Source organism: Eublepharis macularius, chromosome 8 (assembly GCF_028583425.1).
Source record: "Eublepharis macularius isolate TG4126 chromosome 8, MPM_Emac_v1.0, whole genome shotgun sequence".
NCBI lineage: Eukaryota > Metazoa > Chordata > Lepidosauria > Squamata > Eublepharidae > Eublepharis > Eublepharis macularius.
Window position 1 is genome coordinate 22,754,738 of NC_072797.1, and position 113,011 is coordinate 22,867,748.

At 44.0% G+C, this 113,011-nt stretch overlaps 1 protein-coding gene across 1 annotated transcript; it reads left to right on the plus strand.

Annotated features, from left to right (window-relative positions):
- The first annotated feature begins 33,446 nt into the window (after nt 1-33,446).
- Nucleotides 33,447-104,854, plus strand: LOC129334502 (sperm flagellar protein 2-like). The gene is made up of 20 exons (XM_054986651.1): nt 33,447-33,564; nt 34,519-34,686; nt 36,500-36,583; nt 38,822-38,958; nt 40,721-40,848; nt 41,230-41,368; nt 47,872-48,009; nt 50,704-50,855; nt 52,834-53,023; nt 53,984-54,209; nt 56,058-56,171; nt 57,900-58,038; nt 62,881-63,110; nt 78,818-78,924; nt 80,675-80,857; nt 88,729-88,821; nt 90,189-90,368; nt 94,247-94,477; nt 95,631-95,753; nt 104,668-104,854. The coding sequence occupies exons 1-20, from the start codon at nt 33,447-33,449 to the stop codon at nt 104,734-104,736; spliced, it is 2,949 nt and encodes a 982-aa protein (XP_054842626.1). The 3' UTR covers nt 104,737-104,854.
- The last annotated feature ends 8,157 nt before the right edge of the window (nt 104,855-113,011 follow it).

The following is a 113,011-nucleotide window of genomic DNA, read 5'->3' on the forward strand; positions in this document are numbered from 1 at the left end:
GACGAGATCAGGCTCACTTGGGGTATCAAGGTCAAAGTATTCTGATCATGTATGGATACAGTAATTGAGCAGGATGAGTAGATCATCTTTATAGGAACCATGTTGGTCCTGCATGCCCCAAAGATTAGCAGTGTAGATGTGGTTATATCTGCATTACTTTTACAACATGGGATTGAACCATGTAGCAATGGCAGATTTGACACACAGGTATAACATACAAATCAGGTTCTTTGTGGTCTCGAAACAGAGAAGGAAAATTTCACAGATATCTAATATGCTGTCAAATCTACTTGAGACATTCTTCTATTTAGTACTCTCCAGTCTTCTATCACTCTAGTTTTTAAGTTATGAAATTATAAACATCCTGTGGTTGGCTAAGGATTGCTAAAATAGAAGAGCGTACATTTGACTGTCAAGGCTTTCCTATTATTGCAATGCAAGAAAAGAGGTCCATGCATGTAAATGGCTGCTGCCCTGTCCATTACACTGAATGGGGAAGTCCACATGCACAGAAGCTTCATGTGCGCCTTTTGAATCCCATGAGTGCCGTGATTAATGTATTAATGTTAAAAAGACAAGTAATCCCAACAGCCATTTGGATTAATTAGCACCCATGTTGTCAGAGTCATATAAAGTGGAATTCACCTGCCTGTTCTGTTTATAAAGATGTTCAGGGCTCATTTTGAGGGGGAACACGCCAGAACACAGTTCCAACAGTTCCCCAAAGAGGTCACATGTCAGGTGGCCCCACCCACCCAACTCTCGGCCATTTTGGGCCTGTTTCAGCCTGGATTGGGGTGGAAATGGCCTGGATCGGGCCTCTGATGGGTGCTGGATCACTCTCCCGCTCAGCAATGGCCCAATCCTGACCATTTGGGGCCCCTTTTTTGCCATTTTCAGCCCCTTTTTTGCCATTTTGGGCCCAATTTTGGCCCTGAATGGCCAGGATTGGGTCCAAAATAGCCAGGATAGGTGATGTCAGGGGGTGTGGCATATGCAAATCAGTTATGCTAATGACACTTCTGGTGCTGTCAAGGGGTGTGGCATATGCTAATGAGTTGCGCTAATTAGTTATGCTAATGAGTTCCTCCTGCTCTTTTTCTACAAAATGACCCCTGAAGATGTTAATTATGTGGATATTTGTACTGCTCTTATCTTTTTACTTCCAAGCAATTGTTCTTTTTACACACACACAGTTTTACCATGAAGACCAGCTAGATTTCCAGAGTACGAGAGTCAAAGAGGTACAAGAGTCCAAGATCCCATCAGACTCAAGAAAGCTCATCCCCTGGAAATCTAGTTGGTCTTTAAGGTGCTACTGGACTTGAATATTGCTTTTCTATTGCAGACCAACATGGCTGCACACTTGAAACAGTTTTACCAGGTCATCATTTTATTATGAAGGATTTGCTATTTTCACAGCAATTCCTTATAGTTGTAGTTTTTAAAAAAATGTTTCTGCCCTGGCCTAGTCGTAGTTGTGCTTACTTGTGTTCAGCTAGTGGCCCTGCACAGGGATGTGCATGAATGGGGCCAAATGAACATTGAAATGAGCACCTGCATCCAGGTGTGCATCTGCATCAGCTGTGACTGTAAATTCCATGGTTGATTTGGGGGCTATTGTAATATCTGGCTAATTCCCTGTCGTTGTTTCTCTGTTAAGCCCCTGCAAGCTGCTATTTTAATACGAATTCAATTTAAGTAAGTAAGACTCCAAATTGATATCTCAAACAGTAATTTATCTACCGCACAGAATGCTAAAATGAAAAGGTGGTTTTGTTGTATCATTAATAATCTTGATTTCACAGATTTCATGCTTAAAAATAGACTGGTGGGGCCAGTGGGGTTCTTCTGCAGCCAAAATCTTAAACATCAGAAGTCAAAGAGAAAACTTACCAGAGCTTCTCACTATTGTAACTCCTTACCAGGAAAGTGACTCTGAGGAGGTGCTATCCTGGAAAGTCCCATGATGGGGGCTATGTCTCCTGCTTTGCATACAGAAGATCCCAAGTTCAATCCCCAGCAACTACAGTTAAAAGGATCTGGTAGTAGGTGATATGAAGGACCTCACCCTGAGACAACAGAGGCCACTGCCTGCCAGAGTAGACAATATTGATCTTGATAGACTCATGGTCTCACTTTGCGTAAGATCCAGTGGCATTAGCCATGTTAGTCTGTACTCGCAAAATAGTCTTAGAGCCAAGCTACAAGAGACGCCTGACACAGGTTGGACACTTGTCAGCTTCCCTCAAGTTTTGATGGGAAATGTAGGCATTCTGGTCTTGCAGCTGGGCTGCTGTCCAATGGACTTTTCAACTGTCACTTGTCCAACATTCCGTCAAGCTGCCTACATTTCCCATCAAAACTTGAGGGAAGCTGACAAGTGTCCAATCTGTGCCTTTTGTCACTTGTGGTTCTGCTCCTAGTCATGGGCATAGCAAACTGTTGAGAACACAGACGGGAAAGATGGGCATCTTTCTGTTGTTGGACAGTTTGTCGTTATTTAGGCATACTTCCTGAGAGAGCGCTGTAAGACCAGGACCCCGACATTTCCCATCAAAACTTGAGGGAAGCTGACAAGTGTCCAACCTGTGTCAAGCGGCACTTGTAGCTTGGCTCTTAAAGGTGCTACTGGACTTTACTACTTTGTGTAAGGTCAGGTGGCTTCTTATGTTGAAGCGCTTACTACTCTAGCACACAGAGAACCTTCTTACAACCATTCATGCCAATCGTTAGTTTAAACTAGGTGGGTGGAAAGCATGCCGAACTCAGATCTTGCTTAGGTGCCAGCCACATTACCATCTCTCCTATTTTTTCCACCTTTGATGAGGGACAATGTGAATTAAATCTAGTGCCCTTTCTGTTGACCTCTGTATTTCCACAGCACGTGTCGGCTTCTTCCTGAAGCTTAGGCAGTCCCCCCTGACAATTGGGGTGCTTTCGTATGTAGCTTTTTGTGTGATAAATTTCATTCAGCACACAGGAGTCATTCACATGATCGTGCACGATTCTTAATGGTTCGGTGCCTGTCTACATATAGGAAGTTAATACGGGGTGTTTGTGGACTGTAGAATTTTCGTTAAAGGAAGATGTGGATACGAAAACAACCCCATGCCATGGTAGAGGATTGTTTTTTCTACTCAAGTATGGCTTCTGCATTAAAGCATATGCCAGGAGAAGAGGAAGCATCCTGTTTAGCCAAGCCCTTGGCCAGAATTCAGTGCTCCTCTCCAATCAAAGGAAGCTGTACTAACATTTACCTTCGTCTTCTTTAATTTCTCTACTCCATTTGCAGCACCTAAGAAGTTTTTTTTAGCAAGCGTATAAACCCATCACTTATCTACTATCTTGCCTTGAGCTGTTTTGAGAAACTCACCTGGCAGAGTTACTCCGGTCTAAGCCCATTGATTTTAGACTGAAGTAACTCTGCTTCGGACTGAACTGTAAGTTGGTTCTTCAAGGTCATACAAAGGCATGTTAAGTCTTTTACCTGCACTGCAGAAGAAGTCCAATAACTGAGTGATGTGAACAGAAGCTGCCATTCAGCCACTATTCAAGGATGTCTACGTGCACAATTTTGTGAAACTCCCTGTCAAAAGATATTGAAAAATGAGGCGCTGATAGAATATTTTCATCGGTGCCTTGGCCTCAGTTCACACAGTAGTGGGGTCTCTGTTTATGTTGCTGCATAGAAAACATAGAAACATAGAGCTGGAAGGTACCCCAGGGGTTATTTAGTCCAACCCCCTGCACAATGCAGGAAATTCACAGATACCTCCCCCAGGGACCCCTGCTCTAAGCCCAGAGGAGGGCAAAAAAACCCTCCAGGATCACCAGGCCTGGAAGAAAATTCCTTCCTGACCCCAAAGGGGCAAATGGCATTACCATGGGCATATAAGAAAGGGCCACAAGAACCTAGCACCAGCTAATTCCTTCATGCCCTCTTTCTCCCGATCTGCATATATTTGTATTAAGTCATAGAATAATCATTACTGTCGGGTGACCATCTAGCCTCTTCTTAAATACCTCCAAGGAAGGAGAGCCCACCACTACCTCCCGATGTGGAGAAACTTCTGCAATGTAGAAGTTTCTCCATATAGCAAAACATTCTGCTGAATCACCATGCCCTCACACATTACAGTGAAGAAAAAAGAGAAATAGTGGTCATCTGATGGGAAATCTCTGCATCTACTTAGTGAACTGCTTCGTGCAATGGCTTTTCATACGGATCCAGTTTGGTACTGTGATTATTTATTTATCTATTTATTTAGTGTCCCATTGGGGAGTGTCAGACTGGACTAAGGAGAACTGAGTTCAAATTTCCACTGAGCCATGCCCTGCTATCCTTACAACAGCCCTGTGAAGTTAATGGGTGATCTTGCTCCAATCACTCTTGCTGTCCAGCCTGTTTCACAGGGTTGTTGTAAGGACAACAGGGCGGGAGTACTCTGTGTGCTGCTCTATACGCCTTGGTAGGATAATAATCTAATAGAGCATCTTTCATGCATTAAGAACAGCCACCTGATGCTTACAAGAATAAATGCTGTTCTAAGACGGCAGTATTTCTCCCATAGTCTGATTGACATTCAATTAAAAAATAAAAGCTTAGCAGGAATTCTAACAATTGCTACTGGACGAATGTACTGTCTTGCAAAAGGCGCTCTTATAGAAAACTTGGCTGGGAAGCATGTGAGCTCTATTATATGCTGAAAGATCAAATTATTCCAAAGCTTTCTATGGAGAATGCCCATTTTTTGGCTGCTGAATGTAACTGATTATGTTACTTCTTAAATCCTGGCGTTATTCATTATTGAGTAAAATAGTAGATCCAAATTGACCAGACAGTTAAAATCTTAATTATATGGAATACTGTGAGCCATTTGGACATTTCATTGCCATCCAGAGACTCTGTGGGACCCTACAGATTAGTGCAGGTTGTAGTGATCCTATCTGATGGGATGTTTGGGGAGTGGCTACGGCTCAGTGCAAGAGGTTCTGCTTTGCTTGCAGAGGGCCCCAGGTTCGATCCTCAGCATCTCCCGTTTAAGGGACCAGGCAGTAGATGATGTGAAAGACCTCTAACCTGAGGCACTGAAGAGCTGCTGCCAGTCTGAGTAGGCAATACTGACCTTGATGGACAAATGGTCTGATTCAGTATAAGGCAGCTTCATGTCTGGGGTGGGGAGCTAGACCCTATGGGCCAAGCTACTAGCGTTGAATGACACTTGAACGGCAAGTGAACAGACTCACGTGTATTCCTCCCTGTTCACTTCGATCACGAGTGGAGCGCAAGTGAAGCACAAGTGAACTGGGAGGAATACATGTGAGTCTGTTCACTTGCCGTTCAAGTGTCATTCGTCACTTGTTGCTTGGCCCTATGTTAATGAGACAGAGGCAACTGACTGTGCAATCCTAAGAAAATTTACATATTTTCTAAGTCGATTTAAGTCAACGGGCAATTTATTGCAAGGGAGTTCACTGCTCCTCAAATCAATCCTTCCTTTTCAAGGCATGGGGTACTGTGTCTTCCTCAGCCCAATGTATCAAAGGAGCTGTAGAAGAAGGTACAACTGGAGCCCAAGGTTATAGTAAATAGCCACCTTTACGTTATTAAGCTAAACCCCTGACATGCACTCTCGGATTGAAGTGCAAACTTGCTTCCCCGAGTATGCTGATATCCGAAAGTATGCCAGTATTTATTTGAGTTTATCTTTTTTTCCCTCCTTCAGTGTAGCGAAACATCACTTCATATTCTTCCTCAGCTATGAATGTGTAAACTTAGTTCTTCTGAGGAGAACTGTAATGAAAAGCATGCTCTTAATAAATTATTTTCTCATTTACATTATCAAAATAGAGGAGATGCTGAACTTTTCACCTTGATTAATATCGACCAGGAATTTAACAAACTTTTGCTTAGGCAATTAAGAATCATTTATTGTTATAGATTTATGGCAGTTTTACTAGTTGGGCTTTTATGATCAGCGTCTCTGAAGTTTTTGATCACTATCACTGAAGTTTCTTAGGGCTCATGGGTTGCGTTATTTATTGCGACTTCTTAATCGAGTGTTGATTTAAGTTATTTTCCTTATGTCTACTTCAAATTGGTAACCTGTACAAATGGACAAAATATGTTTGAATGTCAAGACAAAACTTGGATGTACAGGATAGCAAAATTAGGAAAGCAGTAGGTCTGCTTGGAGTTCACCAACCCCTACGAGTAATATCCATAAACCGCTATGATGGTTCTTGTAGAAACAGCACCAAAAGGATGCAGCCAAGTTTCTTTGTGTCTTCTGGAATACAAGCCCTACCGAGTTCAGTGGGACTTGCTGCTTAGTTAGGATACATACAATTGCAATGCTAATTTTGGACCTTTTACAGCTTTACAAGGAAAAGAAGCGTTCAGTTGTATTGTGTCCTTTGTGTCTCACTACAGAATATGACAGGAGAATGGTGCCCTCCCGAAGAGATCACCGTAAATAAACCTCCATCCAACAACCCGATACTGGGTCATGTGATTTATCGACTGCTGAATATGTTCTACCCTCCAGAGCCAGAGCCACCTCCCCCTGTAATTTCTCCATTTCCTATCAAGGGATGTATTTTGGGGAAGCTGTGTAGTGGGAAAACTACCTGTCTCAAGTTCTTGGAAGAAGGTAGGGCTTGATCTTTTCCGGGAAAGGTTTGCTCCGTCTCTTTATTGTCTGCTTGGTAAAAAATGGTTAAAGTAAAAAAAAAAAAAGTAGTTTTTTTTCCCTACACCTTTTACAGATTTATTGAGGCATACTTCTGTACACCAGACCCTACGTTGTTCGATGCATTAAGTGAATTTTCTGACATCTTGAGGCTTTGGATTAGATCCCACACACAAGGTTTTCATATCAGCAAGAGTTTGGGTGGAAGTGCTAAAATTGCTGCTTGAAGTTTGTTTTGCACTGAGAGCCAAACTACAAGTGACGTCTTACACAGGTTGGACACTAGTCGGCTTCCCTCAAGTTTTGATGGGAAATGTAGGCATCCTGGTCTTGCAGCTGTAATGGAGAGCCAAGCTGTAAAACCAGGGCGCCTATATTTCCCATCAAAACTTGAGGGAAGCTGACAAGTGTCCAACCTGTGTTAGGCGTCACTTTAGTTTGGCTCTGAGTGAGAGTGATTGTATCCCCACTATTCTTCCTGTGTGTACAAGATACAGAACAAATTCAAAACTGTATTATATGCAATCATGTAAACGTGTGAATTCCATTAATAACACGTTATTTTATTAAAATTTATAGTAAAATGTTATGTGTGGCTGCCCACCATTGTGCGATGGCTTGTGCAAGTGGATCTGTGCTAAGCACATTTTACTTTCTATCTATGTCTTTGAGTATACATAAATGGGACAGGGGGATAAATAACGACCAGTGAGTTGAAAAGCCACGTAACGCAGCAGGTACAGTTACGACATTTCTATGCAAAACGCATACTGAGTCCTGAGATGCTCAGGAGAAAGGTGGCATATAAATATTTTAAATAAATAAATACAACGCAGAAGTATATAAAGTAAGAACAGTAAAAGCTTACAACAGCTTTAGTGGCTGAGAAGACTGTGTTCTAGGTCATGAAAGCTTACGCTTCAATAAATCTGTTGATCTTTAAGGTGCCACAAAGCTCCCTTTTTGTGTTTGCTGCAACAGACACACTGGCTTACTTTACTGGAAAGAGAAAACAGAGCCAATAGCAAATGAACTGAGAGGTGTCTTACACAATTTAATTTATTAGAAACAATCCACAGGAAGTTAACCCACTGGGGTTTAAATAGTGAAATGAATGAGATTTGAGGACTGAATGAAATAGGCGGTATTACCCAATCAATCATATCTGGATGCCTTGAGATCCATCCCCAAAGTTCTTAAGACATGTTGGTGCGTTCTGGTTCACCGTTTGGGAAATAATTGGCTTAGAACAAACCCTGCAGGAACTTTTAATCCTGTTGAAATGAAGGGGGGTTCCGTCTCTGCGAGTCTGTGCTGCGTGCGTGGCTCTGCTGTTTTTGATAAAACTAAGCGGCCAACATTCATGTTATAATGTTCTCCGCTGTATTGTCACATGGTCCTAAAATATAAAACGTGTGGTGGCAAATGTGTTTTCTTTTTGTCAGTTTGCAGTATCCAGGCACTGTTTATTGATGAGTTGATCTCAGATGCCCTTAAAGCCTTCCATGAAAATGAACTGGGAAGTGCAACCAGTCTGACTCAAACCATAACCGAAGAAGTTCCTTTGAATCAAATTGATGTAAGTGAACATTTCGTTTCATCTTTGAAAACTTCGAATAAGTGAAATGTAAGAAAATTGGCAGCCTTCACCTTTGGTGGGGGGCGGTCCAAAAGATTGTCTGCTGCAGCTGTTCAAACCAAACTGGATTGTCTGGTCAGTTTCCATTGCCAGCCATGACACACGTTATTTGGACAGATCGGAGGCATTTTGGTACCCAAAGCAGGAAAATCCAATGATACCCACTGCTTACAAATTAACATGGGGGTCCAATCTCCTCTGAAAATCTCCTGCGTAACTCTTATTGAGCTGCAGGAATGCCGCCAAGTAACTTGTTCATTTTATTTGCACCATTTAAAAAACCCCTTCAGAATAGACTGTGCCCTACAAGCTGGTTCTGTCTGTATTCAGTTCGGCTTCTGTTAATCATGATTGAAACCTGCTGTCTCACCTTACTTGGTATGAATGTGTTAGAAATGGTAGTGGTGTGGTTAGAGTGTCAAACTAGGATCTGGGAGACCCAGGTTCAAGTATCCCACACTGCCCTGGAAGCTTCCTGTACGACCTTGTTCCAGTCATACATACTCAGCCTAACCTACCACAAAGGGTTGTTGTGAAGATAAAATGGAGGAGAGGAGAACGGCATAAGCCACTCTGGATCCCCACTGAAGAGAAAAGCAGGGTATGAATGAAATGAAATGAATATGATATGCCATTGTGGGGTATTGTTGCTCCAGTGAAAGAGGGTGGGTCTGAAGAAAGACATGTCTGCACCAGGTTGTAGAAATGGTACAAGGGGCAGAAGGTTGAAGCCTCTTCTCCTTGGTCAGGTGTTGAACACACAGGAACTGAGATACCGCCATTCATATCTGACTATTGGCTGGACCTGGACTCTGCTCTATGTGCATCAGCCCTTCAAGATTATCTCTAAAAGATGTGGTAGCTGTGCTTTCCTGGGATTTTCCTTCTTTCTGTCTAGCTTGATGGGACCTTAGTTTGAGGTACCTTGAGCACAGGTGGGCACTGTTGCTGTCCACAGATCAGTTGGAACCCTTGTTATGTTCTTAAAGTACTGAGAGCCAGTTTGGTGTAGTGGTTAAGAGCGTGGGACTCTAATCTGGAGAACTGGGTTTGATTCCCCACTCCTCCACTTGAAGCCAGCTGGGTGACCCTGGGTCAATCACAGATCTCTCAGAGCTCTCTCAGCCCCATCCACCTCACAGGGTGTTTATTGTGCAGATAATAATATCATACTTTGTAAACAGCTTTGAGTGAGTGTTAAGTCATCCTGAAGGGTGGTATATAAATTGAATGTTATTATTTAAAAAGGTAAAGGTAGTCCTCTGTGCAAGCACCGAGTCATTACTGACTCTAGGGGAGACGTCGCATAAATCGAATATTAGTATTACAGTATTATAAAAACCCAAGCTCGTTTAAAGCAATGTCTCAAACTCTACTTCTTCTTCACAATATTAAAGTAAATTTCTGATGGATGGCTTCCTTTCCTCCCCCCAAACAAGGTCCTGAAAGCAGCTTCTAAGGCGTCCCTAATAGCATTAAAGGCTTGGGATGAAAAAGAGTCAAGCGTGCTTCCTTGTGATGAAAGCAAAGGTAAATATCATTTGTCATTTTTGGCCATTCCCTAGATTCAGAAATCTGAAGGGCCTAGATGGAAAAATCTGAAGGGCCTTGCCGCTCCATTTATTTATCTATTATGATTCCTAGCTGTTACTAATTCTTAGGTCAGAATTTTGGGGACAGTTTTGTTCCATTCTTGTTTTTCTCTCTCTCCACCTCCCCAATGGTCCTTTAAAACAATCCTGTCCTGATAAAACTTCTGCGCATATCCATATAGCAAATTTACATTGGATGTGTTCTATTTTAAATTAGCTGTTGTGGCTCTCCCCCACAAATCCTAGGAACTGTGGTGTGGTTAGGACAGAGGGGTCACCAGGATGGTGCCTGCGGGTGTCATGGAAACCACCGATACCTTTCCTGGTGCCAGTCAAGTGTTTTTAGAAAGTGGGTGGAGCTAGGTTGGGCTTTTGCTCAGGAAGGCTTCTGATTGGCTGAGCAGATCTTTAAAGACATTGCTGTGGGAGCAACTGCCACCACAGCACAAGGATCTTCACCGAGTGTATGTTTATGCAAGAAAAGGAAAGCTGTGTGTTTATGCAAGAAAATATTTCAAAATAATATGTTAATTTAAAAAGACATCCTGTTAAGCAGAGCTTCTGCCAAAATGTTGAAGAGTTACTATTAGAGTTATACGTAGCCTAGCCTTACATCCGTGGATGGCTGCACTTCCTGCAGTGGCCATTTTGTTGTTGTGCCTGCCTCCCTGTGTCAGAATTCTAAAGGTGTCCATAGGCTCAAAAAGGTTGGGGACCCCTGATTAGGAGCTGATAACTCTCTTTTAGCAATTCCTAGCACAGAACTAAGCAGCTCAGGATATCTTCATACAAGGGGATGATCTGTCCTTCTTGCTCCGGCCTAACACTAGCCCAGCTACAGTGGAGGCAGCAGCCTTTGCAGTGAGGCTCAACAGAGAGGGTACAGCCACCACTCCTACTACCTACTGCCCCACTGTGCCACCTCTTACTAACCCCCACCCTGGAGATAGATATCGGTTCCTGCCCCTTCATTCCTCTTTTCCCAGCCATCATTAAATGTCCTGCAAGCTGCACAGGCTCAGTCAAGCTTCCGAAAGGTCAGATCTTACGAGAATCCCGAAAATTCTGGTGGCCATGTGCAGGTTACCGTGGTGTGTTTAAAGATGCCTGAAGGGACAAGAAGGGAAGGTGTATTATCTGATCTGCCTCCTGGGAGAAGTGGGCCCGTGGAAAGGATGTAATCGTGGGGGGCAAGGATGAGGTGGGGGGGGGACACTGCCTCCCCTCAAATCTACCACTCAGCTCACTTTACCACGTTGATGAGCTGGCAATGAGTTTTTGCTATTTCCAGGTCATAGTTTTCTCCCATTTTACTATGAGTCACATTTGTGGCATGTGATCCAAAGGAGTACTTGCAAAGCTGTCAAGGGAAGAAGCACCAAGAGATCATGAGTGATGTTTAGGAAGCCCTGGAGTAGGCATGATAAAGGCTGTAGCTTTGTACATCTTTGTTTTTAACCAATAAGTGAAGAGAAGGAGCTTTTAACAGAAAGCCTGATGTGTTTTGCTTTACCTGCTAAGCATTTCAGTGATAGGATGTTGGTTTAGCATTGGTATAGCCAAAGTAGTCCTACTTGCCTTCCCAATGTTCTTTTGCATGTTGGCAGGAGGGAGGAGTATATAAATATAATGCCAACTCATTTGCAGCTCTGAGTGCCTTAGACATTTTTCCAGTCATCTGTGAATTTTGATTGTCAAAAGATAAACTTTCTTCTTACAAAAGGAATGTTAACTTCCACTTTGTATGGACAATGAAAGTTGGAAATATGTATAAAGTGAAGCATATGCTTAAATGTCTGTTTCGCTGCTTTGATTCTCTCGTGCTGTTTGCACCATTGCATGTCCTGGGAGAGAGAGAGAAAAAAAATTATATTGATTATCTGAGTCAGACTCAAGATATGTGTGAGTGGCAAAAAGCATTTTTTAAAAAGGTATTTATGGAACACAAGGCACAAACAGGCATCAACTGCCAATGAATTGTGGGGGGGGGGGAATAAGACTGTGAAAAACCAACCTTTGGTTTTCAGTCATGTGTTTTTAAAGAAATGATTTGATTTGGAAGGCAAAACACTTGGAGAAGACTTTTTCTATAATCATTGTAAGTTTCTCAAAGTGGTGGGCTCTTGCCTAATGCAAAGGGCAGGACTCCATACAATTTGTGACAATACTTGCATAGCAGGTCCTAATGTAAAAACTGCTGTTCTTTGCTATCCATAGATGTTGACCAAATATCAGCCTCAAATAAGTCGACAGAGATGAGTGAAGAAGGGAATGACTTATCCAAGGTAGGTGATTTGATTTTAATGTCCCTTGTGTACAGAAGATCCTAAAAATGAAGACAGCTTGGATGCTGAAGTTGATTCGAAAGCAGCACCATGGTGCACACACCTGTTTCTTTTGCCTTGTCATCTCAAGCAAGCAGGGTTTGTGTGCAACTTTTTATAGCCCTCTAGTATCAAAATATTGAGGTGACTTCATTTTTGAGACATTACAAATACTTTCAAAACTTTCCTACCTGGAAAAGCGGAATGAGCATGTATTCTCAAGGGGGTAACCCCTCTGCTGTGTTACCTTCAGCACTCCGAAACCAAGTGTTGCCTTTCTACACCGTTAACGAACCCCAAAGTTTTTTTTAAAAAAGATGAATTGTTGATTGTTTTTGTTGATGAGACGGGAACTGTGTACAACTGTAGACAGACAAGAACTATGTACAACTGCAGACAAACATTGTAACAGAATGATGGTCAGAGGAAATAATGGCCTGACTCAGCAGACAAACTTTCTTATGTTCTTATACTCATCCGAATCTTTTCTGGTGTCTTTGGGCATACAGGACCTCTAAAGACCTTTCTTTTCTCTCTACCAACACATATCTTTCCCTTAAAGTCATCTTGTGAGGTTGATAAACTTGAAGAGCACTATTGAACTATTGACCCTCTGTGGGAATTTCAGTGAGTAAAGTACTGTTCTTCGGGGAGTTTGCAATTTTCCCCTTGTGGGTATTTTTATCTCGGCAACTTCCCCTTCTTTTATGCAAAAGAGAATAGGAAAACAGAGTATGACAACAGCAATCTCTTTCATTTAATAAATTTGCTAAGGCGCATTCCTTTATTAACTTGTTGTATGAATGATTCCCTGCATCGGCAGTCTGAGATAGTACTATCCTGAAACTGCTTTCTGTTTTTGTGTAGTGTATATATCAGATCTAAGCAGGGGTCATTTAATAGAAAAAGAGCTGGAGGAACTCATTAGCATAACTCATTTGCCATCACCAGATGTGTGTCATTAGCATAACTGATTTGCATATGCCACACTCCCTCACATCACCTATCCTGGCTGTTGTGGACCCAATCCTGGCCATTCAGGGCCAAAATTCTAGAGCTTACCAAGGTTCCAGTAAAAGACACTATTGCACTTATTAATCAGATTTTCCCAGAGGATGTAACAGCCTTATTCCATCATTGTCTGACAACCAGTTACTTCCAATGGGATAACGAATTCTATGAACAGATGGATGGGGTGGCCATGGGGAGCCTTCTCAGCCCAGTTATAGCAAACTTCTACATGGAACATTTTGAAAAAACAGCTCTAGAATCAGCACCCCACAAACCTAGTGCATGGTTCCGGTTTGTGGATGATACATTTATCATTTGGAGCCATGGGGAGGAAGAATTGATGCGGTTTTTGAATCATCTCAACAACATCCACCTGAACATACAATTCACAATGGAGAAAGAAATCGAGGGAAAACTCCCATTTCTGGATACCTTGGTCATCCGCAAAGCAAACTTTCAGTTAGGTCACAAGGTCTACAGGAAACCAACTCACACTGATTGGTACTTACACAAAAACTCCAATCACCACCTCCGACAGAAAAGAGGCATAATGAAAACATTAGTGGATCGTGCAAGAGGGATATGTGAGCCGCACTTTCTCAATGAGGAAATTAATCATCTAAACCACGCACTTCAGGCAAATGGCTACTCTAGAAATGAAATCCGAAGAGCAATCAAACCCAGGATGAATCAAACAACCAAGGAAAAACAGTCTCCTACAGGAAAAGTGGTTTTGCCATATATCAAAGGAATTACTGATCAGATGGGAAATCTTATGAAAAAGCATAACCTTCAAGCAGTATTCAGACCCACCCGAAAAATACAACAGATGCTACGATCAGCAAAAGACAGTAGAGACCCCCTCACCTCTGCAGGAGTATACCGTATACCCTGCAGCTGTGGACAAGTTTACATCAGGACCACAAAGCATAGCATCCAGACAAGAATAAAAGAACATGAAAGACACTGCAGACTTGGACAACCTGAAAAATCAGCAGTGGCTGAACATAGCCTAACTCAAACAGGGCACAGTATCTTATTCCAGGACACCAAAATACTGGACAACACTTCCAACTACTTTGTCAGACTGCACAGGGAAGCCATTGAAATTCACAAACATAAGCAAAACTTCAACAGGAAAGAAGAAACCTTAAGAATGAATACAGCATGGTTTCCAGTTCTGAAAAACACCAGGCTAACAAAACACTCTATACCCGACAATAGCCCTGCAGAGAAGATTAGCACATCAAGCACCAATCCATATGCAAAAGAACCTCCTCAGGATACAGTGAAGCCTCCCGCCATTAGCATTCTACACCCTGGGAAACTCTTACAGGATGACTCAGCTCAACCCCACCCCTCCTGAGTAGATATAAATGACCTGCCAACATCTTTTCCACACTGTGACACTGAGAGATCTCTGTCTTTTGGTGCTACACCTCTGAAGATGCCAGCCACAGCTGCTGGTGAAACGTCAGGAACTACAATGCCAAGACCACGGCAATACAGCCCGGAAAACCCACAACAACCATCGTTCTCCGGCCATGAAAGCCTTCGACAATATGTCATTACTATCCCCACAACAAAACATCCTGTGAGGTGGGTAGGGCTGAGAGCGCTCCAGAGAGCTGTGACTAGCCCAAGGTCACCCAGCTGGCTTCAAGTGGAGGAGTGGGGAATCAAACCCGATTCTCCAGATTAGAGTCCCACGCTCTTAACCACTATACCATGCTCTTAACTGCTACACCAGCTCTCTGATCTGTTCTTGCTATTAAGAACTAGATTTATCTTTCCATAAACAACCACTTTATTTGTATCCTGTTCATGTAAAGAAGCTAATGTTGGCCATGCATAAGTTGAGCCCCGGTTTGACATTCTGGTTGATTGTCACTTTGTTTTCTTTTTTCTGGGGTCCTCTGAATGCCAACCAACAACAACAACCCCCTCCCCCCACACACACACATCAGCATCTCTTCCTTTAACCATATTTTCTCCAGGAATCTCAAATTCAGCTTCAAGTTGAGCCAATATAAAAACAGCCTGGAATGGCTCTTCTGTCTCTTAACTTTTATATTCCGTTTAATTAAAAAAAAAAACCACATTTCTTAAACCAACATACAAATAAGGAACCAGATCTGTGAGCCCAAAAGGGCATTAGATGTTTTATATCATGCAATAACCTTTGATAGCAAGTGACAACCTGATTTTGAAACTGACTGGAATTTCAAAAACAGTTTTTGATATGGCCTGGAAGTCAGTTATTTAAAGCAGTCAACAATTCCACCCATGTCTACTGCAGGCCCTTTCTTTTGATCTTGCTTGGAGTTTTAACACGGCATAATCCATACAGTTGCTGGATAAGTTCTTTAGAAATGACTTCCACAGCACCAGGCTGGTTGATCTTAGCCAGATAGTTTGTCCTTTATTGAAATGTGTGCTTGAAATTTAAATGCATGATTTTTTAAAATAACACTGCTCTGAATTTGCTGAGTGATTACATCCCTATTTCAATCACTTTTTTTTCTCAATTGTACAGTTTTCTATACGTGCTCAGCTTGGGGCAGCTGCAGAAACATTTTTGAAGAGAGGAAAAAGCATTCCAGATGAATTATTAATTGGTATCCTGGTAGAACATATTAGGTATGAAATTAAACTGAATTTGGGTGCAGTTCAATGTATCTGCTGTCAGCGACCTGTTTTGCCATTCTTACTTAGAACAAGCACTTGATAATCACTCTGATAATAGTCTCAATCACATCATTGAAACTACTTGTCAAGGGAGGAACTATTCATGACAGTAGCAATTGTGATCTCATTTGCCATTCAAATCCAGATCTGACAGCATGACCATTAATGGTAATTAGATATTTATCTTCTTTCTCTCCCCCCCCCACCGCCTCTTCAATGAAAATGATAAGAACAAATAAAAAATTGCCCTGCTTGATCAGACCAGTGGTCCATTGAGTCCAGTGTGGTCCATCACACAGTGGCCAACCAGTTGATTTGCAGGGCCATCAATCAGGGCTTAGAGCCTGAGGCCCACCCCCGATATTGCCTCCTAAAATTGGTGATGTGCAGGGGACATTTCATAGAAAAAGAGTGGCAGGAACTCATTAGCATAACTCATTAGCATATGCCACACCCCTTGCCATCACCAGAAGTCCATCATTAGCATGACTGATTTGCATATGCCACACCCCCTGACCTCACCTATCCTGGCTGTTTTGGACCCAATCCTGGCTGTTTTAGACCCAATCCTGGCAATTCAGGGCCAAAATTGGGCCCAAAATGGCTGAAAGGGGCCCAAAATGGTTAGAATTGGGCCGCTGCTGAACGGGAGAGTGATCCACCACCTGTAAGAGGCCTGATCCTGACCGTTTTGGGACCAATCCTGGCTGTTTTATGCCCAATCCTGGCCATTTGGGGCCCAATCTAGGCCAAAACTCAGGTGGGCAGGGCCATCTGACATGTGACCTCTTTGGAGAACTACTGGAACTGCATTCCTGCACATTCCCCCTCAAAATGAGCCCTGGTGATGTGGATCCTACCCCTAATTCGTCACTCCACTGAACAAAGGATGAAGCCTTCCTTCAACCTAAGAAGCAGTCCTGTAAATTAAGCAGCTCTTCTGTTGGAGGAAGAGCCACTTGGGTTGGAGGAAGCCTCCTTAAGCTGGAGGAGGATTCCTTGGAAGATGGTTGGATCCACCCCAATATTCATAGATTTCCTTTCCTTGGACGAGATTCCCTCCAGTCCTCATGGCTAGTAGCCATTGATGGAGCTGACCTCCATGAATTTGTTTAATTCCCTTTGAAAGCCGTCTGTGCTAGTGGCTGTCAATATGTCTACAGTCAATGAGTCCCACAATTTAATTACCCATGGAGTGAAGTACTTCTTTTTATCTACATGAGGCTCAGTGGCAGAGCATGAACTTTGCACGTAGAATATTGCAGATTTGAACCCTAGACTAATCAGTCCCTAGACCCTAGAACCAATTAAAAAGATCAGATAGTAGATTATTTGAAACACCTCTGCTGAGACCCTGAGCTACAGTCAGTCTGAGCAAAGGATACTAATTTTGACAGACCAATGGTGTTATACGGCAGATTCCTGGGCATTCTTATGAAAAAGCTGGCACATACTTCCTTCCAAACGTCCTGCTGGTTATTTTGTCTAGATTTCTTCTTTGGGTTTGTCTTGCTTTCCCCCCCACCCTTGCTTTGTGCAAAGAGAGCTGCATATAGTATAGGCAACACATACTTTTTGGATAAACTAAAATTTTGGCACTTGTCTGAATAGCAAAGACTGTAGAGTCTATCCTTACTTCACTAAGATGAGTGCAGACCTCCAGCCACATAAAGGGGAATTGCCATGGACTTGAGAATCCATCTTTTACGTTTTTGTTTTGAATTGATTTTTGCAGTCTCAAATTCAGCAAAAGCCAGCGGTTGATTGAGCATTGGGAGGACCGTGTTTCGCTTTATAGGTCACAAGTTGTACAAGTCAGTTTTATCCGTTTTCACAAAGCAACACTTGAATCCCTTTTTAAATGACCTCTGCTGGCACAATGAGGCTTTGACAGTGTGCATTGAATACCACAACGCTCAAGTTTTCCTCATTTACTTCAAGGGAGAAGCTTCTCCAATGCCCTTGGGATAAGAGAGCTCCATGGGTCACCTGTATGGGATTTGTGTGACTCGCTGTAAAACTAGCTAAGATTCTGTGTTGAATGGAAAGCAGATGTCTTCTAATCATGCCAAAATCCTGAAAGAGAAATTTAGATTTATCCTGTCAATCTGACATTGTGGGACTAAAAAAGGGGGGGAGGGGTACATAATGTGTGTGCGTTCAGAGTATGAAAATCACTTTAGGAGAAAGAACTGTGTTATTTTCTGTTCAGTTGTTTGCCTTAAGAATCAATTCTTGGTTTTGTTTTTTTTTTAATTTAATGGCTTTGGGGGGTACTTCTAAGACATCCAGAGCTAGCGTTCTGCATATTTTAGGATCTACGAATGACAGAAGAAAGTAATACTTAGTGAGTTTTCTGAATATGGACAACTTTGGGTTCTGTTTTTGCCTAGCCGATTGCCTCCAGATCAAGGTTGGATCATAAATGGATTCCCGATGACGCTGAATCAGGCCAAGCTCTTTGAAAAGGCATTGACAGGACGAGATCCGGATCAGGCAGGAACAAAGGATGCCAGTGTGAAAAAGCCTATCTTGGTTGTAGACCCAACAGCCCCGAAAGAGCCACCTGTGTTTCCACCTGCTCTTGACTTTGTCATAGAGTTAGAAGTTTCAGACTCCCTTGTCCTGAACCGAGTGACAAACAGGAAGTGTAAGTTTACAGTTTCCATGTGTACATTTAGGAAGAACACCTCATGAAAGTTTTATATAACCATTCTAATAGCAACTATCAGAGGCCGTTTTCACACTACTGACCTGCTTCTGTAACATTGCGAAATGTCGTGCAAAAACTGCGTAAGATAGAGTCTTCTCGCGAGAGTTTTGCGCCATGTCGCGCAAAACTCTCACGAGAAGATGCTATCTTCTGTGGTTTTTGCACGACATTTCGCAACGTTACGGAAGCAGGTTAGTAGTGTGAAAACGGCTCTCTTAATGAATTTAAAGGAATGGGGACGCACATGGATTGCAGGAATCTTATAGATTTCAGGGGATGAAAAGCACTCTGTCATACTCTAGCTCTCAAAACAGAACCCAGTGTGGGGCTTATGTGGATAGAAATGACCTCAATTCTCAGTGAGTGTTGTTGGACACACCCTAATTTTTCAAGAAGTGAGAAGATCCAAGCACTTGGTTTTTCCAGGTCATCTCCAAAGTTCTGCCTATCTTCCAGGACTCTGAACCTGCAATCCAGATTCTGCCCTCTGGTAAGCATCACTGGCCAGCCAATCAGAGCTCCTGGAACTTTCCTGGATGGGAGGGGCGATGAACCACCTCAGCTTAAAAAGGGGAACATTGATGCATTTTCCTTTGGACAGGGATTTTGCAGCTCTGGATAAGAGCATAAGATGAGTTAGGCTTTTTAGTTAGGATTTTGAGGTCCAGGTAGGGTAGGAAACTTGTTTAAGGAAGTAAAGAATCACCCTGTGTGGGGCCCATCTGACATCTAACTTCTGGTATTGGTACTGAGGCCAGGTTCTTTGAAAAAGCGGCCTAATACTTGAGTAGAAGCCTGTCGGCTGTGGTCAAGAGGCTACAGATGAATCTTAAATGCTGAGAAGCCCTGTCTGGGGGGAAAGCATCAATTTCTCCCCTCAGCACCTCAGATACAACAAATTAACTTCTAGTGGGGGAAAAGAATAACCTCTGGGAAGTGAAGAGCAAGCCAGTTGTACCTTTGTTCTTACTATTTATTCTACACAAAAACTATAACTGTTTCTAAAACTTATTTTCTGTAAATAAATCTGTTGCATCTGTGTGCTGTCTGTCAAGACAAAATAGCTGTGGGAAAAGGGTTTGTAATCATCTCAGTATCATATTATGAGGGTCACATAAAAGCACTTTAGGCAACACAAAGCTATATGCTACCATCCAATTAATAAAAGCTTGTGTGCCCCTTTTTTAAGGCTATTGTGGTGGCTGGGATTTAAACAGAAGGAAAGTAGAACCCAGTGTGTGAGGGGTAATCGGACAGCATTCAGGCCAGGTTGATTTTGCCTCAGAGCTCTCCCTCTTTCTCCTTCCCCTCCATGATACCAGGGCCGGGATACAAACAAAATCAGCGGTGACCCATGCCATGTCACTATATATAATAAAAGTGGTGACTACCATGTGCTGTCAGAGCTCCCTTTGGAGAAAAGAGCACTCAAGGCTGATATTTACTTATATCCTACCATATATACAGGGAAGGCATGCAGAGTTTTCCCACATTCCTCTGTGTTTCTACAGCCTCTTCTGAAGCCCATGCTTGCAAGGATAATTTCTGGGTCACAGGACCTGCGTGTAGGAATAGCCATGTCAGAGCCAAGCTACACGAGACGAATTACACGAGGAGGAGCACATGAAGAGAGTTGTAATGTTAGCTGGGAAGCTGAGTTTTAAAAGCGATCAAAAGGTTTTGTCAATTTCCCTTCTCTGTAGGGCCAGGGAGATGCTGCTCAGAAGGTTTGTTTGTTTCCTCTTTGCCTCCTGAAGGCTCTGTCAGTTTCACGTCCCCTTCTAAGAGGCAAAGAGGAAATAAAGAAACCTTTTGAGCAGCATCTCCCTGGCTCTGTAGAGAGGGGAAATTAACAAAGCCTTCTGATTTCTTTTAAAACTCAGCTTCCCTGCGAACATTGCAACTCCCTTCATGTGCTCCTCCTCATGTAATTTGTCTCTTGTAGCTTTGCTCGGAGTTTGAGGGCTGCAGTCAGGAGGGAGAAGGTGGTGAAGTCACTCCTTTTGGATCTTCCAGGGGCGAAACTCCACTGACAGAATGAAACAGAGCAGGGTGTTTCACGGTCTTCACCTCCTCACTGCAGCCCCTTAGCTCACACAAGTACTCCTCCACGAAGCTAGGAATGGTCTCTCCAGGAGTTGGAAGGGTTGCAGGAACAGAGAGGAAAGTGAGAAATCTCTGTGCATCTTCTGTACATGGGTGATAAAGTCCAGGCTGGTGTTTAAGTAGTGTTTGGCTCATTTACAAATACAGAGGTAGAGCATGGGTGAAGGGAAAGAGGCATTCCTCCAAGGCAGCAGATCTGCCTCATCACTTCAGACCCACAGAGAGAGAAGTCCTCTGCCTCCTATGGCTCTTCAGTCAACTCCAATAGTACCTGTATCGTCCTTTCTCTGTCTTCCCAACAACTAAAAATAGATTTCCTTCAAAGAACCATTTAATATTTTCAAGTAGTTAGCCATGTTAGAGCAGCAGGATTTGAGTCCAGTGACATCTTAGGGCCCAACAAGATTTCCAGTATAGAAGTCCAAGCTGCCTTCTCTGGATACAGCATTTAACATTTTCCACCCAACAGCTGTCCTTGACACCTATGAAAGTGGCGAACGAGATGCCAACCTTGAAGCCAAAGAAAAAGAGTATTCCCTGAGGGGCCAAATACAACAGCGGTAAGTTGCAGTCAAATTTCTAGTACACCACTATACCACAATGGCTTTTGTGCAATAGTAGTGCAAAACCAGGAAGCATGACCCTAACAATCCCAGTAGCAGAAGACATCAAGATAATATCTGAATGAAGATTGCAAGCAGTATCCTTCGTAATCCACATGAGCCAGCATACCTGAATATTGAACTGTCCCAGTTGCATTTGCTCACCATAAACTAAATTTATTTCTTTGTTTATTGGGTTTATTTATACCCTGCCTTTCTCCTGATGGGAAGCCGGAGCAGTTTGCATCATTCTTCTCTCCTCCATTTTATCCCCACAACAATCCTATGTCTTTAACAACTTTTATTCCAGTATGAGCTTATTACAATGGGGAGAAAGAAACTCCTTTACATAATTTTTACGGAAAATTACTGAAGGGTGGGGTGGGGGGTTGAGCACAGAGAAGCCCAGGACAATAAATCAGGTGAGATTCTCCCTGTGAGGAACCACTTGGATAATTTCATGGGTGGTGGGATATGTCAGAGATTCAGGCCTTTCTCACATGCAGTGAAGATAAAAATGCAATACTAAGGCAATTTTGACAGATGTCACCAAAAAATGGTTCCAACCCTTGAGCAGTTTTACTCGGAACATCCACATTCTTTTTAGAATTGTTCTTGTTTTAGGACATTTGAAGTGGGAAGAAACTGATTTTTTAGAAAGAAAGACTATGTTTTCTGTAATACAGAGTAATGCAGCAGGATCCCTTCAGTTGTGGTCTATGAAGACTGTAAAGATGTTTGAATGGTACTGATGGAGCATAACCAGTTTCCTCCAGTTCCTCCGTATGGTATCTCATTGGTCATTTAGTTCTGCCAGAGAGGTAGACCAATGCTGAATTTTAAGCATTTTCCAGTGTAGTGTAGCGGTTAGAGTGTCAGAACAGGATCTGGTTCAAATCCCTGCTCTTCTGTGGAAGCTCACTGGGGAAACTTGAACCAGTCACCCATTCAGTTTCTCAACCTAACCTACCTCACAAGGTTGTTATGAGGATAAAATCCACGAGAGAAGAATGATGCAGGCCTGTTTAGGTTCTAACTGGAGAGAAACTGATAAAGCAAATAAATAAACAGTTGATTATTTTGCATATAGCTTGCCTTGGAGAGGGCTCAAGGACTACAGCAGCTCAGAACTCTGCAGCTTAACTTTTGCATAGGGCAAGCTGTCAGGAGCACATTTATTTATTTATTTAACATCTATTTGAGCCATTTATATGCCACCTGTTTGAGATGAAACATTAAAATATAAAATAATGCAAATATAAGATCATTAAAATTAACAAGGCCATTTAAAGTCAGAGGTATGCTGGTCTGTATGCCTTTACTGATGTTTTTTTTTTAAATCAAAAGAGTGACTCTACCCAAAGGCAACATTCAACTGGCATTGCTGTATGTGTGTGGACAAGAACTTCAGGGATGCCAGTAGAAGATCTAATACCATGTCATCCATGGGGTAGATTTACAGCAGTAAATCTGTTATCGTATGAATGGGAGATGACAAACCCTTAGAATCGTAAAGAAGACAGATATTCTCCATTGCTGAGTTGTAGCTACAATAGAGGGACCGATTCAGATACCTTCTTGCGCAGTTCTTGGGAGGTGGGGCACAGCAAGGACTGAGAAGCACCAAGATGCGGTGTTGTTGAACTTTCTTGCTCAAACAGAAAAAGGAAGAAAGCACCGTGGCCACCTTATTTAATGAGCTCCAGCAGTGAAAAGAAGCCAGAAGTCAAAACACAAAATACCCCTTTATGTGTGAAATTAGGAGGCAAAACTGTCTACAATAGCCAGTATACAGCAACCATAAATCTAAATTTACAAAGTGCAAAAGTGCTTGTAAACATCTCTTTAAATATGTGCAAACTGGCTCCACAAGGACAAAGCCTCCAAATTACGAATAACAGCACAGTATAAAGTACAATGCATAGACATTCATATAAAGTACAATGCATGAATATTCATATATACAAAATGCTCATGTCTTATCAGCAACCGCAAAGACATAAGACATTTTGAGGTGTTAGTTGTTTTTTTAATCACCCTAACTCACATGTTCTGAATGCTGTTTTGATGACTGATTTTCCATTTCGCATGGCTTTGATTTTTCAGTATCATTGGTTTCCTGGACACTTGGCCTGCACTTGAAAGCTGGTTTTCTGAGCAGCAAAATATACTAATAAAGGTCAATGCAGAGACAGAGGAGGATCTTGTGCGTCAGAGAGTAAAAGAAATTTTAATAGAGGAAATTGAAAAGAAAAGTAAGTGTGATGGAACAGTCCAGCTGACCTGTAAGCACTGCCTCTTCTTGCCCTCTGGGGTGTCTGCGGTTAGCCAGTGCCAGTCCCAGTCTCCACCTGGAACGTGTCACCCAGCTTGTGCCCTCCAGCCTCAGAGGAGCTTTAGCTCCTTCTCTATTGAACCCACTGCCATCACTCAGCCTTTCTGAGAATTGTCCACAGGGAGGTCAAGAAGACTCCCCACTCCCCTGTGCAGACTTGCCACTCTGAGCCTTGCCTTGTGCCCAGTCCCCTGCTACCCAGTGCCTGGTTACCACAGGGACTACCTGTTGCCCTTGCGCCCCACCGGGGGATTAGCAAATTGCCAACAGATGCCCCTTCCTGTGGCATCTATTAAAATAGCATTAAAATATGCCTAACTTAGATCTTCTGTTAAGGCAGTCTCTCTATCTTAAAGTTCCAGCTTACTGAGAATTCTTCATAGCTTACATAGGTATATAGCATATTGGTTAAGTGGGTGGGCTATGAATCAGCAGTCTGCTAGTTTGACTCCCACTACTGCAATGAGCTCAGTGGGAGGCCTTGCGTGAGCCAGCCCCAGCTCCCCAGCTGTATTGTGGGATAATAACAACACTGACTTTGTTCACCGCTCTGATTGTGACATTAATCTGTCCAGAAGGGTGGTATATAAGCATACTGTTGTTGTTGTTGTTGTTGTTGTTGTTAATGGTTCAGTCCTCCAGCCTCCACATGGCCAGTGGTCACCACCCACGAGGAGCCAGTTCTTAGCAGCTTCCAGTTCAAATCAACCAAAGAAAGATCTTCCTCCCTATGCCAGGAGGTTTTATTATCTCTCTTTTGCCCACCTCCTGGGCAAGTCAAAGGGACTTTTCCTGGAGGTTCCTGGAAAAATCCACTCTGATATTTTAGTCCTTTATGTTTCTGTCCCCCGTCCCCCCCGTCCCCAACACCTGGAAGGGTAAGCTTTTAGCAGAAAGTCTTCTGGCCATTGCTTTCTCTTCAGCCAGGTGGGGTATCTGCATGACTAAAGACCTTGGTGTGACTTAAGAGTCTCTCTACACAAGATGGGGATGCTCAAGTGTAGGGACATGCCATGTTAGCTGGGAAGCATAGTTTTAAAAGACAAAGCTGAAGGCTGTCAATTTTACCACTCTATACTAAGTTAGTTTTAAAAAACAAAGCTGGCTGAGATTGCTCCTCAGACAGTTTGTTAATTTCATCTTCTCCTCCCCAAGGGGGAGGTGAAATTAACAGAGCCTCCCAGAGGTGAAATTAACAAACCCTCTGAGGAGCCATCTCCGCAGGCCTCTTGTAGAGAGGTGAAATTGACTGAGCCTTTGGTTCTCTTTTTAAACTATGCTTCCTGGCTAACATTGTGTCGCCCTACACTTGAGCATCCCTGTGTCTTATGTAGAGAGACTCTTAGAGCCAAGCTACAAGTGACGCCTTACACAGTTTGGACACCTGTCAGCTTCCCTCAAGTTTTGGTGGGAAATGTAGGCGTCCTGGTTTTACAGCTTGGCTCTCCATTACAGCTGCAAGACCAGGATGCCTACATTTCCCATCAAAACTTGAGGGAAGCTGACAAGTGTCCAACCTGTGTCAGGCGTCACTTGTAGCTTGGCTCTTAGAAAGCATTTGGCTCCCCCCTCAGCTGTTTTCAGTCAAAGGACACTTCAAACTGGGGTGAAAGCATTTCTCCACAATAAATAATATTGTTCCATTTGTTTGTCCTCTAATAATACAATTTTAAAAAGAAAATAGTTGTCCCCGGAATGAGAAAAAAACTAGCTTTGTTGCTTAATTTTAAGTGGAATCCTCCAATGTTGGCAATAGAACCTATGTCAGAAACAGACTTGGGAACCTGAAGTCCATGCTTTGGCTCCAAGTGCATCCTTATTAAGAGCATATCTGAGCAAAGTGCAGGCAGTATAGCTTCCAGGCAGGCTTAATCCTGGAAGGCCCTTGGCCTCATGCTGGCTTAAATCCTGCCTAGAATTTCCATGGGCACAAGGTGGTAAAATTTTCATCAATTCCCCACTTCCAGAGGTGGCCTCTGATTCCCCCTCCAAGCTATATCTGAGGTTTCCCATCTTAAAGAAGCAGCATTTGAGTGGGCATTTGGGAGATGCCACAGGAAGAGGGTGGGAGCTGCAAAAATATTTTCCCCTCCTTGCCCCCACAGAAATTCTAGGCTGGAGCCAAGCCTCCTATGTGAAAACCTCCTCTGAAAATTATTGTTAGTGTTATATAATTTCTGTGTTAAAAAACAACAACAGCCAGACATCCACACAAAGAAGCAGCAGTCCACAAATAAGGTTGCCAGAGACAGATAAATGTAACTCTGAGAACCAGCAGAGACAGCCTCTGGTATAAAGTTTTTCAAAAAGACACTGGCAGGACAAGAAAGTAGAAAGTGACTTTTTCAAAATGGCACCAGGCTGTGTCTTGTGCTGGAACACAGCATCATGAGTTTAGTCCCATACCACCTGTCCTCACACCAAACCTCCTCAGCAGGCACTGCAGCAAAAGAAATCCATTTATTTCTCTTCTGTGGAGGAGGAAGGGACAAAACCAAGCCTGCTAAAATCAATTATACGCTAGCAAGCCCAGGCAAAAAAGATCAGCTCCTGCAAATGAAGCAGTTTATATAAGCAGAATCTCTGTGGTCTATCTGTGCACTCATTCCTTGCTTCATATATTCATAGTTCATAAAATATGGGTTGTGTCCTGGAGTTCCAGGTTACCACTCCTCTTCAGCTACCGCTGACCCAAGGGATTCCATTCCCACTGACCCAGAACTAACTCACAGTTCAGCCAAGAGACGGATGCTTCTTGTGTCTTATAGCAGTAGTTTATTCAAGATGATCGCGTGGTAAACGCAGTCATTTCCCCCCTTTCCTCGTGGGAGATGCTCAGTACAGACAAAGGGAGGAAGAGAGGTTGTAAAAACATTACACTAAAAACAGGAACAAGGTCATTAAGGCTTCAAATATCCCTCGTCTTGTTGGTGGCAGTGTAAACTACAATTCCCATCATTCAAAGCCTTAAAGAGGCCACACATATTTCTGATAGATCTCATACAAGCTTCTAAGCTATAGAGCTAATACAAGCTTCTAAGCTGTGGCTAACAGCACACTCCCCGCCTGGGATCCTGTGGATTCCACCCCAACATGCAAGGCTAGTAGAATACTAAGCATATACTACATGCACTACATACGTAACTGAGTATATAAGGCATGCTACTCTACAGGCTAAGATAAGCAAAACAGTGACATGCAAAGCTTGAGATTCAGTCTTCAAGATCAGTCTTCCGTACAAGCAGGACCACCTCGGTGACTGGTCTGGTGAAAATCTTCGGGCCGTCATGTCTAGCGACACGGATGTCAACCTTGCGGACTAACCCATCCGCACTGGGCAGAACTCGGTCTATGAGTCCCATGGGCCATGAGTTTCTGGGGGCGTCCTTGTCTTTCAGGAGGACGACGTCACCTTCTCGTAAGTTGGGCTCGGACTTCTCCCACTTGCGTCGGCATTGTAGAGTGGGGAGGTACTCTTGCTTCCATCGCTTCCAAAAGGTGTTAGCGAGGAGTTGAACTTGCCTCCATTGCTGCTTGAACATATCTTTAGAGATGAAGTCTCCCTGAGGTGCAGGCCAGTTGCCTGTCTTCTGTGTCAGCAAGGTGGCTGGTGTTAAGATGGTAGGGTTCTCAGGATCAGAGGATACTGGAACTAAAGGTCTGGCATTGATGATAGCAGACACCTCTGCCAGGAGGGTGGTTAAGGTCTCATGAGTGAGAGAAGGTTTTCCTGCTAGCATAGAGTCTAATATTCTGCGCGCAATGCCAATCATGCGTTCCCACACTCCTCCCATGTGAGAGGCATGGGGAGGATTGAAGATCCATTTACAATTCTGATCACTCAGGTAGCTGCTGAGGGTTGGATCAAGATCTGTGCTTCCATTGATTCCCAGCTCCTTGCAGGCGCCAACAAAGTTCGTTCCACGGTCAGACCTCAATAGCTTGACAGGTCCCCGTATGGCAAGGAATCTTCTGAGGGCATTTATGAAGCTGGAGGTATCCATGGACTCGATCACTTCAATATGCACAGCTCGGATACTCAGACATGTGAAAAGCACTGCCCATCGTTTGCTGTTGGCCTGTCCTCCCCTGGTTTTGCGCGTCACCACATTCCAGGGTCCAAACACGTCAAGCCCAACATTGGTGAAAGGGGGCTCGGTACTGAGTCGTTCTGGTGGCAGGTCAGCCATCTTCTGTTGTTGATGGGGACCCTTGAGTTTCCGACATTGTACACAGGCCTGTAGGACTGTGGCAATACATCTCTTTGCTCCTACGATCCATAGACCTGCTGCTCTGATGGCTCCCTCTGTGAAGTGGCGTCCTTGGTGATGTACCCGCTCGTGGTGGTGTCGCACCAAGAGGACAGTCACATGATGTCGAGCTGGAAGGATGATTGGATTCGCTACTGTGGGGGCCACATCAGCCGCCCTGAGGCGTCCTCCTACCCGAAGCAGACCATCATCATCAAGGTAGGGGTTCAGCTTGAGTAGCGTGCTGTTCTTGGGTATAGGTAATTCCTTTTTGGTACTGTCAAGTTCTTCCAAGTAGAACTCGTGTTGTACACTCTGGAGGATCAGGATTTCTGCCCTGCGTTGCGCTTCTGGTAGGGTCGGATCTTTGTTCCAGCGACGAGTGAAGTGGATGAGGCGTGCCACCCCTAGTACAAGTGGCGTCCATTTGGAGAAGCGTTCGAATCGCCGTGCTTCCAGGTAGCAGCTGGTCTGTATTTCCACTTTCATGCAAGTGACTTGAGGCCGTACCTCCTTGTCGTGGTCTGGGTCTAAGAGCTCATAGTGTTCCTCCTCGTGCCATAACAAGTTGTCTGGATGCAGGAGGAAGTCAGGTCCCTTTAGCCAGGAGGACCCAGCCAGCTGAGAGGCAGGAATAGACCGCGTTGCATGATCTGCCGGATTCTGATCCGTAGGGACATGTCGCCACTGGTCAGGGCGTGAAAATTGCCGGATGCGTTCTACTCGGTTGCTAACATACACATAGAACCGACGGCTTTGATTGTGTATGTATCCGAGCACTACTTTGCTGTCCGTGTAAAAGGTAGTATTATCAAACGTAAGGTCCAGTTCTCTCTCTATTGTTTCTGCAAGCTCTACAGCCAGCACAGCACCGCATAGTTCCAAGCGTGGAATGGTGTGTCCCTGTTGAGGGGCTAGCTTGGCCTTTCCCAGGACAAAACCCACGTGGATGTGGTTCTCCCCACCGACAACCTGTAGATATGCTACGGCTGCGATAGCCTTCGTTGACGCATCTGAGAAGACGTGCAGCTCTCTGCGTGAGGCGGCGACAGGTGATACTGACACGTAGGTGCGTGGTATGTGGATGGCTTGCAGGCAGCTGAGCGAGTCTCTCCAGGCCTCCCATTCCTTCCTTTGGTCAGGGGGAAGAGGCTCATCCCAGTCTTTGGTACCTAGGGAGAGAGTACGTAAGAGATGCTTCCCTTGGATGGTCACTGGTGCAGCAAACCCCAAGGGATCGAATAGGCTGTTTACTGCCGACAGGACTCCTCGTCGTGTGAACTGCTTCTCTTGGGCTGGTGCTCGGAAGGCAAAGGTGTCCTTCTTCAGGTCCCAACTCAGTCCAAGGCTGCGTTGGAGGAGGGGAGCATCACCACCCAAGTCCAGATCCTGTAACCCCTTGGCGTGGTCTTCCGGAGCAAATGCCTCTAACACCTTCGTGCTGTTGGATGCAATTTTGTGCAGCCTTAGGTTAGCTGCAGCCAGCATTTGTTGCGTTCTCTTTAGCAGGTCCACAGCTTCCTCTGGAGTGGGCAAGGACTTCAGCCCATCATCCACGTAGAAGTCCCGTTCCACAAATCGCCTTGCGTCTGGGCCATACCTCCCTTCTCCTATGCGTGCAGTTTGATGCAACCCATAGTTAGCAATTGCTGGGGATGGTCCGTTGCCAAACACGTGGACTCTCATGCGATATTCTGTGACGGTCTGGCTGTGTTGCTCGTCACTAAACCATAAGAATCGTAGGTAATTGCGGTGGTCCTCTCTGACAAGGAAGGAGTAGAACATCTGCTGGATGTCTGCCATGACAGCTACGGCTTCTTTCCTGAAGCGGATGAGTACGCCAAGTAGGCTGTTGGTCAGGTCTGGTCCAGTTAGGAGGGCCTTGTTCAACGAGAAGCCCCGGTATTGGGCACTGGAATCGAAGACCACTCTGATCTGGCCAGGCTTTTGGGGATGGTACACCCCAAAGAATGGCAGGTACCAACATTCTTCTCCCTCTCGTAGTGGAGGTGCAATTTCTGCATGGTTATTCTGCAGCATCTTGTCCATGAATTCCACGAAATGGACTTTCATCTCGGGCTTTCTTGCCAGGGTTCTGCGCAAGGTATTGAGTCGAGATAAGGCTTGTTCATGGTTGTTGGGTAGTTGCTGTCTAGGCGTGCGGAAAGGAAGTGGGGCGATCCAACTCCCGGAGTCGTCTTGCTGAAGTTCCCTTCCCATTAACTGCAGGAATTGCTTGTCTTCTCTAGATGGGGCGAGCATGTTGTCCTCTTTGGTTGTCTGGAACACTGTAGCTCCTAAGTCATAGTCCTGTTCAGTCAGCGTGAAGTGTTCTGGACATGGTTTCAAGTGTGAGGCTCTCCCATTATCTAGGACAGTTGTGGCAAAGACACTCACCTGGCTTGGCATCTGCAGACGATCAATACAGATATTCCCTATGATGACCCACCCCAGATCATACCTCTGGGCGTGTGGAGTGCCAGGGGGTCCCATGAGCAGCTCATGGCAGGCCAAAAGATCAGAGACATCTATTCCGAGCAGAAGCATGATTTGTGCATCTGGATCTAGGGCAGGAATTTGATCTGCAATCGGTCGTAGATGGGGATGATGGATTGCCACCTCTGGTGTCGGTATCTGGTCGCGATCGCCGGGTAGGGCATCACATTCTAACAATGTTGGTAGGGAGAACTGGTTGCCGCCATTGAGTGGTTCGATCTGAAACCCGATAGCTGTCCTCCCCGCCGTGCGCTGGACCCCAGCGCACGTCCTGAGGATATATGGAGTTTCGTCTCCCTGTAAATTGAAGAGCTCAAAGAACTCCGGGCTGGCTAAGGACCGGTTGCTTTGACCATCTAAGACTACGTACATCTTCTGGGCCAATTCCGGGTGACCAGCAGGGTAGACCTTGGCGAGACATATGTGATGGCAGGAGCGGTCGCTTTTCCCATTGCCGCAAACTTGAGTACAGTGGGCTGCGACGACCTTGTCTTGGCCCGATGTGTCCTCTTGGCTTGTGGCTGTAGATGTGGGCGCCGCTTCCAGGTCAGGATCTGGATGCATGGCAGTCGGGTGCGCGTCACTACTGCATACATAACACTTGACGCTGGCCTTGCAATCTGTAGCTGTGTGATCCCGAGTCTTGCAACACTTGGGGCACACTTTGTGCTGTTTTAACAGGGCCGTCCGTGCCACCAGAGGCATCTCTCTGAAAGACTTACATCTATTCGCCGGGTGTTTGTACTTGTGAAGTGGACAATAGTACTGCTGTGCAGGTGGTTCCTGAGCATGTGACTGGTGAGCTAGTTTCTTCCCAGGGTAGGATTTTGCTGCAGCGCTTGAGACTCCCGTCTTCAGCACGGAGACCGCTGCCTTAGGCTTGTTGTCTCGTAGAGGTGCCTTCTCGATGCGGGATTCAGAAGTGCGCACGGCATATCCGCACTGTGGATCATTACGTGACCTAGCCAGCCAGCAAACAAAGTCCACCAGGAGTGAGAAAGGAGGATACTGCCCTTCATTTTCAGCCTTATAGGCATAAACTTCGTCGCCCCATCTGTCTTGTAGTGGAGCTGGTAACTTTTCCGTGATTTCCCTCTGTGTTAAATGCTGATCAAGAGTTGCCAGCCCTGGTAAAGCTGGGTTGCGCATGGCATTCCTTAGCTCCACAAGGAGATCAGCCAGGTCCCATAACTTACGAGGGTTAGAGGCGGGTATCTTGGGAAACTTCTTCAGTTTCAACAGGAATGAGGTTTCGATTTGCCAAGATGTTCCATAGCGCTCATCAAGACGTTCCCAGATCAAGTCAAGGGCTGTCCAGGGGTCTTCGATGTATGCGTTGTAAATGCGACTTGCCTGTGCAGCAGATTCAGGTCCCAGCCATGCGGTCAGGAGGGTGATTTCTTCATCGGCCTGAAGCATCATGTCCCTGATTGCTGCCTGGAAAGATGCCCTCCAGATCATGTAGTCCTCTGGGCAATCCGAGAACTTCTGCACACCACGGTCCATGAGGTCCCTTTTGGTTCTCCGAGGCACCTCACTAACCTTAGGTTCCTGATGTTGCACTGGATCTCGGTTCCTAGGGACAGGAGTGAAGGACAGAGGCGGATGTCGCGCTGGATCTCGGTTCCTAGGGACAGGAGTGAAGGACAGAGGCGATCTGGGCATAGGCTGACGCGCTGCCATCAGTCTGCGTGGGAAGAAAACTGGAGCAGTGGGGTTGAGCGGCCTGCATTCGCGTGGGTGCGCGTGGTCCTTCACGTAGGACAGGACTCGATGGGACGCATCTTCCACCTCCAGCGCAGCGAGACTGGACTCTGCTTCCAGTGGACCACCATTCAGGAGTTTAGCTCGGACCCGCATCTTGTTCAATTCGATCTCCTTCTCAAGTGTAGCCAGCTGTGTCTTAAGAGCCTGCTGCTTCTTGGTGAATTCAAGCTCCATCTCCATGACAGCCATTTCAGCCTGCATTCTGGCTGCCTCAGTTGACTTTCGCGATAAGCGGCTGTGACAGGAAGAAGAGGATGTAGAGGATGGGGCCCTAGGTGATTTGCAGCTAGGGTCCTCCTTGGGCTTTGAAGATGTGGTGGGGCTTGGAAGACTGGTCTGAGGAGGCAGATTCCGCTCCGGAGCTGCTGTCTCTTGGGGATCCTCATCGGTTGCATCTAGGAGCTTCAAATGTTCTGCCTTGATGCGCAATTCCAGGTCATCAATGCAGGAGTTCACAAGTCGCTCTCGTTCATCAACCTTGGCCTCAAAGTGTAGCTGCTCTTCCCGTGCTTCTTCCGTGTCCAACCTCTTCAAGGTGCTAACAATGAATTCATTGTTAGAAGCCCATTTGGCTATACGATACAGCAGACGTGCCCGGGTAGAGGACAGGTCCTCTGGCTCACAGACGTCTGTTAGGCTATCCAGCTCTTTCTTTAGCTTGATCCATTCCGTCTCTGCCTTCTTATATCTTTCTGCCTTCATTGCACACAAGTGTTCATGCATTTTAGCTGTCAAGGCTCTGTTTCGTGAACCAAGAGCAGGCTCTGCTTCTTGCTCATCTTGCGCCATTTGGTTGGGGTTAGGGACATTATCTGATGGATTCTCAGAAGAATTTCCCATTGCAATGTCGCCTTGGATCCACTAGTGGTGCTGTGACGGTGCTGCAGCTGCCTGTCTAGCTTCGGCTTGTCTGCTGCTCTGGGTGGAAATTCACTGTAGTAACATGAACTGACCACTAGATGTCGCTGTGCGCTCTTTAACCCTTCAGTCTCCTGCTTTAAGCCAGCTTCCTCTCCCTTTCTTCTTCAGCAACAAGTATTAGATTGGTTATCCTTTAGGTATCTGTAAGCTGCACAATTTTCCTGTCTGGCTCTAGGCTTCGGAGGGATCTGTGCTGCTAGGAGATATCTCTAAAGACTTCAATCCTTGGCACTTTTACGCCGCTGGGTGAGGGGGAAAGGGCTTGCAGCCCGGCAGTGGCTCTTGAGTTGTGCTGAGCGGTTAGTAAATGGAGCAATTTGCATCACAGACAAACTTTACAAGGCAATCATTAGCAGTTACTTTCTGCTGGGAACGGATTCCTCCGTCCCTTTTACTGGCAGTGAAGCAAAACGATGTGGATGAAGGTAGCATGCAACGCCGACGCACATTTTCCCTCCCGGTCCCTGGGGGATATATTAGTTTCCGTCCCCTTTTACTTTTGGGAGCTTCTCGTGATGCTTTCTGATGCCAGAGCAGAGAACATGCTGACTTAATCTGCGGTGGGTGGAGAATTCTAAAATTCCATCCCTTTGCACTTCTCCTCGTTAGGAGAAGGGAGAGAAGCTTTGATTGCGTTTACTATCCTGGAGTTCCAGGTTACCACTCCTCTTCAGCTACCGCTGACCCAAGGGATTCCATTCCCACTGACCCAGAACTAACTCACAGTTCAGCCAAGAGACGGATGCTTCTTGTGTCTTATAGCAGTAGTTTATTCAAGATGATCGCGTGGTAAACGCAGTCATTTCCCCCCTTTCCTCGTGGGAGATGCTCAGTACAGACAAAGGGAGGAAGAGAGGTTGTAAAAACATTACACTAAAAACAGGAACAAGGTCATTAAGGCTTCAAATATCCCTCGTCTTGTTGGTGGCAGTGTAAACTACAATTCCCATCATTCAAAGCCTTAAAGAGGCCACACATATTTCTGATAGATCTCATACAAGCTTCTAAGCTATAGAGCTAATACAAGCTTCTAAGCTGTGGCTAACAGCACAGGTTGTATCCCAGTGTTTCTTCTGTGAGTAGAAAGGCAGGTCAGAGCAAGTGAATTTTGCCAGTCCCCACGTTGCACCCATGCTTTTCCTCTGACCTGCCTCATCCCTGAACAGAAGGGTGCACTGCAGAGTAGGAAGGTGAAGGTTCCAGGAGCACAGTTTTCTGTGTAGTCCTTCCCATCCAACCCATTGTGTGTTGTTCTTTTCTACGCTTGCTCCGTCAGGAATTTGTATGTCCATCGCAGGTGCATGATAGATGTCTGTAAGATGTAGATATAGATGGACTTCTTTCAGTTAATATGTTTTGCTGTGGATTTTGTCATGCAGGGAAAGAACAGGAAAGGAAAGAAGCTGAACGAAAAGCACAAGAGAGTCTTACTCCTTTCCCCCAAGAAGTGGTGCTGGCTGTAGTAGAAGCAAAAGTGGAGGAACTGACAGATGTTTCCTCTCCAGATCTTCCAGAGCCAGAACCTCTAGAGGCCAAAGCATCTAAAGGTTGGTGAAGTGTAAATTGCGCATGAACTATATGTTTAATGACAGTTCTTGTCCTTTTATGTGACAAATCGTAATGTATTCTTTTGATTCTTAACAATCATGTCCATCCTACTCCCTGAGAAATATTGACAGGCTTATCAAAGCTCTTGGCTTTACCAGAAATTCCTCACTTCTTGTATGGGAACCTGTATATTTCCTGAGCTGCTCAAATAGTGACACCCCAGGGCCATTTCAGATTGGGAAAATGGTGTAGGGAAGACTTAAATCCCTTCCCTTAGCACTCTGGTCCCAATCTGAATTAGGTCCCCGCACTCCTGTTTTAGAGGGAAAAGAAAAATTTGTACAAAATATAAAAATAGCACAGTTAGACAGCATAAGACATCCAATGAAAAGGCAGTAGGATTAGGATTGCAAAACTGGAAGACAATGCAGGCCAAAAACAGAAACAAAAGAACCATCCCATATTAACCCACAATATACGATAAACAGTGCAGAAAATGGATTACCAAAGTAGAAGACTATGCGGTAAAAGCAAGAACCATACAATAAACACAGCAATAGACTACAGTCCTATTACCTTATAAAAGCACCCTCCTGAACCATTCTATTGTACTATGCACCCATTTCCTTTTACTCCTTGTTGCCATTCACATTAAAACTTTTTGTTTTTACCCATGAAAACTTTTTTGGCTTCCTTCAAAATGTCATCAGTAAATTCTGGCTAAGAAGGAAGCTCACAGTTGTCTTCCAGTTTCATTGTAGATTGTTTCAGAGACAGTTTGGAGTAGTGGTTAAGAGTGGCAGCTCTAATCTAAAGATCTGGGTTTGATTCCCCACTCCTCCGCTTGAAGCCAGCTGGGTGACCTTGGGTCAGTCACAGCTACTCAGAGCTCCCTCAGCCTCATCCACCTCACAGGGTGATTGTCACGAGGATAATAATAACACACTTTGTAAACCACTCTAAGTGGGTGATAAGTTGTCCTGAAGGGAAGTATATAAATCAAATATTATTATGCTATTATCTCTAATTGTGCCAGGTTTTGAAAGCTAATCTTTGAAGTCAGTGTAAGACAGCTTGTGAACAACATGAGGGCCAGCCAATATGTACTTCCCTGCTCTTAATGTGGAGGGAGTAGTTTTATGGCAGACATAGGAGTGGCCCAATCTGTGCTGTAGAAACCTTTGTTGAAACTGGGGAAAAGTTTCCTTCTAAATTTTAATGGGTGGAGGAAGTGTTACACACATCACAGATGCAGTGAATGTACTTCCTCAGTAAGTTTACCGCTGAATTAAGTGTGTCTGGGTGTACCCCCAAAAGATCATTTCCAATCCCAGCTCAGTAGAGTTGCCAGGTCCCCTATGGCAATGGACGGAGAGTGGGTGACAGGAACTTAGGGCGCATGTGCACAACTGTCATCCCCAGCAGATGATGTCACTTCCGGTACGACCTGGAAACAACAGCATTGTGCTGGGGCCAGTTCTTCAGTGCTTGGCCAAAAATGTAGTATTTTTGACCAAACATGCTATGTTTTGGGCTGTGTGTTAAAGAATTGGATCCAGCATGACAATGATTTCAGGGCATGCTGGAAGTGATGTCATTGGCTGGAGATGATGATCATGTGACCTACCCCCCCCCCCATTTTGCCAGCCTGCTTTCTCCCACTAATGAGCTGGGGATTGTTTTGAGGGAAAATGAGATAATGCTATCTAAGCTTCCCTTAGCTCCTTAGAAAAAGAACTAGTTACAGGTAATAAGTCATCTGAGCTAATCTGAGCCACAGCATTTAGCCACAATGCATTACACCCCCTGCAGAATCTCCTCCATCACCATCTCCTAAAGGTAAAAAAAGAAAGAAAGATGAAGCAGCCAAAGGAAAAGAAACAGGAAGCAAGCCAGGTAAAGCACCATTTTATTTATTGTTTTTTGTAATGCTGTTTGGCTCATAGCCACAAACGGGCATAGCTTTCACTTTCATCTTAAAACTTTCCTTTTAAAAACAATAATGACATGTTTCCATTTGAAAGAGAATAGTTTGGTTGAAAAAAGGGGAGCAACAGCTACCTCACAAGCAAAGCCTAAGTAGGGTTACCAACTCTGGCTTGGTTGATTCCTGGGGGTTAGGAGGTGGGGCCTGGGAATAGCAGAGTTTGGGAGGGGAGGGAGCTCGTCAGGAATACGCATAGAATCCACCTTCTGAAGCTGTTATGTCCTCTAGAGGAACTGATCTCTGTATTCTGGAGATCAGCTGTAATTGACTAGAAGGAGTCTGCACCACATGTAAGCTGTGAGGCCAAATGCAGTTCTCTAGTTTAGGGTTGCCAGCTTCTATATGGAGCGTGGAATCCCTCTGGAATTATCTCCAAACTATAAAGACCAGTTCTTCTGGAGGAAATGACATAACTATAAATTACTGTATGGCGTCACCTCTCTAATGAGCTCCCTCCCCAAACTCCAAACTCCTTAGGCACTACCCCCAAATCTTCAGGAATTTTCCAAGGTGGTGTTGGCAACCTTACTGGTTGCCAACGCTAACCATGCACCTCATCACCCACCATCACGTCCATTCTTCTCTCCTCTTCTGGAGCTGCAGAAGAAGGCAAGAGTCAAAAAGCAGGCTGGTGTGGGCTGTGTTCAACTTGGTGATTCAGACACTGGACTCTTTTGCTTTCTGTCTTGTATGACTCGTGTTTGCAAGATTCAAGGGCATTTTATGAGAATAGCCTAAGAGCCAGTTTACAAAAACCATTTGCCAAGAAGATGCTAGATGAATTATTCCATTCTGTCTATGAGCTGATGCAGTCAATTCCAGCACTCACTTGTGCATTGTTTGTGAACCAGAACAAGTATACTGAACATTACATTTCTTTGGCAACAAAATGGTAATGTGTATAAGGGAGAGGGGGGAACAGGAAAGCTGTACTGCAAATTCCAGGCTGTTTTGGAGAAAGTAACCCTTGAAAAAGGGACAGCAGCCAGGAGAAGTGGCTGGAGGAGTCTGGGTGGTTGGATAGAAGAGCAGAGTGGAGTTGGCAAAGGCAAAGATGGAAAGGTCCAGGTATGTTCTACCATGCCAAACGCTTAGAAAACCTCCTTCTTGGACCTACAGAAAGAGAAATTGTCAAGCGCCTGGCCATTCACAGTTCATGGTGAGCATGCCATGGCATTTGGTTTGTTGACTTTCAAGTTGTGCAAGTGTGAGGAATGGAATAGCAGTGGTATAGGGAGGTGAGTGGGGGAGTAAAAAGCTCAAGTGCAAGCTTACAGTAAAGATCTATGCTTTATATGGTAAGAGGTGTACAAGGGCAACCTAGCCTTTGCAGGTCATTGCATGGTTGGAAAGTGAAGGAGGAAGCAGTGCTAGTTCAACGTTGTACTATCCCAAGAGGTGGGAACATATACAAGCAGGCACACCCTCTTTAGTTGTGCCATTGTTGCTGGTCCCTCTTTGAGTCAGGGGGCAGTAGCACAGGTGGAGGGCGGAGGGAACGTGCTTGCTCCCATAGCTTCCACCAGCTCTGGACAGCAGCAGTCCAAGTGTAGATGGAGCATTCTGCCTTCCTTCCCACTCGTGCCACCTGAGTTCCAATGGGCTGAAGAAGACCTGTGCAGCCCATTGGAGTCAGGTGGGCTGGGAGGTGACAATGCAAATGCTGTTAACCATGAGTACACACTGACAAACAAATTTATAGAACCAACTATAGAAAGCAGAGAACCAAAACGGTTGACAAAAATACAAGAGAAAATAAACAAATTAATAGTGCAATCCTAAGGAAAGTTTATACCCTTCTAAATACATTGACAGCCATGGAATGAGAAGGGAGCTAATCCCTAGAATTAAGCCAGCGTATTTCAGCACTTACATTCAAGCATTCTGGTTTAGCTGGGTTATATGTTGGACAGTTGACTCTGTGATGCTGTGTGCCTGTTTGTTTATGTGTATGTAAAATGCTTACAATGCATCTCTACGTTTTTAATTTTGTAAATCCATTAAAGTAAATGTGACCTATACATAGCTGCTGTCATATTGACAAAGGGTGTCCGAACAAAATAGCCAGGTTTTGTCACTTGCAAGTTATTTATCAATTCTTAGGAGACGCATTTTTCCCGTATATTAATGATCCATTCATATTTAAGGTACTCCACGAGGAAAATCGCCAGGGAGAGCAGCACCACCACCCCCTGAAGAATTATCACCTCCTGCTTCTATAGAACCACCTCCAATTAAACCAGGATCAGATGAATGGGTTTATGTCGATGATCCACTCCCACCCGTATGGCGGTTTTCAAATTACTTATTTTACACATTTGAACACATACAGCTGCCCTGTGCTGAATCAGACCATTGGACTATCTGGCAGCAGCTCTCTGGGGTCTCAGAAAGAGGGTCTTTCACATCACCTGCTGCCAAACCTTTTAACAGGAGATGCGGGGAATTGAACCTGAGACCCTCTGCACGCCAAGCAGGTGCTCTGTCGCTGAGCCACAGCCCTTCCCCTCCGTTATAAACCTATCTTATATTTAATTTTGTATTTATTTGTGCAAAACAAAAAAAGAAGAAAAGAGAAAACAACAACAAAAATAAAACCATACGGGGGAATCTCATACATAAGCTTCTATAAAAGGTCTCCAAATATATAAAAATAAGTCCAGTTGTCATCTCTGTGTGATATATTCAAAAGTTGATAAGTTTATAAGGTCCTCAGTCCAGTGAGTTATGAGAAGCGGGCTTTTGTCTTTCCGGTGCTGTGATACAAGTTTTTTTAGTGACTGTTAAGGGTAGGGAGGGTCCATTTCCAACACTGGTTATGTTCCATGATACAGACAAATAATTATTTAAACGTACATAAACATCCTGAAAAATAAATGAGTATTCTAATATAAATATGAGTAATGACTTGCTCCCCAAAGGACTGAATAGCTGACCAAAGCATATGTTTAAGAGACACATCATGTAAGTCACAACATCAACAACTGGACCTGTACTTCATCTTTTACTTAAAAAAGTGCTTAGGTATGCCTTAAACATAATTGTTTGCAACAGATATAAAGCTAAAGCCATGTCTCATTGCTCTGGCAGAATTGAACAATCTAGTTCATTGCCCTTTTAACACAAAATGGTGATGATATATATCGGAAGGATCCTGGGTAGCGTGCTCTCCCATTATGTGAGATCAGAGCACCCAAACTACAATAACCAAGCAGGGGTTTTATGTTTGAAAATGCCCTAATGGGAATAACTACAGCTAGTATTTTCTTGATTATATCAGTATGTGGTGACCTTTGGGATTACCTTGTTTTTAAAAAATGCATATCATATTTGTATCACACCCTTCCTCCAAGGAGTTCAAGAAAGTATACATTCGTTTTTACAATAATCCTGAGAAGTAGGTTAGGCTGAAAGATGGGTGTAATTCAGTCGTAACACCAAACCACTGTTTGGCACTATGTGATTGAACCCTGTGCTTGTGTATTCCTTCCTTCATCCCCTTGCACATGAGGAATCAATTGATGGCTTTGCTGTTACATCCAGACCAAACAAACTATGATCTGGATTTAAGTCCTCCTAGAAATCACCAATCCTGGTTTGGAGGGCAAGCATAGAGTATAGGTTGCCAGTTTGGATGTAGCAGCAAACTGTAGTTTGTGCTACATCAGAAGTCATTATTTTCAAGCCTTCAGGGGGTAGAAGGAGAAGAAGGGAGGGAGTACATGAAGGAGAGCATCCCATAACAGATGGAGAGATTAACTGTCCCGATGAATTTTGGAACAGACAGAGGATTTCATGTAGGTCCCAGCTTAGCACTCTGTCCATTACAACAAACTGACTCTTGGTCTTGCCCAAAGGAAAGCTGTTTTGAGCATAATAAAGTCAGTCTAGAAGATAGGGGAGAGGTGGAAGTGAGAGAGATGAACAGAGAGGAGTGGAATAGAGGGTTATAACTTCATTTTATCCCCTTTATCAATCCCTTTTCTCCAGTCTTCTCATGAGTTGGCAGATGCACAACAACTTTCGTGTCTTTTAAAACTCAACAGGAAGTGCCTGAATTCTTAGTCCCTTGCTGGGAACTCATAGAGGCAGCCTATGCGAGTAGCATAAAAGCTATTCTTCGGCAACTCAGGATTGAGCAGTACATCGCCATTCACTACCTGTCAGACATCAGGTGAGTTTTAACAGGTTTTATTTTTTATTTTTTAAAAATATTTTTTATTAAAATTTTAACATGTAACAAGATCAACAATAAATGTATAGATAGAAGATGGCATTATACATAACAATGCTCAGGCAAAAGAGCAACAACAGTCGTTAATACACAATTAGTTGAGCAGAGTACTTCAGCGACAAGATTCTAGTACAGTATAAAGCAAGCAAGCAACAACTCTACCGGGAGAAATATAAACAAGTAAATCCATTATATCACATAACAAGTCTATAATTCAAATTTAACAGGTTTTATGAATAAAGAACTATCATTGTTCCTGCTCTCTTGATTCTTAAAACGAAACGAAGCACTGATCTTCTTTGGATTTCATTTCTTTACTAGATATTCTTTCAAGGAATATTTGAAACGTCCTGACCACAAACAGGAGTTTGTGACTCAGTGGCAAGCCGACTTTAACTCAGTTGCTGATGACCTGTGGGAGGATGATGAAACGAAAGAGGAGCTTCACCAAAGAGTTACTGTAAGTGGAAACTGAAAAAAAAAAAGCAGATGAGTGACTTTGGCTGCTGGACTGTTGTAAAATAGATGGGATCGAGGCAAGACGAAAAACAACATCTTTAGGATGTTGATCTTGGAACTGATCTGTTGACTTCTGTCTCATACAACATCCAGGAATGGTGTCTTGCAAATAAGAAGAGCGTGGTAGCTCCCAAGAGGACAGCAAATATTTATTCTATGCTTCCCAGCCCCAGAAGGATAAAACTACTATAACCATCTTCTATTTTTTTATTTTTATTTTATTTATGTTATTTATATTCCACCTTCTCACTAAGACTGAAGGCGGATTACATAGTGTGAGATTAGTACAATTAGTGGCAAGGACAAGGGCAGGCATTTCCATACAGTGTCAAGAACATTTCCATAAACAATGTCATGGGGTAAAAGAATATAAGTTTACAAAGATATAGTATTAGCAAGGATCCAGTATACAAGTTTACAAAGATATAGTATCAGCAAGGATCCAGTATGGGGTTGAGGAATTGCTGAATTCTAGGACTTACATTGAACAACATAAAGGTAGGATATAGGAGTACAATGACCATGACTGATTTGTGCAGCACCATCCATATTCATAATGTTTTACAGAGTTATGTAGGCAAAAGGATACAGGTCACTGTCCCAAAGAGCTTTCAATTTAAAATAAACAAGGAAGAAAACAACAGAGGGCATGAAGTAGGAGGCGGCCTGTTGTGTATGAGATGCAGTGTTGTGTAGTGGTTAGAGTGCTGTACTAGGATCTAGGAGACCCAGCTTTGAATTCCTACTGCCTGCTGGGTGACCTTGGGCCAGTCACTCACTCTCAATCAAACCTAACCCACAGGAGCTGATATGAGGAGGGAGAATGATGGTATAAGCCACTTTGGGTCCCCATTAAGGAGGAAAACAGGGAATAATGATATAAGTCAATAAAAGATGTTAGAGAAAGACAGGAAGGAGTGGATGTAGGTACGTAAAGCTTACATAAAGTTTTGTTGCATTTTGGAATAATAGTTGAGTCAAATGTTATATGGAAAAGTATTAAAACATTGTACTGGGCCAGCTAAGCTATTAGAGGAATACAACTGGACTTTAGCAGAGCAGCATCAATAGCAGAGAAAACATGATGGGTGGTTAGAGCTCATGTGCTGGCTGGTGTGAGTGTGTGAGAGAAAATAACAGATGCACACTTGCTTATGTTTAGAAAGGAAATAAGAGTTCTTTATTATAGGAATTCCATACTCTGATAGGAAAGGAGGAGAGATCTGATAGGAAAGGAGGAGAGATCCCATCTAGTCTAAGGATGGACATGGACGGCAGGAGAAGTCCTACATCCATGGTGCAAGAAGGAGAGAAGAGAGAGAAGTATGACAAAGCTAGGAAGAGAATGATGTCATGAGGAGGAAGTCCTGAGATTAGCAATCTACACATCAAAGGACAGTCACAGCAGTAAACAATAAACAGACACCCTGACCCGTCTAACTTTCTAACTCTCTGGTTTGTCCCCCTCTGAAACCTGAGGAAAAGGACAGTGTCAAGACTGCCTCTTCTAACACAAAGGTTGAGAAAAAATTCAAGGAAAGGGAACAAGACAGCATCATAATTTTGTTCTGGAAATGCAGTCCACTCATAGAGGACAGCCAGTCAGTCAGCTGAGCTACATGTGACGCCTGGCACAGGTTGGACACTTGTCAGCTTCCCTCAAGTTTTGATGGGAAATGTAACCGTCCTGGTCTTGGAGCTTGGGTCTCCATTTAATTGAACTTTACAGAGCAGCAGTCTATAGGAGGGAGAACATGAGGTTGGGAGGGGAGTGCAGGCGTCAGGGTCTTTCCAGGAGCCCCCCTTCCCCTCCCCTGGGTGTGTGTGGAGGTTTCTGTAACCTTCAGTTAAATGGAGAGCCAAGCTGTAAGACCAGGACCCCTACATTTCCCATCAAAACTTGAGGGAAGCTGACAAGTGTCCAACCTGTGTAAGGCGTCACTTGTAGCTTGGCTCTATGAGGAATTAATGAATGGAGACTTTCAGCTGGAAGTAGGCATGTGTGGTTTGGGAATCCAATTAGGAAAAAATGCCCCAAATCGGACCCAATCCATAAAGATTTGGAATTTCCGAAGCATTTGTACTGCTTCGGAAAGCTTCGGGGCTGAGTTTAAAGGGCCCCGGTGCTTGCAAGCCGTGGTGGGGCCCTTTGAACATCACCCCAGCCCCCCAACCCCACGCACCCTGACTTACCTTGTCGGCGGCAGTAGTGGCTCCAGCCCTTTGGGCTACCCGCGGGGCTGCGGAGCAGCAGAGGAGGCAGAGAAAGCCCTTCCTGCCCCTCAAATGGCCGTGGTGCCCGAAGTGGGAAACCCAAATCTTTTTGGGCTGCACACCCCTGGTTGGAAGAGTGGGGGTCATAGGCAGGGACATGATCCATGGTGGATTAGGAGAAAAAAATGGCCCTGGTTAAGGGGCCTGCTCCCACCCCCACACAGGAGGATGGAGGGAGCGAGAAAAACCCTAACAGCTCCCTTTGATTCAATTGATAGAAAACGGCTTTGGCAGAAATTGGCAGGTACAAACATCAACAAATGCCTACTGTTTCTATTACATGAACTTCACACCAACATCTCTGCTAAAATGGGGGGGGCACCTCAGGCTCACTAACTGAGGAGAACTCAGTTACCAGAGAGGTAAAACAGGGGTGTGTTTTGGTCCTACTGCTTTTCAATTGATATTTAAACCTTCTTTAGGCCTCTGCAAAATATCATCTCCTTTATATGCTAATGATACCGCTCTAGTTTTGGCCTTAGAAGGTGGCTACAAAAGCTAGGCAACTTTTGTAGAGAAGAGGACTTAAATGTCAGCTGTGTTAAGAACAAAGTGATGACAATGGCAGGTAAATGACATCACTGACCTACTATTGTCATTCGGCATCTGAAACCGATCCACTCACCAAGATATAAGGACAGATGGACTCACATTCTAGCGGTATCTGAAGAACTGAGATGTGACTCACAAAAGCTCCTACCTTACCACAGATTTTGTTAGTCTTATAGGTGCTACTGGACGCTTGCTCCTTTCTGCTTCTACAGACAAACACTCCAGTGGGAAAAAAGAAAAACACCGCCGTAACAATCTAACTGCTTGCGTTCTTTACTCTCAGATCTACTTTTTAAACAAATCAATAGACAATATAGCCACTTGTCAATACCTGTTCATACACAAGTCAAGTAACAGAATTCTTCCACATACATAGTCATAAGAGGACCATCCGTATTATAATGCTTAAGTATATACAATTCTATAAATCTGTCCCATAATTGATTTTTTATATTAATTACTAGTTATATCATCCAAAGACTTCTCTTTGGGTGATATAACTAGTGGACATGACAACTGTATTCATATGAAAGGAGTTGCAGACACATTCTTGAAAAAGCAGCGGGAAACGAGGCAACAACAGGCCAGGTCCCTTGCTGGACGGTGTCTGGAATGATGAATTTCTTCTATATGAAAAATCCATGTGCTCAGAGGCCATCTTATTACTTCACAACAAAGACCAAGCTGGTTAACTTTAGCCCATCATAAAATTAGTTTGGATGGTGCTAGGAAATCACTTAGATGATCTTATCTCAGGTCCAGGTTGGCCACTTCCTAGATTCTTTGTTCTGTTGTATATCACAATTAAGACATGGCTGCCTAAAGAAGTGTGATTTGTTTGTGTCATTTGCTGGCCCTGTGTATGAAGAACAGGAGATCAACCCTTCGGCTCTCACTTTGTAGTATCTACTTAGAGCGACCCAACTTAAGCATAAGGCAAAAGTGAGAGGGGGGGAGGGAAGAAGACTAGAATCCTGCCTGCAGCATGGCACACACAAAGCTTATCTTGGAAGGCACATAGCTAATGTGGCTACTGACCACAACACCTGCTCAAGTCACTAGAGATGGGAAATTTATGATATCCTCCTTCTCTAGCAGCAAAGTGAGTCAGATCGTTGGGTGGCCTAGGGAGAAAAGCTTGTTGAGGGGGAGAATCTTGTATGTTGTGGTGTAGGGTGTCTGCTTTTTCTATTATGGGCCGTTCTCACACGTTTTTAAAATAGTGGAATACTCACGGAAGGCTGCTGGCTCCTTCGTGCGATTTTGATGCCATCCGTTTACAAAATGGAGGCAGTCAGTGATGACGGCGCTTTTGTGACGTTTTGTAAACGGATCAAAAATCGTGTGAGGAAGCCAGCAGCCTTCCATGAGTATCGCGCTGTTTTAAAGATGTACGAAAACGGCCATTGTTTCTTAGCATAAACTATTGATGCTGAGAGCCATTTAAAAAAGACTTGGAGCCACCTTCTGCTGAGTCACATTGGTCGATCAAGGTCCATGTGGATTACTGTGACCTGCAGCATCTCTCCGCAGAGGTCTTTCACATCACCTACAACCTGAGTCTTTTAGCTGGCGATGCAGGAGATTGAACATGGGACCTTCAGCATGCAAAGTAGTTGTTCTACCATTAAGACATGACCTTTTCCCAGTCAAATGCTATAGGAGATGTGGATGGCTCAGTAGCCAGATATCACCCTGGGGCCATATTATCTGACCACTGACATTTCAACCAGATTTTAATCAAGGTGCAGTTAAGAGGTTTCCCTGCCTTTTCACACATTAAGAGACAAATAGGAAAAGTTTTCACATTGGCTGATTCCGCACACATTGGATAATGCCCTTTGAATGCACTTTATCAATCGTTTGAGGTGGATTTTTTGTTCCGCACATGAAAAAATCCGTTCCAAATGATCTATAAAGAGGATTGGAAGTGCATTATCCAACGTGTGCAGAATCACTCATTGTAAGAGATAGAAACCCCTCTTGGATTGTTACAGACTGCCTGTGTGTGCTCCCTAATTTGAAGTCCTTATGGCTAGATGGCACCAAATCAGGTGCCACTTCACTGCCTGAATGATCCAAGGAACTGCCTGGGGCATCAAATCAGTGGTGGCCTGGGATGTGGCATGCATCTCCTACACCTGTACTACTGTCACCTATCCCAGCTCCAAAGTAGGCTGCAAAAGTGCCGCCTCTGGAACCTGTCTGACCAAACAAATGTAACACAGGAGGAAGGCAATTGGGGTGGCAAGGCACCTTGAGCTGCCTGTGCACCAATTTTTGTTACCACCCCTGATCATCCATGAGAAATGGACTTCCAACCACCTGCAGGCAATCTCGAGAGCAGTGAATGGTGTCGGTAGCCACCCTTCAGTAATGCTTTCTAAATTCTATAGATGATAATGAATAAGCCCAGGGCTTTTTTTCCAGCAGGAACGCGGTGGAATGGAGTTCCAGAACCTCTTGAAAATAGTCACATGGCTGGTGGCCCCGCCCCCTAATCTCCAGACAGAGGGGAGTTTAGATTGCCCTCCATGCCATGTGGCTCAGAGGGCAATTTAAACTCCCCTCTGTCTGGAGATCAGGGGGCGGGGCCACCAGTCATGTGACCATTTTCTCCGAGGGCAACCCACAGAGTTCCACCTCCTCTTTTCCTAGAAAAAAAGCCCTGAATAAGCCCATTGCTCTTATACCAGACAAAAATGAGTTCTCACAATAAACAAAGGCCACTATTCATTTTCTCTCCATGTGGTGACTTTTTGTAGTCACCCCTTTGTTAGAGATCTAGGTGGAATCCAGCCTTGTGAATGGACTTCAGAATTAGGCAGTTGCATTTGAACAGAGAACCAGGAATAGCAGCAGACCCACCTCACATGGGTGCAGTCTCTTTCCAAAGCTGGCTTTTTGCAAGATGGCAGCCCCGGTGAAAACCCAAGGAATTTCTGGGGAAGCAGTCATGAGCCATGTGCAGATTTTTGCCTTGCCTTGTTGCCTTATATCATGGTCTGTATCAGAAGAATTATCTAGAGTTGTTTGCTCTGCAGGCATCTTTCTGCAGAGCCCTTGTTCTCCTGTGGTCTAAACTTCTCTGTGCAATGAATAGTCCAGGAGACAATGACAGCATCTCTAATACATATTAGGCATTAATGTTTCTAGTTCACAGCCAATAAGTAGCCTTACAGTTTCACCTCTCTTCCACAGTGGATGCTTGTCGATTATGCAAGGTGCCTACATTGGAAGCCCTGATAAAACTGCTCCTATAAATTCTGATTCACGCAGCAGCTTTCAAATAGGCCCCAAACCCTCCTAGCATCTGGAGCGGCTGTTGGCACAGGCCGTTGCCATTGGAGAGCGCCTGCTGCCACACGTCCTTCTGGGAGAGACAGCTACGGCTGCGTTCTCCTGGCAAGATGAGTTGGGAAGGTGTTAGCATCTCCTTGCTGGGAGCAGTTCTGCAACTGCTTCCTGCCTCACATCAGCTGCCAGGACCAGCAGCTGCTATAAATGAGCCTTCTGTGTGTACTGGACCTAAAAACCAGAATGTTTCCTCACTGGCGTCTGTCCTTCATCTGTTTTGTGGTGAGACGCTTCTGACGTATTGGTTCCATTGTTTTTCAGGACCTGAAAGATCGCCTGTGGGATATATGTGAAAACAGAAGGGATGAAGCTGAGCAAGAGCGCAGCGATATCATGAACAACGGCTGGTTGCCAGATCGGATGGGGCTCCTGATTAATCACATCCTTTCACTTATGCAGGTCTGATAATAGATTAATATATATATATATATATATATATATATATATATATATCAGTGGCCCAAATGAGAGGGCTGATCTTCAGGTTGATGAATGTTGTGAAACCTTGATTTATTGGGCACCCCGGTCCTGAAGCTCTAAGTAAGCTGCTGTAGCAACAGTGGTTAAGTGGTTGGACTGCGAATCAGCACTCTACTGGTTTGAATCCCATGACTGCCACCACGAGCTCAGTAGGTGGCCTTGTGTAAGCCACTCTTCTCAGCCCCAGCTCCCCAGCTATATAATAACACTTTGTTCACCACCGTGGGTGAGGCACTAATCTGTCTAGCAGAGCAGTATATAAGCAGTTATTATTAAAATAACTTCAGCTAATTTCATTAAGTGGTGATACGGTATGTGCGGCCAGTGGATACATTTGTTCTTTGTTGCTACCCATTGACTGGACTTATTCTGTAGCTGGGCCTCAGTCCAAACATAGTTGCACACAACAATGTGCACTACAGCCTAAGGTTATAGTTTGGTTCCATTCACATTGGAATATAAATAGAAATGTGCCTACTTCCCGTTTGCATTATGTGGTGCCAGGGCATATTGGATGCCTCATTCATGAATGCGCATCACAATCCTGAAGTGCATCCAGATGTACATTCTCACCTAACCTGTGAGTCTAGTTCCCTGATTTCTCGAGGGGATTTGCACATCCCTGCACACATGTTTTCCTTTTCCAAACTGGGATGTTGTTGGTATTGGCTCAAAAAGCTGAGAAGAAACACAGTCTCATTGTGAAAGATTTAAGGGCAGTATATCAGATATGTGAGTTTGCACACTGATGGATAATCAGTGATTATCCATCAGTGCTCAAACTCCAGGTGATCAACATGCTCACAGGGTGGCACACAGGTAGCATGTAGCTGTCCAATCATATCCTCATCACCATGGCCTCGCTCTGCTTACTCCTCAGGCTTAGGATGCCCATATATGAGATAGCTATGCTGTGTTGTGACTGTGCTATTGAGTCACAGTCAATAATTGCCGGACAGCCATGGACAAGTCCATGACAGACACAGCAGTCCTCGTGCCTTCTCAATTCTTCAGAAAGTCTCAGTCATATCCGGAGTCTTTGGGTTGCCTGCAGTCTTTCATAGACTTTCCTGTGCTTTTATGTGCAACTAACTGTGGATTCACACCCGCAAAGAGTCTTGGAGCACGGGAGGGCTGTTGGGCAGGGATTCAGCTTGTGCACCACCTCCAAAACAGGAAACCTGGCAGAGCAGCAGGGAAGCCACAGCTAGTAGGACCCTTTTCAAGGCTTCCAGGTCAGGCTTGCTGTCTGGTTGGGGAATCTGCTGCAGCTCCTGTTCTTTGCCACTGATCTGCCTTATGGATCTTAACATGTGACCTTTTTTGGCGTCTTGGTTTGCTTAGCCCTGTCTCTGCACACATGCACACCTCAATCTATTTCCCCTCTGCTTTGCGTTGCTTTGGCCTTGGCTAGCTTTTAAAAAAAAAATTTCCCAGCCTTGCCTTCCTTTCAGGGCTTGATTTCCTAATTTGCCAGGAACCAGGTCTGATGCGGAGCTGAAGAGCGGCAGGCTTCGGCTTGGTGGTTATTCTACACACTTAGATTTTTACTCTGCGTTGGTTTTTCTTCCTTTTGTGACTGTGGTTTTGTGAATTTTCCCATCAGTATTCAGAACCGGGTTTTGTTTGGTTTTTTCAGTTATATATTCAGAGGTTTCTGTTCTAATAATATATCAAAGTGCGACAGGTGCATAAAGTTTCTTGGCTGCATTCTGATAGGGTTCATCTTCTGAACCTGGCAAAATCCACTTGATGAAATGCTGCTGTGAAACAGCACAGTTTTTCTAGTTCTTTCATAAGTGTATTTTAGACTGCTGTTCAAAGGTGGTTAGTATCTGTGATGCAAAGACCTGTAACAATATTGGATTGTTTCGAAAAGTAGAATGACCTCTAGGCCTTATGCAGATGCTGCCTACTGCCAGTGCCTTAACCATAGTTAAGTGTGAACCATGGTTAAGGGGCACTGCTACCCTTTAGAAACCCCCTGTCCCAAATTCTTCCTTCCTCCCCCCTCACCATCATTGGCTATTCATTATTTCTCTATTATAATGTTAATTTTGGCTGTCTCTTTTCAAAGTTTGAAGCTGATTACAAGTGGATTTAGGAGTAAGCCCTGGTTAGTATCAGGTAGTGTTGGTACATGACCCACTATGCTGAAGGTGAATTGAAGGAGAGCAGGGAAGAAGGAAAGTGTGTATGCTATGGCTGCTTCCACACACGTTGGATAATGCACTTTCAATGCTCTTTAGTGATCATTTGGAACTGGGCTTTCACGTGCGGAACAAAAAATCCACTTCCAAAGGATTGCTAAAGTGCACTGAAAGTGCATTATCCAATGTGTGTGGAAACGGCCTTTGTCTAATCCCAACAAGGGTTTCTAAAACCCTTGATCTAAATAGATCTGAAATTTTTATAACAGTATAGTTTGGTACACTGGATTTTTTGGTTGTATGTCATTCTTGGTTATATGTTCCATCATATTGGATCTTAAAATTATTTAAGGACTGGGAGTGTTGTATTAATCAAATGCTGCAAAATATTGCTATATGTGCAATCTGTTAAGATAAACAAAAAAACTGATTAAAAATGTAATCTTTCCTTGTATGTATGAAGTATGAACTGGACCGTTTCCAAGAAACCAAGAGACTTTTACATGACTATTATAGAGGAATGGAAGGCAAAATCCCTACGGAAACCAACACAGAGTTTACCAGAATACCACTAACGGACCTGATTCAAATAGATGAAGAGGGCAAGATTAAAATGTACAGTTAAAATTGTAACATTGCAATAATTACGAAATATGTATGTGTGTGGTGAATTGACAGGGAATACTGTTGTGTGCATAGGACGTATGCTAGAAGAGGTAAAAGTAGCATCTGTAGATATTGAAGTGTGGGGGTATACAAAACTTAATGTTAAATATATGTCCAAGTTTCACATCTCAAAAATATCTAGTACATTTCTATCGCACCCTCCTTCCAAGAAGTTTGGCGCAGAGGGCAATCTCAACTCCCCTCTGTCTGGAGATCAGGGGGCGGGGCCACCAGCCATGTGACCATTTTCAAGAGGTTCCGGAACTCCGTTCCACCACGTTCCTGCTGAAAAAAAGCCCTGGTGATTGGCCCGGGGCTTCCCAGACAGCTTCATGGCAGAGTAGGAATGCTGCAATTGTTTGCAGTGGTGATAAAAATAATATAAATATAGACTCAGGATAGCTAAATGTTGATACAGCTAATGGGATACTTGCTCCTGTGCATGCCTGCTCAGAAGCAAGTCCCTTTGAGTTCAGTGAGGTTGACAAGATGTGCAGGCTCTACACAGAGAGCAGGGACTGGGCCCATGCCTGCTTGCCCCAGTCTTTACTTACATGTTTCTGTTAGCCTTGCTTATATACCTTCCAACTATATGTGCTTAGGCTCCGTCCATGTGATTAGTAATACTTTTTTCCTAGATCCAGAAGAGTTAGCCATGTTGGTCTGTAGTTGCAAAATAGTAAAAGAGTCCAGTAGCACCTTTAAGACAAACCAACTTTATTGTAGCATAAGCTTTCGAGAACCACAGCTCTCTGTGTGTCTGATGGAGAGGGCTGTGGTTCTCAAAAGCTGATGCTACAATAAAGTTGGTTAGTCTTAAAGGTGCTACTGGACTCTTATACTTTTTCCCTAGGGTTTTCAGTGGCACAGATGGAGCCGATGCATGTTTTCTTTCTAAGACATAGACTTGGTGCTGATGTGGGTCTGAACATGCATAGGGGCTGGGGCAAGTGGGCATGATCCCACTGTACACACAGGGCAATGTCACTTACACAGGACTCTTGTGAATAACTCACAATGATGTTCTATCATAAAGTTAAACAAATAATCAGATTCCTTAATTGCTCCCTCTCCTTAATTCCTCCTCAAATCCAGATAAGAAAAATAGTCCATTGTTTACTATGATGCTGTTGAGTTCAGTTTCCATACTATGCTCTACTTCACAGATTCTAGAAGCGACACCAAGAAGTGAGAGCAAAACTTCCTTCTCCTGCAACACAGAAAGTGCATTAGTGTGCATTGAGACCTGCATTTATAGCACAATCAACCAGCCAGAGAAGGGTGGATAGATCATTGTTTGGGGCTTGGTTGTAGGGTTGTCAAGCCCAGCCGGCAAATAATGGGAGACTGGGGAGGGGGACATGGGGAGGAAGCCATCATCAACAGCATGACAGCACTTCTAGGGTTTTCCCAGAAGTGGTGTCATGCCTCTTTAGGAATCACCAAAAATAATTTGGTAAAGATTTTTGCAATTCCTAGAGAAGTGTGGCAACACTTCCAGATTTTTTCCCTAGAGCTATGACATGACACCCTTGGCCCAATGGCCATTTAAATCTGCTCAGAGTGGCATTGGGAAATGAAAGGTGGAGCAAAGAATCCCCTGCCAAGGGAATGGCAACTCTACTTGGTTATGAGTATCCCACTTGCTCCAGTCCTTAAACCCTCATTGCCTTCATTGGACTTAGAAATTTAGAACTCTCCTTGTATTGTAAGTGTTGTAACAAAGCTTGTTCCTGCACCCTGGTTTGCTCGTGTAGTCTGTATTTTAAAATTTAGTCTACATGTCTACACATCAGGCCTCACTGGTTTAGTTTGCCTCAGGTTATGTTTGCAATGTAGGGAAACCATGCTGAAGAAGATGATGAACACCCATTGTGAGAAATGCAAGACTAAGGTTGTTTGTCTTTTTCTTCTTTTTTAAAAAAAGAATCCCTTTATTAGCTCGCAAGTGTCCTTCTCCAGAGATAGTACTTACCAAGCTAAAAAGCAAAGCATTTCAAGCAAAGAATGCAAAGGAGGATTATCCGACTTCTGAAGGTGCCTTGTTCAATTTTAGTTCTGATGAGAAACTGATCTCTGAGACTTGGCACAACGCTGTCGTTACAATATCTCATATGGTAAGAAAAGTCTTGGTTTATCCCAGGGCTGAAATGCTGCACATTTTGAGTATCTGTGTCAAGAGTGCTGCTCAGGGGACTCTGTATCAGACCAAAGCTCTGTTATCAACAGACTTGTTAAATTAAGACTGCAAGCATTATTTGGTTGATCTTATCAGTGGAGTTTAGTTTTAATCAAGCTTAGAGCTATACGTTCATCTAATTTTTTTGCATCTGACTTTCCGCTAATGTTTCCATTAAAAGGAAATAAAATTAAGGTGGGCGACTATTGAACTATGGCTTTTAAAACAACTTTATCATACATCAGTATCTCAAAGAGGCAGCTGTGATTGGTAATATGGGACATCCATTGTCATTTACTCAATTAATGAACTGCTGCACCAATTGAAAAGCAGTTTCTTTATCAGTGGGTAGTGCTAGTTTACTTCAGTTGTTTACCTTCCTAAATGGCAGAGTTTAACATACAAACTATTTTTCTATTTGTCCATCTATCTAAATAATCACTTATCACAAAAAAGCAGATCACTGAAGGATGACCAGTTATAACTGCTGAGTACTATGCTTGCATGAGGAGCTGATCAGGACACTCCCTGGTGAGGAGCTGCCTGCAGCCCTCATCAGGGAGTGTCCAGAGTGCTTGTGGGTTCAATGGCACACAGGATATTGCTGCTGAAAAGCTGACTGCAAGGGCTGGAGTTATGGCCCTCTTACCTCCGCCATCTGTCCACCAAGAGAACTAGTTCCCTTTCCTGTCTCAGCAGTGGATGCTGTTAGTTCTTCACAAACCTGCTGCATGAACTGAACTTGCCAATAAATGAAAATTTACTATTCCAGTTTTCTTCTTTTTAACATTTTTAAAAATATTGTCGATCCATAAAGCAACGAGAGAATGATAGTTTTTCAGAATGCTGCATTGCCATTCCCGATTGCTTCTACTAAACTGTAACTGTTAAAATTAAGGTTAGTACTGAAATGCAAGTAAGAGAGGCTGAAGAAGAAAAAGAGCGCCTGCAGCAAGAAATAAAAGAGAAAGAACACCAGAAATTTTCCCAAGCAGCTGCTGGCAAAGGTGGAAAAGAAGGCAAAGGGGGAAAGGGCGGAAAAGGCGGAAAAGAGGGAAAAGGTGGAAAGGAGGCAAAGGGGGCTGGAAAGGAGGCCAAAGATAGCAAAAAAGGAAAAAAGAAAGGTAAGAAAAGGTGCAACTGTTTCTTTTTTACAAAGTAGTTCTGAATGAACAAAATCACACGCTCGAGAAAACTGAAAGGTTTGATTGCAGCACTGATCTTGATGCTGCTCTTGCCACACACAAAGAGCAGAGAATGGAGAGACTTCACACATACTTCTTTTATATATTTTATTTTATTCTTACCTTTTCTCCTTAAACACAACCCAGGTCGTTTTCACACGTCTTTACCCTCAGGCAAAATTGCACAAAACTCACGGAACGAGGGCATCTTCATGGCATGATTTTTGACATCACCCTGTCATGATTCCATTCCGTGGCGCGATGATGTCAGAAATCACGCCATGAAGACACCCTCGTTCCCTGAGTTTTGTGCAATTTTGGGCCAGGGGAAAGACGTGAAAACGACCCCAAATAGGCTCATCGCATCCCCTCCTCCACCTTATTCTCTCAACAGTAACCCTGTGAGGTAGGATATGCTGAAACGGTAATGGGCTCAAGGTCAGTCAGCAAGTTTTCATGGCACAGTGGGGTTTGACACCCGATTGCCCCAGATCTTGGTTTGACACTCTAACCACTGCACCACATTTACTCTCAAAACCTCTAGTCCTCCACCGGACATTCTTCATTTATAATTACGCTTTTGTTCTTTATTTAGAAAGTTTATATGCCATCGCTCTAGACTCCAGAGAGCTCCTTGAGGCAGCTCAAACAATAAAAACAGTACAATAAAGATAACAACAACAGCATCACATTATCAATAATATACAAGTTATGAAAGCAGCATAAAGCAACATGCGGCAGCCTAAAACCATATCCATCAAACCATCCTCAGAGTGCAAAAACAGTTTTTAAAATGCCTCTTGGATCAAGGCACTGGTAAACAGAAACATTTTAGCCTAAAGGACAGAAAGGTCAACATCAGATAAGACTCTAGGGAGTAATGCACAGAAGCCACCAAATACTTGTAGGTGGGGAAGAGGAAGGTACCAGATTTTGCAGAATGGTAAAACATCGTTGCACAAAGTCTAGGCATTTTGGTGGAATACGGCATGGAAGCAATCTTCTCTCTCATACATGATGGTAAAATGAATCATGCCTTAGAGAAGGAAGGGAAACGTGTGTAGCAGGAAGCCATCTTTTCTGACCCTCCGACGTCATGCTATCAGGCCAAGAACCAATGAGGGCATGCTTGGTTAATTGGCAGTGCTAGCCATATGAAATTAAGCAGTACAACGAGGGAGGGTGAAAGCCAGGCTCCTCAAGGTCGCTTCCCTTGTGGATCGGCAGAGGCCCACCAGTGTTAGAAATTAACAGGCCAGCACATTTTTCTCAGCTAGGCCGGAGCCAAGCCTGCAGCTGAGAAACTTACAACTGAACCACAGTTTAGTGACACTGACCAAGATACTAAAAGTTGAACAGGCCTGTTTCTTTCAATCACAAACTTGGAGACCACCTAAAATTTCCAGAGATTTTCTGTCCACAGAAGCACGATTTCCCTCTCCCTCTTGCTGCAGCCCAATATTCACCTTGAAATGGTGCTCCTGGGGATGGGGTATCTCTAGGAACAGTGGGCAGGGGGGGAGATAGAGCTTTGCCATGGGACGGGGAATCCACAGGAATTTTACGCAAGTTTCAATCCATAGTGTAACCCATAGTGCGTATTCTGAAATTGTGAAAAAAAATTAATGGGATGAAAGTTTGAGTGAAACAGTTGTTTTTGGAAAAATGCCCGAAATGTTAGCTGTTCAGTGTTAGCAACTGGTGTTGCAATGATTCGGTAACACACATTTTAACACTTCAAAGAATGTATGGATGCAGTACTATGTGAAAATTCTCTCTTCCCTGCAGACTCTCCATCTGTGGTTGAACCAACACCAATTACTCTATCCCCAGAGGAATTAAAAAAACAAGAATTGAAACTTAAATTGAAGCAGGAATTTTTTGCGGCACTGGAGCTAGAAGGTATGCATTAATTTGAAAAATAAGCTCAAACACTGAATAAGTTCAGTGTTTGCAATTTGTGCTACTGAAACAGAAAAGTACTGAGAAAAGTCATCATCAATGAATGTTCAACCACCATTAAGGCTAAGCATAGTTTGTTGCCTTTAGTCTTCGTTATAAGATCCAAAACATGCAGTAAAACTATAGTGTAAGTTGCTAAACTATGCTGTTCCCCAAGAAGCTGTGTATAAAGATACAACAGTAAAATCTGCAGGTCTGTGAGCAGAGATGCCATAGAGGTAGGGAAATTGCCCTAACCATGATTTTCTCAGTAGAGATGTAGCACTTTACCATGGTTGGCATGAACCCTGATTTCCAAACTATAGTAGCCCTTTTCAGTTGTTACACTTTGCTACATATTTTAGACACATGGTGCATGTGATCTTTCAGAGATATGTGATCACTATTTTGCCTGAAAGGGGTAACGCGCATATTTATACTTTCAGTTTCAGTAAACAAGAACTAGAACTTATAGAAAAGCACAGCCTGCTGAGCCAGACCAGTAGTTCATCTAGATCAGCATAGTGTTTCGCATAACAGCCCACCAGTTGCCATGGAGGGCCAAACAAACAAGGCACAGAGGTTGAGGCTTTCCCACTGCTGCCTAGAGGTGGGCACGAATCACAATACAAAGCAAAAAAAAAATGCACGAACCGGACCAATTAGTGGTTCTTGAAAACGCAGTTTGTGGGGCTGCATTTTCCATGAATTCCACAACTTTTTTGCCTGGTTCGTGAGAGTCGTGAGCGGTTGGTGAAGCCAGACAGGCTGGCGCTGCTGCCCACACAGGGTGTGTGAAATTGACAGCCCTGTTCTGCCACCCACAAATGGCAGGAGAAGGGGGCTGTCTGTTTCAAACGACCTGTGCTGGGTTCAGCCGATCGGCGGAAGCCATTGCGGGGTGTGTGAAACTGACAGCCCCATTCTCCTGCCACCAGCGAGCGCCAGGAAAAGGGGGCTGTCTGTTTCAAACACCCCGCACCGGCTTCACCCGATTGGATGAAGCCTGCATAGGGTGTTTTGAAACTGACAGCCTTCATCTGCCGGTTGCAAGCAACAGAGGAAGGCTGTGACTTTCAAATGCCCTGTGCTGGCTTCGCCCAATCAGATGAAGCCAGCTTGGGGTGTTTGAAACTGACAGCCTTTTCCTGCCGCTTCCGGGCAACAGGAGAAGGGGGCTGTCAGTTTCAAACACCCCACGCCAGCTTCAGCAGTTGGTGCTGGGTGTTTGAAATGCCACAAACCACGAACCATGAACCGATTCGTGAACTAGGAAAAGTTCGTGGAAGTTCGTGGTTCATGGAACGTGATGAACCACGAATCACGTGTTTTGGGGTATTTCGGTTTGTGCCCATGTCTACTGCTGCCTACAAGGACTGGTATTCAGAAGTTGGTGTCTTGTCCTTTCTGACAAAATGGTAATTGTGTATATCACGAGAATTGCATGTAGCATATGCTCACCATTTGCACAATAAAATTTAACGTCTGAAAAGGGCTAGTTTCTCATCAAGTTTGATGCCAATCCACGACTGAGGTGTTGATATCCACATGTAATACTTAATCGTGGATGAGCATTTGCAGATTCACAGGCTCAGGTCAGTTTCCCAAACAAAGATTGGTTTCCAAACTTGTGAAATTAGTTGCTGAGTGTTTTCATTTCTATTTATTCCAAACCAACTTTTTCAATAGCGGATGCTGCAAAATCTCGACTTGAGCTGATAAAAATTAAAGCACATTACTTCATTCAAGATCTAATCTCGAAAACTGAACTAACATACAGGAATATGGAAAAATGGCTTGGAGAGAGATACCTGGCTGAAATGTCCAGGTAATGGTTAATTTTGATGAAGCATAGTAACTGGATTTGGTAAATGACTGGACCAAGAAACAGGATAAAGCAGCAATCTGGAGGGAAATCTTTCATTTGCACTCTCTCTAACACATGCCCATAACTGTGGGTTGGATCCAGCCAGCTTTTTCAGTCAATCTTGCATACTTGCCCTACTTACTACATCCCCCATCCCATGTGGCTTGTGTACACACAGATCCCATGATCCCCAACGTAACCTTTGGGGGGTGGTCAAATGGGATCTCTCCTTCCTTTTTCACCAGCAGAGAAATTGGTTGGATCTAACCCTGTGTCTCTACACAGACTTCTTTTATTAATTCTAACTACTTTTCCACCAATGGTCTCCAAACCTGTACATCCACAAAAATAAACACAGGGATAAATTACAAAATCAGCTATAGTAACACCAACATCATCAATAACAGGCCAAAAACACAGAGAGTCCCATAATTATTAGAGGTGTACATAGAAAGTATTTTATTTTATTTCTGCACTTGTTTTCATGTTCAAGACCTCCCATTGATTCATTTAGTTGTTAATTCGTTTTTTAATTACTTATTTGCTAATTTTCATTGTTCACTAGTCTTCTTCTTCCTGTAGCTGGGTTGTTTTGCTTGGAATATTTGCGTGTTCTGCTATTCCCATGAGGCATCATACCTGTCAGATTTCAAGGAGAATGGAAACAGGGTGCCAATTTTAGAGGCAATTTTTAAAAAGTGAACTCTTTTATAAATTGATGGTTGTTGTGGGTTTTCCGGGATGTATCGCCGTGGTCTTGGCATTGTAGTTCCTGACATTTCGCCAGCAGCTGTGGCTGGCATCTTCAGAGGTGTGTCACTCGTGACACCGAGAGATCTCTGTCTTTTGGTGCTACACCTCTGAAGATGCCAGCCACAGCTGCTGGCGAAATGTCAGGAACTACAATGCCAAGACCACGGCAATACAGCCCGGAAAATCCACAACAACCATCATTCTCCGGCCGTGAAAAGCCTTCGACAATATATCTTTTATAAATTGTCCTACTGAATTCCACAAGAGATCTAGACAGCCTTTCCCTGTCTGTAAAGTCTGGCTTGTTGCTTTGTACACGGTTCTGTCAGTTCCACTGCTGTCTCTTTCCCCCACTCCTTGTAACCTTTCTCTGAACACTATGTACTGTTCTAGCCAAATTATCTAACCCATTCATTTTGGTTTTTCCCATTCATTTCTATTGTAAAAACAAATCTATTCCTGTTTTAAACAAATGCACACCTCTAATAATGATAATGATGGCAAAAGCTTCAGAGAAGAACACAGGGTTTGCCCAGGCACCTAAAAGGCGAAAGTGGGGGCACCGAAGGAATGCCTCTGGGTCTCTCTAGATGTGCAGATTTTGAAAGAGTTGGGTTCCCCAGACCCAGCTCAAGTTCCCACATCCATAGAGCAGTTAAAAAGTAAATGGCTGTTAAAAAAATAGAGCCCAAACAGCCTCAGAATGCCTCTGGGAGGGGAGGAGGGATCTCCCCCCCCCAAGCTGTTTCCCCATGCCACAATAACATCAAAAGGGGGGGGTCCCCTTTTGCTTTTAATTTTGTCGTATGTTATGCAAATAGATAGACCAGGTTAAATGGAATATATGGGAGGAGGTTGAAACGACTTCATGTTTCAAGTATAATATTTTTTTTAAAATTCACCCTTACTTAGAGCAAGGAGGACAACGAGATCTTGCTTGAGAATCTCAGTGGTTTCGTCATGATAAAGATACAGGGAGAACAGGAAGAAGCGTATGTCTCACCGCTTCCTCTTTCTCCCACTTGTCCATCAACCTTCTTTCTTTGATAATCAAGGTAGTAACTGCAGAGCCAGCACCCAGGGCAACCCAAGTCCAGTGGCGCCCCAGGAGTGTGTGATGGCATCAATTTTGTGACGTCATCATACAGAGCGCCTCCCTGGGAGCAGGCCACCTGCACTGCCGCTGGAGGGCCAGGTGCGTGCAGCAAGCCAGCCGCCCTGTCAGCGTAGCAGGCACACAGTGCAGGTGGCTTCCCAGCCCTTCTGTGCCACCACCTGCACTGCTGCTGGAGGGCTGGGTGTGCGCGGCAAGCCGGCCACTCCATCAGCGCATGGCGCAGGCAGCTTCCCAGCCCTCCTGAGCCGCCGCCTGTGCTGCTGCCAGAGGACCGGGAGCATGCACTCTTGGCCAGCAGCCGCTCCAGCACTCTTGGCCAGCAGCCGCTCCAGCACCCTCTGTTTGCCAGTGCCGGAGGCAAGCGACCCCCCCCCCCCGCCCCCCGTAGATCCAGCCCTGAGTAACTGAGGGTTCCTAGGTGGTCTTTTGTCCAGGCACTGCCCAGACCATGTCTATGTAACTTTTAGCAAAATTACTGCAGCCTTCAAACTATAGTCCTCCTGGTATACCCACCTTTTGCTTCTCTCTGTCCTGATCCCTCCTCCTCTTGTTTTCCAGGTGGTGAGTGGCTGAGAGGCTGGCAAGTTGGTGTGCAATTGAGGGTGCTTGAATCCACTTGTAGGAAAATTGAGCCCCCTTCCTTTCTATGTTTCAGGAAGCCATCCACCAGTCAGACTATTGTGTACTGCATAAACTCCCTCAGTGGTCTGACTTCCTGAAAGTGGAGTGCATATGTTCCACATGTCCCAGCCCCCACTAATTCCCTCTAGCTTGGCCAGGTTGTTTGATATTTCTGCAGGAATGAACAGCCAAATGCATGGGTGAGAGACCCTGAGAGCTTTACAAGAAAAAGAGATCCTTATTAACTAACAAACGTCCTGTACAGACCAAGAGCACAAAAGCACAGCAATAGATATCAGAGCACAGTACGGGTATTACAGAGAAGAAGGAAATAAAAGGCAAAAGGAATAGTGGCTAAGTTATACTGATTACTGAGTTGCCTTGGCATTTCTCTCAGGGAAATAGGCTCCTGAACACCAGTAGTGCACCTGATTGGTCAAGGGCAACTTGGCAGGGAATGCCGCTGGAGGGCCAGGTGCTTGCAGCAAGCCAGCCCCCCCGTCAGTGCGGCAGGTGCACAGCGTAGGCAGCTTCCCAGCCCTCCTGTGCCACTGCCCGCACTGCTGCTGGAGGGCTGGGTGTGCGCAGCAAGCCAGCTGCTCCGTCAGCGCATGGCACGGGCAGCTTCCCAGCCCTCCCGCGCCGCCACTCGTGCTGCTGGAAATGAGAGCCAGTTTGGTGTAGTGGTTAGGAGCGCGGGACTCTAATCTGGAGAGCCGGGTTTGATTCCCCACTCCTCCACTTGAAGCCAGCTGGGTGACCTTGGGCTAGTCACAGCTCTCTGGAGCTCTCTCAGCCCCACCCACCTCACAGGGTGTTTTGTTGTAGGGATAGTAATGACATACTTTGTAAACCGCTCTGAGTGAGCATTAAGTTGTCCTGAATGGCGGTATAAATTGAATGTTATTATTATTATAAGTCAGCAGGAATGCTAAAACAAAGGGTGGTGCAGATTTCAAGTCTGTTCTTTCCTGCCTCTCTGGTCTTGGCATGCTTCTCACTTGGTGAACTGGACATTTAAGTGTTTCCCTTCTAAGGGCTTCTGTGGGATCCATCCTGTACCAGGGCAATGAATTACCCATTTCCTGCCAAGCCACCCTTGACCAATCAGGTGCACTACTGGTATTCAGGACTTCAGTCTGGATTATCCATCTGAACAGAGTGAGGGTAGCCAAACAGGTTTCTTTCTCTCCCACCCATTTGTCACCAAAAATGAGTATGTTTCCTTACTAAAGATAGGCACAAACCGAAATATGAACCAGAGTTCATCACAAACTGGGACTTTTTTTGGTTCGCAAACAGGTGGTTCGTCGGGTCACATTTTTGACAAACCGCAACGGACTGCTATGATTTTTAGGCTGGTTCATTTGGTTCATTTTTCGGTTCGTCACTGCAGACAGCCTGGCACTGATCAATCAGTTTCCTAGGGCAACGGGGGGGGGGGGTTCTGCAGACGTTCTGCTGCCCCAGAAGTGATGTATTCACAAACCAAATGAACCAGTTCATGAACCAGGCAATTTCATGCCAGTTCGTGGTTTGTGAAACGTGAAGAACCACAAATTGCAACGAGCCACCATCCTGGTTCATGCCAACCTGTATTCCTGACTTGAGTGTGATATAAGGATTTTTCAGAGGAGTATGAAATACAATACTCCCTTCATAAGAAAGTATCCAAGTTCCCACAGTGAAGATAGCTTCCATCTCTGTAGCAGGACGAGGCAGAGAATGAAATGTGAATATTCCTGTTCCAGAGGGATTCAGGAAATAGAGAGTGGAACTACAAGTGACAAAAGGCACAGATTGGACACTTGTCAGCTTCCCTCAATTTTTGATGGGAAATGTAGGCAGCTTGGCAGAATGTTGGACAAGTGACAGTTGAAAAGTCCATTGGACAGCAGTCAGAGAGCCAAGCTGCAAGACCAGGACACCTACATTTCCCATCTGTGCCTTTTGTCACTTGTAGTTCCGCTCATAGGAACAGGAAGCCTAGAGGGTCATGTGTTCTCTTCTTGTATCTCTGCCAAAAAGGTAGCCAGTGCCATATGATCTAGTAGGATATGGAACTGGAAGTTTTGGATTCATACTCTGAAGGGTGGGCTGGGAAGGGGATGGAATTTTGGGAGGCACTTAGGGCACAGTAGACTGTATCAGGAGGAGAATTTTTTGGCGCTGGCCAGGATGTGGAGGGTCACAGATAGCTCTACTAGTTGCAGTCTTGGCAGCTACAAATGCGAAAGAACTATTAACCTAATGATATTCTAGTTTTAGAATGGTCAAGGGTGATTACCTTTATTGAATGTATATCTTTACAGTGTTGACAAATTAATCGAAGTTGCCCGCCGTCATATTGAAGCATCTACTAGAATCCAGAATGAGCTAGTTCTAGAAGGGACAGAGTTTTACGTAAATGGTGATATCATAGTATTCCCGGATCCTGTTCCTCCACCCCGCCCTCCATCAGTAGAGACGGCAATAAATGGTACTCTAACTATTTCACAGCTTAGCGGCCTTCATAAGCAGTTTCTACAGGTGGCACCTAAAGGTAGGAAGATGCCTTCTTTATACATTTGTGAATGTGAGTTAGTTATCTGCCTAAGGTTTCAAGTTACTAAAATTTCACTGTTAGTGCTGACACTTCCTATAACTGTGCATACCAGTGTCCAAAGATATTTCTCTGTAGTTAAGACTGAAATTGCATGTAAAGAGTAGAAAAACCTGGAATGTCATTGCAAACCCGCCTTTCTACATGGGCACCATGGCTGCATTCACACATTCACACATGGACATTGCACTCTCACAGTGCTATAGTAATGATTTACAGCGGGATTTTCCTCTGTGAACAAGACAATCCAGCTGCTTGAGTGCAACAATAGTATAATACCAGTGATGTATGGATGGAGACATATCCGCTCATAGCAGAAGGGCTGAAAAGTGCTTTAAGCTTCATGTGTGAGTTCGCTTGAAGGGCAGAGTCAAAAGGTATTTGTTTTCTTTTCAGTGTGAAACATTTAGTGGGATTTTAAGACTAGAGGCAGACAATAATTTGGAGGGGGGATTTTCTTCCCAGAGATTTGAAGGTAGTTTCACAGAGGGATAGTCGCCTTGCAGTATGTGTAAGCAGCCTATGTTCAGCTCATGTTAAATGCTTTATTGTAGTTGTTGGGGAAAAACTTGCAAGATGTGATTGACCAAAAGCAACATTGGGGAAAAACTGCATATATCATAGGAAGCAAAATCTCTGTTGAGCCACTTTCAGTTCTTGTAAAAATTGTCTGTCTCTAACCTATTTACATACATCAAACCGTAAATGGTAAATATGACCTACATGTACCTTTCACATATAGTTGTGAGAGAGTTGTGACTGGATGTGGTTTCCTGTTAATTATACCCTCGACAGCAAATATGGGTTTGCTGCCATGCAAAGCATTTGAAAGAACTCTAGGTGCCAAATAATACATTTTCCATTAATTGGACCCTACGTCTTCAAATGTTGTTTGGAACATTTTGTTTTTCTGCAAATCTGTAATATATTGTGTAGCTCGATTAACTTCCTTTAAATTGCATGTGGTTTAATTCAGGAGTCCCAAAGTGTTCTAACATTAGAATTGTCTATATATTTATCTACTAAGTTACTGGCAGTGCAATCCTAAGAAGAGTTACTCAAGTCAAAGCCCATTGATTTCAATGGGCTTAGACTTGAGTAACTCTTCTTAGGGATAGCACTGTAAGTTTATTGTAAGTGGCTACCATGTTGCTAGCATGACACATACAAACAAAGCACACAGAAAGGCAAAGAAATCTTACCAAGGTAATAAACCAAAGTCCTGATTGTATCACTTCTGACTGCAGCTGGGGACTCGCTTGCCTTATCCTGGGTCAGACCGTTGGTCTATTATGTTCTGTAGCTGGTCAAGGTCCCAGGAAGTGGTCTTTCACATGACCGGCTACTTGATCCTTTTGATGGGAGATGCCAGGGACCTTCTGCATGTGAAGCAGAAGCTCTGCCACGGAGCCATGGCCTAAAGTTGCCAGGCTGCAGGCAGCAACCCCCTGGAGAAAGTGGGTGGGGCCTGGTGTGCCAGCATTTTGCCAGCACGTTCACATCACTTCCATTAAAAACTTGTGAGAGAGCTATGAGCATCATTAGATGCTCTAGCATTTACAAAATCTCTATGGTAAAACCATAGGACTTTGGTAAATCCTAGAGTATCTAATGTCATCGCTTCTGTTTTTTACCAGAAATAATTTATCTCTTTGTTTGTTTGTTTGTTATTTTTATTTTATTTTATTTTATCGTATTTATATTCCGCCCTCCCCGCAAGCAGGCTTTTTTGTCATTCTTTTTTTTTTTAATTTTTTTTTATTGGATTAGAAATATTTAATGTCCATTACAATCAATTTCTTTTAAATATTCCAATTCTAACCCCCTCCCTTCCCCCCCCTTTTGATGACTTCCAACAGTTTTCCAACCCCTTGTCTATTTTCCCCTACTCGTTCCAAACTTATTTTACCTATTAAACATATACTTTCACTCTCTTCTAAGCTTATCTATTGTATCACAGTGCTATCTCTGTTTCCCTTCCCATTTGACTTAACAACTAAATAATACATTTCTGGCATATATTCTTCAATAATCATTTTAGTAGCCTATACTCTATCTTACTCATTCTGGTCTCATCTTTATGGGACAAACAATTTGTCCCTTGTTTATACACATTCGGCCTAAGTCAATCAATTTGACCCCTATTCTGTATGTTACTGTATATTTTCCCCTCCTTTCTTATATTCATTCATTTTAATTATATAGATTCTCCGTTATACCATTATCAGCCAGCGATAAAATTAATTAGTTTCTGTCCTTATAGATCTTATAAAAACACCACTATTACTTAATACTATGCATAGTAATCGAATAAAATAATTGCTTAGAAATTTTCAGTTAACTCTCCCCCCCCCCCCCCCGGTATAGTCACTTCTCTCTTCTTTTGTTGTGTCAATAATTTTCAAACTGCCACAGTTCTCCTCCCGGCTTTTTTGTCATTCATAGTCTGCCTTTCTCACTGAAACAGGGCAGATTACATAGAGTGAGATTAGCACAGTCAATATAAAGGACATTTTAATAAACAATATCATAGGACAAATAAGTCAAATTTACAAAGATATAGCATTAGCAAAAATTCAGTTCTGAATGGAAGAAATGCTGAAACAGAGCGTAAGCGTAAGATACATAGAACTACCGAGTAGGGTCATACTAAAAGCAACAGGTAGCACATAGGAGCACATACTTAAAGCAATAGATAGTATGTAAGGCAACATCATGGTGAAGTGTAGGGTCCCTAACTTGTTAGTGAAGCATCTCTTTGAGATCCTCTGCCTACAGTACAGCCCTCCTATCTTCGCAAAAAAACCTTGTGAATAAATAATGTCAGTGTGTCAGTGTGTGCTCTACCCCCCCCCCTTCCTCTAACCCGCGCCTCAGGCACTAGCGGCAGGCAAAGGAGCAAGACACCAGGAGGTCTCTCACTATAGCAGAAGACCTGGTGTCCATACTATGGACCTTCCCTAAGGTCTACCACTTCAATGAGAATTAGGCCATATTCCAAAAGGAATGGCCTGTTCTTCATTATTCCTAGCATTCCAATAGTAAAGCTGGTCGCACTAGTAAGAGCTAGTGAGACCTATTGTAATGTCATAGTGAAGAGTCTGAGCTGGAAAGAAGGAATTCCTTTGCTCAAGCGTCACTCTCTGGGTGACCCAAGTTTTCATCCCTCAGCCTTAGCTCCCATTTATAACATGGAAATAATACAAGTTCACAGGCATATTGCAGAAATGGCTAAGATAATATATGTGAAATAAGTTGAAGACTTGAGCATTATTTTAGATGCTGAGCATTAATGATGATAATGATGATAACAATTGCAACACTGATATCAATGTGGCCTGGATACTATTTAGAGAATTTGCAGACTGCTTCTCCAGAGCCCTGCTCAGGTCAGCTCAATCATAAAAACAACAAACATTTTAAAAATCATCATCAGACATAAAAACAACAACAAAATAGTGCTTCATAATAGCAGTTTCCAGCAGCAATAAAACAGTTCAGCAGAGGACAGGCTGTGAAAAGACCTTAAAAAGATTGGATAATACTTCAAGTAAAAGACTGGGTAAAAAGGAATATTTTGACTTGGCATCTAAAGCACTGTAAGGTTGCAAGCAGGGCCACAGAGAGCAGGTCTTGGGAGAAGGATATTAACTGGTAGGCTGGATAGTATGGGGTCTTTCAAGTACCCTAGCCCCAAATCACTGAGGGCCAGAACCAGGTTAAGAACCAGCTCTTTGAACTGTACTGCTTCCACAAGGATGGAGGAAAACTGCACATTTGAATGTACCTCCATATTAAAAAAAAACATAACTAAGGGTCGATACAGTAGAGATTTAAAAATATGCATGGAGTGGAGATTCTGTATGGGAAAAGGTTACAACTTTTTTATTCAATGAGTAATTAAAAGCTGGAGAGGAGAACTATGAAGGACACCAGAGACTAGACTTGACAACTCTGGGTTGGGAAATTCCGAGAGATTTGCCGGCGGAGCCTAGGGAGAAGTGCAACATCAATGTGAACAAGGAAAAAGAGGGAGATTCACTCACCTTTGCTGGGAAAAGTATGAAAAAGGAAGTCAGAGGAAAGAATGGAAACCACAGAAAGAAAGGTCTGTGCTATACACCAAGTAGAATATTGACTCATAGGAGTAGACTAGTATCTGTTATTTGGGTCAGTCCTCTGTTAGCCGCAAAGATCAGATGACGTACACCAATAAAGACCGCAACATGGAAAGCACCAGATTTGCTTAAGAGGCCCAACAGCCTTATAGCTGATTACTTACTGCAGCAGGAAGGGAAATTGCATTTAAATACAATATTAACTGTCAGAATAAACATTTGTCTTGGAATACTTCCATTACCTAAAAAAAAGATAACGGCACCAAATAATCCCCTTGCCACAATATTGCGGGTTTAAACAATGAAAACAATCTCATTTTTGTTTCTGTTGCCTTGTCTTTGACATCCCCCATTGCTCTGACTCTCAACAGGCTGATATTAAAAATACTTTTACTTAGCGTAGAATTCACTTGATTGTGGTGAAAATTACTTGCAAGTAAGTGAGCTTAGCCTCTCAGAACGTATGGCTTCCCAAACCGCATTTCTGATCACCCACAATTGAGGTGAAACTGGTGTCAAGAACCATGAACTCTGAGCCAAGCTACAAGTGACGAATGACACTTGCCTGGCAAGTGAACAGACTCACGTGTTTTCCTCCCTGTTCACTTGCCATTCACTTGCTCTCCACTTGATCAAGCGGAGCGCAAGTGAACAGGGAGGAATACACGTGAGTCTGTTCACTTGCCAGGCAAGTGTCATTCGTCACTTGTAGCTTGGCTCTCTGAAGGTCACCAGAGATTCACACCATAAAAGTTATGAGGTCTGTGAGTTTTACATCATAAGTTACGTAAACTAGTAACGGTTAGAAGCATGAGACTCTCTTAATATTGCAAGCCAAATAATTAAGCTGACATAATGAATTATCATCTATTAGGGCCCCAACTAAATGTGACAATGTCCTTGTGGATGCCATGAGGACACCGCCACCATTTTCAAGTGATTTTAAAGTGCCACGAGTGCTCGAGCCTGATCAGGTCCATGGTGCTGAGCTCTCCTGCCCTGGTGCTTTTTCAAGTGCCTAAATAGGCATGCCTCCCCATGGGGCCCTTCTTCTTGGTGACAAGAATACCCTCGTGTTACTTTGGCCCTTAGACTTTGGATGTATGTTTGTAGTACTTTCTTCCTTATATACTTGTTACAAAGAGGAAATCAGGACTGAAATAAACTAGGCTGCATTTCTTGTTCCTGCTGTATGTGCATGACCCTCAACCTTAGGAGATGGTCTGAGAGCCTTTCAGAAACACATGCATCTCTTCATTCTCCAACTCTTTTTTTCCTTCCTTTGTGATGGAGTAAACTTAGCAAGAATAAATTCAGACCCTTCTCTGTCCTGGAAGCAGGACGGTTCTCTACCAATTGTGTGAAGTGTGTAAAAGCTGCGGGGCCTGGTCACTTGCTTTAGCTGTGGGTTAACCGTAGAGTTTTGGGCGAATCCTGGAGTGTTGCCATAGTGCAATGATGTCACCTCTGGGTTTTTTTTTTGCTAGAAGTGACATTGTGTGTCAGCGCAATGTGAAGAAGATTATCTCTGCCCCCAAACTCTCCCATCTGGTTGTCAGCTATAACTGGCAACACTATTGCGAGCCCAACACTTACTTGTGAACAAATTTCAGGGACTTTTCGTATGCTGCAGTTCTGCAGAAGCACAGAAAGAATGCAGAATTTAGCTGCTTGTGAATCTCAGCTTATGTTCTTCTTTCTCTAGCCCTTATGGGTGCAAAAAGCAATGCTTGAAAAGTGTGTGGGCAATGTCTGCTGAAACCTCAGAAGCCATCAAGGTTGCTGAATAAGATTTGCAGCAGTTGCAACTGGCTGCAGTGCCTTGCATAATCCTTTAAACCCACTCAAGGCTAGCAAAGCCAGCATAAATTATGCAAAATAATACAAGCAGAATAAATTATGCAAATTAATAAATTATGAAACTGTTCTCATGGTGCATAAATTATACAAGATAGAGAAGGCAGCTTTTATTGGCACAGAACTCAAATTGCAGAGTGGGAAAATGTTATCATATATAACAGGAGGGCACCCAGCTTTGAGATATATTTATTTTATAAAATGAATACAAGTTCATATTATTCCTAAGCATATGAGTAACAAAGCTGGGGTGAGGGATCCAAGTGAAATATTGCAAGAATGATAACAAAACTTTTTAATATGAAATTATATTTAAAATATTTATAGCCTTAGCAGTCCTGAAGCAATTTAAAAAGAAGACTGTAACTCCAGGCAAACAATCACAGAGGAATCAAGAGTTTCCAAAAATATGGTTGACAGAGTACCCTTGGCTGAAGCATGATAGTGGAAGAGACACAATGTACTGCGCTCTGTGCCGGAAACATAATGTGGACTTAGGAGAAACCATGCACAACTTTTGTTCTGGGACAGATGATTTCAGACTTGAACTAGTCACTGAGCATGGAAGCAGTGAAGCTCATGCTTGGGCAACTTGTATGGAAGAAGCCAGCTCTTCTGTTCCAGACACAACCATCGCAGAGCAGATATTAAGGAACATGAGTAAAGCAACCTTGGGAAGAATAGAAAACCTCTTCAGAACTTGCCATGCTATTGCCAAAACTGGGCGCCCCTTCACAGACCTAGACTGGATGTGCAAGTTGGATGATATGAAGGGGGTGGATATCGGTTCCATATTTAGAAACGACAAGGCAGCAAGAATCTTCATCCATTTCATTGCTGAAGTGGAAAGAAGGGCCTTGAAGGAGAAATTAGAACAATGCAAGTTCTTCTCCCTCATTAGTGACGGAGTCACAGACCACGCAAGCACAGAAGCTGCCCTCGTTTACGTGCGCTTTGCCTACCAAGGGAAGGTCCATTGCCAGATCGTTGGGGTTCAGTCACTAGACCAATATGAGGCTTCAGCGGTGAAAAATGCCATTCTGCAAACACTGCAGACCAATCTGCAGCTCCACCTGCCAAGCCAAGACTGGGCAAGGAAGCTGGTCGGCTTTGGAAGTGATGGCGCAGACATCATGGTAGGACAAAATAATGGGGTGGCTAAACTTTTGAAAGAAATCCAGCCCTGTGTTCAGAGTGTACATTGTCTTGTTCATCGGCTTGAAATGGCCTACAGGGATACCTTGAAGAGCACTCATCTGTACACTGTTCTCATTGGTCTCTTGCAAAATATGTACTATTTTTATCAAAACTCTCACCTGAATAAAAGCAATCTTAAGCTAACGTACGAAGACCTCAAACTGAGGCCAGCTATTCCTTCTCGAATTGGTGGTTCCCGATGGCTCCTTCGCCTACAGACTGCTCTTCAAATTCTGCTTAAAGGGTACCCTGCAATTATCCTACACTTGAGTAAGGTAAATACTCTTTTAAAACCACAAGGGGAGGGAGAAAAATGAAAAATGAATTGGGGAATGCATTCCATGGGTTATTTATTTTTTTTGCTGAATTCCAGATACAAGAAGAGCCATGTTCCTTCAATCATCAGAAAGCAAAAGACCTCTTAAAGCTCCTTCTGAAAACAGACATTATTAAGTTTTCCCATTTCTTGCTGGATGTGATTAACGTCCTCAACATTCTGTCTCGTGTGGCCCAGGATCAGAACTCTTCCATTGCAGATGTATTTGCCACTATTCAGTCAACACAGGAAACGCTCCAAATGTATCGAGCAAGGTTAAGTGTACAAAACAACTTCTGCAAATTTCCAGTTGTATAAAAATCATAGTCTCATAGCATAATGCTTAAGTGTGATATTTTCCAGGTCTGGACCAAGGGAGCGCCTACTAGAGACCACTGCATACTTTCATGGTCACCAGCTAATAGGTGATGGAGATATAAAGGAAGTCCGAACAGGACTATTAGGCAGTCTTTTGAACCTGCTGCGCGATTGCTTTTGTGATGCTAGTGAAGAAGTTTTGCGAGCAAGCACTATTGGGAGTTTTAAACTGTGGCCTGACAAAATCATACAAGGTACAGGAGACTCAAGGCAGTGGCGATGGGAGAACACATTTGAATGATTTTTTTTCCTTTCTGAATTTTTTAAAATGTAACTTTCGAATTCCTATAGAATTTGGTGAGACTGAAGTGTCTGTCTTGAAAAAGTATTATGAGCCGATATTGGAACGTGCCGGTGTGAAGGTTGATGAAGTTGAGACCGAATGGACTATGCTGAAAGCAGAGCTATATCATAGGTAATAAGCAATTCACATGGACTTACAAAGCTGCCTTATGCTGAGTCAGACCATTGGTCTATCTAGTTAAGTATGGTCTACAGTGACTGGCAGCTGTTATTCAAAGTAGCAGGCAAGGTCTGCACCCTGAGATCCATTATTGTAGGTCTCCGGGATTGAACTGCAGCTGTTCTGCATCCAAGACATGCCTTACCAATGAGCCATGGTATCTCCCACAAGTTTGTTGAAATTTAAATGTATTTTACTGCTAAGCTTGAGACCTGCGAGGAAATCTAATTGATAAACCCAATTGCCTTTTCTAGGTATCAGAACATCCGAAGGCTAACATGGGATTTGGTGAATTCAGATTATTCTCACAAATACCCAAACATCTTGGCACTGGTCGATCTGGTCTTGACCCTGCCCGCAAGTTCCGATGAAGCAGCACGCGGTTTTTGTCAAATGAAGCTTACCATGATGCCGCGGCGTTCGAAGTCGATGCTTGAAAGCATGACTGACCTCATGATTATTCAGTTGAATTCTCCAGATATCAAGAAGTTTGATCCTCAACAGGCTATTCAGTTGTGGAACGTTTCTTGGCAGAGGAACAGAAGAGCGGAGGGTGACCAGTGGATGGCTCATCGGGAAAGATCCGATTGTTCATCTGACTCTGAAAGTTTATTTGGGAGCGATTAGATGTGTAACACTCCCTCCGCTTTGTCCTCATGAACAAATTTCGTAGTGGGCTCGGGACAAAAAAAGATGTTTATTAAACACTAGCTAAATAAATCATGAGGAGCGAATGCCATTTATACTATAGAAACAGAGAGGACATCTTGAGCGTTAAGGCTGTCTTAACTGAGAGTCCTTTCAGATTATAAAAATGGGATACACAAGTTGCTTTATACTGAGTCAGGCCCTTAGTTCTATCAAGGTCGATATTGTCTGCTCTGAACGGCAGCAGCTTTTCAGGCTCTCAGGGCAAGGTCTTTCACATTACCTACTGCCTGAACCTTTAACTGGAGATACTATGGCAGATGCTCTACCCCCAGATGATGTGAAAAATTAAGCCTAGGCCAGGCAAGCCCCTCAAATGACATAAAGATTTTAATTATATGGTGCAAAAATATAGAAGTCTTTCTTATTTGTACAAACATAACATCCTCTTAGTTTTCATTCTCTTAGAAATTTCTTCTAAAAAATAATTTCTGCAGGGGTAAATAAATGCCTTTTGTACAGTCTGGAGTGCTGCTTGCCTCTGCCATTTCAGCATTCAAATTGTTTAGAAGCCTCACGGTATTCATTTCTTCAAATGTGATAGATCGAGTTTGCTTTGGATCAACAGCAGCTATGAAGGTCCTGCCCTCTGTACCTCCAATGATCAAGCTGAGTTTTGTCATCAACTAAATAATAATGAAAAGGACTTTTAAAGGGGATTTTAATGCAACAGAAATTACAGGACTATGAAGAAAGCTACACGGAGAACGAAATATCTTTGTGGTAAAAACAAGTTAAAGATATTATCTCTTCCTTTTGTGCAAAAATACCACCTGCCGGACTGGATAAGATACCTTAAATGCACTGGGATTTAGAAGATATCACAGTATGTGCACAACCTTCTTCAGCTTCTTAATGCTTTAGATTTTGCAGTTGCAACTGTAGAGGTAGAATTCTGCTGGCTTTGAATGCATGTATAGTTAGTCTAACTAACTGGCTGATCAAGTACAGCTTGCTAAAAGTAGCCATGGCATCAAAGGAATCAATGCACCAGCTAGCAGTAGGCAGGAGCCAACCCTCAGTGTTTCTACCCTAGTTCTCTACTAATAATGGGAGCTTTGAAGATGGAGAGGACGGTAGGGGACCCTACTTGCATGGCTGCCCATCTCCCTGTATTTCCTGTCCTCTACACTTCAGAACTGGGAAAATCTATGTAAACACTTGTTTGTGATTAAGCACATCCACATTTTAACTGTAGTGAAGATATTGAAGGAAAATGCTCTTGTGTGTGTGTGTGAGAGAGAGAGACTATCTGTCTTTCCTTGTGGACATTCTTTGAGAAGTGAAAGTTGGATGTTGTTTTGTTGAGCAGTAATGCCATCCAGTTAGTGGCCATGTCTATCTCTAGAGCAGCGCAGACCTAAGCAGAGTTGATTTCATTGAACTCAGAAGGGTATAGCTCTGCCCTTCATCCTATGAGAGTCAATCAACATTCAATTTATTGTATAGATCTGAATCCTTAAAATCATAGAATCACAGAGTTGGGTCTTACAGACCATCTAGTCCAACCCCCTGCCCAATGCAGGAACAGCCTAAACATCCCCGACAAGTATTCGTCCAGCTGCTCCTTGAAGACTGCCCATGAGGGAGAGCCCACCACATCCCTAGACAGCCAATTCCACTGCTGAATTGCTGGGAGCTGATTCACACAGCTAAATTGATCTTTATGTAGATGGACCGAAAGCATCCATGAGGCATTTGGCACACACTGAACTCCCCCACATACATTGCCACTACAAGTCTGTTGAAAAATGGGTTGATCAGCAGCATGATAACTGAGAACTGAACCGTGACTGTGGCCTGCATTGAGGCAATGAAGTAATTGCTTCAGTGAGAGCCAAATGCTGCACAGATTTATTCCAGTGATTCCCCAGCATGGGCACCTGTGTATTCCGAAGGACCCACCAATTTGTTTCAAGGTGTGCATTTGTTCTTTCTCAAATATCTCTTCCTCAAGTACAGGGCCAGTCCTAGTTTTCCTCCAGCATATTGGAGCAGGAGGTGCTTCAGAAGAAGAAGAACTCCAAGAGGCATGACCTTCGGGTCTGCAGGGAGTGCCCATTCAAAAACAGCTGTCCCCATCGTAGGATGATGCTTGGCTGAGAACCTCCCAATATTTCATGATTGCCCCTCAAGATAGCCATTTTGTGATAGGTCTCACTTCTCGTGGCATCCATTTTGTGGTGGCACTCCCTACTATACTTTCTCAAAATTCCAAAACGGCCTATAGGCTCAACATAGGTGAGCACCCCAATAAAGAAATTTGCTTGTGAAAACAAAGCCTTTATATTGGGTTGCCAGTTCCATATTAGAACACTGTAGATTTGAGGCAGAGCCTAGAAAAAGCAGGATTTGGTAAGGAAGCTCAGCAGAGATGTGATGCCATACAATCTGTGCTTCAAATAGGGTTGCCAGGTGCCTGGTTTTCATTCAGACAGTCTAGATTTTTTTTAGGACTGTCTGGGGGAAAATATTTGAAATACCAGACACCTCATCGCTGCTGAGAGAATGAGCGGCCAGCCTAGTGCTGTCACTGCTGGACAGAGAGCGGCCATCCCACCCACCTTCCTGCATGCTGCCACCACTGCTGACACCGAGAGCAGCCAGCCTGCTTGCCACTGCCAAGCAGTGGCTGTCCAGTCTGCCTGCCCCGGAAGTGGGGTGGCGTGATGATGTCACACCAGTAGTGACGTCATCGCGCTAGAGACATATGAAGAACAAATATGAGGTGAGTGCTGTTCCCCCCCCCCTCCCTGGTCCAGTATTTTTCCAGACCCCATATGGCAGGCCTAGCTCCAAAGCAGCCATTTTCTCCAGAGAACTGATCACTGTCACTTGGAGATCAGTTGTAATTCCTGGATGCTGGCAACCCTACTTTTACATTATAAAGAGCATCATTATAGAAAAAGATTGTGCTTCTTCTGTCATATTTGTTCCAGTGTGTATCAGTCTTCTATATTTTATTTGGTATTTGTTCAACAACCGTGCATTCATACTATACACATTACAGTTGCTTATATTGGTCCCAAACCTGCAATCATTTTACCGTATTTACTAATATATATCAGTAAGGCTGCCAGATCCCCGGGGGGGGGGGGGCAGGGGATCCCTCACTCCAGCCTATCCCAGTTGTTGTTATAGTTGTAACTAAAGAACATAAATAAATAGGTGAGGCTTCTCATATTGGTGTCTTACTCCCTCACAGCCACAGAGATACTTGCCATGACATTCATATCAAGACAAGAGTTGATCCGGTGTTTAAAGAGTCCCACTAGGACCAGAGAGGCCTGTTTTTTGAGTGACCTGAAGCCAGTCACTCTTTCTTACCCTCAGCTACCTCATAGTATTGTTGTGAGGAAAAAGTGGCAGGGGGAGCACTAAATAGGGTTGCCAGTCCCCCAGTGGGAGAGGAGGATCTCCCATTCCAAGCTTTTGCCTCCTGCCACCACTCACCTGGCTGGCGGGAGGGGGAAGGCCTGTGGAACAGGCCTGGGAGGCAAAATACCTCACGGACCAGTGCACTGTGGGTGTGCTCCCACCAGCCGTGACAACACTGGCCTCAATAATTGGTGGGAAGTGTGGGAGCATGCTCACCGCGGGGCATGGTGACATCACTTCCAATAGTGACACCATTACACCGGCCAGGAAAATACACATGCTTTGCATGTGGGCGAGAAGCTTCCCCAAGGTAAGTGCCAGGTCGCCCCCTCCCACTGGGAGGCTAAGGGGACCTGGCTATCCTATGTAGCAATCAGTGTAAAACCTAGCCCACTGCAATTTTGCTCCTAATCTCTAGAAAGTTTGCACTATTTATAATAAGTGAAATGGGGAAAGATCTTTCCCAGGAGGGGAGGAGACTCCTAGTAGGCCAGCTATAGTACTTTTTCTAGGCCATGCACAATTTTTGACCCACCAATCCAGGTCTGCCAGCTTCCTGGAATTACATTACAAATACTTTCCCATTAATCGGTATAAATTAATTCCTTAAAGGTTGAACATTTCCCTCCTTTTCCAGCTATGGCTGAATCCACACGTCCGGCATAGCGCTAAACTATTGGAATGCCAGCATCTTCCTGGCACAATTTCTGATGTCATCGCGCCATCACGCCATGAGAGCGGCATCGTGGCACAATGATGTCAGAAATCGCGCCAGGAAGACACTGGCATTCTGACAGTTTAGCGCTATGCTGGAATGTGTGGATTCAACCTATGTTTATGCAAGGTGCTTGGCTTGTGCATCTATCTGTAGTTTCAAAACACTGTGCTGCATGGCAAATTTCCTTTTTTAAAAAAAAACTTAGACATAAAATTAAATTATTTACTTGTAGCTTTGTGATTGCTCACCAAACACAGTGCTCCTCTAAAGATCCACACTACATGCCATGTTTTCAAGTGTCACGATGGGAAAACTTGATAAACGGTTGAGGAACTGGACATGGCCTGAGCAATTCCTAACTCAGCATGCTGAATGCTAGCGTTGCCAAATGCAGACTGGGGAATTTCTGAAGATTTGGGGGCAGGGCCTAGAGAGGGCAGGGAGCTCAGCCAGGATGTGATGCCATAGAGTCCACCCTCCAAAGCTGGCATTTTCTCCAGGGAAAGTGATCTCTATAGAATTGCAGAAGAACACCAGCCTCCACCTGGCTGTTGGAAACATTACTGAATGCAGCCCCTTAGTCACATATTGCAGCCCTTTGAATGCTTAACAGAACTCCTAGTATGGTAACTTGTGTGGAACTGCAGAGGCTTGTTATGGATACCACAGTACATGGTTGCTGGGGCTGCTGTAGTCAGTCTCATGCAGATCTTCCAATCCTTCACAATACATGGTTGGACGAACTGCTCCAAGAATCCTATGTCATGGGGTTATGTCCCCAGCAAAAGATACAGGGAGTAGCTGCACTGAGGTGTGCATGGAGAGCACACCTACATGTTGTATGACCCCACCTACTGCTTATTCTCAGGAGAAGCAGCTGGGGGAAGAGGTTGTTTGCAGCAAAGAAGCAGTGGAACAGGGATAAGATGTCATTTCCCTGCTGTAGCTGCCCCTCCTTCAGCCACTGTCCCCTCCTAAACACATGTACAGATGACCCATCCAGACACTGACTAACAGGGAGAGAACAGTGGGCACATGCGTGCTGGCCCCGACCCCCCACCTCTGTGCAATTGCTGAGTTGTCTGTGCTGTGCAAATGCACAGGGCAAGTGTCTGCACCTATGCTCTCTCCCAATGATAGCAATATTCGGAAGGCAGCAGCACTGACAGGGTTGCCGACCGCCATTTGGGGCCTGGATTTCTCCTGGAATTGCAACTGAACTTCAGACAACAGAGATCAGTTCTCCTGGAGAAAACAGCTGCTTTGGAGGGTCGACTCTTTCACATTATAAGCCACTGAGATCTCTGTCATCTCAAAACCCTGCCCTCCCCAGGCTCCACCTCTCAATCTCCAGGAATTTCCCAACCCGGAGGTGGCTGATCATGGGGAGGGAATGTACATGCAGATCAGGGCCAGCGTCACCATTGAGGCAGGCGCCGGAAGAGGTGCCGGGGGTGGAGGCGTGTGCCACAGAGCTGGTGTGGTTGGCCCACAGCTGCTGCAGCTGGCCAGCCCCGCACCGCCACCGCCACATGCCCCCAGCTGGGTGCAACAGCTGTGGCCCAGGCACGGCAGGCAGCCGGGGCGGCATGCAGAGTGCGGGCAGCCTCCACGCGCCACCCCAGCCACCTGCCGGCCAATGGACCCGGCTTTGCTGCGTGATGATGTCATCATGTGGTGATATCACATAGTCTGGGGGGCGCGTGCGCACTGTGTGCGCGCACACGTGGGGGTGGCCATGGACGCCAGAAACCCTGGCGCCAGCGGTGATGCAGATGCTTGCTGCACATGTTTGCACTGTGCAGATGATTTGGCTATTGTGTAGAAGTGGAGGGCTAGGCCAGAAAGCTTGTGCCCCATGCAGTCAGTCAATGCATGCACAAGGTTTCTGTACAGGGCTATTCTCTGTCTTGATTCCACATGTGCTTTAAAGCTCTGTTTCCATAGAATAAGCAGTTGTTGGGATTTGTTTTCTTGCATGTCTTTGCGGACAACATATTGTAAGGACCCAAGAGTACACACAATCACAGCTGTGCAGTACCATTCTAAAGAGGGTTACGCATTTCTACAACTTCGGTGAGCTTAAAATGGGCTAATTCTGCATAGGAATTGCACTAGTGGTCTTTCCCCATATTTACTTATGAATATCTGTGATGAGTTTGATCGAAAGGAAAAACAAAATGTGATGAAAATAAGGTGGAAAATTACTTTGATACGCCTTGCAAATGTAGCGGATCAAAGCAATTTTCCACCTAGATAAATTTATGAATGCTAAGTTGCTTTCAAAACCAGTTTTTTTTTTAATTACATTATGGATGAGTGATAGATATGCATAGCTACATATAGTGCGTCTGATAGATTTTGAAAACGTACAGCACTGTGAAAATATAAATTGTAGTTCTGATGGAGATATATGAGATGTGCCTGATCTAGGGGGTAAAAATATGATGCCTCTTAAAAGTTTTTATACGCATTCCATAGTGACAGCCCCCTCCCTCCCCATCCTTTGCCTAGGTTTAATAGTGAGCACAGCATTCATGGACATTATTTATGACTTGACCACTTTGAATCTTGGTTTCAACGTACTTCCTGATAGCTGGATGCACCTCTCCACTTATGATGTAAGTAATCACTCTGTGTGTTGTTTCTGTAGCTTTCAACTCAGACCTCTTGCTGTGTCAGTTGGATAAACACCCTTTATGGGGCTGCCTTGGGAGACAAGCTTTAGTGTTACAGAATGTAGCTGCCTGCCTTGTATCTGGGGCACTTAGGGTCATATTCAGCATGAGTTATAGCAGCTATACTGGCTAACAGTCTGCTTCCAGGCAGGGCCAGATCGAGGGGGGGCAGGGGGGGTAGTCTGCCCCCGGCGCCGCCAGGGAGGGGGCGCCGGGAGCAACTGCCAGCTGCCAGAGCACGCAAGCGGCAGCATGGGCAGCCTCGCAGCCCCCCCATACTGCCTTTCGCCTGCCCCGCGGGACAGGGGGCAGCCAGCTTGCCACGCACCCCTTGTCCTGCAGGGCAGGCAAAGGGCAGCGTGGCTGCCCGCACCATTCGCCTGCCCTGCAGGAGAGGGGGCAGCCGGCCGCCCCCTGTCCTGCAGGGCAGGCACATGGCGTGGGCGGCCTCGCAGCCCCCCGCGCTGCCTTTTGCCTGCCCTGCAGGACAGTGGGCGCGCGGCAAGCCGGCCGCCCCCTGTCCTGCGGGGCAGTCAAAAGGCAGCGCGGGGGGCTGCGAGGCCGCCCACACCATTTGCCTGCGGAGAAGCGAATAGTGCGGGCAGCTTCCCAGCCCCACACACTGCCTCTGGCGCCCCGCGTGATGACGTCACCAAATTGACGTCATCACGCCATGCCGGGAGTGCCGGCAACCCTAGATCCAGCCCTGCTTCCAGGTTCAAGGCAAGGTGTTGCTGTTATAAAGCCTTTTGTGGCCGGGGGTTCATATTCCCAGAAGCACCATCTCTCTCTGTATGAACCCACTTGCATCTTAAGATCAAGTCAACACTTTTAATTGGTGTTCCCCTCCTGCTCTCAAGGCAAATCTGCATTGTGAGAAGCAAGGCTTTTTGGTGAATGCACCCCGCCTCATGGAATCAACACGCCTTAGAGATTTCACTTTTAAACAGACTTTTAATCTGTGAAGGGGAGAGAGATGAGCTTCAAGGCAAGAGTTTTTTTTTTGTGTTATTACTGTGTGTTGTAAATACTGATCTGTTTTGCTTGGTTCTAAATTGCTCAGGTTTTATTGGATTGTATCATTTATGTACCCCAAATCTAAGCCTTGTTAAAATATCTGCATGGAGAAGACCTACGAATGCATTCAAACAGAGACGTGGTCTGACTCGCTTTCTGCGGAATTAGCTTCTGTTATGAATTAGACTTCATGTGGTCAGAACTGGAAACATGCTCTATTTTCAGGCTTTTCTTGTAATCAGGGTGTCATGGACTATACTTGAGCCAATTTTCAGCTTTCTGTATGTTGGTGAGTCCCCCTGACCTGGATAGTCCAGGTAAGCCTGATCTCATCAGGTCTCAGAAGCTAAGCAGAAGCGAATCAATTACTTGATGAGTAATTGGATGGGAAACCTCCAACGAACACCAGGGTTGCAGAGGCAAGCAATGGCACGCCACTTCTGTTAGTCTCTTGCCATGAAAACCCCGCCGGGGTCGCCAAAGTCAGCTATGACTTTAGGGCACTGTCCACCACCACATATGTTGGTGAAGTTCGCCACCTCTTTGGTATCAGTGTCCCAAGCATTTCCAAGCATAAAGAATAAGGTGCTTTAAGCGCTATGAAACTCCTGCCTTTAATTATCCACTTCTCTTCTTGCCTCTGTGTAAAACAGTTGTTTGCAATGTTATGTTACAGATACGAAACCTGGCATCAATGCTAACTGTGAAGTTGAACATGGTGGACTGGCGCCGGTTCTTACTAGCTGCTTCCCAGCCTTGGGACGTACCCACTGTGATGGAGTTGCTTGAGACACTGGAAAGATTCCGGGCTGCGGGTGAAGATAGATCAGGCTTTGTTACACAAAAACAGTATCACCAGGTACCAGCTTTTTCTTTTGCTCTTTCTTGCTTTCATTCTTTCTTTCTGCAAAGATTACACATCTTGGTCCATCCATCCCTAAAATGCAAATCACATGTTCATGCAGCCTCAATTAACCTCTGGGCCCTGCAAAGAAGGGAGGAGGAGGTTTAACTCTTCAACCTGAGCTTAGTTTCAGTATTGGAAACTGTCTGCTCAGTTTGGGTAATGGCATTTTAAAGGAGAAAAGACACATCCTTTTACAAAGCATGTGTTCTCTTCTCTAAAATGCTAACAGCAGAGTAGGGGAGCTGGTTTCAAATAATGAACTCCCCCCCCCCCCACCTGTATTCCTGACGCAGTGCCAAGGCAAATTGAGAGCCAAGCTACAAGTGACGCCTGACACAAGTTGGACACTTGTCAGCTTCCCTCAGGTTTTGATGGGAAATGTAGGCGTCCTGGTCTTGCAGCTTGGGTCTCCATTTAACTGAAGTTTACAGAACGGCAGTCTATGGGAGGGAGAACATGCGGTCGGGAGGGGAGTGCAGGCGTTGGGCTCTCGCCGGGCGCCCCTTTCCCCTCCACTGTGTTTGTGGGGGGGGGGCTGTAAACTTCCATTAAATGAAGAGCCAAGCTGTAAGACCGGGATGCCTACATTTCCCATCAAAACTTGAGGGAAGCTGACAAGTGTCCAACCTGTGTCAGGCGTCACTTGTAGCTTGGCTGTCAGACTACATTAGTATGTGAAGACATGCTGAGATCCAAGATCCTCATCTAGTCTGCATTAGCCCTAAGATGCCATGAGTTTGATCCAGAAGAAGGTAGCATTCAATTCCCGCTGAAATCAGTATAAGACAGCCAGACTTTTCTGGTTAACACTCAGTGGCCTAGCACCCAGTGTCCCAATTCTGTATGGGCAAGGGAGAATTTTCCTTTCATGTTGACCAACACACACCCAGCACCCTCATCTCACCCCAGTCCTCTTTTTCAAAGATCCCTGGAATTTAAAAGTGTTTTGTGCTTCCAAGAAGACACAGGATATTAGGGCAAGAATGAAAGCAAAACCCTGGTGCCAGCATATCACATTTCTTCAAAATGGTTATTTTACTGAAGGTTATTTAACTGAAAGTTAAATAGTTTAAAATAATAAATTATCTTTAGCCTTTCCCCCTCTTTTGTTCATTTACCTGCAACTCTTCCGTCCACTTCCTGCAGCAGCTCTGTAGTGGTGGGAGGATTAGGATCTGCCTGGCAACCAGGAGGTGGGTAATGGGGGGGGGGGTCCAAGTACTTACCCTGTGTGCATGTGCACCCTACTGAGGACATCATTTCCAGCATGATGCCATTGCGCCAGGGCCATGCCAGAAATGACATCATTGGTAGGGACCGTGGGCATGTGCACGCCCATTTCACTGTCTGCCTCCTCCCTTGCAAGCACTTCTCTTGGGCCTGCCTCCGCCCACCGATCAGCTGATGATTGGAGGACAAAGGCAGGAATCACCAGGAGTTTGCCCCTGGTAAGCCTAGGAACTATGGCTGTGGGCATCACCAGTTGTTCCAGCAGATCTCTATGCAGTCCTAAAACTGCTTTCCTGGGATTAGTGCCTGTTGAATAGACCTGTGTAGGATTCTGAGTAGACCTGCCTAAGATGGTTCCCACAGTCCTATTTTATCTATCTAGAAAATGTAACCAGTTTGGTGTAGTGGTTAAGAGCGCTGGACTCTAATCTGGAGAGCCGGGTTTGATTCCCCACTCCTCCACTTGAAGTCAGCTGGGTGACCTTGGGCGAGTCACAGTTCTCTGGAGCTCTCTCAGCCCCACCCACCTCACAGGGTGTTCGTTGTGGGGATAATAGTAACATACTTTGTAAACCGCTCTGAGTGGGCATTAAGTTGTCCTGAAGGGCGGTATATAAATCGAATGTTATTATTAATGTTATTATGTTATTATACGGCACATATCCATAGTAGGGTTGCTAGGTCCCCTGCACATGAAAGTGGAGGAGGGGGGGATGGAGGAGGGAAAGATCCAGAGACCTACCTTGTGCATGCAGCATGTGTGCACTCCAGAGCACTTCCACGTTGTGCCAGGAATGACATCATTCCTGGCGCGACATGGAAGTGACAAGTCATGCATGGGGCCGAGTTAATAAAACGCAGCCCCAAATACTAGACGGGGGACCGATTTTTACTAAATCAGGCCCATGCACAACCCATCGCTTCCATGTCACGTCAGGAAACCTAATCCAGAGCCCTTCACATATAATGCTGTTGGGGACCTAGGGGAAGTACTTCGTGTTTTGCATTCTGTTGGGGTGGTGAATTGGGTCTTTGTTAAGATGCAGTACCTTCCCCTCTTAAAGGTAGTCCCTCCCACCACCAGCCTTTAACGTTTCAAATGTTTAGGTACTTTTAATAGCTTAGAGAATCTCATGGGGAGGAATTGGGTCAGTGGAAGGAATAAGATAAAAAGGAAGTCAGAAAATCCTTTGTTGTCTTCTTCCCTGTCCTCACACACAGGCACCAGATACACGTGCACGTGCACGTGCGCACGCACACCCACCCACACACAAAAATACTGCCTGCTGCTCTCCCAGCAATCCATCCTTAATTTCCAGCCCAGGCTATTGGAAGGCTTGTTTATCCATTCACTGGAAACACAAGGCTATGCTCGTGCGCAGCCTTTAGTCCCCCAGTTTTGGAGGAAGCACCTCTTCAGCCCTCTCCCTGGACCCATGTGCATGCCCGGAATGTCCAGTTCCAGGACACCCACTGTACTAGCACTGAAAATGGTAATAGATCAATCCAGTGACCTATAGCCAAGCTGCGGTGGTGAGCACATAATGCTAATAAGGAATATAAAACAACAGAGGTAGCCTCATGGTGGGAGCTGGAGGCAAGAATACGGTTAACAAGAAGGATCTAGGCCAGTGAGCAAGTAGACTGGAGTGTTGGGAGCCAGTTTGGTGTAGTGGTTAAGAGAGTGGGACTCTAATCTGGAGAACAAGGTTTGATTCCCCACTCCTCCACTTATAGCCAGCTGGGTGACCTTCAATCAGTCACAGCTTCTTGGAGCTCTCACAGCCTCACCCACCTCACAGGGTGATTGTCGTGAGGATAATAATAGCACACTTTATAAACTGCTCCAAGTAGGTGTTAAGTTTTCCTGAATGGCGGTGTATAAATCAACTGTTGTTGTTGTTGTTGTTAACCAGAATGAAGTTCACGAAGGGTTGATATGGCAGAAGGAAAGCATGTTCTTTGGGCCTTGCTACCTTTGTGAATAGGATTACCTCCTGGTTCAAGGAGTTGTAGACTTAATGTGTGCAGTATGATGATGCTGATAGGTCCTGGTGCCACCCCTGAAATTGGAATGGTGGCAGTGTTGGGATGCCAAGAGCTGAATCATCAGTGTTTGAAGACCGTCCTGGCACGGAGGGGCTCAGTGAGGAAGCATACCCCCTGATGCTTACTTCTATTTCTGGTGGTTTCTACAGGAGAGGGTCCCCCAGTAGATGTTTCTTGAGATGATGTAGGGAAGAATTCACTATAACTTAGGTCTTTGATGTCCCAAGACTCTCTTGTAGATGCCTATGGGCCCTGAGCTGATACCAGAGTACCCTCAAGATTTATAACTACACTCCGTGAGACTACTAAGGGTCGCCATAAAAGTGACGAATGACACTTGCCTGGCAAGTGAACAGCCTCACATGTATTCCTCCCTGTTCACTTGCCATTCACTTGCTCTCCACTTGATCAAACGGAGCTCAAGTGAATGGCAAGTGAACAGGGAGGAATACACGTGAGTCTGTTCACTTGCCAGGCAAGTGCAATTCGTCACTTGTAGTGCGACCCTAATTGAGCTTTGGAGCAGCTCATCTTTTGCAACCATCAGCTCTGTTCTGCTGTGACTTGCAAAGCTGGCTGTGTAATTCCAGAATCCTACTCCATCAAGCCTGTCTACAAAGTTAAACCATCTGTCAATATCTGCTATGAACAAAAAGAAAATAAACAAACCCCATTAAGGATGGGAAAGGGGGGGGGGAAACCCACAAAGAGATGTAGCTCTCAATATTGCATCCACCTACACAGTGTTGTGGTATTTTGCAGAGCATGGGTAGAGGCTAAACCAACAGCTCCACTCAACACAAGATACGAGATAGAACATTGTTTTGGTTCAGAATCTGATGTGTGCCGTCTGATCTTTGAGCATGCTGGTAAATCTGTGCAGAACAAAAAAAAACCGTTTCTTTAAAAAAATTGAAAGAAGCAAAATCTATCCATAATCTCTCTAGAACAGGGCGCAAACAGGTTAGCCCCTGCATGGATCATGAGATCCATAAAGCTGATCCACCCCAGGCAAAGTAGGTCGTCATTCCATATTCATAAAGCTTCTCAAATATGCTGAAAAAGAACAGCCCCTCTTCCCCCAAACTGTGTGGTGACTAAGCATGTCCAAGGGGCGTGGAATATAGAGAGCAGCTGAGAGTTACTTAAAGGAAAAATGGGGCAGGTCAGCTTGATTAAACCTGTAGGATCTTGGACACTCCTGCAGGGGGAGCTCCAAGGGGTAGGGAGGTTTCAAAAGTGCCCTCCCCAACTCATCCTTGCAAACACTCGTCTTGTTTTGTTTATTCCCAGCTGAAAAAACCCACTGAAGTCAATTTGACTAAAAGCATTTGCATGCTTAGCCAGGTTGTGGGTGAGGTTGTGTTGCTCCCAGATCATGATGACAAACTGAAATATGCTGCAGATATATCCTAAAATGGGTTTTTGCTTTCATGTCGACAACTGTCAATTGCACCATGACTTGATGCAAGAGACATACAATAGCATTTCCTCCGCCGCCCAACAAAAAATGAAGGTGACATGAAAGAAGCATCTTTTCCTGTGGTATAAACATTCATTTCTCTCCTTCCTCTGTCAGCTTGGGTCAAACTCTCATCAAGGCAATTGTGGAATGAATATGCACACCACAAGCAATAATGCTCCTATAGTACTACCTTCAACACCCTGAAAAGGCAGCTGTCTCCTGTAGCATAGCGGCAAAGTTCTAGATGAACAATGAAGTTTCCCTTTAATAGCTAAAATAAATCAAAGTATAGCCTTGTATATTTAAATGTTTGAAAAATCCTTTGGTTGGTTTTTTTAGGTTGCCAAAACCTTTAACGCTAAATGAAGCAGTCTTAACAGCATCCATTTCTAACAATATTTTGCAAAAATTAATGAGGTTCAGGAAAGATTATAGTAAGGTAAAAGTAAAGCAAGCACCGAGTCATTACTGACCCATGGGGGGACATCACATCATGACGTTTTCTTGGCAGACTTTCGTTACGGGGTGGTTTGCCATTGCCTTCCCCAGTCATCTACACTTTACCCCCAGGAAACTGGGTACTCATTTTACCGACCTTGGAAAGATGGAAGGCTGAGTCAACCTTGAACCAGTTACATGAACCCAGCTTCCGCCAGGATCAAACTCAGGTCGCAAGCTGAGCTTGGGCTGCAGGACTGTAGCTTACCACTCTGTGCCACGGGGCTCTTTTAAAGGTTATAGTAAGTAACCAATAACATTTAACTCACAAAGTTGCCCATACTCAGACACCATGCAGAAACTGGAGTTTATTCTTGATGAGTTAGTTTCTTGTTTCTTTCTTCTTCTGTTCTCAAAGGAAAGAGCCACGATAGATAATGCCTGATTTAGGAATTCTTCTATTTAAAACTTCAAGATGTTCTGACATATGTATTTGGGGGTGAGGCTTAATAAACTGGAGTCATTTCTTTCCAGTCAGCCATAGTTCAGGATCCTGGTGACTGGGGAAAAACCAGTTTGCAAAGGTGCACAAATATGGATGTTAGCAAAAACTGGACTGAAGACTGCCTTAACCAGGACTTGTTTCACCATAAATAATTTGTGACTTGCCATGACCTTCATTTTTTTAATGAAAAAGTGTCTTTCACTCTCAGTAAACAAAATGGAACAATTCTAGATGGAAACTCATTTGCATGGATATCCATGAGTAAGTATAGCCATGCCTGGAGATGCAGTTCTCTCATTGTACTAGGAAACAACCTTGCCCTAAATTGGTGTTTAAAATTCCCCTAAGGAAGAACCACAAACTGCCATCAGCAACTTAACAATATTCTTTCAAACATAAATGGAATTTTACATTCATTTTTAATTGCACCTTTCGTCATTGGTTTGGTTTCTTCTCTGGTGTTTGATGTGTCCCCTCTTGCCTTTGGTTGTCGGTACAACTGAAACCAGCCATCACAGCTCTTGTCACATCATCCACAGTTGTTGAATTATTGTTCTCTGCTTTGCTTTCATAAGCAGAATCACTAACTCATACTTTGAAATGCAAATGACTCATACTTTGAAATGCAAGACGTATTCATTTTATGAGTCATTATTATATAGTCGGAAAATTATGTATATGGCAGTTCCGTGAAATTAGTAAAAGACAGTGTAGCCAGGTTAAAAAGTTTCATTCAGAAATAAATTGTGCAGCCTCCTGAAAGAGCTAATGTAAAACTCTGACATAAGATGTGATGGATCCAGTCAGCTTCTTCATGCAGTCTTGATTCAATTCTCTTCCATGCCCCCATTCCACATGGCTTTTGTACATGCAGGTCACATGATCAGGTCACATTGTTGTCCTGGCATAACCTTCTTTGGTGGTCAGATGGGATGCCTTCCTCCTTTTTTTAAAAAATGAGAGTTTTATATTATTCAAGAACAATCCTAAAAACTACAATTACACAAAAAGCTAATAAAAACAACAACAGACAACTAACCAACATACATCACGTACAGAAATAACACCACATACTAATAATACAAAAAAAGGGACTCAAACTATATAGACTAAAAGGGCTTCCAATTTTCTTCCCAACAAATATTGGTATCATCTTCAAATTACACTTACGCTAAGTAATCATTAAAATCTGTATGAATCTGTATATATATAAATCTGTATATATATATGCATTTTTAACTGTGGAAATCTGAACTGTTTTATGATTTTAACTGGTATTAATTATTTAATGTGTTTTAATTGTATATGGTTGTAATCCGCCCTGAGCCTGCTGATGCGGGGATGGCAGAATATAAATCGAATAAAATAAATAAATAAATGAATGAATAAATAAATAAATAAAAGCTTTCCTTTTTCTAATGTCCAAATTGCTTAGTTCTCCCTTTTTCAGCAGTAGAAAAGCTGGCTGTCTCCACTCTGGTAAAAGCAGTATCATTGGTTGTTGCTGAGTGGTGTCTCTGGGTTACTGACAGCAAACTTAATTCATCAACTTGGGGATATTTTTACATCCCCCATATATGCCTGTTGGTCCTATAGAGCAGTATGAAGTGAACTGTTGGTGAACTCCATCTAAGGCTAAATACCAGCACGAGACCGATAGTCAACGAGTACCGTAAGGGAAAGTTGAAAAGAACTTTGAAGAGAGAGTTCAAGAGGCCGGTAGCGGCCCCTGGCGCGCTGGAACTGGGAATTCTCAGAGTCGGGTTGCTTGGAAATGCAGCCCAAAGCGGGTGGAAGTGAACTATGGGAGGGAGCCACAGCTCAGTGGCTGAGAATATGCTTTGCATGCAGAAGGACCCAGATTCAGTCTGCAGCATCTCCATCTGAAGGACTGGGTGATATGAAAGACCTCTTCTGGAGCCGCTGCCGGTCAGGGTAGACACTACTGCGCTTCATAGCCCAATGATCTAACTCAATAGCAGGCAACTTGACATGTTAATGTATAAAAAAAAGACAATACAAGGAATTTTAAAAATATATCAGAACTAATAGCTTTTATTAAGATGTTTATAAGCTGAAAAATATACATGCAGAGATATGCAGAATCATAACAGAATGAATATGTGCTGTTTTTAGGCTGGTCTTTGGTTTAAAGGCGGTGAAGAACTTGTCATTCCAGAAAGTCCAACAGAGCCCTTACCATTTAACCGGCAGGAACACCTTATAGAGGTAAGTATCCAGAATTCACAGGCCATGATCCCATTAATAGTGCTTACGATCATTTATTTCAGTGGGCTCAAGCATGGCTTGCTTTGTGTTAGATTGTGGCCGTGGTATTTAAAGGTGTCTCTCAAGATGTTGAAACAATACTTTCCCCTCAAAAACACATGACGTGTTTCAGTTGCAGAGCTATCAAAATTTATTTGATGTACAACTCAGTCCACAGTATTTATATAAGCATTTTTTAGGATGCTTCTGTCCCTGGGAGGACCCAAACCGGCTTACGAAAGAGAAAAAGGTGGAAAGTAAAAAGAAATATAAACAAAACCACACACATATGGGCTGGTCTGGGTTCAGCAAACTGATTATTGCAGGTCCCAGGCTGTGAGCCCCAGGTGAAAAACTCAGAGCCAAGCTACAAGTGACGCCTTACACAGGTTGGACACTTGTCAGCTTCCCTCAAGTTTTGATGGGAAATGTAGGCGTCCTGGTTTTACAGCTTGGCTCTCCATTACAGCTGCAAGACCAGGATGCCTACATTTCCCATCAAAACTTGAGGGAAGCTGACAAGTGTCCAACCTGTGTCAGGTGTCACTTGTAGCTTGGCTCTCAGGGTCAAGAGGTCTTTGGCTTCTCATGTGTCCTCTGGTCCCACCCAGGTTAAATACCTGCAGAAAAAGGAGGGGGAAAGTCAGCCTAGATTAAACCTCAGCTGTTCTCAGCCTGCTGCGGTAAGTTGCCAGCAAAGGTGGATCAATTCTGTTTACATAGACCTGAGGACTGGCTCCTAAACTGCTCCCAGAGAGTACAAGGACACTCAGACATTGACCGAGCTTCCCTGTACATTTACAAAAAGAGTCCAGTAGCACCTTTAAGACTAACCAATTTTATTGTAGCATAAGCTACAATTTACGTAGCGGATAAGTGGTAGAACTCCCATAAAAGAGTCTTAGAAGCACATAAGAAAATTCAGCTATGTGGGTCAAAGTATATATATGTTATAAAGTTTAAAGCTGAAACATATATATGATGTTATATATGTTATAGAAAGTCACCCTCACTTGGAACTTTTAATGCACTCCTTGGACTAACATGGAAGCCACTCCAGGGACAACTGCAGTCATATTCCCCTGGCCACACTGAAGAATCTGAACTAGGGCATTCATCTCCCAAAGCAGAGCTGGGGCAGATTGCCTCCTACCCATTACACAACTCCTGCTTTTCCCAACATGGAGATTCTTTCTCTCGCCGTGCTTGAAAAAATCAAGTGGCCCTGGTGCTGCATAGATGCTTTCAGCAAGTTCTGCTCACTTGAATTGTTAAAAGGGTTCAAGTATCGTTGGCATTAACTAACAAAAGACTTTCTTCCTTAACAGTTTTTATTCACTTTATTTGCTGATGTCAAAAATAATTTGCCTCTGCTGAACTACGCCGAGATGTTGCTGTATTTTGCCGCTGATGCCGATGCTGTGGATGGTGTCTATCGGGCCCTCAGTGTTGCTACAGGAACATACACTCACAGGAAGAAAGAGAAACGCCTTCCTGTTCCTCATGTGGTAAAAACTATTATTAATAATAATAAATCTGGGGGGGGGGTGGCTGAGGACAGCAGGGAGCCTGTTATTTCCGAAAGTGGAGACCCTATAGCACTTCCATCGCCAGCTGATTCAATGTTGTCGCTCTGCCAAATAAAAAGGAAAGAGTCCAGTAGCACCTTTAAGAGTAACCAACTTTATTGATTCGGTTTCGTTTTCTCAGCCATGCCAGACGCTCCTCTCGGCTGGTCCGGGAGGAAACGACCGGGCACCCTGACCGGGCGGCTGATCCGCAAGGATTAGCCCCCAGGACTCCCAGGGAGGGAGCCAGGGTCCGGGACACGGCGGGAAGAACTCCCCGAAATCAATGCGGGGGGGGAATTGCCCGTTTGTCCCTATGGAGGCCGGCAGACGTGCGCGGCGCCTCGAGTGCCGCCGGGCAACGAGAAACGGCAAATAAAAGAAACAGGCGGAAGCCCGTAAACAAGCGAATCCCTTCTGTTCTACAAGCGTTTGTGAAGGAGAGGTTGATCTGAAGAAGACTCGTTCTTCCCCTTCGTTGAGTTCCAGAATTTTGTTGGCGCCCCCCCCCCCCAAAATGGCAGCAAAGAAGCAAAGTCCTGCTCTCGGTAAGTCAATCTCGGCTACCTTGAAGGGGGAGTCGCTCGAAGAGTTGGTGCGCAGGGCGGTGGTGGAAGCCATAAAACCCTTTGTTGACAAGCTGAACGAAACTGATCAAAGGGTGGGCTTAATTGAAAGCGAAGTGAAAACCATTAAGGCAGCAGCGGGGGGGGGCAGAGAAGTCTGCTCTGGAAAGTGCGTCACTTGTGAAGGCTACAAAAAAGGAGCTGAAGCTGGTTGAGAACCAGCTGATCGGGCTACAGATGGAACGAACGCAGACAATTTTGCGTCTCCAAAACGTGAAAGAGGAGGAAAAAGAGGATCTGTGGGAGGTGGTCTCGGAACTATTGGCGATACCCGCGAGGACGACTAAAGAAGAGGTTAAAAGCGCCATTTTGGAGGTCCGTCGGGCTTCTTCAAAATATGCAACAAAGCGACAGTTGCCTCGTGAGATCATTACTGACTTTTCATCTAAAAAGATTCGGGACACCATCCTATATAACTCATATAATGCGGATTTGGACTTTATGGGTTTGAAAGTCAAGATTTTGAAGGACGTTCCATTTCTAGTCCGGAAACGGCGTTTTAAATATAAAAAGTTTGCAGCTCTTCTGAGGGACCATGGAATAAAGTACAAATGGTTATTCCCGGAAGGAATATGGTTCAGATATAAAGATCAGGCCTATAAGATATTATCAGAAGATCAACTAAAGGATTTTGAGAATAAAAACCCAGAACTCTGCTGCACCGAGAACGAAGAAAAGGAGGAGCCGGAGGGGGGGGAGGAGGAGGAGAGCACCGCAACAGCGGTTGCACAGAGAGAACTGCGTCCGGGACCTAGAAGGGGGAGGAAAGTTTAATCAGAATTTGAAATGTTTATTCTCTGTATGATTAACCACTCCATCATTATCCTATGGAGCTATTTTTGTATTATGACAGTATGAAGGGAAACATTGAAGTGTAGTGTTTAGTGTTTGTAGTTCATTCCCCCCCCTCCTTTTTCTTTTTTTCTTTTTCCACCCCCCTTTGTCCCTTCCCTCTCCCCTTTCCTTGTGATAGTCTTGTGTAGTGCTGTGTAGTGTTTTGTAGTTATATAAAATAAAAAAAAAAATAAGAGTAACCAACTTTATTGTAGCATAAGCTTTCGAGAACCACTGTTCTCTTCGTCAGAAGCATGGTTCTCGAAAGCTTATGCAGCAAAAAAGTTGGTTAGTCATAAAGGTGCTACTGGACTCTTCACTATTTTGCGACTACAGACTAACACGGCTAACTGCTTTAGGCTGATCCTGCACTGGGCAGGGGGTTGGACTAGATGGTCTGTATGGCCCCTTCCAACTCTATGATTCTATGATTCTAACTCCTCTAGAAATAAAAAGGAGAATGCTAGTTCAGCAAATTTGCTCTTAGTCACCATTAATGGTTTCTGTTCTAGTGTGGTCTACTCATGTTTTGTCTTTCTTTCTGTGAAACCACACCTGATCTTTAAAGCCATGCTATGGTGTGTTTCTAAGCGCTGTTGTACAGAATATTCTACTCTGGTTTATGGGATGTATCTTTAGGGATATTACGAATTTTCATGACTGCCCCGGACTGACTTAGTCTTTGGTATTTGCTTTATGAATTCAAAGTGATCAGGACAAAATTCAAATTGCTTTCCCCCCCACTCTTGACCAAAATAATAATATTTAATAGCAAAATCAAGAGTAAAATGTTTTGCATATGTTGCATTATGTTTTGCATAAAATTGGCATCTAACGTGTAAAAATGCCATTGAAGAAATGGACAAAATGGGGTGAAAGTAGTGAACACTATGGGCAGGATGATAACACTCACAGGAAATATGTACAAAAATGAAAAGAAATGAAAAAATGCTGTGTTCATACACCCCTGTGTGTCTTAAGCTGGAGATAGACTGTTGTCTTAAAGAAAGCTTATTGTTAAAGATACCTCATGAATACACTGACATCTTTATTTTTCTAGGGTTGCAACACTTAATCAGTTTCATTGTTAAATTAATAGATGGAAGCAGCTCTTTTGAAGACTCTGGGAGTTCCAGGATCTGAATGTTCTCTTTAGAGCTTTTCCACCGTTTCTTCTCTCTGTACCCTATCAGCATCATTTTATTCCTCCACTGGAAAAAAAAATAGATACATACATAATCTTTTTTCAAACCAATCTGTACCTGACATCTGAATTTAATACAGCATTATGTTAAGATTTTTATTGTCCCATAATGGAAATATAAAGATATATTGCTGATCCTTCCATTGTTCAGTGGTTCATAGATTTAAAATTAGTAAGGATGTGGAATGAAATGTTGTCAGCATTCCCTGTTAAGAACGTAACCTGGGTCAGTAAGTAGTTGTGATATACAAAGGTATTTGCAGCAGCAAAAGATCATCAGCAGGGGGCATTCTCCATATTTTCCTCAGTCATTCTCTTCTCCCTGTCATGCCATCCCATCCTACCAAAGGTTTTTCCTGGATTTAAAAAAAAAAAAATCAGTAGTTGTTATATTGCTACAGCATTACAATGATATAGTGATACAACAACTATCATTTTTTTTAAGCAGACAAAAAAAAATCCTTCCGTGGTGCAGATGTGAGGGGATGACAGCAGTAAAATGGCACCAATGTGGGGAGGAGTTTCAAATATGTGTACCATCCTGTTGAGACCATGTGCTAACCTGTTTTGATCCTTCAGGAAACTCTGGAGCAAAGTAGGGTAAACGGCAGAGAGTGAATGATTGGAGGCAGGGCTTTTTTTCTGGGAAAAGAGGTGGTAGAATTCAGTGGGTTGCCCTCAGAGAAAATGGTCACATGGCTGGTGGCCCCGCCCCCTGATCTCCAGACAGAGGGGAGTTTAGATTGTCCTCCGCGCTGCTCCAGCTGCTCAGAGGGCAATCTCAACTCCCCTCTGTCTGGAGATCAGGGGGCGGAGCCACCAGCCATGTGACCATTTTCAAGAGGTTCCAGAACTCCATTCCCCCGCGTTCCAGCTGAAAAAAAGCCCTGATTGGAGGACAGATCTTCCAAGAAACACTGGTGATTTGAAAGCCAAGGTGGAGCAAAACAGCAGTGTGGGTCCAATCTATGTCAGACATACACATTGCAAGGTCCTGGCCTCAGCCCCAGCCCAGATGGTAGTAGCAACCAGCCCTAATAGGCCATCAAAGAAATATCATCCAGACATCTTCCATTGAGAAATCACCAGCTGGTCATCAGTGAGCAATCAAGGGTACAAAAGCTATTGCAACGTGTTATGTTTTTCTCCTCCAGTTCACTTCCGAACTTATTGATGAACATGATGAGCTAATTGAGGAGGAGGAAGGTGGTGAAGAAGACGAGGAGGAAGAAGAAGAGAAGGAAAAAGAAGATGAAGATGAATTTTACACCAACGATGGAATAATTTCTCTGGCTACCCTACTCAGAGTGTTTCAGCATGAAACAATTGAAGCAGCTGACAGCTGTCGATATAGTGATTATCTGTCAGAAATGGGCAATTATGAGGTTGGTTGACCCACCGGCACTTTCACTTTTTTTTTTAGTTAAACATTTATCCCACTCTTATTTGATGGCATATAACAATAATAATAATATTAAAATTAAATGACGTTACTTAACTTTGGCCAGCAAATGGCAGCCCATTGAGAATGGTCATGTGTTGCTTCTGAAACATCCTCAGACTAAGCGTTGTTGAACCAGAGAGGAAGGCAGAAATCCATCTGTGTGGAACAGCTACCCACCCTGTGTTTGTGCCATGGCAGGCCAACTGGAGTTCTAGGAACAGTTTCATTTCATTTTTCCAGGAAGGGGGAAACTGGCAGCCCTAGCCCAGATGTAACATGCAAAACTATTTTATTCCTTTCGTGGGAGTCCACAGTTTTACTTGTTAGGTAAAGAACATGGTTCTGAAACAATACAGGAAACAGAAGATATGTCACATTTTAATATTGTATCCCTCTATGGATTCCCCCCCCCCCAACATTGGCTAGACGGTGTGCTTCAAGACTATAAAGCACTTACTGCCAGATAGCCTGGACTTCATCCCATAAGAACTGGCTTGGTATAGTGAGCAGGGTTGTGAGCTGGGAATCACCAGTTCCATAAACTCAGCTGTGAATTCACTAGTGACTGTAAGGAGGTCACTATTATGTACAGCATTATCTTCCCCTGCAAAGGGGCAGTAATTATGCCCTAACTGAAAGTTCTGGGATAATGTACACGAAATGCTTTATTTGGCACCAACATGCTATCGTGTTTCTATCGTGTTGGAATCCACTGGAGCATTTCCATAGATCAATGCATTTCCACCTGTGGAATATAACTTTCTTGCCTCCTATTGCAACCCCAAATGCCCCTGAAATGATATTCGAAGAGAAAGCAGAGTTTGGGGTATATTTTAGGTTGCAACAGGAGGGGGAAGTTGAGAAAACCCTTCAGAAATACTTCCATCTGTGGAAATGCTCTGGTGGATCCACATCCCTGTTATTATAGAGCATGCACCATATATGAAGGGGCTGGGTTGAGTAGGAAAATAAAGTCAGAACAACCAGATCATCCTCTGGAAAACGGAGCAGCTCCAGAGAATATAGGTCATGCCTAAAACAGCATGTTCGTTCTCTTTTCTAATAAAGCAAGCCATTTGTGTTTCCTTTTAAAGCATTTCATTAAAGTGTACAAGCAGCTTGGCTCCGAAGATTTGGAACCCATCACTGTGGCGCTACTTTTGATGCATCCCTTCATTCAAGACTTGGTGAACACCTACCAGGATTACAAGCTTCCTGTAAGTGCCCCTTTCTCTGTAGCACACGTATCTGTAACCTTTTTTGAAATTCTGGAAATATAAAATGCAATAGGGGAAATGTAGCCTTTTATCTATAGCAACCAGACTTGTAACTGTGGGTGTTTTCACACACGTTGGATTATGCACTTTAGTGAACGCTTGCAAGTGAATTTTCATGTTTCATACAGGAAAATCCAGTTGTCAGTGAAAGTGCTTTATCCAACTTGTACAAAAGCAGTCGTACAAGGAGAAAGTAGTGTTACAAGTCTTTTCCCCTCTGTTTAGCTGCTCATGTTTGTGTGGATGGATGGTCACAGTCCAAGTAGGCATTTCTCTTGGCCCTCCGTCTTGGGGATTTAGGGTGCAAAGAGCCCTACAACAGTCAAGTCAAGGGCAGGGCTGACAATGTTGATTGAAGATTCAGGGTACGCGAGAACTTCCTTACGCCCAGGTTCCAAGGTGAAAGGTTCTTTCCGAACCACAGCAAATAAATGAGAATACAATTGGGGTTTTTTATGTTTAAGAAAAATAAAACAAAAGCAAACCTCACAGAGATGTGTTATTCAGAGATCACTTGCAAGATAAATGGAGTGTAGCTAGGGTGTGGTTTGCAAGGTTAAAAGCACTGTCACTCATGAAACCGTGCAGAATGCAGCATCTTGCTGAATAAGGTTTGCTTTTTTGTGGGTCATGTCTCGACTTTTAGGCACCATTTCTGACCCACTAAGCCAAACATAGCCACGGATTTATGGCCAGCTGGCCTGCCTAATAATTGACAGGCAAGCTGGAATTCTATTCAGCCCTGGTTTGGCTTCCATACTTGGAGGGCTACGTTTTGCTTTTAGGTCATAAGCTGTGCTGGCTTGCTTTTAAGTCTATAGATGAAGATTCTAAGCTACTTGTAATGGGAAGCATCATGGTGTAGTGGTTACGGTGTCAGATTAGGTCTGGGAAGGCTCAGGTTCAAATCCCATTCACCCACAAAGCTCACCTTCTCCCAGCCACTCTCAACCTTACCTACCTCACTCTTTGTTTGTGGGGACTATTTACAGCATTACTGTTTTATGTTGCTGTTTTTAAATTACTGGTTCTGGTCTGTCTGTATTTTTGCTTTGTAAGGAACCCTGATTGTTGTTTTGGTTAGAAGGGCTAGGGGAAGAAGTTTCAGATAAATTGTACTATAACATAATGTTTTTATGACTCCAGCGCAGCACAGCAGAAGGACAACTAAAAGCCTTCTCTTGCCCATATTCCCCATTATATTTTGGTCTGCCTCCTTCCTCTAGTTGTTTTCTGGCACTGGTGGAGTCCAACTTACTACAGCAGATGGGAGCAGTAATAAAAGTGGGGAGAATTGGAATGGGGCAGGGAGAGAGGTCACGGCTAGCTTGTCACCCAATCCGGCAACAGATTTCAGTCAGAGGAGGAAATCTTCAGATTGCAAACTGGCCAGTCTATCCAACCAGCCATAATTCTTCTGAAATATCTGTTCCAGAACCTTTGGCACCAATCCCTCTTGCCCCTGGAGTATTGGGTATCTGCCTTCTCTCTTCTTAGGCAATAGGTAGAAGGCACTTTTTAAAAGCCACGTCTTCCATGTCCCCCTGCTCCTTGCTAGGCAGGTGATGAGAGAGCCATCTCAGCATGGGTTATGCAAGAATTATTATCCAAAATGGACAACTGTTGATTCTCTTGACCCCAATTAGTGGAGGCCAATTTCAGACACCAGAGCAAAGACGACAGCGCTAGTTCAGTCCCCTCCGCCCTAGCCATGAGGACACTACGGAAGTAAAGTAGGTTAGTGTAGAAATAAATGTGAGTGCAAACAATTGGTGTTTGGACAAAGTGTGTAGTGACCCCCTGCAGGGAATTAACAATGCAACTACCTCTCTTTGCTGTGAATCAGCACTCTACTGGTTTGAATCCCAAGATTGCCATGAGCTCAGCAGGTGGCCTTGGGTAAGCCACTCCTCTCAGCCCCAGCTCCCCAGCTGTATTGTGGGGATAATAATGACACTGACTTATTCACCACTCTGGGTGAGGCACTAATCTGCCTAGAAGAGCAGTATATAAGTGCAGTTATTATTATTGTTTATTATTATTTTTATTAATATCCAGTTTAGACAATAATTTTTGCAGACCCCATGAAATGTTAGGCAACAGAGGTCTGTCTGTCTGTCTGTCTGTCTGTCTGTCTTTCTTTCTTTCTTTCTTTCTTTCTTTCTTTCTTTCTTTCTTTCTTTCTTTCTTTCTTTCTTTCATCTGCTCATTATGGGCAGGTAAATGACTCCAAACTTACCAAACATTCTGTGCATATCTTGTCGTGTCGTAATGACAAATATTTGTGTTTCAGTAACTTAGTAGTTAAGGTTCTTCCCAAGGAGGGCAACTCCATGATGGTACAAGAGTAACTGGTTTTTTCACAAATAGGCATTTTATTTCCTATTTTAACGATGACTGTATAGTAATGGGGTGTATTTCATTTCATCCTGCTCTGATAGGAATGAGGGTTTATAATATTCTACTTGCTGAAGTTTTTCTGTTTACCAGTGCCAAAGTTTCTTTTGCTAATAATAATTTTGATATGTTATAGGGATTTGCATGCAAAGTGCTTTATAACACATCCAGTAGACAGCTATTTACACGTGGCCAAAAAAAACCCCCTAGACCTGGTAACATTCATGATTACAGCAGCTCTTTATGCTGCCTTTTATGACATGTGTAAGTTTGTTCCAAGGTCCCTCCCTGCTGGAAGAAAGACCTGCTTCCATACTGCTGGTTTACAATAAAAAGACAGTAGTTGTGCACTTGATGCATGAGATCCAATGTCTCAAGGAACTGTCAGTGTAGCTGGCATGTGGCATTTTCCCAGCATTTGAAAGGCATATCTATGCAGCAAAATTATTTCAGCATCACTGTACTTCAACTGTTATGGCTCCCCCTGAGGAATCTGGGGTATTATAGTTTGATGAAAGTTTTGAGATTTCCTTGTGAGAGATTCCTAGCCCCTCTCACAGAAATATACTTCTCAGAGTTTTTTGGGGAAAGGAAAGAACAATTAAGCAAATTGAAAACTCAGAGATGCTTGAGCACTTTCAACCCACGCCTGCCCCCATATCTCCCCATCAAAATGCGGCTGAAAACACACACACAGTGTGATGCGATTGTATCTGTATTCCTTCCACCCTACATATGCACAAGATAGCGGGAATGCTAAGTGACAACCAACAAAACAGAGCAAAAGGTGGGAGAATGCTAACGTGATGCAAATTTTTAATATCCACTTATTATTACCATAAAGGCAAAGGAGATATAGGTCAGCTTTTCCTTCCTCTGTGTCTCCATTTGACTTGTGATTTGGGCCTGTTGGTATTTTTGTGTGATTACTATACATGCATTGAGCTTGGTTCAGGAGGAACCCACAATTAATACTGATTTCTGCTCCATAAAAAAGTTCTAGTAGGTCAGTTCATGTAAGAATCGACAGTGTTGCTCACCCCCTTTTAGCTACTCCTTGAGACCCAACTCTTAAGAAATCCTTTTCTGAACCACTGCACCTTTCTCTCCCCTACACCTCCATCTTCAGTGTTAACTCTTGAATTCTTCTCCCTTTTTTTTGTCTTTTTATTGTCATTTGTCAGCTACCAGAGTGGGTGTTCTGTGATGTAAATACCTTTAGAATCTCAGCCTTCCTTCTAAAAGATGGAGCAAATTTCTAGCTCTTATAGCTACTAAGGGGTGTGTGTTAAAATAAAAAGTAAGAATCAGATTAAGTTTTTATGTAATTTAAAAAACTTGAATCAGGTTCATCCATATTAAGAAATTAAGCCAGTAAGTCACGTTTGTTGGTTTCAATGGGAAAGTCATTTCCATATGTAATTCTCTCATGTCCAATCAAGATAAAATTCGAAGGAGTTATGTCCTTTATATATGGAATCCTCCCTCTCAGATCTCAGGCATAGGATAAATTGCCTCTGATTTATAAGCAACTAAAACTCTTATTTGCACAGCAGCTCTGCATTAGCATGTCTGTGAGATTTTCTTGTCTTTTCTGGAATCCTGAAGTAAAATGGTAGGGAATTAGGGCATCTTTGTTCTTACAGAAATGGAGTATGCAGGTTAGGAGAGCTAAGCCTACCCCTTATCTCTCTGCATATCATTTCTTTCAGCATTTTCTCTCAACCCAACTAGTATCAGAGTTTAGCTGAGAGAAAATATGCTTAAAACAGCAGAATGCAATAAGGTAAGGTGAAGAGAAGGCAGAGTTAGCTCCCCTTACTTGTGTGCTCTGGTTTTGTTTTGAAAAATAGTCAAAATACTCCCCACCCTACCCTTCCTTTTAACAGAATTGGTGGACGTGTGTATCTGGACTGCTTTTAAATGCAATGAAGACATCAAAGAGATCTCAGATCTTGAATCAGTGGTTCTCTGTCATGTGGAGACAATCTGATAGTTCATCATCACTGATCTCTCTTGGTGCATGTGGCAAAGGATTCCAGGCGATGTTCTAAAGTACACATTTAGTTTCATCAGGGTGCTGGACCTTACCCTCACCTGGATGGAACTAGAAGTGCGTTCTGGTGACATCATCATGCAAGGTGGAACGGCGGAGGCAGTGTGCGGGGCTGGGAAGCCGCCCCGCAGGCGAATGACGCAGGCAGCCTTGCAGCCCTGCGCGCTGCCTTTCGCCTGCCCTGCAGGACAGGGGGCGGCTGGCTTGTTGCGCATCCCCTGCCCTGCAGGGCAGGCAAAAGGCAGCGCGGCCACCCGCGCCATTCGCCTGCCCCGCAGGACAAGGGGCAGCCGGCTGCCCCTTGTTCTGTGGGGCAGGCGAATGGTGCAGGTGGCCCCGCAGCCCCCCGCGCTGCCTTTTGCCTGCCTTGCAGGACAGGGGGTGCGCAGCAAGCCGGCTGCCCCCTGTCCTGCAGGGCAGGCGAAAGGCAGCGCGGGGGGCTGTGAGACGCGGGGGGGGTGCTGTCTGTGCCCTCTGGCAGCTGCTCCTGGCGCCCCTCCCCCCTGGTGGCACCGGAGGCAGACTACCCCCCCGCCCCCCCTCGATCCGGCCCTGCATTTCAGGGAGGGTTTTCTCCATTGCTGTTCTTCTCATACCACCACTTCAAGGCATCCTAGGGTTCCCTGGAACAGAATACAAAAACATTCATTTCAATGAAGTCTCTGCAAGATCAGTCATGATGTCTGGGGAAATGTGAGTCACTCAAACATTACAGTTCGTTCTTAATGACCAATTTCTTGAAATGGTGTTTTTCTTCGGAACCAATTTCTCTCTGTTCTGAGTCAGCCCCACCGATTTAAACAACGGCTTGTTTTAAAATAATACAATTTACTTTTCATTTATATCCAAAGTAGAACTTCTTGTGGAGGGACTGATTAATAGAAACTGGTACATGAAGGTAGTTGGATTACTAGGAAACACCCATGTTGAACGCTTAGTAAGAAACCCATGGTGTTCATTTGTACCAATTTTGGCAGAATTGAAAGCTTCAGATGCTACTGAGCACAGATACATGTGTATTTTCACATGCAAACCCACCCCTCACACTTTTGATAAGGACACTTGTTTCCAGTCCAGTCTGTTACTAACCTGTACATAAGTTTCCATGTGTAGAGTCAAGCCATTTGGGAGGACCTGGTTGGAGCATGCTACCTACTCACACTTGTCCCAATGTGGTCACAACATGTGCCTAGGCTTCATCTCTATGAAATTTGCAGGGAACCCACTCATGGTTGTCCTCTAAAGACCAACCAAGTTTCAGGAAGATTGGACCACGGGATTCAATTTTATGAACGCCTAAAGAAGGTGCCCCAATCATTGTCCATTGTTTCCTATGGAGAAACATTTCCAACCAGGCTCTCAGGCAGAAACACATTGGGATAAGACTGTCACTGGCCAAAAGCAAAGCCCCAAATACAAGAGGAAGCCCAACAGAACCAAACTGAAGCAAAGGAATGGATGGAATCCCCCAGAACCAAAATTAATCAAGGGAACCAACATCAAAACAGAGAATCTGGCCAAAACACAGACTTCTACCCGAACCAAACTGAAGCAAGGGACACTGTTGTAACTTAGCCCAGCTGAACCAGCGTCACTCACAGAAGCCTGGTAGACAAGGAGAGCTCTTGCATAGATTGGCCTCCCCTCCCTGCCATACTCCCTTCCCTCTCCCCTCTTGGAAAAAAGCTGAGGAAGGAGCCAACCAGAGGCTGAAGCCATATTTCCCAGATTTACCTGGATTATCCAGAGGTCTGAATCCAGGTTCCCAGATTGAATCCAGGATCCTCTGATTTGACTCAGGAAAGCCAGATTTAGCCAGATCAGCAAACATCTAGCTTTCCCCCTGAATCCTGGATCTGGATTGCACAACCCTAGACTCATCCCAAGCTACTCACTCTTCCATGTATTCATTCAAGCTCATAAAAAACCCCTCTCTTTCATACATATACACAAACCCTTCACTCTCATGCTCCTGTTCTTTTTCCTTTTCTCATTCCTTCCCTTGCTGCCTGCATCTTTCTGTCTCTTGCACACCCATCAAGGTATGATGAGAAATCCGTGTTCATGTGTAAAGCAGATGATGAGGGGGCTCTTTTTTTAAAAAAATCCCTAAGAGTGTGCAAGTATGGGGAATTAAAGCCTTTGTCCTGCCTCACATTCCTTGGCTGCACTCTTTTACATGACGTTTTTTTCTCCCCTGGCCCAGTTCCAGTATTAGAAACAAAAATGGTTCACTGATATAAAGTGAGCGGAGGAGGCAGGGTTTAGCTTCATTTGTGCAATAAACAGAGCCTGCACCATCTACTTTATACATGAATGGGATGGGCACATGGATCCCCCCCCCATGCCTAGATTGTCTCTTGCTCTCTTTTTCGGAAAACGATGGCATACTGGTTTTCCATGACTTCAGCCGTATCTCCCTTCATAGGTGGAGAGCCATTTGAGCTGTCTGTGGTTCTGATGTCACATCTCCTCTCTCCCATCTCCAGATCCATGGCTGGCTTCCTCATTTCTATTAATGAACTCAGGCCAATTTTCTCCCCTCTGCAACAGCCTCAGCATGTTCTAAGCCAGCCTCTCTCTCTCTCTCTCTCTCTCTCTCTCTCTCTCTCTCTCTCTCTCTCTCTCTCTCCTGCCTCAAGCGTCCCCATTACCACCAGGTTCTCCCTTCTACTTTGGTGGGAAACCTCCTGCTCCCCTCCAGATATACCTGCCACCACTCAGCATGGTAGCAGGGTGAAACTGTGGGAAGAAATGTGTGAGGGGCTTTGGCATTGCCAGAGATGTCACAACATCACTTCTGGTGTGACCCAGAAGTGGTGTCATTGCATCAGACAACACTCTAGCATTCATCTAAAAGTCTATAGTTAAACCATAGAGTTTGGGTTGAATGGTAGAGCACTGCTGGCAGTGCAATGATGTCACTTTCAGGTTGCTCCTCCCCACCACAGTGAGTTTCCCTTGGGCTGGCATCACCAGAGCCAAGCCAGGCAGCCTCTCAACTTTTTCAACAATCGTTGTTGCTTTCTAAGGCCCTCCATAAGCCTTATGAATTATCTTTTTTTGATCTTTGTTCTCTCAACTTCTGCAATCCTCTGCTGCATCTTACTTTTCCTTCTGTTTGCCTTGGTCTGTGCTAGTAGAGATGGCCTCAAAGTGCAGTACCAGAGGCAGGGTTTCGTTTTATTTTGTTTTGTTTTACTGTTTGGTTTTTTTACAGACAATTTTCAGGACTGATGAAACGATCCCATGGATCAGTCTCCACCATAAGCAAAGGGTGACCACATGGAACATGTTATTACGTGTATTAAAGTATTAAAGTAATAGGATTTGTCCACAAATACAACTCTTAAAATATACATCAAGAAAGGTAGAGTTATTGGTTGGCTGTTGCACAACTAACTGTCTTTGTTTTGTTTCATTTTACCACTACGGAAGTTATAGCTATGTCATTCTAGATAAGAGAGATAGAATTTTAAGTTATAAATCTAGATAAGATAGAATTTTATATCCTGAATCTAGATAAGATAGAATCTTAAAGCTGATACATTTTTATGTCATAGAGCTAGATATGATAGAATCTAGATAAGATAGAGGCTGATTCCAGACGGCCCTCCCCATGCCGAAACGTCACGCGTCGTCGCGCAGAAAACGCGAAATATCGCGTTTTCTCACGCGAGTTTTGTGCAACGTCGCGCAAAACTCGCGCAAGAAAACGCGATATTTCGCATTTTCTGCGCGATGACGTGCGACGTTTCAGCATGGGGAGGGCCGTCTGAAATCGGCCAGAATCTTAGTTGTAAATCTGATTTGTAATTAATAACTTTATTATAGTGTTAAACCTCTCATGTGATTTTTGGACTAACATGAATTACATTTTGCAACATTGCCTTATATGCTTTTTTGCATACAGTAATTCTATAATTTAAAACACTCATATTCATTATTAATTGAAGTCGTTGGTAACACAGACAGCTTGTAATTTTCTAAATGGGAGAAAGTACAACAATGTTACTTTAGTAAAACTCAAGAGTTTATGATAGTAGGATTAAACAAGACAATTAGAAATGTTTTTATTTCCTCTTGGGAGCTTTTCAGGGAACATTACTCTAATGCCTTTTTCTGCCATGTGGCGGGACTTTAGTTGAAATCACATAAGATACATATTTATCTGAATGTTACTGAACAAGCAATATACATGAAGTACACATTTCTCTTGGTTGATGGGATAATCTGTTCCAGTCTACAGCAATGGTGGTAACTACAGGGTTATATCCTTCTAAGAGAGGACTCCTAAACAGGTCTACTCAGAATCCCTCTCTGGTCTATTCAATAGGGCTTACAATCAGGAAAGTGTTCTTTGAATTGCAGTGTAACAATCTCAACATTTTGTTTCTGTAGGATTTTAAAATGCTTCTGCAGAGAGTTGACCAAACACAGCCCTTGAATGGAGATATCAGTTTCTTATGAAGAAGTTAAAATAGGGATGGGGGAGAAACTCTCAAAGTTACTTTTAGTGCAACAGAAGTATTTCTGCGCATCCTTCCTCTGTTGTGGAACCGTATCCTCTAATTAGCGTGGTTATGTTTTGTATTAACTCTGTGTTTTAAATAAAAGTTTATAATTGAAGCCGAATGGTTATTTCAGCCAAATAGTTCAGACTATAGTTTGTATAATAGTATGACTGAAAACATTAAGGGCCATTTCATACATTGGGTTGGATTCGGCCAGCATTTCTCTCAGTCTTCCCAAATTATTCTCCCTACTACAGCCCCTGTCTAATATGGCTTTACCCATTCAGGTCCCGTGACTCCCAGCGTAGCTATTTTGAGTGGCCGAAGGGGTCCCTTCCTCCCTTTTTCACCAGACAAAAGGTGCTTGGTTTAAAACCATTGCCTGGTTGCAAACTGAGGTTTCCCTATGCATGTTCACTTGGTTATGGAGCCACATCTATTCTTGATGAATCTCCGTTATACTTCATGTGCTGGCAAACATATGTTTGTTATATTCACACAGTGCCTTTATAGAAAAGTGTAGGTGTATACATAAAATCATCAATTTATAAAGCAACATAGGGTTTCAAGCATGCTAAGCATGCTAACGTGGAAATGAAAAAATGACATCCAGCCCTCCAGTCCGAGTTGACTTATGGTGGGGTTTTCATGGCAAGAGACTATCAGAAGTGGTTTGCCATTGCCTGCCTCTGCAACCCTGGTCTTCATTGGAGGTCTCCTATCCAATTACTAACCAAGGCCAACCCTGCTTAGCTTCTAATGAGATCAGGCTCTCCTGGCCTATCCAGGTCTCACGAAATTTAGTAGACCTTCTTAAATTGACAGGGTTACAAACAAACTATGGTCAGTAAAGCAAATTTATAGTTGCTTGACTTTAGTAGGACTTGGATATTTTCTTGTCAAAACCAATGGAGATTGAGCATGAGTAACTCTGTTCTAGATTGTGTCTTCAGACTTCTCACAGCTCTCCATATGCAGCCTGGCAAATTTTACTTTTAAATTTCCCCTTCATTTATAAGTCATTCCCTGATTTAATATCACATCTACCCTATGAAACAGAATGGCAACTATGTGCTCTTTCTTACAGGAACTCATAGCAACAGCTCTTTGTTCATCTTTGTGGCTTCTTTGCAGTCCCACTTTGGGACTGCACATACACAGGCCAGCCATGGAGAAGATTTCCAGAGCGTTCTAGAAAACTAGTAGTACCCCTTCTCCCTTTGGCGTTTTCCCGCCAAAAACATCACATGACTAGGAGGAGGTACACTATTCCCTCAGTTTTCTGCATGCTGCTGCAGAGAGAGGATCTCCTTTGCTGTTCTCTGCTTCTCCCTCACATCATCCTTGAGGCTGAGGGGAATTATTTCTCTTAAAAATTATGGCTCATAAATATAAAATGTTGCTAAAATGTTTGTACACTGACTAGTACAGGAACACACACTTGGAATGCAACTCTGGCTTGGGACAGAATGCTAGTTGAGCACCACCTCTGTGGAGTGAGGCCACCCAAGTAGATATTAACAACAAATGACTTATATTGGGGGCTATAAACATTCCATATTTAAACTAACTGGCCTGAACCAGCAACATTTTATATTTATGCGCCATAATTTTTATATATGTGTAATAAATTAGATCACTGACAAAGGCCCAGAGGGTCGAAACATGTTTGGTCTCTGTATATGTGCCATCAGTTTTGTGACTCAGTTCTTGTATATGTGCTAACAGTTTCATGACTCTGTGTAACTGATGTTACTAGGTCTCAAGGTTTTTAATTTGGTTCCATGGTTTTTAATAGTTTTCACACTGTGCAATAAATAATTATATTTCTTTTATATATTCTTGGCTGCTCAACCTTGTTTGTTCCAGATTTGTTTATCAGGTTGGGTTTTTTTCTCCCCGCTCTTGCTTCATTTTTAGGGTTCAGCACTTCCGCCTGTGGAATAAGGACACTGTGGGTTTTTTAACCCATGCCTCTCCCCCCCCCCCGCCCCATTCATAGAGTTTCACAATATTAATGTGTCCAGTGCCCTGGCCGGGATTCCCTACCAGGAGTTGACTTTCAGCCCTCATGTCTCACAACACTATCAGTTGTATTAGTCATTCAGGCTCCAAGACAGTATCTTCACTCAACCCTTCCTTTTGTGGGTTGGTAGAGGCTATCACACTCCCCCTTGAGTGCACGACTGTTCAATGCCCCACAGCTCTTCCCACAGAAGCCACTCTTTTTTCCTTGCTACATTCCTTCTTGTACTTTGGCTGCGACACTTTTAGAGAGCTCCCAGCTTCTTTAGAAGCATCTCTGGGATAATGTCAATGAGATGCTGAGCATCGGTTAGGAAGGTGGCCCTCCATAATCTCTTACTTTGAGAGCTTCATATCCAGTAAGTGAGCTTGCTACTCTCCCAATGCGGGACTGCACAGAAGCCACAAAGATGAAAACAGGGTTGCACTTACCTGTAACTGTTGTTCATTGAGAGTCTCTCTACACAAGACATCTGACACATGAAGAACAAATGCTGGGAAATGCAATGTTAGCTGGGAAGGGTAGTTTTAAAAGACAGGGCCAGCGGCAGGACAAAGGCTTTGCTATACACTGGAGCTGTGTGAAGGGGCTGTGAAATGCCAGAAGGGAAACTTCAGCCCATTATAACCTCTCCAAGCCTGGCTCTGGAAGGCAGTTCCAGCCCATTTCCATTCCTTACTGCCCTCTGGTTGCAATCCCACACAGTTTTAGACTGGAGAGGTGAAATTGGCAGAGCCTTTGGAAAGGCAAAGGTTAAATTAACAAACTCTTTGAGGAGCAATCACTGCCAGCTGTCTTTGTAAACAATGCTTCCCAGCTAACATTGCATCTTCCTACACTTGACAAACACACACGGAGGTGTCTCATATAGAGAGACTCCCAGAGACACCCCTCCTCTGGGTCATGTGACTTTTTGGCGGGAAAGCACCAAAAGGAGGAGGGGTGCTCCTAGTCTTCTAGAAAGCTCTGGATATCTTCTCCGTGGCTGGTCTGCGTGTGCATGGTCCCAATGTGTGCCTGCACAGAAGACCACTCAATGAACAACAGTTACAGGTAAGTGCAACCTGTTTATTGCATGGACTGGCCAAAATGTACAAAGTATTGATGAATCATAATTTGATTAAAACCCATGAGATGTTGCAATGAAAAGCTTTACCCCTCCCCATGTACAAGAAACAGAACGCTTCTTCACCAAGAGAGGCTCATGCATGAGCAGTGAGCTGTATTTTGACTTAACAAGCCTCCAGTTGCATAAGCCTGATATCATTTTCAGTGGGTTTCAGTCCCATGTTGAAAAACAGGTTAAACACTCTTGGAAGCCAATTTGTGGTGCTCTAAGCATACCATGTTGAGTTTCTGCTTTTTATTTACTTCAAGGCAACCAGGCATAACCATGTGGTGTCCTACAGACAGCGCTGAAACCTCAACATCCTTGTTATTTGAAGTTATTAACAAACAGATTTTTAACATGTGCACTGAACCTTCCAGTCATTGCTCCTCCTACAACAGTCAACATGAGTCAAAAATTTCCCTTCAAACTACCCAGTATTCTAAAACGTTGTCTTAAATGTATACCAAAACTTTGCAGAATATGACAAGACTTTTCAGGTCGAGCCCATTGGTGGAGAGCGTGGAGGACAGGAGACTGAAGATGTTGGTGAACTGTCCTGCTGAATCAGTCATTTTTTCAACACATTTAAACTTGTTCACTTTACAAGTATTGCTATGAAGCTGGTTTATAGCACATAACAACAACAACAACAGTGTGATTATATAATTCCCTTCTGGGTAGATTAGTGTACACTCAGAGCGGTCAACAAAGGCTGTTTTCACATGGCCAAATATAGCACAAATTTTGCGGAATGAATTGCTTACCTGCGATCCACCTTGTTGCGCCTCATCACGCCTCATCGTGCTTCCAGCAGTTCACACTTGCTTCAGAAATCATGTGACAGTGGGCAGTACTTGTTCACGTCACAGTTGACATCAGGGCCATACCGCCTGCTTTCTCTGTCTTTAAAAAAAAAAGTAACCAAGATTTGCGCTATTTTGAAAATTCATTAGGCAAGTTCGTCCTTCCGCACTGCAGCACTTCCTGAAGACCTCTACCTGCTCCCTTCTCGCCCCCGATGGCTGCAGTGGGCAGGCTGGCCGGAGGCTCTCCCCTGCCTGGCGACCTTCCCCTTCCCCTGCCAGCGCAGCCCGCTCTGCTCCGGCTCCATGCCATCCTGTTCGGAGCTCTCCTGCTAGCCGCCCGCCAGCCCCACAGCCTTGGCTCCCTTGAAAGATCGCAATAGGGCAAATCGCTTCACTTTTTTTAAAAAAAAACTGGTCAGCTTTGTTCGTTTAGAGAAACATTGCGATAGCGCAATTGGTTTTTCTTTTCTTTTTTCTTTTTTTTTAAAAAAGGGGACGTCACTGGGAGCCCGCAAAGGCGAGGGGGACCCCTGGACTTGTGCAGGAAAATCTCTCCCGACGGTTCCGGACAATAAAATGGGGGAGGGGCTTAGTGGGAAGTCTCTGATGAAGTGTTTCCAATAGTTTTTAATCGTCTCCAGTCGTTCCCACAAACAGCTAAAGAAGCGTCACGAAGCAGAATAAACGGAACTCCATGATTGCGGGATGATACAGGTATTCATTGGTTTTAGCGGAAGAACAACGAAAGTATGTGTGAGTTTTGCGCTACAATAAGGCCGTGTGGAAATGGCCAAAGTCAGTGTTATTATTATCTCCACAATACAGGTGGAGAGCTGGGGCTGAGAGGAGTGGCATACCCAAGGCCACCTGCTGAGCTCATGGCAGTAGTGGAATTCCAACCAGCAGAGTGCTGATTCACATCCCAACCACTTAACCACTATGCTACTGCAGCTCTCATACCACTGCTATGCAGCTCTTCAGGGTCAGAAAGGTCTTCTCCAATACATACAAACTGAGATTCTTTAATTGTGGAGATTGAACTAAAGCCAGCTGTGACCTGAGGGCACTCCACCACCACCATACCATATTATATCTTTGACTGTCCCAGCTTATATTAATTTATGCTGTGTAATCTGCCTCAAGTCTCAGTGAGAAAGGTGAACTATAAACGAACTATAAACAAACAAACCAGTTGATGTTCCTTCAAGGATTGTGACTAGGGTATGGTGATCAAATTAAAAACATGCATTGCCCAGTACACAGACGATAAACTTGCGGAGCTCTGTCTTGGATATACAAAACTACCTGTATTATTAAAACTTACATTATAAGGACATAGATGCAGAGGAGTTAGCCGTGTTAGTCTGTAGTAGCAAAATCAAAAAGAGTCCAGTAGCACCTTTAAGACTAACCAACTTTATTGTAGCATAAGCTTTTGAGAATCACAGTTCTCTTCATCAGATGCATGGAGGACAAGAAGAAACTGGTCAGATCTATAGGTGGAGAGGGGAGGGTGGAGTAGATGCAAACAGTAGCTTCTGATATGGAGATCAGTTTGCTTCTGTTAAGGAAGTCAGTTACTTCTGATAATGAGATAACCATTCATAACAACCTTTTAATATTTGTGCAGCCACCATATCTGATAAAGTAGTCTATCCAAGGACCACAATTCATTAATATAATAATCACAGGAACATTTGTGGAATGGAAATTATGAGTTAAACAGTTACTCATACTGAGCAAAACACCTTCCTTCTTTCTAATAGCTGCCGTCACTTAATCCGTAATTAACTCTGATCCAGTTGTTAAGAGAAAGCAATTGTAACAAAATAATTGCTCATAATTTGTTCTGGTTCAACTAAAGGTTACTCGTCTGATGATCCAGTCTGCCTCTAGACTTCCTTTTGAGTACTTTGCTATTCAGCAAACTTTCCATGAAATCTGCTATTGTTACAGCTTGGTGTTTTCCACTTTTTCCCAAGTTTGCATGGCTTCCCCACTGCTGCCGCACTTGCAGCACAATGCAATGCAAATAGTGCTTCCACATGGCAGGTTTTCTCACATTCCCCCCATTCCCTCAGCAGCAGCTCCCATTCCCACCGCTGTGGCCACCGGGGCTTTTTCATTTTTTAAAAAATTGTAGTTGAATATAATTATATTGTTAGAATATTATAACTATCTGTGTATCATTCTCTAGATTTCCAGCTTTCAGTTTTAAAAAAGTAATTCTCTCGGTCCTTTCCTTGTGGAGATATAAGAAGAAAGACATATCTCTGCAATGGTTAGGGGCTTTTTTAAAATGAAGGCTCAGAATTCATTGCTGATTTTAAAAAATATATCTTAAAATGTTGTGGGGACATTTTCAAAGATGTGTGAAGGGGAAAATGGCTGCTGTGGGGGTAGGATTGGAAAAATACGACTTTCCTCACCCACATTGTAGCCATCCATGCTTTGCTGTGATCTTTCCCAAAACTACTCAGCCAAATATGTTTGGAAAATTTCAGAGAAAAGCCAGAGAGAACCTTGGAGGGGGGCATTAGCACCACAATGCTATGGGGAAGAAGGGAGAGGGGGAAACACTTTCGTACAGCATAGAACTAGTGGCAAATAAGACTAGTGGAAAATTTCCTGCTCTCAACAGTGAAGATCAAAAGAAGATTAAAATTGCCGTTATTATGGTGGGGAAAGCCTTCTCTCATTCCCTCCTGGTTATATTTCCCTTCATTCCCTGCCACCACCAAACATATATGCTTCAACCCTCATCAGCCGTTTGTAAGCTGGTAAACCTCTGGCCATGCATAAAATACTAGCAAACAGATGATTGGTAGGTGAGCGGGTTAGGAAACCTTTCGATGCAGCTTTGTTCTTAACCAAAGAAAGACCTGTATTGCCCCACTAGTGGAATATATTAATTACAGGGAGCACAGAATAAGGAGGAACGTATAGCATACTAACAGTGAAATCCTAAACAGAGTTACTCCAGCCTAAGCCCATTATAAGCCCACTAGACTTACAGTCTAGTAGTTATATATGAAAAGAAAATTACTACCTACAGTACTTGAGAGTTACTAAAGATACCTTGGCACCCTTCAGAATGGGTGCATGTCTTTTTGGACAGTCAGGGGTTAGAGACAAGTCACCACTCTACCTTCCCCCTTCCAGTTCCCAGATGAACCACACACGCAAAAGTAGGGTTGCCAGGGGCCCCAGGGGCCAAAGCAAGGGCAGGGGTACCCACCTCCCATGTCCGCACATACTGTGTGCATGTTCCCATGCTTCAGAAATTTGCACCAGAAAATGTCATTTTCCAGTATGACAGAGGAGTTGTGGCGTGCAGTGAAGCTAAACTCTGTAAAAACCATCCTGTTGGAGGCAGTTTTCATTAAGAGCTTCAGCATGCACCATAACTCCTCCATTGCACTGGAAAATGCATGTGACAGAGGAGCCATAGTGCATGCTGAAGCTGAGCTCAGTAAAACCCACCCCCAAAGGAGCAGTTTTCATAGAGCTCAGTTTCAGCGCCCTGTGGTTCCTCTGTGACCAGCGCAACGGGGGAGTATGTGAGCCCATGTGTGCACTCCCCCGACACACACTGCTAGTCAGATGAGTGAGGCCAGAGGGGTGGCAGGTAGAGATGGGCACGAACCGAAATATGAACCAAAATTAAGCACGAACCAGGCCGGTTCATGGTTTGCAAACCACAGTTCATCAGATCTCATTTCTGATGAACCACCATGAACTTTTAGGCTGGTTCGTTTGGTTCGTTTTTTGGTTCGTCACTGCAGACAGCCTGGTGCCAATCAATCAGTTTCCTAGGCAACAGGGGCGGACTTCCTGCAGACCTTCTGCTAACCTGGAAGTGACCTTCTGCTGACCCGGATGTGACAATTTTCTTACCTGGATGTGACGTTTTCACGAACCAAATGAACCAGTTCATGAAAGTTCGTGGTTCATGGTTGGTGAAATTTGACGAACCACATGGTTCGGTTTTTTTCCGGTTCTTGCCTATCTCTAGTGGCAGGTGGGGATAGGGAGATGGCAAGCCTAACAAAAGACTATGGATCTTTTAAAACCCTTCTCCAGAGAGGTAGATTCCCTCTGAGTTAGGACTGGCCTCTGTCCAGTCTCCATAGCACCCTCAAACCTGAGCATTATTGCCCACAGTGCCCAGATTTTATGATGCCACCCAAAGGCTAGAAAAACATCCATTCCATCACAGGATGGCAGAACAAATGGCTATGCCCAGTCCTCTTTTTATTACCTCTTCCTGAGAAGAGAGCAGCTCACA

What these genes read in the sequence shown, in the direction of transcription:
- LOC129334502 (XM_054986651.1), top strand. Translation starts at nt 33,447, where the DNA reads ATGGAGCAATTTGCATCACAGACAAACTTTACAAGGCAATCATTAGCA. An exon ending in AGAGGCCAAAGCATCTAAAG is followed by an intron (nt 34,687 to 36,499) that starts GTTGGTGAAGTG and finishes CACCCCCTGCAG; the next exon opens with AATCTCCTCCATCACCATCT. An exon ending in GAAGAGGGCAAGATTAAAAT is followed by an intron (nt 50,856 to 52,833) that starts GTACAGTTAAAA and finishes TTTTAAAAAAAG; the next exon opens with AATCCCTTTATTAGCTCGCA.